This window comes from Phaseolus vulgaris, chromosome 6 (assembly GCF_051622355.1).
Source record: "Phaseolus vulgaris cultivar YP4 chromosome 6, ASM5162235v1, whole genome shotgun sequence".
In the NCBI taxonomy this organism is placed as follows: domain Eukaryota; kingdom Viridiplantae; phylum Streptophyta; class Magnoliopsida; order Fabales; family Fabaceae; genus Phaseolus; species Phaseolus vulgaris.
The window spans coordinates 7131290-7274701 of record NC_143503.1 but is presented as its reverse complement, the minus strand read 5'-3'; the positions used below and the strand labels follow the sequence as shown (position 1 = coordinate 7274701).

Below are 143412 nucleotides of genomic sequence, written 5' to 3'. Positions count from 1 at the left end.
CAAATCAGTTAATTAGTTTCTCTTATTTCAATAATTTATTAAAACTTATTTAATAAATAAGAACTTACTCATGGATGTACGGAGCAAAATAAATGTGTTTTCCACCATTCTTTAAGGCAGTGGTGATGTATGTTTGTGTTTCCGACTTCTTGTTTCCAATTGATTGAGTGATTTGAGGGTCTAAAAACCCATATATATTATGTTTCCCCTCATCAAAGCATAATCCATAAAGATACCTAAATTTCAATAAGTTAGTACTAATATATTTAATAAATCAAAAGTATAAAGAATTTAAAATTTGAACTTACATCATCCATAATTGCAGAACTGTTATGTTAATCTCTTGATCTCCGGATGCAAGGTCCAACAAATCAGACATGTGAACGTACAACGGTAGATTACTATGCCTTCCAAAAACATTGGCATCCCATGGAACCTCTAAGACGGTTGTATCTAAAGCTGTAGCAACTTCCACCAATGCCGCCAGAGGATCATCAATGGAGACTATTTTCTTCTTTCCCAGAGGCAAATTTGTCTTAGGTTCCTGCTACTCATCAAAACAAAAAATACTTAAATTAGTTAGAATGTAATATATCATAATTGTATTAGTATTAGTGCAAATATATACCATAGAGTCTATAGGTCTGACGAGATGTCTAGGCCAGGCAACGAAAGTATGTAATGCCTCTGCCACAATTGTCACCTCTGATGTCGGCACAGGAACTGCAAGATCACCATAAAGGACCTTCTCCACCGTGACCTTCATCAAATTAGAAGGAAGAGGCACATTGTGTAACATTGTGACCCCTTCATAACACTTACCCAAGGCAACGAATCGGGTTGAGGAATTACACTCAACATATAATTCGCATTGGCTAGTTGAGCCAAAGTCATCCCCTGATAGATCAACTGCCGAACAACTCCCTTTAGTGCTGACTTTCTTAATAGGAGGCGGAGGTGGTTCATCTTCTACCATAGTAGGTGGTTGCTGTGAGTGTCCTAAACCCTCCAACCGCTTTTTGAACTCCATTTCCATTCGCGCACTAAACTCCTCCATGAAGCTTTCTTTAAGCTCTTGAGTTACCTCAGCCTTTAACTGCTCACGTAGTTGTAGTAAATACTCTTGGCTAGGTTCATTGGACAATTGTTCCTTGCTGTGTGATGGAGGTCCAAAGTATGACCGAATCCCAACCCCATATCCAGCTACACGAACACGTCCAGGGTGTTCAGGTCGTCCGAGAGCAACATTAAGAATATCATTGCGACCACATGGTTTAAAAGTCCCCTGTGTTGATTGCTCATTAAGAGAATCCTAAAACAAATGAAAAGAAATTGACAAACTTCAACACATTGAATTTAAAATAACACATAGAATTTAAAATAACACATTGAAAAGAAATTGTCAAACTTACAATGCGTTCAACTGTTTCTTCTGTAGACTTAGAACTCCATGTCCCTAATGTGTTTATACGGGCACCCTTCCACATCTCATGTCGGAGTGGTGGGGATGGAGGTCTTAAAGAATCTACACTATTCATTTCCTCAATGGAAGTAGAACGTGCTTTAATCTTTTCTTCAAGCATCCTCTGCTCTAGCAACTTATAACCACCACGAGACAATAGGTGTGGGGTATCATTATGTGCCTGATTGGCTTTTGCTTTGTTTCGAACCTCCTATCATAACACTCAAAATTTAGTAATACGTTAATATAAACTATATTCAAATATAAAAGTGATACTAACCTGCCATTTTTCAGTTTGTCGAATATTGACAAACTGCTGCCAAGTTTCTTCATCAATGGATGCATATTTTGCACAAGGATTTTCTTCTTTCCTTTTCCCATATATATAATCTGTTGTCAATTTTGATTTAAACTGACGAAACTTGACACCCACATCTGAAAGAACCTTCGCTTTCAAGGTTTCCACATTCGGGATGTTGTAATGTGTCTACATTGTTTGAAAGAATTAGTTCATAAACAAAAACAAAGTATAAAAGAACTTTAGATTTAGCAAAGTAAAAACAGTTACATACCAGAATATCTTGCCAAATCATGTTTTTCTCGTGGTCAGTCACGTGATCCCAGGACTGAGTTAAGATAGAGATCCTTTCACGAGAAAGTACTCCGAGATAACTCCTATATTTCTTTGCATGTTGCCCAGTGGGCACACCAGTGTGGATATCAATAGACAAAGGTATTTTGTCATCTTTAGTTATCTTCTTAAACATATTCTTCAATCTTGTAGGTCCTCTACCAGTTTTTGAATGGGAAACTTTATCATCTGCCATGTTCCTGTTATCAAAAAAATATAATAAGCATCAAGAATATGAAATATAATAAAAATGAAATATATTGTAAAACTAAACATGAATCACATGTACATACAAATATATATTCCTTCATCATGATCATTTCGAGTTGCATGTACAACATCAGCAACATCCTCGTACTCTTTATTGATGGTCGTTCTTGTAAGTGATTCAATCTCACAAATGTCATTGTTTGTATCTTCTGGGTCATTATGTTGTTTTTTTCCATGTAGCACAACAGACCAGTGGTCAGACGTAGGATCTTGGATATAGAAAACTTGGGAAGCTTGAAGTGCCATTATAAATGGTTCGTCATGATAACCTATCTTTCGAAAGTCAACCAAAGTCATTCCTGATTCATCAACTTTGACACCAGTCTTATTGTCAACCCACTTGCATTTGAAAACAGGTACAGTAAACTTGGTATAATTAACTTCCCAAATCTCTACTATGACACCATAATAAGGCATTGATCCCACAATAGGATTTTGATCCTTTGCAGTTGAAAACTGCATAGACTCTGCCTCCAAGGTGACTCCGCTATTTTGCACTGTACTCCTATCATCTCGAGACTTTGTGTAAAACAAACAACCATTTACTTCATAACCAGAACAACATAAAACATCAAATTTGAGACCGTTTGCAAGCCATGTTAATGTTTCAGATGCTGATGGATCATTCATTATTTGTTGCTTAAACCATGACATGAAAGTTTTGTTATGCTCAATTAACACCCATTTTTTTGATTGTCTTGGATTTTTATATTTGACAATGTCTTTGTGTGTATCCAAGTATGGTAACACCTCATCAGTGTTATTTAAGATATACAAGTGTGCTTGCAGAACCTCTTCTCTAGATTTGCTTATGACATGTACACCTCTTGAAGATTTACTTATGAATCTACGAGAGTGCCAACCTTTTTCAGGAACTCCTATACATTTGGCTTTTGACATGTACTCGGAACAAAACTCAATAGATTCTTCTGAAATGTATCTTTCAATAATGGAAGCTTCTGGACGACATTGATTCTTCACATATCCCTTCAAAATCTTCATGTATCGTTCAACTGGATACATCCATCGCATATAAACTGGCCCACACAATCTGATTTCTCTTACAAGATGAACAACCAAGTGTACCATAATATCAAAAAAAGATGGAGGAAAAAACATCTCGAGTTGACACAAGATAACAATTATTTCTTCTTCAAGTTCATCCAACTTCTGAGAGTCAATCTCTTTACTACATATGGAATTGAAAAATGAACATAGTCGAGTGATTGTATGCCTAACATTTTTGGGCAAGATTCCACGAATAGCCACCGGTAGTAATTGTTGCATTAGAACGTGACAATCATGTGACTTTAAGCCAATTAGTTTCAAATCATTCATAGATACAAGACTCTTCACATTTGAAGAGTAGCCTTGTGGTACCTTAACACCTTTAAGACATTCACAAAAACTTGTTTTCTCTTTCTTTGACAAAGTGTAACACGCTGCAGGCAAGTATGTACGTTTACCAACTTCTCTCGGTGCCAATTCCTCTCGTATATTCATTTCAATCAAATCCAGACGTGCATTCACACCATCCTTTGTTTTGCCTTTAATGTTCAGAAGTGTTCCTATTAGACTGTCACACACATTCTTCTCTACGTGCATTACATCTAGACAGTGTCTAACATCTAACTTACACCAATACGGAAGATCAAAAAAGATTGATCTCTTCTTCCATATTTCACTCACAGTTTGCTTCTTCTTCATTTTTCCAAAAGTCACATTAACATTTTTGATTTTTTCATAAATTTCAACACCACTTAAGGGAGTGGGACAAATGTCATGTTCTTGGTATCCGTTAAAAGCTTTTTTCAATCGACGATACGGATGATATTTCTTTAGAAATCTACGATGCCCAAGATACACGGTTTTTCTTCCATGTTTCAACTGCTCATAAGATGTCTTGTCTTGACATATTGGACATGCTCTATGGCCTTTCACACTATAACCTGACAAGTTCCCATATGCAGGGAAGTCATTGATAGTACAAAACAACATCGCATGCAATCGGAAAGATTCATTTTTAAACGCGTCAAACACATCAACCCCTTCATTCCACAATAATTTCAAATCTTCAATCAATGGATTAAGATAAACATCTATGTCATTTCCAGGTTGTTTTGGACCAAAGATCATCATAGATAACATCATGTATTTGCGCTTCATACACAAAGCAGGAGGTAAGTTGTAAATGACTAACAAAACGGGCCATGAACTATGATTACTACTTAAATTTCCAAATGGATTCATTCCATCAGTTGCCAATCCAAGTCTTAAGTTTCTTGATTCTTTTCCAAATTCAGGAAATTCTTTATCAATATTCTTCCATTGCAAAGAATCAGCAGGATGACGAAGTAATCCATCACATTTTCTATTATCTGCATGCCACCTAAGGTTTTTAGCGTCATCTGCATTTGCAAACAAACGCTTAAGCCTTGGAATTATTGGAAGATACCAAACAACCTTAGCAGGAGGACCTTCCTTTGTCAATTCATCAATTTCATCATTCTGACCAACCTTAACCTTATAACGTGACAAACCACACCTGGGACATCTTCTTAAATCTTCATACTCATTTCTGTATAAAATACAATCGTTAGGACATGAATGTATTTTTCTATACTCCATACCCATTGGACAAAGTATTTTTTTCGCCTCATAATTTCGATTGGGCAAGGTATTTCCTTCTGGAAGCATGTCCTTAAGCAATTGAAGCAATTCTGTAAAACTTTTGTCGGTCCATCCATTCATTGCCTTCAAATTCATCAACCTTAACACTGCTGATAATCGTGTGAAGTTAGTTGAACCAGGATACAAAGGAGTCTCTGCATCATTAGACATATTTTCAAAAACTGCATTAGCAAATGATTCTGCTCCCACATCACGAATCATGTCTCTAATCTATCATCCATTGAGAAATGAACTTCCTCCGAACCTCCGTGCACACTTGGCAAGTTTAACAATTCACCATGCCACGTCCATGTTGTATAACTTTTCAAAAATCCATCACACAAAAGATGTTCTCTAATTTCAGAAACAGTCAATATCCTTCCATTTAAACAATTGATACAAGGGCACCTTATCCTTACTCCATTCTTATAACTAATGGCATTATGTTCTGCGAATTGTATGAACTCTTCCACCCCTTTTTCGTAAGTATCACTTATTCGTGGTGTATTAATCCAACTCCGATCCATTGAACTGCTAAACTAAGAACCAATACTTTCAATATGTAATCATGAAAAAATAAAACAAAATTGCCGAAGGTCGGACACCTCCGGACTCAGAACCAGTGCGTTCAATATGTCAAAACAATATATAATGACTGAAAATTGCCGAAGGTCGAACACCTCCGGACTCAGAACCAATGCGTTCAATATAAACAATCAATATCAAACTCAAAACAAATACTTTCAAAACATAGGTGATAAGAAATAAGAATACACTAACCTCAAATGGATGGGCGGTCACGACAAGCGGTTGCAGCAAGGAGTCGGTGTTCACGGATGTGCGTCGCGGCACAGGGTCGGTGGTCGCTGAAACGGTCGAGGATCGCGCGCACGGTTGTCGCTGGAACGGTCGTCGCGGTCGTGCGGGCGGCTGGGGAAGGGTCGCAGTGCGGCGCGGTGCTGTCGCGCGAAGGGGTCGCGGTGCGGTCGCGCGGGCGTTCCAGCGACAACCGTGCGCGCGATCCTCGACCGTTTCAGCGACCACCGCGCGGTGTGGTCGTGCGTCAGAGGCGGCGCGGCGCGGCTCGGACGCGACTGCGGCTGTCACGATCGAGGGTAGGGGCGGTCGCGCGAAGGGTCGCGGTGCGGCGGTCAAGGTGCGGTGCGGTAGGGCAGTCGGTCACGGTGCGGCGCGGTGCGGCTGGGTCGCGACGGTCACGGGCTTGGTCACGGTCGAGTAGGAGCGGCGGTGGGTCGTAGGGCAGCGGGAAATTTTGTTTCTAAATGAAAATAGGAGAGTGGGAAAAGATGAGTTTAAAACAGGTTTTAACGACGGTTCTGAGATGAACCATCGTTGTAAGTCCACCCCGCGCACATTTAACGACGGTTGTGGGGAGAACCGTCGTTAAAAGTCCAAAAAAAATTCGAAAAAATTACAAAATTGCCACCGCGTAGTTTTTAACGATGGTTGTCTCCAAACCGTCTTTGAAGGATGTCGTTATTGAAGAATTTTGTACTAGTGATACGACGTGTTCTGAGTGTAGCCAGGCCTGCCAGGTCCATCCTTTCATCTTCTGCCACGTGGCTCGATCGCGCGGTGCATCCATTCGCGTTGTTTAACGCTCTAACTGCAATACTTCCACTTGCGTCGTTTGGCGCTCTAACCGCTTTATTTAACTCTTCCAACTCTGAAACTATTTTCATCATTTCTGCACTCTTCGTAACCTACTTACACTCTCTCTTCTTGCACCCTCTCTTCTTGTGTCTGTTTTTACCTTTGCCAAAACTTTTTAAAACCTCCCTGAGCCTGTTCAAGAATGTCGTCTTGTGCTAACCCCCCAGGGTCGACCCCAAGAACCTGTATCTGTGGGCTTCGAGGGAGCTTCTTGACGAATGCTCCTGCTTACTCTCCACCAGGGCCATAAGGGAACACAAAGGGGAGTCATGCTCCTATGATCACGGTCGCGAGGAGGCACGACGCTGATATTGCTGTGCTCCCTTGCACTCTAGGGGAGCCAGTATGTGGAGATGAACGGGCCAACGATGGGGTCCCCTTCTTTTACTTCTACCAGGTGGTTTTCAAGACCATCGGCGTGCGCCTGCCCTTCTCCCGGTTCGAGAAGGAACTGCTGACGGAGATCAATGCCGCTCCGGCCCAGTTATACCCCTACAGCTAGGCCTTTGTCAAAGCCTTTGATATCCTCTTCGGGTTTCTGGGTGGTGTACCCTCGGTTGACCTCTTTCTTCACTTCTTTGAGGTGAAGAGGCAAAGGCACAACCTCTGGGTAACTCTCAGTAACGTTCCTGGGAGGGTTCTCCTAACCCCCTTTCAAGACTCATTCACCGGGTGGAAAAGCCGGTTCTTCAAGATCTGCTGCACTGACCTCGTTCCCGACGCCCTGGAGGGTTTTCCACTGTACTGGACGAGAGAGGCGAGGGCCCTCAAAACCAAACCCTTCAAGAAGCTGGCTCCAAGTGATCAAATACCTTGCCGGATTCTTGCTGAGGCGGGAGGTTTCGATTCCGCCACCGTGAACAGCTTGGAGTTCAACACTGGAACTCTCAAAAAGTATATAAGTATGAGTCATTGCCCTAGAAACTTCCTAATGTGATTCCACTAGCCATATAGAGAATGATTTTTGACATTATAGAGGCACTTTTCTTAGAGTTGGATCATTGTTCTAAGACAAGAACTCACCAAAAACTAGTACCAAATCCCAAACTCATTTGGATGTTCCACATATTGTCAAATTGAACCAACAAAAGGAGGTAAAACTAAGAAGTACCGAACAGAATTGCATAAGAACACATTTCAACCGAACAAAATGAAATTAAAAGGCAAAGAACAGAACATAGGTGCTGGAAAACTAGAATAGCCGAACCAAACATCAAGAAAAACAAGCTAGAACAAAGAATTAACAAAGAAGAAAGGAAGGAGAGAAGAAATGCTCATGAAGATTGAAGGATGATGGATGATCTCGCCACTAGAAGTGTGGAATGCTCCTAGATGAGAGTGCTGCCGCCACTTGAGGACTCCATGGATCCATCAAGATAAGACTAGAGAAGAAGGCTCAAAAGCTCTCCAATGATCACTCAAAATTTGAGTAGAGTTTTCTTAGATTAATTCCAATCTGAATTTTACAAAGGGAGCACCTCTATTTATAGCCTAAGGTGCTGAAAAATAGGTGGGAAATTTCAAATAAAACTCATTTGAAATTCTCACAAAAAACAAGTCACATGGGAGGTGTGACCTTTTTCTACTATGACACCTCCTAAAAACTACACCTACACCACTCTCCTAAGTCACATGGACAATGTGACTTTATTTTACATTTTCACACACCTTTATTTAATAACCACACCTCCTAAAACTATACAAGAGTATTTCAAAGCTTGGCCTTGCCCCTCATGGGATGGACTTGGGCTCTTTGGGCTTTGGCCTTCTTGGGCTTGGGCTTGGGCTTTGGGCTTGGGCCTCATCTTTATTTTATGTCTTCTTTTAATTTTGAGAAGACTAGAAGGAAGAACTTCAAATGTGAGGGTGGATGTCCTCTTCCTCCATTAATAAAAGCCTCCTTTATTTGATTCTCATCACTTCCGCTTTTATCGCTTTCTAACTGTGCGTGTCTTGCTTCATAGTGTCTCCGACACATTTGTCTCCCTTGATGCAGGCTCGAAAATAAACCAAGAGAGGAGGACACGACTTACTCGAGCTCTGCGGGCTGGGATCAGGGCTTCTTCTTCCTCCAGTGCTGACTCCGATGGCCACTGAAAAGTGGCTCTTTTGTGATTTGCATGAGTTGTAATATTTGCCCTAACCGCATTACGCCCAATTGTATTGAACATTGCTTGTAACATCAACTTTTCTATGCCATACTTGATTTTTTGCAACGCCGCCTTACTTTGCATACGTTTCGCATATTGTGCGCTTTTCATTCGTCATGTTCCTCAACGGCGCCTGCATTCAGGCGACACCTTCTTTCCGGGCGACGCCTTCTCCCTTGGCGACGCCTTCACCTAGGCGACGCCTTCTTTCCTGGCGACGCCTTTACCTAGGCGACGCCTTCTTTCTTGGAAACGCCTTCTACCTCCCTGAGCTTCAGAACAAGAGACCGGGTGGCTAGGCGTTCTCTTCGAACCTACCTTAGCCACCCTTTACACCATACCTGAACTCGTTCGAGACGAGAAGGATTTTATCTTGCCTGAACTCGCTCATCGGCGAGAAGGTCTTTAACTCGCCTGAACTCGCTCATCGGCGAGAAGGTCTTTAACTCGCCTGAACTCGCTCATCTGCGAGAAGGTCTTTAACTCGTGCCTCTACATTGCCCTAGGGGTTACATCTTCTCTCCCCCAGAAACACTGAGGACTTTTCGCTGGTGCCTCTATATTGCCCCGGGGGTTACATCTTCTCTCCCCCAGGAACACTTAGGACTTTTTACTCTTCCTCGCCTGCACTCACTCGACGGCGAGGAGGTCTTTATCTCGCCTCAGTACGCGCGAGGGCGTTGAGGTCTTTTAACTGGTGCCTCCGATCGCCGAAAGACGATGAGGACTTTAACTTTAACTGATGCCGCCAATCGCCGAAAGACGATGGGGACTTAAAAACTTTTTAGAAAGCATGCAATATATCTTTAACTTGCCTTAAATCACATATAAGTGACAAGGTCTTTCTTCAAAACTTTTGGAAAACAACAAGCATGCAAGTCACTTCCATGGGCACAAAGTCACTCTTAAGTCTCTCTCTCCAAAGGAAGTACATGAGGACCAAGTTAAAATGAGAGAAAAGAGAGAGAAAGAAAATGATATAAAAAGTTCCAAGAGAAGCCTTCTCATGTCCACACAACAAGTTAAAAGGGTAATAGTTACTCCAAAGCCTATTTTTTTAGCTATTCCTAGGACTATTGAATGTGAGTCGGCTAAGGATAGTCCCACATGTTTGGACAATTTGGTAAAGGAATATGAAGATGTGTTTCAAGATCCTCCTAAAGGCTTACCACCTCTAAAAGGGATTGAACACCAAATAGACTTCATGTCCGGGGTTTCTTTACCAAATCATCCAGCATATAGGACCCATCCCAAAGAAACTAAAAAAGAAAATGCAAAAGAAATTGAAGTACATGATAAACCGAGTCTTAATACCTTCTCAACTAAATCACTTTTGTTGACTCGTGCTACGCCTACAAGGTATTCTTCTTCTTTGTCATTTTCATTACCTAAGGTTCCTACTTCCACACCATATTGGATAAAGAATGTTAAGGATGATTTTTTCATATCTACTATTTTACCAAATAATATCATTCCTAAACAATCTTTTCCAACATGGTATGTGTATAGACCTTCTTTTTCTGAACTCCCAACATTTCAAAGTGATAAGTCATGTTTGCCCATTTCTTCTTGTATTCTCTTATATAATAGCAAACTGACTTTGTTTTATGCAGGAGTACTGAATTCGTGGACGAATTCTCTCCAACTCGGGGAGTATGATGGATATCCACTAGGAGAGGATTTTATTAATGAAGGAAGAGGATTTTCACCTACACATTTGAAGTTCTTCCTTCTAGTCTTCTCACAAATTAAAAGAAGTCAAAGAGAAGATCAAGCCTAAAGATAAAGAAGTTTACAAACTCTCAAATAATAGGCTTCATATTAAATATCTCTCTTTATAGTTTCTTTTAAATTGTAAATAATATAGAATAATGTTTAGAAAGGTGCTTAGAGGGAAACATTAGACACCTCTTTTGTAAAAGCATCTTTAGGCTTTAGTTTAGCAAATTCTAGAAGCTTGGGGAGTGAGCTTAGTAAGGGGGGTGTGATCTTAGGAGCTTTTTGGGTAGCGTAGGGAATAAGCTATGTAAATGACCAGCCCTTACTCCTATAAAAGGAGGGCTTAGGTCCTTCACAATTCAGATTGGAATTTTATAGTAGAGAGACTATACTCAATTTTGGAGAGAATTTGTGAGTTTTGAGTCTTCCTCTTCTTTGCCTTATCTTGTGAGCTATGGTGAGCTTCAAGTGGTGGCACTCCATCACTTATCTTGGTTCAAGGTTCCAAGTGGCGTGAATGGCTTCTTCCAATTCTCAAAATCCAGCAAGCATCTTCTTCTATAAGTGTTCTTCTTCCCTTTTCTTCAATTTTCCATTCGGTAGTTTTGATTCCTAGAGTTTACTTCTTTTTCTACCGTTTATTTTTGTGTTTCCAGCATTGTGTTCTTATTCTGTTTGGTGCAGTAGCTTAATCTTTCATTTCTGTCCAGCTTTCATTTCTTGTTCTTCATTCTTGTTGTTTGATTCCATTTGACAATATATGGACTTCCATATGAGCTTTGGTTTGGTGCAAAGTCTTGGTGAGTTCTTGAATTAGAACATTGATCCAATTCTAAGTAAAGTGCCATTTCATGACCAACTCAAGTTGCTCCTAAGAATGTCAAAGAATCATGTATTCTTGTTGTTGCATTCACATCATGTGGTATCAGAGCTTCAAGTGGTGGCACTTCACACTTATCTTGGAGCAATCAAACTTCAAGTGGCGTGTTCATCAACCAAGTTCTTCATCCACATAAGTTTCCTCTCTTCTCCATTTAGTTCTTCCATTTCCATGTCCATATGAACTCTAAAACAAGTGTAGTTTCTTTTATTCGGTTCATCTTCCTTTTCTTGCACTTTTGTTCGGTTCTTTTCAATTTCTTACTGTTTTAATTCAGTTCAGTAGCTCATTTTCATGTTTTGTTCGGTTCAATTGCTTTCTTTAGAGTTTCAATCGGTTCATTTACTTTCTTGGTCAATTTAATCGGTTTAATTGGCAAGAAATGGGTCTTCCATGTGAGTTTGGTGTTTGGTTCAAGTTTTGGTGAGTTCTTGAAACATAGAACATTGATCCATTTCTATTAAAAGTGCCTATTCATTCTCCAACTCAAGTTGATTCCATAAAATGTCAAAGAATCATCTATATCTTGCTATTGGAATCACATCATGTGGTATCTAGAGTCTAGGCTTGTTTCTTGCTTAAATTTTGAGTTGTATTGCACTTTACTTTCAAGAGCTCTTTAATTCAAGTTGTTTACCATTCTGTTTTAGGATTTATTTTGAGTTTTCTTGCTGTTTTTCTTTTGTTACACCATGTGTTTGTGAAAAGGATTCTAGCACTCATTGTTCATATGAGTATGGCTGCTCTTGTGGAATGGCATTCTCCTTCCTAGAGCTGACCTTAAGCTTCCTTTCACTTGTAGTTATCTCTTCTTATATGTCTTTTAATTTTGTAATCATGTCAAGTTTTGTCATAGTCATGTTATTCCATAATTGTCATTACTTCTAGTAGTACTTTTATTGCTTTAATTGTTTCTTGCTTTGGTTTACTTTCTGTTTTTTTGAGTTTATTGCTTGATCCTTTGTGCATTTTCATTTTTAGCTTTGAGTTCATGCTTGTATTTTCATTCTATACAAGTTCCTTTACACAATTTCCATTATGTCTTTGCTAGTTCATCATACTGTTTTTCATTCCTAAATAGGCTCCTCTGTTTTCTTACAAACGTGCTACTGTTTTCAATTTACTGCAATTAATTGGCTCATAGGAAATTTGTGAAAATTTGGTTTTACATACTTCAAAGTGTTACAAAAGCATAGAAAAAAGAATCACTCAAAAATTCCAAGTACACAAAAAATGATAAATAAAATACGAAAAGTGTACAATACTGCCGAAAAGAATACGGTAATTGGGCAGCAATTTTGAAAAATTTCTTTCTCTCAATTGGCTTACTGTTTTTACCTCATTCCAGTGCCATTTTTGAGTTAAGACATTGAAGTTTCTGTGGTTATTTTTTCACATTCCAGTTCGCTTTCAATCGGTACAGTTAAATCTGTAAACATAGCACAGTTTGCTTTTCAAAAAAAACATTTCAGTAGCTGTTTTCTGTTTTCTTTCATCTACTCTAGCACCTTTCTTTAGGACTCTTTAGCAATTTTCCATTCGGTAGTTTTGATTCCTAGAGTTTACTTCTTTTTCTACCGTTTACTTTTGTGTTTCCAGCATTGTGTTCTTATTCTGTTTGGTGCAGTAGCTTAATCTTTCATTTCTGTCCAGCTTTCATTTCTTGTTCTTCATTCTTGTTGTTTGATTCCATTTGACAATATATGGACTTCCATATGAGCTTTGGTTTGTGTACCGCCCTGGTGGTCGGATGCGATGACGTGGCATCCTGTTACAGTGTAGGCGTGTTGACAAGGCGCCAGGTTGACAGTTGGGAAGGAAGTCGGGAGGCACGTGTAGTCGCCGATAGTTAAGTTGGCGTGTTCCGATTTCCAGCTTACCAGAATAGGCGATCGCCAGGTTGAAGGTGAAGTCGCCAGATGTAGACTCAGGTGACCAGGCAGTCGGAGATCGCCAGAGCAAGCACATCGCCGAAGATGAAGGAGAAGCAGATTATGAAGGCGGCCGGCGAGACCACAGGGAGGTGTATGAAGGCCCTAACTCGCCAGTTTCAGTAGAGATCGCACTCCTGAGTTAGCTATGCACTGGGCAGTACCATGCATAGGTAACTTAGCCAAAATGAGAGTAGAAGCAGCGCCAAGTCAGGGAGCCTCCGGATGATGGCACGTGTACGGTTGGATACGAGCCACGTGTCCAAGTCAGTAACTGCCAGGAGAGAGAAAATCACCAGGTATATAAGAGTTCCTAACAGATTTTCTAAGGTACGCACGTTCAGTTCATACACTTTACGCTTGCGAGTGACAGAGCTGTTTGTGAGAGAGATTTGCACGGTTCCAGTTCTTAGTATTTGGTGATACCGTCACTGACTTGAGCGTCGGAGTGCGATCGGCCGCAGCGGCGCCGTATCGTTTCTTTGCAGGTTCTTGAGACAGATCCAGAGGAGGAACGGAGGCGGGAAGCGGCGTGCACGTCGATCCTTTGACGAGGCATTCTCCAGCGCTCCGGTCAACAGGCAGGATCATCAGGCGCCCACCGTGGGGCCGTGTAAAACGCGCTCCCATCCACAGCGTGAGTTCGTGGAGTTTTTCGAGGTTTTCTGCGCGGTTGTGTGCTGGTGCAACCGTCGTTGGCAGTTTCTTTGAGTTTCGTTCGGTGAGTTTGTGTTTGTGCCTTTGTTTGTCTTTCAATCGGTGGAGTGAGGTCCTTTGTTGCTTGCGTGCAATCTGTCTGGTGGAGGTTCGAGTTCTTTGGTGGTTTTCTGCGAAGGTTTGCGGTGTTTTTGGGTTCTTGCGCAGTTTCTTGAGTTTTCCCCGATTGATCGCTGGTTCGTTCGTGGTTGAAGTGTTATTTGCTGTATTTCTGTGGTTCGCTGAAGTTGATGAGAAAGATGAGGAGCAATCGTTCCAGTCCCGTGGCTCCCGTCGCAGCTGAAGGCGACGCCACCATGACCATGGCGCAGATGGCAGAAATGATGCACTCATTGCAGGCCACTGTAGAAGCCTCGCGCGTCGAGCAGGCAAGGATACATGAAGACCTGGTCGCCTCTCGCGCCAGAAACGAGGAGCTCAGCAAGGTAGCTGAGGAGCTCAGCAAGGTAGCTGAGGAGCTACGTCGAGCTCTTCAGGAGCAGCAGGTTCGTTCTTCCGCTGAAGAGGTGGCACCGTCGACGCCGCCTCGTGTTTCCCAATGCCTTTCATTCAGGCGATTACCGACACGCCAATTCCCACGAGCGTGGTCCCGGTTAAAGCTGTTTTTACTGGCGTGGAAGATCCAGAGGCTCATCTGACCACGTTCCACACACAGATGATGCTGTCAGGGGGGTCGGATGCTGTCTATTGTAAGATGTTCGTGAGCACGCTCCAGGGAACGGCGATGGAGTGGTTTGTGAGCCTGCCTAATGGCCACATAACTAATTTTCAGCAATTCTCGAAAATCTTTGTCGAGCAGTATATTGTGAACAAGGCACCGCCCAGAGTGTCCTACGATCTGTTTGATATAAGGCAGTACCATGGGGAGTCCCTCAGAGACTACCTCAATCGCTTCGGAGCACAGATGGTCAGATCGCCGGCCAAGGATGAAGAAATGCTGGTTTATGCCTTCAAGAAGGGCGTGCAGCCAGGGCCATTCTGCGAAGCCTTGATCAGGGCTCATCCAGCGACGTTCGCTGAAGTCAGGCGACTTGCGGTGGCTCACATCGCCGACGAGAGTGAGGTCGCCGAGAAGAGAGGCAGTGTGGCTCCCGTCAGGCCACGCGCCCAGACCAGGATCCAGCCACAGAGGGTGCTGGAAACGGCAGCGGCGGCCAGAAAGGATCAAAGGACTCGCTATCCTTACGATAGGAGAAACAAGGGAAGAAGCCAAGCGCGCCAACCGCCAACACGCCAACAACCAGCACGCCGGGAATACAATCGCCCGCCTAAGCACAAATTCGTCATGGGACTAGCGGACCTGATCGCTATCCCTAACATATCTGCTAGGTTGAAGGCGCCCGAGAAGGTGGGCGACAAGGTGCTAGGGTCGAAGCCGGATGTCTGGTGCGAGTTCCACCAGTGCTTTGGCCACAACCTGGACTCGTGTTTGTCTTTAGGGTACCAGCTCGACGATCTGGTTAAGAGCGGGTTCCTAAACGACTATCTGCTGGACAGAAGGACCGGAGGAGCGTCGAGTTCCCAGCCGGCAGGGGGAGAAGCCCAGCAACACGAGATGCCTATCCATGGGGAGATCCACACCATTGCAGGGGGTTTCTCAGGTGGTGGATGCACCGCATCGCAGAGGAAAAAGTACGCGCGATCGGTGATGTCGGTGGACATGTTTGAAGATCACTCGCCCGAAGTGGACATTACGTTCACCAAGCAGGATCTTCGGGACGTTGTGCCTCACGACAATGATCCCATTGTTATTTCGTTGATCACGGCGGGGAGGAAGGTTCACCGAGTTCTGGTGGACCAAGGAAGTTCGGCAGACGTGATGTTCTGGCCGACTTTCACACAGCTAGAATTGCCCCTTGACCAGCTGAGGCCCTATGGAGGGTGCTTGTATGGGTTCGCTGGCGACCAGGTGGAAGTCAAGGGGTACATTGAGCTGAGAACCACGTTTACCGATGAGGCTGGGTCGAGGACGGAGAAAATCAAGTACCTCATCGTAAACGCCCCTTCAGCATATAACATCCTGCTGGGAAGGCCCACCCTTAACAGGATAGGCGCAATTCCATCGACTCGGCACATGAAGGTGAAGCTGCCGTCCATGGAAGGGGTGGTAATCACGATAAAGTCTGATCAGAAGGAAGCGAAAAAGTGCTATGAGAATAGCCTGAAAAATAAAAGATCGGTGAGCTATGTCACAACCACCCCACCGCCCGGTGTGAAGCCCAGACCGCCGATAATGGAGGAGGCCGCCGGAAGGGACGTAGAGATGGTAGATGCTGAGCTGGGGGAGGGGAATGCTGCCCTGGAGGAGGAAGAGGCGCGGAATCGCCCGGAGGAAGCAAGGGAACTCGGAATCGCCAAGGCAGTGATCGCCAGAGAATCAAGGCCCAAGCCCGTCGAGCAGTGGCTCGAGAAGGAGATCGGGGGGAAAGTTTTCAAGCTCGGAAGATCTCTGGAGGTCGATCTCCAGGACCAGATCGCCAAGGTGATCGAACGGCATCTGGACGCGTTTGCCTGGTCCGCTTCGGACATGCCCGGGATCGATCCCGACTTCTTGTGCCATCATCTGGCGATGGACAACATGGTGAGACCGGTGCGGCAAAGAAGGAGGAAATTTAATGAAGAGAGGAGGCAGGCGATCAAGGATGAGACCCAGAAACTCCTCGCTGCAGGCCACATCAGGGAAGTCCAGTACCCTGAGTGGTTGGCGAATGTCGTGCTGGTGAAGAAGAGCAACGGGAAATGGCGCATGTGCGTCGATTTCACCGACCTGAATAAGGCTTGCCCAAAGGATTCGTATCCTTTACCAAGCATTGATGCCCTGGTTGATAGTGCTGCAGGGTGCAAGCTGCTGAGTTTCCTGGACGCCTTCTCGGGCTATAATCAGATCAAGATGCATCCCATGGATGAAGAAAAAACAGCCTTCATGACGGAGAGGTCGTGCTACTGCTATAAGGTGATGCCGTTTGGGCTGAAGAATGCGGGGGCCACGTACCAGAGGCTGATGGACCGAGTACTTGCACCAATGCTGGGAAGGAACGTACAAGCTTACGTCAATGACATGGTCGTGACCTCGCAGGAGAAAAGCAAGCACGTTGCAGACTTGGAAGAATTGTTCACGACGATCGCCAAGTTCAAGTTGAAGCTCAACCCGGAGAAATGCATTTTCGGCGTGGAGGCTGGAAAATTTTTGGGTTTTCTCTTGACTGAAAGAGGAATAGAAGCCAATCCGGACAAATGTGCCGCCATCTTGGCGATGAGAAGCCCGGCTACAGTAAAAGAGGTCCAGCAGCTGACAGGTCGGATGGCAGCACTATCCCGCTTCGTGTCAGCAAGCGGAGAAAAGGGGCATCCCTATTTCCAGTGTCTGCGGCGCAATAACAAGTTCGCTTGGACGAAAGAGTGCAAGGAAGCTTTCGTCAAGCTGAAGGAATATTTGGCGAGCCCGCCGGTTTTGTGCAAACCACTGGCGGGAACCCCTCTCAGATTGTATTTCGCGGTGACTGAGAGGGCGGTGAGCGCCGTGCTCACCCAGGACCAAGACCAGGCTCAGAAGCCTATTTATTTCGTGAGTAAAGTGTTGCAGGGCCCAGAAACGAGGTATCAGGCCCTGGAGAAGGCTGCGCTGGCGGTGGTGTTTTCGGCGAGGAGGTTGCGCCACTACTTCCACAGTTTCACAATACTGGTGATGACTGACCTGCCCATCCAGAAGGTCTTGAAGAAGCCTGACGTTGCAGGAAGAATGGTGAAGTGGGCAGTGGAGTTGTCAGAGTTTGACATCAAGTATGAGCCTCGAGGCCCGATCAAAGGGCAAATCTTTGCAGATTTTGTAGTCGAGCTCTCTTCAGAGGCGACGCGGGTTGAAGGAGACGATTTCCGTTGGGTACTCTCAGTGGATGGATCGTCAAACCAGCAGGGTAGCGGTGCTGGAGTCATATTGGAAGGACCCAACGGCGTGCTGATCGAACAATTGTTGAGATTCGCTTTCAAAGCCAGCAACAATCAAGCAGAGTATGAGGCGCTGATCGCCGGGATTCTGCTGGCTAAGGAAATGGGAGCCAGAGTGCTGATGGCTAAGAGTGACTCGCTGCTAGTCACAGGGCAAGTAACAGGCGAGTTCCAGGCTAAAGATCCACAAATGGCGGCTTACTTGGCGTATGTGCGGGAATTGAAGAGTTCCTTTGCCTCTTTTGAAGTGGTGCATGTGCCCCGAGAACAGAATGCCCGAGCTGACTTGCTTGCTAAGCTCGCCAGCTCAGGCAAGGGGGGTAGGCAGAGGACAGTGATCCAAGAAACTTTGAAGACGCCGAGGGCATTTGTAGCAGATCACCTGGTCCTTCAGATAAGCAGGTCGACGGAGAGAGCAGCGAGAAGCCATAAGTCTTTGACGCAAGAAACTCTGAGATCGCCGAGAGTCAGAGCTTGTCGAGGAGAGAAAGTGGACGTGATGCATGTCTGTGCCACCCACGAGCCAGACACTTGGATAACACAGTACAAGCGGTGCCTGGCGGATGGCCTCCTCCCGCTAGATCCAACAGAAGCTAGGAAGGTAAAGAAAAATTCCAGCAAGTATACATTGATTGATGGCGATCTGTACAGGTTTGGATTCACTCACCCACTCCTGGAATGTATACACGGCGAGAAGTGCACGAGGATTATGGCAGAGCTCCACGAAGGAATATGTGGAAGTCACGTCGGGGGTCGAGCTCTGGCCGCGAGGACTCTCCGTGCAGGCTACTATTGGCCATCCATGAGAGAAGATTGCAAGAAGTATGCCCAGTGCTGCAAACAATGCCAGCAGCACGCCGATTGGCACAAGGCACCTCCCGAGGAGTTGAAGTCGATCTATAGCCCTTGGCCGTTTCATACTTGGGGAATCGACATCCTGGGACCCTTTCCACTGGCGATCAGGCAGATGAAGTACTTGGTGGTGGCGATTGAGTATTTCACCAAGTGGATTGAAGCAGAACCAGTGGCCCAGATCACCGCGCACAAGATCGAAGGCTTTGTATGGAAGAATATTGTGTGCCGGTTTGGAGTGCCTAAGCGCCTGGTATCAGATAATGGGACTCAGTTTGCGAGCCACCTGTTGAAGAAGCTTTGCGAAGGGGTTGGAATTCAGCAAGTGTTTGCATCCGTCGAGCACCCTCAGACTAATGGCCAGGTGGAATCAGCTAACCGGGTGTTGCTGAGAGGTTTGAAGAGAAGGCTCGAGAAAGCCAAGGGAAGTTGGGCTGAGGAGGTACCCCGAATAGTTTGGGCGTACCACACCACCGAGCAGTCAGGAACCCATGAGACCCCGTTTAGCTTGGTCTATGGTTGTGATGCCATGATTCCAGTCGAGATTCAGGAGAGCTCGCCGAGATTCCAGAACTTTGTAGAGGAAGACTCGAATGAAGAGAGAAGACTGAACCTGGATCTGCTGGACGAAGTCAGGGAGGAGGCAAGGCTGAAGGCTGAGGCGGTGAAGAGAAGGGTCGAGCGAAGGTACAACTCAAAGGTGATGCCAAGGCAGTTTAGAGAAGGCAATCTGGTGATGAGAAAGGCCCACCAGTACGAGATGGAGAATAAGCTATCACCCAAGTGGACTGGACCGTTCAGAATAACCGAGGCACTCGGGAACGGAGCCTATCGCCTGGAGACGTTGGAAGGGGGGGCGATCCCTCGTACCTGGAACGCCACACACCTGAAGTTGTACTATAGCTAAGAGCTTTGTAAGTAAAGACAAACACAAATATTACATTGCAATGTCTCTGTTAAAACAGTTTCAAGGGGGCACTCTTTTTTCCCTAACGAGGGTTTTTAATGAGGCCACCCAATAAAAGAAGAGTTTTCGAAAGTATAAGGTGTTTTCAGATTGCATATGTGTTATTTCCAAAGGTTTCGAAGAAAGACCTTGTCATTCGTACATGATTTAAGGCACGAAAAGATATGTCGCGTGTTTTCTAAAGTTTTAAAGTCCTCATCGTTTTTCGGCGATTAGAGGCACCAGTTAAGTTTTTGAAGTCCTCATCGTTTTTCGGCGATTAGAGGCACCAGTTAAGTTTTTAAAGTCCCCATCGTTTTTCGGCGATTAGAGGCACCAGTTAAGTTTTTAAAGTCCCCATCGTTTTTCGGCGATTAGAGGCACCAGTTAAGTTTTTAAAGTCCTCATCGTTTTTCGGCGATTAGAGGCACCAGTTAAGTTGTTAAGTCCTCATCGTTTATCGGCGATCGGAGGCACCAGATCAAAGACCTCCTCGCCGTCGAGCGAGTGCAGGCGAGAAAGAGAAAAAGTCCTCCGTGTTTCTGGGAGCGAGAAGATGTAACTCCCGGGGCAACGTAGAGGCAAGTTAAAGACCTCCTCGCCGTCGAGCGAGTGCAGGCGAGAAAGAGAAAAAGTCCTCCGTGTTTCTGGGAGCGAGAAGATGTAACTCCCGGGGCAACGTAGAGGCAAGTTAAAGACCTCCTCGCCGTTGTGCGGGCGCAGGCGAGAAAGGTCCTCAGTGCATCCAGGGGGGAGGAGATGTACGCCCTGGGCAAGTTGAGGCACCGGATAAAGTCCTTATCGCCGTTGTGCGAACTAAGGCCCATCAAAGACCTCCTCGCCGTCGAGCGAGTGTAGGCGTGAGAAAGAAAAGGTCCTCAGTGCATCCAGGGGGGAGGAGATGTACACCCTGGGCAAGTTGAGGCACCAGGCAAAGTCCTTCTCGCCGTCGAGCGAGTTAAGGCCGTTTAAAGTCCTTCTCGCCGATGAGCGAGTTCAGGCGAGTAAAAGTCCTTCTCGCCGATGAGCGAGTTCAGGCGAGTTAAAAGACCTTCTCGCTTGTGCGCGAGTATAGGCAAGATAAAATCCTTCTCGTCTTGAACGAGTTCAGGTATGGCGAAGAGGGTGGAAGATGCTTGAAAGGTGGCTAAGGTAGGTTCGAAGAGAACGCCTAGCCAGCCAGTCTTTAGCTCTGGGGTTCAGGGAGGTAAAGGAAGATCCCAAAGGGCATTTCTGCCTCAGATAAAGAAATGACTGCCAAAGCCTGAGGCTAAGGAAAGCTGGTGTTACCAAGAAGTCTAGGTGATCGCGAAAAGTTCAAACACGGCGAGAAGGTTGAAAGACTCGTTTGATAAAGCGGGTCAAGTGGGACGTTGTTTGAACCAATGATTGAATCACAGTTCGTTGCTTAGAACTTTTCTTACGATCAGGTTAGTGCCTCAGGGGTACAAGATGTTTAAAGTGATTAGTTCTCGAGCGGCATCAAACCCGGCAACCAGAATCTGAGCGGAGCTTAGCTTAAGTTCTTCAATTTGCTTTTGAAATCCTTCAACCTGCTGCTTAAGCTCCTTGTTCTGCTGCTCCAGCTCTTCGACCTGTTTTCGGAGTTGTTTGTTGGTCTCTTGAGCTTGAAGAAGGTCGTCAGCCACCTTCTTGGATTCTGTTTGAGCTTGGGCCAACTCGGCAGCCATCTTCACCTTCTCTTTGTTTGCCTCGGAGAGATCAGCCACGGCGTCGTCTCTTGCTTTCTCTACTTGCCCAAGTAGCTTCTCGCGGTCGATCGACCTTTGCTCCAGCTTCTGTACCTTATCGGCATTGGCTTGAATTTGAGCCTCCAGGTCGCTCGCCTTGGTACGTAGAGGCACGATTCTGCTTTCAAGTTCGACTTTTTCTTGGGCAAGTTCATGGACTTTGCGGCGAAGGTCAACAGCTTCCTTGCGCGCAAGCCTAAGCTCGGTGTTTAGGGCATCCTCCACTCGAGAATGTTCCATTTCCGCGAGCGTTAGGCTGAATGACACCTTCTCCACCTCGACCTTCATTGTGCTGTTCTCGGTCTTGAGGTTGTAGATATCATCCTGTAGCCGCCTGGTGGAGCTCTCCACAGCTTTCGTTATGATTGATGGGATATCCTCTGCAATGGTTTTGAGTTTAGCAGTCAGAGGTTCCCACATCCTCGTGACCTCGAGGGAAAGATTTGTGGCTTGGAGAGGCGCCAGGGGGGCTTGTTGGGGGTTCTCGTCGCCACCTTCCTTAGCAATGTTTTCGGTGGTTGCTTCTTGGCGTGGCGACGCAATCGGGGACTCGGTGATTAGGATTGGAGAGGTGTGAGCGACCTCATCCCCGATTGGAACGATTCCTGCGGCTGAAGTGTTGGAAGGAGGGCCCCCTCCTGCTGATATATGTGGTGTAGAGGCGCTCGGGGGGTCCTCTAAGAAGTTTGGCTCTTGGGCCCCAGTTGCAGGTGGCGCAGTGGCCAATGGAACTGCTTGGACTGGTGGTGAAGGGGCTTGTGGTGCTGGTGGTGAAGGAGGAGGAGCGGGTGTTGATGGTGGTGTTGAAGCTGGAAGAGGGGGCGGGGCAGGTGGAGAAGATGGTGCCACCCTCTTCCTTTTCGTGACAAGGCCATCCTCTGTGACCTCGTCGTCCTCTTCCTCATCCTCTTGGACAACTTGGGGGGCCTTCCGCTTTGGCCTCTTAAGGACCAGTTTCTTTCGTTGGGTGGGCGCCTTAGGCGGTGATCGCCCCTGGATGATGGCCTTCTCGACCGCTGAGTTGGGAACCGTCTGGGAGCCGGTCGCCAACCCGTGGTTGCGGGCGAGCGCCTTTAAATCGGCGAGCATGTTCTTACCCAACATGGTGTCTACATGAAATGAAAGTGCATAAGTTAGCTCAAAGGAGAAAGGGGTAAGTGTACAAGACAATAAGACAGCAAAAGCAGGCATATGCAGAAAAGATAAAACCAAAGTCTTGTGTGTATCGCACAAGACGCCCAGAAACAATATCAGAAGCAATGTCAAGACAAAGGTGTAGCGTCCTAACCTATTTGAAATTCCAACTGGTCCTCAAAGAACTCGAAGGAAATCAGGGTGGGGGTCAAGAATGTTATGTGGGCATCTGCCACCCTCTTCCAGAAGAGACAAAGGTCTCTGTCCAAAGCTCCCATGCTATCAGGACTTCTGGGCCTCCTGAAGCAGCTCTTGGACTCCTTTTTCCCCTTGTCCACCCAGTACAAGGGGAAACCATCGAGAAGGGAAGGGTCTTTGTCGTTTGCGCGAACCTGGATGAACTTCCCCTTCCAATCCTTGTACGACTGCTGGAAGATGGTGAAAATGGATCTCCCAGCAATGGCGTTCAGGCTGACCCACAGGCGATCTCCTGGGTGCTTGGCCTCAAACAGGAATAAAAACACGTCCACTGACGCGGGCAACCCCAGGTGGGCGCACGTTACCTCAAAAGCTCGGACAAACGCCCAGTTGTTGGGGTGAAGCTGGGCGGCAGCGATGTTGAGCTCGGTTAAGAGTTCCCTCTCAAATCGAGTGAGAGGGAACCTGAGTTTAACCTTCTTGAAGAGAGTGGTGTAGACGAAGCAGAAGGGCCCGTCGGCGCTCACTTTATCATCGACGCACACTGGCAGAGTGGCTGGGCAAGGCAGCACCATCATTCTCTCATCGTGCTCCTTGTGGAATGATTGGTGGGCCTCGTCCCCATTGGTCAATCGCAGAACCGCTCCCGCGGTGTTCACCGACGACGTTTCCTTTAAGAGGGTTGAGTTAGCCCATGAGTATAACGTCTTGAAGTCTGGCAGTGGGGTGGGGGCTCCTCCAGCGTTTGGTGGAGTCGCCTGGGCCAGAGTGGTTTGAGAAGACGCGGGCCTCACAGCCTGCGAAGAGGGAGCACCACGAACTTGCGTAGAGTCGTGTGCTTGTGAAGGGGGGTTTCGCGCTGACGGAGGGGGGTTCGGGGTGATCTTCGTGCGAGTCATGATAGCAACTGCAAACGAAGGAGGAAGGAAAAATAATCAGGAGGGTTACAAAGGCTGACTCGATCATGAAAGGAAGGTGAAAGACGAACGAATGTGAGTTCGTTGCGACATTCGGCAAAGCCCTAAGTCACGCAGAAGGAGAAATGGAAAAACAGCCCACAGCGTATGCACCAGACAGTTACAGGATGATGCAAATCGGTGAAAATGCAAGAAAACCCAGCAGATGAAGGAAAGTAGTTACCTTTCGATGATCGGGAGAATGTTAAAGGGAGGTGGTGATCTAGAGCGTCGAGGAACGTCGAGAGCTTTCGCAGAAAGTAATGAGAGCGTATGCAAGTGTGAAGAAAGTGATGGAACAGTATGAGCGTAAGGGGTTTAAGGGTCTTCGAACGGTTTTGGGAAGCGCTAACGGCAGATGAAGATGGCCGTTGATGAGAGCCACGTGTCGAACGATGCGCGAAGAGTTTGGTGGAGCGTCAGAGCAGCAGAAAGTACTATCGCTTGGAATTCTGCGCCCATGCCACGTAGACCGGTGTTAACGAAGGCTTTTTCAGTCTTTTCGCTAGACAAGTCTTCGCTTAAGACTGGGGGGCTTGTGTACCGCCCTGGTGGTCGGATGCGATGACGTGGCATCCTGTTACAGTGTAGGCGTGTTGACAAGGCGCCAGGTTGACAGTTGGGAAGGAAGTCGGGAGGCACGTGTAGTCGCCGATAGTTAAGTTGGCGTGTTCCGATTTCCAGCTTACCAGAATAGGCGATCGCCAGGTTGAAGGTGAAGTCGCCAGATGTAGACTCAGGTGACCAGGCAGTCGGAGATCGCCAGAGCAAGCACATCGCCGAAGATGAAGGAGAAGCAGATTATGAAGGCGGCCGGCGAGACCACAGGGAGGTGTATGAAGGCCCTAACTCGCCAGTTTCAGTAGAGATCGCACTCCTGAGTTAGCTATGCACTGGGCAGTACCATGCATAGGTAACTTAGCCAAAATGAGAGTAGAAGCAGCGCCAAGTCAGGGAGCCTCCGGATGATGGCACGTGTACGGTTGGATACGAGCCACGTGTCCAAGTCAGTAACTGCCAGGAGAGAGAAAATCACCAGGTATATAAGAGTTCCTAACAGATTTTCTAAGGTACGCACGTTCAGTTCATACACTTTACGCTTGCGAGTGACAGAGCTGTTTGTGAGAGAGATTTGCACGGTTCCAGTTCTTAGTATTTGGTGATACCGTCACTGACTTGAGCGTCGGAGTGCGATCGGCCGCAGCGGCGCCGTATCGTTTCTTTGCAGGTTCTTGAGACAGATCCAGAGGAGGAACGGAGGCGGGAAGCGGCGCGCACGTCGATCCTTTGACGAGGCATTCTCCAGCGCTCCGGTCAACAGGCAGGATCAGTTTGGTTCAAAGTCTTGGTGAGTTCTTGAATTAGAACATTGATCCAATTCTAAGTAAAGTGCCATTTCATGACCAACTCAAGTTGCTCCTAAGAATGTCAAAGAATCATGTATTTTTGTTGTTGCATTCACATCACGTTTTGTGATTAAAAGCGCTTTAAGGCGCTATAAATGCTTGGGTAGTTTAAATAGCGCCGAGAATGTTGGGAACGGGTTTCGGACTTTTGGCTAATTTCCCAGAAACACTCTAGTTGCTGGCTCAAGCCTTGAGGTTTTGGAGAAGGGACTAGGGAAGAGTTTTGGCCAGAACGAGAAAACAGACACTAGACACAGTTCCTTTTTACCACCTTCAGAGTACCACACGCGGTGCTCCGATACGGAGGTGCTTAGTTTCTTTTTTGGTGTTTCTTGCTGGCTGACTTGAGCGTCGGAGTGCAAACGGCCGCTAGGGCGCCCTTTTGTCCTTCTTTGCAGGAATCCACAGGTAACCAGTGGGAAGGAGTCCCTAGCTGACGGTTGAGGTTGCGCACGAAGACGTCCCAGGTCAACCGGACGGAACACAATCCTATTCCACTCTCTTTGAAAAACTCAAAGCTTGATGTGAATGTTCAAATCTTAGAATCAACTTTGTCACAACTGAAAAACTCAAATTTGTTTCTCTTGCTTGTTTGAAAACATAAACAAACCATTTATATTTAGCAAAGATTGGTCAAAGCAATTAATGAAGGAGCGTATTCAGTTGAAAATCATTTAAAACACATTCAACAACCAAAACATAATTCGTTTAGGATTTTCAAAGAAACAATCGGTTGAAACCACGAAACAACTGATTGTTTGGTTTGGCAGTTAAGTCGAACAAACTTAAAACAGTTTTCTATGAATGATCGCCAAGAGCGTTGTTAGCAGATGGTTAGTGCGAGGCACGACAGTTGATGATCAAAGACGAAGAATGCAAGTTAAAGCGAGATAAAACGTAGCATCCAACAAGTCAAGATTAGGTAAACAATTCAAGCAGTTAAAGGGTCAAGGCAGTCGAAGGCAACAACGCCTGTATAAATATAAAGATATTGTTCATCAGCGATACAAGTTAAGCAGGAGGGGCCCTAGGCACAACTTGCCCATCTACGACCCGGTTCGACGTCACAAAGGGCAACCCGAGCAAGGGCATCCTCGAACCCTTTTGCGTAGGCGTCAGCAGCGTCTTCGATGAGCTCTGCCTCAGTTTTCTTGAAGGCTTTAGCTTGTTGGGTGAGTTCACCCTCCACCCGGCCAAGTTGCACCTCTTGATTGGTGGCCCTCTATTCAAGTTTGGCCATCTTGGCCTTGGTCGCTTTTGCCTCCTCTTCCAGTTCCACCACCCTGGTGCGCAGAGGCAAGACTCTCGACTTATGATCGGTATACTCTTGACCCTACTTAGCTCCTACAACAAAGGAGTTTCACGAGTAGCGAAGACCTGAGCCTATTGGGCCAGCTCATCCTTCTTCTTCTCCTCTGCCAGGGCCAAGTCTTCGCCTTTGCCTCCACCAGAGCCAGTTGCTCCTTCGTCCTCGCCTCAGCCTTGCTCGCGAGGGCGTTTGATTGAACAAGGAATTCGCTTAGACTGAGGCCATACGCTCCCTCATCACCTCCTCGTCCAAGTCCTCTGCTGCCCTTTTTTCTTGGAAGATTTTGAGGGCGTGCTGAAGGACAGAGGGTAGCTCGGGAGCGGGAGGAGTTTGGTCAATCGCAGAGGCGCGCTCCCCTCCACCCTCGAGCGCGAGAAGTCTGCGGGGGGAGAAGGCATTGGGAGGTTGATCCCTGAAGGAGGAGGGACGGCTGCTGGTGGCGGAGTGAGAGGTCGTCACTGCGACCACCCTTCGCCTTTTGAAGATGACGCCCTCCCTAGAGTCCTCGTCCTCAGAATTAATCTCCACGACCCCTTTGTTCTTCTCAAGGGGGGCTGGAGCAGGCAAGTCCTGGACAATGGTGAAGGGAACCGCAACAATTGGAGCTGAAGGGACTGAAGCACCAGCGTCACTCATTGCTCCTTGACGGCGGGCAAGCGCATCAGCCAGCCTCGCCCTCTTCTCCTCATTCAGTACCATACCTGCACCAAAATTGGAGGACATGAGAAGATAGTAGTATGGTCATCAGAGTACAAGAGGTCAATAAATGCACAAGCATGTAGAAGAAAAATATACAAGCATGATAGGGTGACAACAGGCATGCACAGTGAAGCGAAGAAGGAAATGGAGACTAACCGATATAGCCCTTGAGGCTTGAGGGGCTGAACTCGTGCTTGATCAGTTGGGCAGTGTTGAACACTAACACTGCCCCTAGACTTGCAAGAACCTGTTACACTTCGCGATCGGGAGGGGCCAGTTCCTCGAGGGTTTTGGGCTTCTTAAGCTTCAGCTGCCCCATCCAGTAAAGGGGAAACCCATCCAGAAGGGTGGGGTCGTGGGCAGTGCAACACACCCTAAAGAACTTCCCCTTAAAGCCCTTGTAGGATTGCTGGAAGAGTGTGAGGAGGACTCTCCCCGCCACGCCGCTAAAGCTCGCCCAAAGGTTCTTCCTAGGGCTCTTAGCTTCGAAGAAATGAAGGAAGACATCGACGGAGGGAGGGTGCCCGAAGTGGTTGCATAATATGGTGAAGGCCCAGCTGGGCAGGGGCCACGTTAATCTCGGTCAACAATGCCCTCTCAAAGCCCGTGAGGGGGAGACGAAGCTTGATCTGTTTAAAAACGGTGGAGTAGAGGAAGAAGAAAGACTCTCTCTTGTTGGCGCAATCGTCCGCGCATACGGGTTCGCCCTTTGCGTAGGGACGAACTGAGACATACGCGTCGCTCTCTCTCCCAAATACCCATCCCTTGCAATCAGGCTCATCGTCCCGATGCTTCGTCACGTTCATACTGGAGGTGAGTGTAGAAGTCTCGGCGAGGAGCTCGGCAGAGGCCCAAGGATACAGGGCCTTGTAGTCTACGTTGGGAGGAGGGTTGCAAGTGGTCTTTGTTCGAGCCATCTTGAAGAAAGCTAAAAAAGCAAGAAAAGAAAGGGATAAAATGAAGGCTCAGAAGAAAGTGATGGCGTAACTCAGTAAAACCAGAAAGACAGAAGACTCGAAGAAACCCAGAAAACTAAGGAACAGAAAAAAACCCAAGGAAAACCTAAAATGCAGAAATTTAAACAGTCCCAGGCAGTTATTAAGTAGTGGAATCGAAAGACAAGGGCGATAATGCATAAAGTTCATACCTTTTGATGGAAGGGGAGTGAAAGTTCTGGTTTTTGCAGAGAGAAAGTGAGAGCGATCGAAGAAGAAGATGAAACGTGCAAAGGAGTTTCTGAAAGTGATGGAACAGTGATCGAAGCGTGCGTTTTTGAATGCTCAACGTAAACAAAGAAGCGCAAGAGGCGTTAAGTCCTGGTCGTTGATCAAGACACGTGTGTCCAGATTAAAATAGGCACAGAGAAGTGTCACTTCGGTGCACTGTTCACGTCCCGTCACATAGAGCCACGTAGGTCGCCAGGGGCGAGGACTTAATCTCTTTGTTGAACGAGTTAACAGCTCGAGACTGGGGGGCTTATGTACCGACCAGTCCTCGGACGTCGTTGACCACTAGTAATGGTGGGCCACGTAAGCTGGGTCCCACGAGCGGCGTGGGCCAGTGTCTCGTGAGACACGCAAGCCAAGGTGTCGAAGAGTGGTCAGACGTCGATCACCAGGATGTGTTGATGTGTTCTCATCAACAGAGTGAGGGCGATGAGACATCGGACATCGGTGACTCAAACAGCAGAGTTGGGCCACGTGAGGTGGATCTTAGACCACGCACTAGTTATCAGTAGGGAGAAGCCTAGATCACGAGGGGTCCATGCGTGTGGTGTGAATCATGCATTCACAAGTAAAAAGCCACTGGAAGACCTAAGGCCCATGAGGGTTACGTTCCAAGGTAAGCTGCATGCATGGCACGTGAACAGCTAGGGCACTCCCAGGACAGATTGCCCCAGAGATTAGGTGCACGAGTTGGTACCCAGGAGGTCATCCTGTCAGAGGTTGCACTCTAGTAAGGGAGCCTTACGCGCTAGATTGCCCTAAGAGTGGGTGATAGCAATTTTAAGGCACACCTCAGTAACCCCAATTGCGGGTAGTGGAAACCCTAGAGTATATAAATGGTAGTATCAAACCTAATAAGGTACGCAACATTTACGCGAATACACACACAGATTTCACAGAGCTTTTACGGCTAAGTGTTTTGGTGTTTCCTAGCCCTAGTACTGACTTGAGCGTCGGAGTGAAAACGATCTTTAGGGCACCCTTTGCCTTTCCAATTTCAGGTGTTTGATAGCAGAAAAGCACGAACGAAGGCAGGGAGAATTGGGCCTGTGATCGTCGTAGACGTACGAAGGCAATCGAGTCAACCGGCAGGAACAAAAACTTAAGGTGGCTATGGGTACTTTTCTTTCTTCACTCTCATGGTGACATGTAAAAAGTTGTTCTACCTTCATTTCCCCTTCTAAATATGTTTCTACATTTTCGTTCACATGGAAATGAGGCAAATCTACCCTAGTCTCCTTTGGGTTTTCTCTTCTAACTTTCTGTTCCTGTTGGTTGACTCGATTGCCTTCGTACGTCTACGACGATCACCCGACCTAATCTCTCTGCCTTCGTTCATGCTTTCCTGCGACCAAACTCCTAAAATTGCAAAGACAAAGGGGCACCCTATAGGCCGTTTGCACTCCGACGCTCAAGTCAGTACTGGGGCTAGGAAACACCAAAACAATTAGCCGTAAAGCTCTGTGAAATCTGTGTGTGTATTCGCGTAAATGTTGCGTACCTTATTAGGTTTAATACTACCCTTTATATACTCTATGGTTTCCACTATTTCCGCTACCCGCATTTAGGGTTTCTGAGGGCATGCCTTAGCGCCGCTATCACCCACTCTGATGTGATTCCACTAGCACAATTAGAATGATTCTTGACATTCTTAGGAATCATCTTGAGTTGGTTATGAGATAGGCACTTTATCATAGAATTGGATCAAGGTTCTATGAACAAGAACTCACCAAAACTAGTGCCAAAACACAAACTCATATGGAAGTTCCAATTATTGTCAAATTGAACCGATTAAAATGAGAGGAAAAGCAATTGCACCGAATAGAATTGACATAGAACTGAAATGAACCGATCAAAATGAAATAAAAGGCAAGAATACTGAAAAGAAGTGCTGGAAATATAAAAGCACCGAACCAAAACAAAAAACAAAGAAGAACAACTTACTGAAAAGTGAAATAGCTGAACCAAAAGACAAGAACACAAGCTAAGACATGAATATCAAAAGAGAAGGAAGGAAGGAGAAGAGAAAGCTCATGAAGATGGAGGTATGGTTGGATGATCACGCCACTAGGAGGATGGAGACTCCAAGATAAGTGTGCAAGCCGCCCCTTGAGGTAACCATTGAACCATCAAGATAAGACTAGTGAAGAAGGCACAAAGCTCTCCAATGCTCTCTCAAAAATTGAGTATAGTTTCTTTAGTCTAAATTCAAATTTGAAATGTACAAGGGCAACCCCTTAATTTATAGCCTAGAGGTGCTGAAATGCAAGCTAAAAGAATTCAAAATTCCCTCCTAAATTCAAATGAAAGTGGCGCCTAATCCAAGTCATGAGGAAGGTGTGATCTCTTCTCTCACTTTGGCACCTCCTTATTTACTCCTACACCTATCTACTAACGCACCCCCCCCCCTAAGACTCCTAACTAAAGACTAAAAGATGCTTTAACAATAGAGGTTTCTAATGTTTCCCTCTAAGCACCTTTCTAAACAATATTCTTTATTATTTAATACTTGGCCTTGCCCTTCATGAGATGGACTTGGGCTTTTTGGGCTTTGGCCTTCTTGGGCTTGGGCTTGGGCTTCATCTTTTGCAAAGATTAATAAGAAGAATTTTAAGTGTGAGGGCGAATGATCTTGTCCTTCATTATTAAAGGCCCCCTTTAATTGATTCTGATCACACTCTTAGGGCAATCTAACACGTAAGGCTCCCTTACTGGAATGCAACCTTTGACGGGATGACCGCTTGGGTACAAACTTGTGCACCTAATCTCTGGGGCCATCCGTCCTAAGAGTGCCTTAGTTTTTCACGTGCCATGCATGTAGCTTACCCCTGGAACGTAACCCTCACGAGCCTTTACTCTTCCAGTGGCTCTTTACTTGTGCTATGCCTAAACGCGTCATTCAGACCACATGGACCCCTCATGATCTAGGCTTCTCCCTACTGATAACTAGTGTGTTGTCTGGGACCCACCTCTCGTCGCCCAACTCTACTGTTTGAATCACCGATGTTTGATGTCACATCGCCCTTACTCTATTGCCGAGGACACATCAACACATCCTGGTGATCGACGTCTGGCCAGCTTACGTGGCCCACCATTACTAGTAGTCAACGACGTCCGAGGACTGGTCTGTACACTTTCCTAGGTTGAGGTTGATAGTATTCATTTACTTTAGGACTCTTTTCCTCAAAATAATCACTCAACCTAGAGTTAGGTGCATGAGAACTTCTTTTTTATTTGTATTCAACCTTTTCTTTAACCATTTTGAACTCTTCTTGTAACAAAGCAAATTGAGTGTCCCTTTCTTTGAGTTGTGCCTCATGTTGCATTTGTCTATATGAAAGTGATTGAGAGGCTAGTTGTTTCAAAAGATATTTAATAGAATCTCTATTTCATTAGAATTACGAGAATGAGAAGACATGGTTAGAGTTATGTGTTATAAGTAATTTACCATTGTTCCTGCCGGTTGACCAAAAACACCTTTGTGCGTCTACAAGAGTCTCACGCCCAAGGATCCTTGCGTTCAATCGTGCTTTCCTTCCGATTGAACACCTGAAAACACAAGGACAAAGGGCGCCCTAAAGGTCGTTTGCACTCTGACGCTCAAGTCAGTGTAGGGCTAGGAAACACCAAAGTAAGTTGTACAAAGCTCTTGTGAAATCTGTGTGTGTGTTAAGCAGTGCAAATGAATAACGTACCTGATTCGGTCGGTCATCGGTAGTCGATGACGTCAGCAGTAGATAACCACGTGGACCACTCGCAGGGTGACACGTGGATCAGGTGGCAGAGTAATAATGGAGGAGATCACCCGATATGGTGATCGGTGGTCAGTAACCGAGTGGCCACCGACAGATCAGTTCCAAGATAAACACCCGAGGGAGAACGCGAGAAGCAATAGAGCATCGATCAGTCATCGGGGTCTCGTGTTACACGCAGTTAAACTGGAACTGAGATTCCCAGCGAGAGCGTTACGCATGGACCTCGCATGATCATACCTCAGAGAAAGAAGAGCTCCTCGTCGGTATAGTCGTGCACGAGAGTGGCCTGAGGGAGTTAGTAAACCGGTCAGTGATTGGTTACTCTCTCAACCCATTACGTGCATGGCGTCGTGAAGGGGAAATCGTGTATGCAGAGAGCAATGCTTGGTGAGTGTGCCTAGTCCAGCCACACCTGGCGTTCTCCTGGGAATGTGCGATTCACCCAGATGGAAGAAACGCGCTAAGTTACTCCGCAAGGGAATAACTTAGGCGCACAAAGAGATGCGCTAGAGCCCTTCAGGTGGTGGCTCGTGCACAGTTAGATGTGAGTTGCATGCCTCCACGTGTCGCTGTCTGAGAGGGGCGCGACCCAGATAAAGGTGCACTCCGTGTCGTGAAAGGTACAGACAGAAAACCCCGACACCCACGACCCTGATTGTGGTACGTTTTCGTACAAAAGCATAACAGAATTCTGACACACGCAGAGAACAGCGTAATAGAATTCTGTTAGGCACAGACACAGAGGGAGATAAAAAGAGAATCAGAGACACTTTTTTACACACACATTATTTTTATTGGTGATTCTGTGACCTAACTTGAGCGTCAGAGTGGAAACGGCCGCTAGAGGCGCCGTCTGTGTGTTTTGCAGGTTCCATTCGAGGTTCCCGGAGAAGGATCTGAGAGTACACACTTGCAGATAGCACAGTTGCCATAGACGGGGTAAGGAAGCAACAAAGCAGTTCCTCCACGTTAAAGTTGGCGGCAGGATCAGTACCTTACTACATTTGTTAGTTCCCTTTATATAGCCTAGGGTTTTCAATGTTTCCATTACCCAAAATAGGCTTCCTGAGGTGGTGGGCCCCAGCGCCTTTGTTACCCAGTCTTAGGATAACCTAGCGCGTGGGTTCCCTAACTGGAGTGCAACCTCTGATAGAATAACCACCTGGATGCCACATCGCGCACCTGATCTCTGGGGTCACCCGTCTTGGGAGCGCCCTAGCTGCTCACGTGCAACTTCACCCCTGGAATGTGACCCTTACTGATTGTATTTGTACCGTCCCGTATCCGGGCGTTGACAAAGTCAAGGTCAAAGTCAACGCCAGGAGTCAAGGTCAACACAAGGCGTCGCCTAGGTGAAGAGACGCCAAGTACCAGCGTCGCCAAGAGGGAGCGTCGCCTGGGTGAAGGCGTCGCCTGGGTGAAGGCGTCGCCTGGGTGAAGGCGTCGCCTGGGTGAAGGCGTCGCCTAGGTAAAGGCGTCGCCCAACCAGGGCGTCGCCAAGATGAAATATCGTTAAGGCAAGGCAATCACGGTGCGGTTCCCCGATACCCATGGGTAGGAAAGACCATGGAGGGAGTGACGCCGTGGGAAGGCCTCAGCTCCCGATGGTCCGGGGTAGTGATAAAGAGAAGAGGAAGGTGGCTTCAAGGCCATAGTGATGGCGCCGGTGTAGGGCAGCCTGACTCGTGAAGTACCCCTGCCGCCCCAGAGACGCCTTTGGGACAGATACGACTCAAGAGGAGGATCACGCCCAGGGTAGTCAGGGGCAGGGTGCGAGAGGAAGGCAGATACGCTCTCAAAGCGAGTGACTAGATGATGGGGGGCATGAGTTGGCACCCAAAAAGTCACCCCTTACGCAGTAGCACTCCCAAGCAGGAGGACTCACACGAAGAAACGTCCCCAGATGGGGTCATGGCGCTGTGAGGCCCTCCACGTGTACGACAGCCAGGTCAGAATAGAAACACCATTTAGTCAGGTACCAGGTAATTAAAGTCATTTAATACAGTTTCTGTTTCGAGTGCTTAAGGTACTATAAAGGCTCCCAAGCGTTTCAACGTCTTAAATGCGCTACGTTTTCTAATTAGACGCGTTAATTAAGTGCGTTACGTTTTATGATTAAAAGCGCTTTAAGGCGCTTTAAATGCTGGGGTAGTTTAAATAGCGCCGAGAATGTTGGGAACGGGGTTCGGACTTTTGGCAAATTTTACAAAAACTCTCTAGTTGCTTGCTCGAGCCTTGGGGTTACGCACAAGGGACTAGGGAAAGATCTTTGCCAGAACGAGAAAATATACACTAGACACAGTTCCTTTTTACCACCTTCAGAGTACCATACGCGGTGCTCCGATACGGAGGTGCATAGCTTTGGTGTTTCTTGCTGGCTGACTTGAGCGTCGGAGTGCAAACGGCCGCTAGGGCGCCCCTTTGTCCTTTTTAGCAGGAATCCACAGGTAACCAGTGGGAAGGAGTCCCTACCTGACGGTTGAGGTCGCGCACAAGGATGTCCCAGGTCAACCGGACGGAACATTTGGCGCCCACCGTGGGGCCGATATAAAACATCAGTGCCATCACAAGTTTGAGAGGATCTACCAAGTTATAGCAACGTTGGAGGAGGTTTTGAGGAGACCGTGAAAATGGCCACCACAAGATGAGGTACCGCACGCGCGGCCCCAGCAGAACTGTCCATGCAGCAGGTTCTGGAGATAATGCGGGGGCTGCAAGAGGACATGGCGGAGTCGAAACTGGAACAGGAACGCATGCAAGCAGATCTCGAAGCTTCGCACAAGAGGAATGAAGAGCTCCATCGTGTGAATGAGGAGTTGCGCCGGGGTTTGCGAAATAATCGGGGGCAACGTGAACAGGACGAGATGGAGAACCTCTCCCCGCCAAGGGAGTTTTCCACTCCCTTCTCGCAGGAGATTCTGGATGCAGTGATCCCAAACACATTCGCGGGGCCCAAGGTGATCTTCACTGGGATGGAGGACCCTGAGACGCACCTCTCTGCGTTTCACACACAGATGGTCCTAGTAGGCGGCTCTGACGCTGGCAAGTGCAAGCTCTTTATGAGCACCTTGACTGGGATGGCTATGGAGTGGTTTATCAGCCTACCAGACGGCCATATCACCTCTTTCCGACAACTCTCACGATTGTTCAGGGAACAATACCTAGCAAACAAGGCCCCGCCGCCGGTTTCCTACGATCTGTTTGATGTGAAACAGTATCAAGGGGAGACCCTAAAGGAATACATCAATCGCTTTGGGGCCCAGGTGGTAAAGGTTGGTACCACAGAGGAACCCATGATTGTGTACGCGTTTGTGAAAGGCGTATGCCCCGGTCCTTTTGGTGAATCCATCATTCGCAACCGCCCTAGGACTTTTGCTGAACTGCGGCGTCGGGCGGTGGAACATATCGCTTCTGAGGGAGAGGTGTGTGTGAAGCGCACCAGTGTCGTGCCCTCGCGCCCGAGAGGACCGACGCGAGCTCAACCCGCCAGGGTCAACGAGACCACGACGGGAAGGAAGAAACCAGAGGGGAGACGCCCCTACGAGGCCAGAAAGCCCCAGCCCCGGGGTCCAGCGGGAGGCGATCGCCCGACCAGGGAAAGAACGAGGCCGGCGAGATACAATTTTGTGGTGGAACTGAAGGACCTGATCGCCGTGCCTAATATAGCTAAGAGATTGAGGCGACAGGCGAAGTCCGATAAGGTGTTGGGGCCTCGGAAAGACTCTTGGTGTGAGTTCCACGAGGCTTTCGGTCACCGCATTGATAACTGCTTGTCGCTGGGCTACCAGCTAGACGAGCTGGTGAGAACCGGGTTTTTGAAGGATTATGTCGCGGAACCCGCCACGACCGCAACCCTGTCGTCGCCAGCGGAAGAACAAGCACACGAGACGCCTGTTCTCGGCGAGGTCCACACCATAGCCGGAGGTTTTTCCGGCGGAGGACCCACCGCCTCCCAGCGAAAGAAATACGCGAGGGGGGTCAACTCGATCGAAGAAAGGATCTCGGGTGAGCCGTGGGAGTCGGACCTCGTATTCACGAGAGGGGACCTCCGAGACGTGGTGCCGCACGACAACGACCCCGTGGTCATTTCAGTAGTCATAGCTGGAAGAAAAGTGCACAGAGTTCTTGTCGACCAGGGAAGTTCAGCAGACGTCATGTTCTGGTCGACATTTAATAAGTTACGGTTGTCCCCCGACCTTTTGAGGCCCTACACAGGGTGCCTGTATGGGTTTGCGGATAACCAGGTGGAAGTCCGAGGCTACCTGGAGTTGAGGACTACGTTCACAGATGGAGAAGCCTCGCGTACCGAAAGCATCCGGTACTTGGTCGTGAACGCCAACTCCGCTTACAATATTTTGTTGGGCAGACCGGCGCTGAACCGGCTGAACGCAGTCGCCTCCACGCGCCATATGAAGATGAAACTGTCAGACCTTAGTGGCAAGGTGATAGTCATCAAGTCAGACCAGGAGGAGGCAAGGAAATGCTATGAAAACAGCCTGAAAACAAAGAGAGGCGTGTTCATGGTGTATGAGCGTCCGCCGAGTGCAGACACGAAGATGATTGAGGCGACGCCCACTGGGTCGACGCCTAACGAGGCCGTACCCGCGAGGGCGACGCCCGAAGCAGATGCATTCATGGAAGAGGCGGCGCCCGTCGAGGATGATAGCAGGGAACAACCGGCAGCTAACGCCGTGGAGAGGAAGATTGGCGGCAAAACGTTTAAGTTAGGAAGTTTGCTGAGCCCAGAAGAACAGGAAGGGGTGGCAGAGGTGATTTCACGCCACTTGGATGCTTTCGCATGGTCCGCCTCGGATATGCCCGGCATCGACCCTGATTTCTTGTGTCACCATCTCAGCATGGACGCCATGGTCCGCCCCGTGCGCCAAAGAAGGAGAAAGTTTAATGAAGAAAGGCAGCTGGTGGTAAAGGATGAAACGCAGAAACTGTTGAGTGCTGGCCACATCAGGGAGATTCAATACCCTGAGTGGCTAGCCAACGTCGTCTTGGTGAAGAAGGCGAATGGGAAGTGGAGGATGTGCGTGGACTTCACGGACCTGAATAAGGCGTGCCCAAAGGACTCGTACCCAATACCTAGCATCGACGCGTTGGTGGATAGTGCATCCGGCAGCAAGGTGCTGAGCTTCCTGGACGCATTCTCGGGGTACAACCAGATTAAGATGCACCCGAGAGATGAGAGCAAAACTGCATTTGTACTGTCCCGTACCCGGGCGTTGACAAAGTCAAGGTCAAAGTCAACGTCGAGGTCAAAGTCAACGTAAGGCGTCGCCCAGGTGGGGTGACGCCAAGTGCAGGCATCGCCAAGAGGAGGCGTCGCCAAGAGAAAGCGTCGCCAAGGTAAGGCGTCGCCTAGCAGGGTGTCGCCAAGGGGGAATGACACAAGAGCAAGGTGACCACAGCGCTGCTCCCCGATACCCATGGGTGGGAAAGACCATGGAGGGGGCGATGCCGTGGGAAGGCCCCAAACCCCGGATAACCAGGGAACAGAGATAAAGAGAAAAGAAAGGTGGCTTCAAGGCCATAGAAATAGCGCCAGTATAGAGCAACCTACCTCGTGAAGTGCCCCTGCCGTCCAGAAATGCCCTTGGGATAGATACAACCCAGGAGAGGAGTCATGCCCGGGGGCAGCCAGGCACAGGGCACGAGAGGAAGGTAGATACGCTCTCACAGTGAGTGACTAGAGGCTTGGGGGCATGAGTTGGCACCCAAAAAGTCACCCCTTGCGCAGTTGCACTCCTCGGGTAGGAGGGCTCACGCGAGGAAACACCCTCAGATAGGGTAACGGTGCTGTGAGGCCCTCCACGTGTACAACAGCCAAGTCTAGATGGAAACGCCACGTTGTCAGGTGCAAGGTAATTAAGGTTATTTAATACATTTTCCGTTTCGAGCGTTTAAGGTACTATAAATGCTCCCGAACGTTTCGAACGTCTTAAGTGCACTGAGCGTTTTGTAATTAAATGCGCTTTAAGGCGCTTTGAATACGGGAAGAACTTAAATAGCGCTTTGAATGTTGGGAACGGGGTTCGAACTTTTGGCAAATTTTCCCTGAATACACTCGAGTTGCTTGCTCGAGTTTTGAGGCTACGCGCAAGGGACTAGAGAGCGGTTGTTTGCCAGAAGGAGAAAATATACACTAGACACAGTTCATTTAACCACCTTCAGAGTGCCATACACAGTGCTCCGATACGGAGGTGCATAGTTTTGGTGTTTCTTGCTGGCTGACTTGAGCGTCGGAGTGCAAACGGCCGCTAGGGCGCCCTTTTGTCCTCTTTTGCAGGAATCCACAGGTAACCAGTGGGAAGGAGTCCCTAGCTGACGGTTAAGGTCGCGCGCGAAGACGTCCCAGGTCAACCGGACGGAACATTTGGCGCCCACCGTGGTGCCGATATAAAACATTGGTCCCATCGCAAGCAGGAAAAGATCGATCAAGTCACGATCACGTTTGAGAAAACAGTGGAGAATGGCCACCACTAGACGAGGTACCGCACGCGCTGCGGGTGAAGAAATGTCCATGCAGCAGGTCCTGGAGATAATGCGGGGGCTGCAGGATGATATGGCGGATTCGAAGATAGAGCAAGAGCGCATGCAGGCGGATCTCGACGCCTCGCATGTGAGGAACGACGAGCTCCATCGCGTTAATGAGGAGTTGCGTCGAAGTCTGAGGAAGAACCAGGGGCAGCGCGAGGACGAAGAGGGGGAGCATCTCACCCTACCAAGGGAGTTTTCCACTCCCTTCTCGCAGGAAATCTTAGACGCAGCGATCCCAACACGTTCGCGGGGCCTAAGGCGATTTTCACCGGAATGGAGGATCCTGAGGCGCACCTCACTGCGTTCCACACGCAGATGGTGTTAGTAGGTGGTTCCGACGCTGCAAGGTGCAAGCTCTTCATGAGCACTTTAACTGGGATGGCGATGGATTGGTTTATTAGCCTTCCTAACGGCCATATCACCTCCTTCCAGCAGTTGTCACAGCTGTTCAGAGAGCAATACCTGGCGAACAGGGCCCCGCCGCCAGTTTCCTATGACATATTTGACGTAAAGCAATACCAAGGGGAGAGTTTGAAAGAATACATCAACCGCTTCGGAGCCCAAGTGGTGAAAACCGGTACGTCGGAAGAGCCCATGATTGTGTACGCCTTCAGGAAGGGCGTGAGTCCCGGCCCCTTTTGCGAGTCTATTATACGCAATCGCCCAAGGACTTTCGCCGAAATACGGTGCCGCGCGGTGGAGCATATCGCTTCCGAGGGAGAGGTGTGTGAAAAACGCACCAGCGTCGTGCCCTCGCGCCCAAGAGTACAGACACGGAGTCAGCCCGTCAGGGTTAACGAGACCACGACGGGAAGAAAGAAACCAGAGGGGAGACGCCCTTACGAGACCAGAAAACCCCAGCCCCGGCTCCGGGGCCCAGCAGGAGGCGATCGTCCTGTCAGGGAGAGGGCCAGACCGGCGAGGTACAACTTCGCGGTGGAGTTGAAGGACCTGATAGCCGTGCCTAATATAGCTGAGAGGTTGAGGCGACCGGCGAAGACTGACAAGGTATGGGGGCCACGAAAGGACTCTTGGTGTGAGTTCCACGAAGCTTTTGGTCATCACATTGACAACTACCTGTCGTTGGGTTATCAGCTAGACGAGCTTGTGAGGAGCGGTTTCCTGAAGGATTATGTTGCAGAACCCGCCGCGACACCCACCCTGCCGGCGCCCACAGAAGAACAGGCGCACGAGATGCCCGTGCTCGGCGAGGTCCATACCATCGTCGGAGGTTTTTCTGGTGGCGGACCCACCGCCTCCCAGCGGAAGAAATACGCGAGGGGGGTCAACTCAATTGAAGAGAGAATCTCAGGTGAGCCATGGGAGTCGGACCTCGTGTTCACGAGAGGGGATCTCCGAGACGTTCTACCCCACGACAACGACCCCGTAGTCATCTCAGTCGTCACAGCGGGCCGTAAGGTGCACAGGGTCCTTGTCGACCAAGGGAGCTCCGCAGACGTCATGTTTTTGTCGACATTCAACAAGCTGCGATTGTCCCCTGACCTTCTGAGGCCCTACACCGGCTGCCTATATGGGTTCGCAGGCAACCAAGTGGAAGTCCTAGGCTACTTGGAGCTGAGGACGACATTCACAGATGGAGAAGCCTCGCGCACCGAAAGCATACGATACTTGGTCGTGAACGCCAATTCCGCCTACAACATCTTGTTGGGGAGACCGGCCCTGAATAGGCTCAACGCAGTATCCTCCACGCGTCATATAAAGATGAAGTTGCCAGACCTCAGCGGCAAGGTAATAGTTATCAAGTCGGATCAGGAGGAAGTGCGGAAGTGTTATGAAAACAACCTAAAATCGAAGAAAAGCGTGTTCATGGTGTTTGAGCGTCCGCCAAGTGCCGACGCGACAATGATAGAGGCGACGCCCTCCGGGTCAACGCCTGTTGAGGCCACGCCCGTGGGGGCGACGCCCGAAGCAAACACGCTCATGGAGGAGGGTCCCAACGGCACGGCGCCAGCGGAAGAGGCGACGCCCATTCAGGATAACAGTAGGGACCAACAAGCGACTAACGTGGTGGATAGGAACATTGGCGGCAAGATGTTTAAACTAGGGCGTCTGCTGGGCCAAGAAGAGCGGGAGGCGGTGGCAGAGGTGATCTCACGCCCTTTGGACGCCTTCGTGTGGTTTGCCTCGGACATGCCCGGCATCGACCCTGATTTCTTATGTCATCACCTCAGCATGGACACCATGGTTCGCCCCGTGCGCCAAAGGAGGAGAAAATTCAATGAAGAGAGGCAGCTGGTGGTACGCGAAGAAACGCAGAAGCTGCTGAGGGCTGGCCACATCAGGGAAATCCAATACCCCGAGTGGCTAGCCAACGTCGTCCTGGTGAAGAAGGCGAATGGGAAGTGGAGGATGTGCGTGGACTTCACAGACCTAAACAAGGCATGCCCGAAGGACTCGTACCCACTGCCCAGCATTGACGCGTTGGTAGATAGCGCCTCCGGCTGCAAGGTGCTAAGTTTCTTGGATGCTTTCTCGGGGTACAACCAGATTAAAATGCACCCGAGAGATGAAAGTAAAACCGCATTCATGACGGAAACAAGCAGTTATTGTTACAAGGTGATGCCTTTCGGCTTGAAGAATGCGGGTGCCACCTACCAAAGGCTGATGGACAAGGTCCTAGCACCCATGTTAGGAAGAAACGTATACGCCTACGTGGATGATATGGTAGTGGCGTCGAAGGATAAGGCACAGCATGTGGCAGACCTGGAGGAATTATTCGTCACTATATCCAAGTACCGCCTCAAACTAAACCCCGAGAAGTGTGTCTTTGGGGTAGAGGTCAGGAGGTTCCTAGGTTTCATGCTCACGGAGAGGGGAATAGAAGCGAATCCCGACAAATGCGCAGCGATCATCGCCATGCGTAGCCCGACGTCAGTAAAAGAAGTACAGCAGCTGACGGGGCGGATGGGGGCGCTCTCGAGGTTTGCTTCTGCCGGAGGAGAGAAGGGGCACCCATATTTCCAGTGCCTTAAGAGGAATAGTCGTTTCGCATGGACGGACGAATGCGAAACGGCTTTCATCAAGCTAAAAGAATACCTGGCGGCGCCACCGGTCCTCTGCAAACCGGTAGAAGGCGTGCCCCTCCGGCTGTACTTCACGGTGACGGAACGAGCTATCAGCTCTGTGTTAGTCCAAGAGCAAGACCAGGTTCAAAGGCCTATCTACTTCGTAAGCAAGGCCCTACAAGGTGCGGAGATGAGGTACCAGGCGTTGGAGAAGGCAGCACTGGCGGTGGTGTTTTCCGCCAGGAGGCTTCGTCATTACTTCCACAGCTTCACAGTGGTAGTGATGACGAACCTCCCTATACAGAAGGTACTGCAGAAGCCCGATGTGGTTGGAAGGATGGTGCGCTGGGCGGTGGAGCTTTCAGAATTCGACATCCAGTATGAGCCCAGAGGGCCCATCAAAGGGCAGGTATACGCAGATTTTGTGGCAGAACTCTCGCCCGGAGGCGAACAGGAGGTGGAGGCAGGCTCACAGTGGTCGCTCTCAGTGGACGGCTCTTCCAACCAGCAAGGAAGTGGTGCGGGAATAGTCTTGGAAGGACCAGACGGTGTACTGATCGAGCAGGCCCCGCGCTTCGCTTTCAAAGCCAGTAATAATCAGGCTGAGTATGAAGCCCTGATTGCAGGAATGCTTTTAGCCAAAGAAATGGGCGCGCGGAACCTCTGAGTGAAAAGGGAGCCTTCAGTGCTCTTGAGCTGGTGCATATCCCAAGGGAGCAGAATGCCAGAGCTGACCTGCTCGCCAAGCTGGCCAGCTCAGGCAAGGGGGGCAGGCAGAGGACTGTAATCCAAGAGACGCTTAAGGCTCCGAGGAAATTCATAGAGGATAACAGGGTGGATGTCCTCCATATAAGCACCGCGAGAGGAAGGCTAAGGAGTCATCGTTCCTTGACTCAGGATACGTTGAAGGCGCCTCACATTAGCACATACACGGACACGCCCGAAGGAGGGAGGCGAGCGCAGATACATGTTTTAGCCGAAGGAGACACTTGGATGACGCCATACAGGCGGTACCTAGCGGATGGGGTTCTCCCAGTGCAGCCTGAAGAAGGTAAGAAGGTTAAGAGAAACGCTGCAAGGTACACCCTGGAAGACGGAGCGTTGTTCAGGCACGGTTTCACTCACCCTATCTTAACATGCGTAAGCGGCGACGAGTGTACCAGAATAATGACGGAGCTCCACGAAGGCATTTGTGGGAGCCATGTAGGCGGAAGGTCCTTAGCTTCTAAGGTGGTGCGCGCAGGTTTTTATTGGCCAACAGTAAAGGAAGATTGCGTGCGACACGCCCAGCGTTGTAAGCAATGCCAAAAACGCGCAGACTGGCACAAGGCGCCGCCAGAAGAGCTGCGATCCATATACAGCCCGTGGCCTTTTCATACCTGGGGAATCGACATCCTAGGTCCGTTTCCGCTGGCGATAAGGCAGATGAAGTACTTGATCGTCGCCATCGAGTACTTCACCAAGTGGATAGAGGCGGAGCCCGTGGCCCAGATCACTGCGCACAAAGTCCAACACTTTGTGTGGAAGAATATTGTGTGCCGTTTCGGCATACCTAGGCGACTGATATCCGATAACGGAACCCAGTTTGCCAGCCAGCAGTTGAGAAACCTGTGTGCTGAGGTAGGCATCAAGCAGGTGTTCGCATCAGTTGAACACCCCCAGACTAATGGGCAGGTAGAGTCAGCAAACAGAGTTTTGCTGAGGGGGCTAAAGAGAAGGCTAGAAAAAGCCAAAGGAGCGTGGGCGGAGGAAGTGCCAAGGATCGTGTGGGCATACCACACCACGCCCCAATCTTCCACCATGGAGACGCCTTTCAGCTTAGTGTATGGGTCGGACGCGATGATCCCAGTTGAGATTCACGAAAGCTCACCACGTTTCCAAAATTTCGTGGCGGAAGAATCCAACGAAGAAAGGCGGGTGAACCAGGACCTACTGGACGAAGCCAGGGAGGAAGCCAGAATAAAGGCCGAAGCAGTAAAGAGAAGAGTAGAGCGACAATACAGCTCTAAGGTAAAGCCGCGACAGTTTCAGATTGGCGACCTAGTTATGAGGAAGGCTCATCCATACGAGCTGGAGAATAAGTTGTCTCCCAAGTGGACCGGACCCTTCAGAATTACCGAGGCTAAGGGCAACGGTTCGTACAACCTAGAGACCTTGGAGGGGGGTCCCATCCCACGCAGCTGGAATGCAGCCAACTTAAAATTATATTTTAGTTGACTTATGTAAGCAGCCATGTAACAATTTAGTTGAAGGGGACACTCTTTTTCCCTTTCGGGGGTTTTTTAACGAGGTCACCCAAATAAAAAAGGAAAAGAAGTTCGAGGAAAAACCTTTGTCTTGGTTCCAGTCTTTATCTTTTTCCCTTTCGAAGTGGCGACAGGCATCGCCAAGCACACGCGTCGCCAAGAAAGGAGGCGTCGCCAAGAGAAAGCGTCACCAAGAAGCGCAGAGCGCCGCCAAGAAAGGTGACAGAGGAAAAACGCGTAGTATACGTAGCGTGTGCAAATGTAAAACAGCGTTAAAGAAATCAAGCATGGCACAGTGGGGTTAAATTTACATGTATGCTCGAAAGGAACGGGAGCAAGGTGAATGGGGCAGATATTACAGGCCCAGTGCTCATACAGAAAAAAAAAAAATACAAACGAACCACTCTTTAGTGGCCTTCAGGCCTTGGCAGGGGGGAGGACGACGCTTCAGTCTCAGCCCTCAACGCCTGGGTGAGCTGTGACCTCCGCTGGGGGGTTATCTTTGAACCTGCACCAAGGGAAACAAGAGCAGTGAAGGCACCATGAGTTAGACCACGTAGAGATCTAATGAAGGTAAAAAGCAGAAGTTTCTGAGATAGCCACTCGTACATATGTACTTCTCTAGGGTTCCGGCGTTGAACTCCAAACTGACCAGGGTGGCGGAGTCAAAACCTCCCGCCTCAGCCAGAATCCGACACGCAACCTGGTCGTTCGGGCTTAGTTTCTTGAAGGGTTTGGACTTGAGAGCTCGTGTCTCCCTCACCCAGTACAGCGGGAACCCATCCAGGGCGGAAGGCACGATATCAGAACAACAGATCTTGAAAAACCTACCCTTCCACCCCGTGAAGGAGCTTTGGAAGGGAGTCAGGAGAACCCTACCAGGAACGTTGCTGAGGGTCACCCAGAGGTTGCTCCTTTGACGTTTCACCTCGAAGAAGTGAAGAAAGATATCAACCGAGGGCGCACACCCCAGGAACCCGAACAGTACGTCAAAGGCCTTAACAAAAGCCCAGCTGTTGGGGTACAGCTGGGCTGGTGCAGCATTGATCTCCGTCAGAAGTTCCCTCTCGAACCTGGAGAAGGGCAGACGTACGCCAATGCTTTGGAACACCACCTGATAGAAGTAAAAGAAAGGAATCCCGTCGTTGGCGCGTTCGTCCCCACACATCGGCTCCCCCAGGGTGTAAGGGAGCACGGTGATGTCATCGTCATGCCTCCTCGCGAAGGCACAGTGATTATAAGAGCACGACTCTCCTTTGTGTTTCCTGATGGCCAGGGTGGAAAGAAGGCACGAGCACTCGTCCAGAAGCTCGCTTGAAGCCCAGGGATACAAATCTTTATGGTTAACCCTGGGGGAAGGAATACGAGAAGACATGACGGAACAGTGTCGGAAAGAAAGTTGGAGGGTCGAAAGAGGATAGTTCGCTGGAAAGGCGGGGTAATACGTTGGTTAGAGAAGACACCAGAGTGACTCTTTGAGAGGAGGAAGATGGTGTAAGTAGGTTACGAAAGCACAAAGACGATGAAGGCAATTTCAAGATTTTGAAGAATTAAATGTTACGGTTAGAGCGCCAAACGACGCGAATGGGAAAACCATGCAACTAAGCCACGTGGCAGAGAATGAGAGGATGGTCCTGGCACCACTGGTTAACACTCAGAAAACGTCGTATCGACAGAATGCCCAGGGGTACGACACGCCGTCGAGAATGGGTCAGAGGCTCAGGAGGTGTCAGGACCCAGTCAAGTGAGGGAACGTCCCATCAGCCATACGAAAGGCGCCGCGTGGATGGCACGGCGAGACCTCGAGTCCCTCGCCACCTCGGGCGACGACCTGAGCCAAAGTCAAAGTCGACGTCGAGGTAAAGTCAACGGTTTGGCCACCCCGAGCGTCGCCGGCACGGGGCGCCCTAGGCGTCGCCAGTGGAAGGCGTAGATGGCGTTGCCACCATGAGACATCGAGGGCGTCGCCAATACAAGAGGGCGTCGCCGAGAGAAAGCGTAGCCAAAGTAGAAGGTATTACCATTGTGAAACGTGTAAAGGCGTCGTCAATACAAGTATCAGCAGCTTCACCTCCCCGATACCCACAGGTAGGAAAGACTGTGGAGGGAGATGAAAGAGAAGGAGTTAAAGCTAATCACTAGCGGCGTCGCCTCCCCGATACCCGCAGGTAGGAAAGACTACGGAGGGAGGCGAGATTGCCAAATGCTGAGTGAATTGCTGGCAAGGTCGTTCCCCGATACCCATGGGGAGGAAGGATCGTGGAGGGAGCGATCCCTGGAGGGCTTTGAGCTTTCCCAGCGCCTGGCGTTTCTAGACACCCTAAGGACGATACGGCGCTGCTGTAGCAGGCCTCTCCTCAGGCGTGGGCGCCGGGCACCGAGAATCAGGGGACAGGCCGCTTAGGTGTTTGAGACACCCCACGGACGATACGGTGCCGTTAGGTAAGCCTCTCCGTGGGCGTAGGCATTGATGCGTGGCCTTATCCCGAGCGTTTGAGGCCTGGAGTAGGTCTCAACTTTTGCGTTGCAGCAATGGCAAAGCCACTGACGCCTTCACGAGGCAAAGGCCTCATAGATACGAAGGCGGAACAAGTTACGAACAAACACGATAGGGGCAAAGTAATCGAAGCATGTGAAAATGAAAGACGAATGTAAATTTGTCATGCAAAATCCAAAGTTCTGATAGAAAGTGCAAGGGAGTTACATGTTTATCACAGAGTGGCAAAAACAACTATAAAGCTCGAAAGGTAAAGGTGGCGGGTGAGAGACAGCGATTCAGTCATCCAAGTCGAGGGGCACGACCTTCCCGTCGACGACATGGTGTGTGGGGTCGCAGTTTGAAATGTTGACACCAGGGTTCTCGCAGGACGCCTGAGTCAGAGCCTCTTGGAAGCCCTCTTCAAACGCGTCCGCCATCTCCCCAGTCAGTTCTTGGACCTCCCCTTCTAGTTCCGCAACCCTAGAGTCCTTGGATATCAACTGTTTCTCCAGGAATTCTTTCCTCTCGTTCCTCGTGGGCTGGTGGAGGTGGAGGTGATGTGGCACTTGGAGGATCGTCCCTGAGAGAACTCCCACCACCGGGAGACGCGACCGTCAAGACAGGGACGCCCGTAGCCCTCCTCTTATTGGAAACCAAGGCGACGCTCGAATCTTCACTGTCAGAATCTACCACCAGCACCCTTTTCCCTTTGTTGGGGCGTGTTGGGGCGTGTTGGGGCAGGAGTCGACGCCATGGCCAATGGTACCGCGGCAATGGGAGAAGGAGAGGTGGACGGAGGAGGAGTCGGCAGGGAAGCGACGATTGGCACGGCAGGGGCGACCGCGTCTTCACCCTCTCTGGCTGACCTTGCCTTCTTCAGGAATCTGGCAAGGGCGAGTCGCCTGGACGAAGTCATCACTGAACCTGCAGCAGCGAGAATAACAGAGCAAAGACCAATTCAGATATAGCAGAATGGGAGTATTTATAGCCAAACGCATGCAGATAACCATAGGGTTTCAAACGGAGCAAGCAAGTTCGTATAACCACGACAACTCATGTAGTATAAACAAGCAGGGGCAGATACCGAAGTAAGTGGAGAGTCCGTGGGCGTTAAACTCATTGGCGATGAGCTTGGCAGTATCAAAGACTACCCCAAGCCCCACCAAGGCTTTGCACACGTCCCGATCAGCGGGAGCAAGCTGGTCCAAAGCCAGGGCCTTCATTGTTATGGGCTTGTCCGTCCAGTATAGAGGAAAGCCTTCTAGGGCGGTAGGATCATACTTGGTCGCACGTACTTTGAAAAACTTACCTTTCCACCCTTTGAACGAATTTTGGAAGAGCGTGAGGATGATGCGCCCGGCGACACCAGAGAAGCTCATCCATAGGCTCTTCCCTTGTTTCTTTACCTCGAAAAAATAAAGAAAAATGTCCACGGAAGAGGGGACACCCAGGTATCCGCAAAGAATTTGAAACCCCCTGACGAAAGCCCAGCTGTTGGGGTGGAGCTGGGCGGGGGCGGTGTTTATCTCTGTGAGCAGCTCCCTCTCGAAAGAAGTGAGAGGTAGACGCAGGCCCACTCTTTTGAGTACCATTTGGTAAAGGAAGAAGAAGGGGCTTCCCCCAGTGTCCCTTGAGTCCACACAAACGGGTACCCCAGGTTTCACCCGCCATACCAAGACGTGGGAGTCGTGAGTTTTATGGAAGGCGTTGAAGTTGTAAAGCGCGGGGTCCCCCCTGTGGGCCTCCACGTCATCAACGGAGTTTAGGGTGGAGCATTCGTCGAGGAGATCGTCGGGGGCCCAGTCATACTCACCTTTATAGTAAGACCTAGGGAGCGGAGGAGGCGCGGTGGTCTTAGTTTTCGCCATTGATGCAAGAGCTGAAGAGCAAAAGAGAAAAGAAAGGGTTCAGAGAAAAAGGGTTTGGAGGAGAAAAGGGGAAAAAATGGAGGAATCCTATGTGAACCCTACCCACACGAGAGAAAAGAGGAACGAGAGGAACGCAAAAGCACAAGAACGACATCCAAAGAAATACAGTAACATAAACAGTCCCAGGCAGTTCATGCAGTAAAGGGAATCGTCAAGGAGAGGAAAAACCGTACCTTTGGGGGTCGAAGGGTGTGGAGAGCGGAAGCACGGAAGGGCAGGGGTCGCGAGAGAAGAAATTCGGAGAAGATGAACAGTGAGGAAAGGCAGAGAAGGTGGATGTAACAGTGGTTTCAAGCGCGGGGTTTGGGTAACTTAAACGTTACACTTGTAACTCAAGGGGCGTTAATTGGGGACCGTGCGATGGTGCCGCGTGTCAAAGGATTGGGCGCTCAAGGGGAGCGCAAGAGGCTCTTAAGGATGACCGCGTGATGAACCACGTGGCACGCGATTAAGCGTGGCCCCAAAAAGCGTTGCTTTCTCCGTTTCAGAGGATGTCCAATCAGCCATTAAGAGCACCCCAAGGGTTCGGAGAGTGTCACGTCAATGTTTTCAAGGTTGCCACGTCAGCAAGAATGACACATCACCGGGTGCCACGTGGATGGCGTGGGCGAAGCTTTACTCTTTTCGCTGAAGACAAGTCATCAACTTAAGACTGGGGGGCTTGTGTACCGTCCCGTACCCGGGCGTTGACAAAGTCAAGGTCAAAGTCAACGTCGAGGTCAAAGTCAACGTAAGGCGTCGCCAAGAGAAAGCGTCGCCAAGGTAAGGCGTCGCCTAGCAGGGTGTCGCCAAGGGGGAATGACACAAGAGCAAGGTGACCACAGCGCTGCTCCCCGATACCCATGGGTAGGAAAGACCATGGAGGGGGCGACGCCGTGGGAAGGCCCCAAACCCCGGATAACCAGGGAACAGTGATAAAGAGAAGAGAAAGGTGGCTTTAATGCCATAGAAATAGCGCCAGTATAGAGCAACCTGCCTCGTGAAGTGCCCCTGCCGTCCAGAAACGCCCTTGGGATAGATACAACCCAGGAGAGGGGTCATGCCCGGGGGCATCCAGGCACAGGGCACGAGAGGAAGGTAGATACGCTCTCACAGTGAGTGACTAGAGGCTTGGGGGCATGAGTTGGCACCCAAAAAGTCACCCCTTGCGCAGTTGCACTCCCCGGGTAGGAGGACTTACGCGAGGAAACACCCTCAGATAGGGTAACGGTGCTGTGAGGCCCTCCACGTGTACAGCAGCCAAGTCAACATGGAAACGCCACGTTGTCAGGTGCAAGGTAATTAAGGTTATTTAATACATTTTCCGTTTCGAGCGTTTAAGGTACTATAAATGCTCCCGAACGTTTCGAACGTCTTAAGTGCGCTGAGCGTTTTGTAATTAAATGCGCTTTAAGGCGCTTTGAATACGGGAAGAACTTAAATAGCGCTTTGAATGTTGGGAACGGGGTTCGAACTTTTGGCAAATTTTCCCTGAATACACTCTAGTTGCTTGCTCGAGTTTTGAGGCTACGCGCAAGGGACTAGAGAGCGGTTGTTTGCCAGAAGGAGAAAATATACACTAGACACAGTTCATTTAACCACCTTCAGAGTGCCATACACGGTGCTCCAATACGGAGGTGCATAGTTTTGGTGTTTCTTGCTGGCTGACTTGAGCGTCGGAGTGCAAACGGCCGCTAGGGCGCCCTTTTGTCCTCTTTTGCAGGAATCCATAGGTAACCAGTGGGAAGGAGTCCCTAGCTGACGGTTAAGGTCGCGCGCGAAGACGTCCCAGGTCAGCCGGACGGAACAGCATTCATGACCGAGACATGCAGTTACTGTTATAAGGTGATGCCTTTTGGGCTGAAAAACGCGGGCGCCACATACCAAAGGCTAATGGACAAGGTCCTGGCGCCCATGCTAGGGAGGAATGTATACGCTTACGTGGACGACATGGTAGTGGTGTCGCAGGATAGGGCACAGCACATGGCAGACCTGGAGGAGTTGTTCGTCACTATATCCAAGTATCGCCTCAAGCTAAACCCTGAGAAGTGTGTCTTTGGGGTAGAGGCCGGTAAGTTCTTGGGTTTTATGCTCACAGAGAGGGGGATAGAAGCGAACCCCGACAAATGCACAGCGATCATTGCCATGCGAAGCCCGACGTCGGTAAAGGAAGTGCAGCAGCTGACAGGACGGATGGCAGCACTCTCAAGGTTTGTTTCCGCCGGGGGAGAGAAGGGGCACCCATATTTCCAGTGCCTCAAGAGAAATAGTCGCTTTGCATGGACTGACGAATGTGAAGCGGCTTTCATTAAGTTAAAAGAGTACCTGGCGACGCCACCGGTCCTCTGCAAACCGGTAACAGGCGTGCCCCTCCGGCTATACTTCACGGTAACAGAGCGGGCTATCAGCTCTGTGCTGGTCCAGGAGCAGGACCAGAGTCAAAAGCCCATCTATTTCGTGAGCAAGGCATTACAAGGCGCTGAGACAATATACTAGGCGCTGGAGAAGGCAGCGTTGGCAGTGGTGTTTTCAGCCAGGAGGCTCCGTCATTACTTCCACAGCTTTACGGTGGTAGTGATGACAAACCTCCCTATACAGAAGGTGCTGCAGAAGCCTGACGTGGCGGGAAGAATGGTGCGCTGGGCGGTGGAGCTGTCAGAATTCGATATCCAGTATGAGCCTAGAGGATCCATCAAAGGGCAAGTGTATGCAGATTTCGTAGCGGAACTCTCGCTTGGAGGTGAACAAGAGGTGGAGGTGAGCTCGCAGTGGTTGCTCTCGGTTGATGGCTCTTCCAACCAACAAGGGAGTGGTGCGGGAATAGTCTTGGAGAGACCCAACGGCGTGCTGATTGAGCAAGCTCTGCGCTTCGCCTTTAAGGCAAGTAATAACCAGGCGGAATACGAAGCTCTGATCGCAGGAATGCTCCTGGCCAAGGAGATGGGCGCACAGAACCTCCTGGTGAAAAGCGATTCCCAGCTGATTACGGGGCAGGTGTCGGGTGAGTTCCAGGCGAAGGACCCACAGATGGCGGCGTATCTGAAATACGTCCAGGTATTGAAGGGAGCATTCCACGCTCTTGAGCTGATACATGTCCCAAGGGAGCAGAATGCCAGAGCTGACCTGCTTGCAAAGCTGGCCAGCTCAGGCAAGGGGGGTAGATAGAGGACAGTGATCCAAGAGACGCTCAAAGCTCCGCGTAAATTCGTGGAAGATAACAGGGTGGATGTCCTCCAGATTTATACAACAAGAGGAAGGCCAAGGAGTCATCGCTCTTTGACCCAAGATACGCTGAAGGTGCCCCGCATCAGCACGTACGCGGGTATGCCCGAAGAAGGAGAGCAAATGCAGGTATGTGTCTTAACCGAGGGAGACACCTGGATGACGCCATACAAACGGTACCTGGCAGATGGGGCTCTCCCAGTGGAGCCTGAAGAGGGTAAGAAGGTCAAGAGAAATGCCGCAAGATATACTCTGGTGAACGGGGTGTTGTTCAGGCACGGTTTCACTCACCATATCCTAACGTGTGTAAGTGGCGACGAGTGTACCCAGATAATGGCGGAGCTCCACGAAGGCATTTGCGGGAGCCACGTAGGGGGAAGGTCCTTAGCCTCCAAGGTGATACGCGCAGGGTTTTTCTGGCCAACAGTAAAAGAGGATTGCGCGCGACACGCCCAGCGCTGCAGGCAATGCCAAAAGCACGCTGACTGGCACAAGGCGCCGCTAGAAGAACTGCGATCCATATATAGCCCGTGGCCTTTCCATACCTGGGGAATAGACATCCTGGGTCCGTTCCCACTGGCGATAAGGCAGATGAAGTATTTGATTGTTGCCATCGAGTACTTCACCAAGTGAATAGAGGCAGAGCCCGTGGCACAGATCACTGCGCACAAGGTAGAACACTTTGTGTAGAAGAACATTGTGTGTCGCTTTGGCGTACCTAGGCGCTTGATATCCGATAATGGGACCCAGTTTGCTAGCCAGCAGTTAAGAAATCTGTGCGCTGAGGTAGGTATCAAGCAAGTGTTTGCATCAGTCGAACACCCCCAGACCAACGGGCAAGTGGAGTCAGCAAACAGAGTTCTGCTGAGGGGGTTAAAGAGAAGGTTAGAAAAGGCCAAAGGGGCGTGGGCGGAGGAAGTGCCAAGGATCGTATGGGCATACCACACCACGCCCCAATCCTCTACTATGGAGACGCCTTTCAGTTTAGTGTATGGGTCGGATGCGATGATCCCCGTAGAAATACATGAAAGCTCGCCACGCTTTCAAAACTTTGTGGTTGAAGAATCCAACGAAGAAAGGCGGGTAAACCTGGATCTACTAGACGAAGCCAGGGAGGAGGCCAGAATAAAAGCCCAAGCGGTAAAGAGAAGAGTAGAGTGGCAATATAACTCTAAGGTAAAGCCGCGACAGTTTCAGATTGGCGACCTAGTGATGAGGAAGGCCCACCCATACGAGCTGGAGAATAAGCTGTCTCCCAAGTGGACCGGACCCTTCAGAGTTACCGAGGCTAAGGGCAACGGCTCGTACAAGCTAGAGACCTTAGAAGGGGGTCCCATCCCGCGCAGTTAGAATGCAGCCAATCTGAAGTTTTATTTTAGTTGACTCATGTAAAGCAGCTATGTAACAGTCTTGATAAAGGGGACGCTCTTTTTCCCCTTCCGGGGTTTTTTAATGAGGTCACCCAAATAAAAGAAAAACAAGTTTGAGAAAAACCTTGCCTTGGTTTTTAGTCTTTATCTTTTCTCCGTTCGAAGTAGCGAGAGGCGTCGCTAATAAAGAGGGCGTCGCCAAGAAGAAGGGCGTCGCCAAGAAAGAAGGCGTCGCCAAGGAGAAAGGCGTCGCCAAGAAGAAGGGCGTCGCCAAGAAAGAAGGCGTCGCCAAGGAGAAAGGCGTCGCCAAGGAGAAAGGCGTCGCCAAGAAGAAAGGTGTCGCCTGAGCGCAGGCGCTGCTAAGAAACATGACGGAGGAAAAACGCAAAATATATGAGACGTATGCAAAGTAAAAGTGGCATTACAGAAACCAAGTGTGGTGTAGTGAAGTTGATTTTACAAGCAGTGTTCGATACAGATGGGAGTAACGCGAGTAGGGCAAACATTACAACTCATACAAAAACACAAACGAACCACTTCTCAGTGGCCATCGGAGTCAGCACGGGAAGAAGACGAAGCCCCGCTCCCAGTCCGCAGAGCTCGGGTAAGTCGTGTCCTCCGCTCCTGGTTTATTTTCGAACCTGCACCAAGGGAGATGAATGTGTCAGACCCACCATGAAGCAAAACACGCACAGATAGAAAGTAATAAAGGCAGAAGTTTCCAGGGCAGTGACTCATACATATATACTTTTCGAGAGTTCCAGCGTTGAACTCCAAACTGATCAAGGTGGCGGAGTCAAAACCTCCCGCCTCAGCGAGAATCCGGCAAGCCACCTGGTCACTCGGAGCCAGCTTCTTGAAGGGTTTGGATTTGAGGGCCCTCGCCTCCCTCACCCAGTACAGTGGAAAACCATCCAGGGCGGAGGGAACGAGGTCAGTGCAGCAGATCTTGAAGAACCGGCCTTTCCACCCAGTGAATGAGGTTTGGAAGGGGGTTAGGAGAACTCTCCCAGGAACGTTACTGAGAGTTACCCAGAGGTTGTTCCTTTGCCTCTTCACCTCAAAGAAGTGAAGAAAGATGTCTACCGAGGGTGCACAACCCAGAAACTCGAAAAGGATGTCAAAGGCCTTGACAAAAGCCCAGCTGTTGGGATATAACTGGGCCGGAGCGGCATTGATTTCCATCAGCAGTTCCTTCTCAAACCGGGAGAAGGGCAGGCGCACGCCGACGGTCTTGAAAACCACCTGATAGAAGTAAAAGAAGGGGACCCCGTCGTTGGCCCGTTCGTCTCCACATACTGTCTCCCCTAGAGTGCAAGGGAGCACAGCAATGTCTTCGTCGTGCCTCCTCGCGAAGGCACAGTGATTATAGGAGCATGAATCCCCTTTGTGTTCCCTTATGGCCCTGGTGGAGAGTAAGCATGAGCATTCGTCAAGAAGCTCACTCGAAGCCCAAGGATACAGATCCTTGGGGTTGGCCCTGGGGGAGTGGCATGAGAGGACATTCTTGAACAGAATCAGGGAGGTTCGAAGGCGGGTGGCCCACTGGTAACGCAAGGGTAAAACGCTGGTGGGAACGAACAGTGGAAGAACTCTTCGCGAGAAGAGAAAGGGTGCAAGTAGGTTACGAAAAGTGCAGAAATGATGAGGACAGTTTCAAAGTCTTGAAGAGTTAAATATTGCAGTTATAGCACTAAACGACGCGAATGGATGCACCGCACGATCGAGCCACGTGGCAGAGGATGAAAGGATGGCCCTGGCACCACTGGTTAAACTCGGAAAATGTCGTATCAACAGAATGCCCAAGGGTACGATGCGCCGTCGAGAGTGGGTCAGGGGCACAGTAGGAGTCAGGTCCAGGTCAAGTGACTGGACGTCCCATCAGCCATGCAAGAAGCGCCACGTGGAGGGTACAGGTGAAACCTTGAGCTCTTCGCTATCCGCAGGCGTCGACCAGGGCCAAGGTCAAAGTCAATGCCCAGGTAAAGATAACGCCCAAGGCAACGCCAGCAGGAGACGCCCGAGGCGTCGCCGGGAAAAGCGTAAAGGGCGACGCCAGCATGAGACGTTGCGGGCGCCGCCAACCCAAGTATCAGCAGTGCCGCCTCCCCGATACGCACAGGTAGGAAAGACTGTGGAGGGAGACGAAGTCGAAGAAGTCGAAACTAGTTACTAGCGGCGTCGCCTCCCCGATACCCGCAGGTAGGAAAGACTGTGGAGGGAGACGAGATCGCCAAACGCCAGCGGATCGTTGGCAGGGCCGTTTCCCGATACCGGTGGGAAGGAAAGACCGTGGAAGGAACGACCCCCCCCCCCCCCCCAGAGTACTCGGCGTTTTTAGACACCCTGGGACGATACGGCGCTGCTGTAGCAAGCCTCTCCTTAGGAGTGGGCGCCGGGCACCAAGAACCAAGGGACGAATCGCTTTGGTGCTTGAGACACCCCGTGGACGATACGGCCCCGATAGGCGAGCCTCTCCACGGGCGTGGGCATCGACGCGCGATCTTTCCCGGGCATACAGGGTCGCCCAACGCAGTGAAAGAAACGGGCAAGGTACAGGCAAAACAATCGAAGCACGCGAAGGCAAAAAACGAGAGTAAAATCACACAGGCGGAATTCTATATCTCGATGGCACGAAAGTAGTCATGCAGGAACCCAATGTTGTAACGAAAGTGCAAACAGTTCAAAGAATTACAAGTTTATCAAAGAGGGTCAGAAACAAATGTAAAGTGTAAAGAAATAAAGAGATGGTCGAGGGCGGCGGTTCAATCATCCAGTTCCAAGGGCACGACTTTTCCATCAACGATGTGGTGAGTGGAATCGCAGTTGGAAATGTCGATACCCGGGTTCTCGCAGACGGCCTAGGCTAGAGCCTCTTGGAACCCCTCCTCGAAGGTACCCGCCATATCATCGATGAGGGACTTCTTGTCCTTCTCTAGCTCCTCAATTGTGGCGTCCCCCGAGGCCACTTGTTTCTCCAAGCTTTCCTTCTCCACGCGGAGTCGGCTGACTTCGGCCTGCAGTTTGTCATAGTCAGCCTGGAGAAGGCCCATAGTCTTGGCCTGTATAGCCATCTCCCCCTCCGCGCGCGCCAGTCTGTCAGCCTGCTCGCTACACCGGCTCTTCAAGACCTTTTGGACTTCGTCGTAAGTTTCGACCATGCCTTGGAGACCTGTGACTTGGACTTGAAGAGTGACTTCCCGAGTGTAGGAGTCCACCTGCAGCTCCGCCGCTTCTGCCAGTTGTTTTTCAGCCTCTGCTTTGGCCTCTTGCGCCTGCTTCAGGGTGGTCTGGTAAGTCTCGGTTTGGCGTCCCAGAATCTTCTTTTCCTCCTCCAGGGCAGCAACACTTGTTTCCAAGGCCTGGAGAGTGTGGGTTTGCAAAGCAGCATTTCTGGCCTGGGCGCGCCATTCAAGGGCCACCGCCAAGAAGGCCCCCAAGTAGAACGGCATGCCCTCCTTCCTGTCGGATCCTTCTGGCATTGCCCCACCGCTGAAGCCCCTCATCAGATGCATAATTGGAGGGGGGATGGCGATAAGATCGGGGGCGGCAGCGACGGAGGCAGGAGAAGCAGAGACCTCTGCCGCTGGCGGAGGTGGAGCAGATTCGGCACCTTCGCCTGCTTCCTCTTGGACTGTTGTGGGGGGAAGGGAAGTGGCGCTTGGAGGGTTGTCCCTGAAAGAATCATCTCTCTGGGGCGACACCGCTCGTAGGAGGGGAACCTTTGCAGATTTCCTCCTTTTGAAGGGAGCCACGCCATCCGAGTCCTCATCATCCGATATGATCTCCAAGACCCGTTTCCCTTTGTCAAGGGGGGTTGGAGCCGGTGACGAGGCCACGGCTGGAGGAACGGCGGTGATTGGAAGAGGACAGCCGGAGGTCTGAAATGCCTCGGGGCTATGTGGAGATGGTGGAGATGAGCCTAGTGGGGCTTCGGTAGTGGTCGGCGGTGGCGGAGGCAGAGTTGATGGGGGGTTCGGGTCAGCAGCAAGGGCGGAGGAGGCGCCTGCTTTGGCAGCGCGAGCGTCCTTCATCGCTTTCGCCAGCATCATCCTTTTGGAGGCGTCCATCACCGATCCTACATCCAGAAAAACCAAGCAGCAGGAATCAAAGCCAAAGCAACCATACAAAACCACAAAGCGTGTGGATGCGTGAGACACAAGTCAGATGGTACAATGAAAACAGGTGGAAGAGGCTGGAGGAACAAACATTCGGTAGTAAGGTGTTGACAACAAAGAGGATGAGGGAAGAGTCTCCTTACCAAAGTATGTGGTCAGGGCGTGAGCGTTGTATTCGCTCGCAACAAGCTTCAATGTATCAAAAACGATCCCCAGCCCAGCCAAGGCCTTGCTTACCTCCCTGTCAGCAGGAGATAGCTCTTCCAGGGCTTTGGCCCTGAGCAGCTTAGGGCGCTCCGTCCAATACAGAGGGAAGCCATCCAAGGCTGTGGGGTCGTGCTTGGCGCTGCACACCCTAAAGAATTTACCTTTCCAGTTTTTGTAAGAATTTTGGAAGAGGGAGAGGAGGATCCTGCCTGTGATCCCGGAAAAGCTTACCCAGAAGCTTTTCCCCTGCTTCTTCACTTCGAAGAAATGCAGGAAAACATCCACGGAGGGAAGGATGCCTAGGTGCCCGCAGAGAATTTGAAAACCCCTTACAAATGCCCAGCTGTTGGGGTGGAGCTGGACGGGGGCTGTATTAATCTCGGTGAGGAGTTCCCTCTCAAAGGGGGTAAATGGGAGACGCACCCCTACGCGTTTAAACACCGTCTGGTACATAAAGAAGAAAGGGTTACCCTTTCTAGGTCTGTCATCCACGCAGACAGGTTCCCCAGGCCTGCCGGGGCGGACAGATATGTGCGCGTCGTGAGTGCGGCAGAAAGCGTTAAAGTTGTACAAGTGGGGATCCCCACGATGAGCTTCCAGGTCCTGGAAGGTAGTCAGGCTGGTGCACTCGTTCAAGAGCTCGTCAGGGGCCCAGGGGTAGAAGGCTTTGTAGTTGGACTTGGGGGTCTTGGGGGAGGAATCAGACTTCACGTTCGTGCGCGTCATGGTGTGAATAAATAGCTGGAGAAAGAAGAAAGGAAAAAGGTTTTTAACAAGTGATGCCAAGACAGGAAAGGGAGTGAACCCCAGGAAATACCACCCACGCGAGAAAACCCAAAAAGAATGAGAAGGGAACAGAGAAGAAAGGAGAAGCGGAAGAACGCAGTAATGCATAAATGTAAACAGTCCTAGGCAGTTCAATAAACCATGCGATGCGACGAAAGAGAAGAGTCGTGGATATGCAAAAATCATACCTTTGCTGTCAAAGTGAGGGAGGAAGGAGAGCACGGGGGAGAGAGCAAAAGTTGCAGAGGAAAGGTTTGAAGGCGATGAACAGTGCAGAGACGCTGAGGGAATGGATGTAACAGTGGGGTGAGCGCGGGGTTTGGGGTAACTTGAACGTTACATTTGCAACCCAACAGGCGCTAACTAGGAGCCGTGAGATCGTGCCGCGTGTCAAAGGATCAAGCGCCCAAGGGGAACGCAAGGGACTCTAGAGGCTGGCCGTACGATGAGCCACGTGGCGCAAGATTAAGGGTAGCCACAAAAGGTGTTATTTTCCCCGCTTCAGAGGATGTCCAATCAGCCATTAAGAGCGCTCCTATGGTTTAGAGAGCGTCACGTCAATAATTCGAGAATTGTTGAGTCAGCAGGGAATGACACGTCATGAGGGTGGCACGTGGACGGCGTGGGCGAGGCCTTAGTCTTTGCGCTGAAGACAAGTCTTCGGCTTAAGACTAGGGGGCTTGTGTACCGTCCCGTATCCGGGCGTTGACAAAGTCAAGGTCAAAGTCAACGCCAGGAGTCAAGGTCAACACAAGGTGTCGCCTAGGTGAAGAGACGCCAAGTACCAGCGTCGCCAAGAGGGAGCGTCGCCTGGGTGAAGGCGTCGCCTAGGTAAAGGCGTCGCCCAACCAGGGCGTCGCCAAGATGAAATATCGTTAAGGCAAGGCAATCACGGTGCGGTTCCCCGATACCCATGGGTAGGAAAGACCATGGAGGGAGCGACGCCGTGGGAAGGCCTCAGGTCCCGATGGTCCGGGGTAGTGATAAAGAGAAGAGAAAGGTGGCTTCAAGGCCATAGTGATGGCGCCGGTGTAGGGCAGCCTGACTCGTGAAGTACCCCTGCTGCCCCAGAGACGCCTTTGGGACAGATACGACTCAAGAGGAGGGTCACGCCCAGGGTAGTCAGGGGCAGGGTGCGAGAGGAAGGCAGATACGCTCTCAAAGCGAGTGACTAGATGATTGGGGGCATGAGTTGGCACCCAAAAAGTCACCCCTTACGCAGTAGCACTCCCAAGCAGGAGGACTCACACGAAGAAACGTCCCCAGATGGGGTCATGGCGCTGTGAGGCCCTCCACGTGTACGACAGCCAGGTCAGAATAGAAACACCATTTAGTCAGGTACCAGGTAATTAAAGTCATTTAATACAGATTCTGTTTCGAGCGCTTAAGGTACTATAAAGGCTCCCAAGCGTTTCAACGTCTTAAATGCGCTACGTTTTCTAATTAGATGCGTTAATTAAGTGCGTTACGTTTTATGATTAAAAGCGCTTTAAGGCGCTTTAAATGCTGGGGTAGTTTAAATAGCGCCGAGAATGTTGGGAACGGGGTTCGGACTTTTGGCAAATTTTCCAGAAACTCTCTAGTTGCTTGCTCGAGCCTTGGGGTTACGCACAAGGGACTAGGGAAAGATCTTTGCCAGAACGAGAAAATATACACTAGACACAGTTCCTTTTTACCACCTTCAGAGTACCATACGCGGTGCTCCGATACGGAGGTGCATAGTTTTGGTGTTTCTTGCTGGCTGACTTGAGCGTCGGAGTGCAAACGGCCGCTAGGGCACCCCTTTGTCCTTTTTTGCAGGAATCCACAGGTAACCAGTGGGAAGGAGTCCCTAGCTGACGGTTGAGGTCGCGCACAAGGACGTCCCAAGTCAACCGGACGGAACAGTATCTCTTCCAGTGCCTATTTTCCTGTGTTACACCTGAACGCGTCATCCATACCACGCACATAGACTCTTGTGACCTAGGCTCCTCCCTTACTGATAACTGATGTGTGGTCTGGGATCCACCTCTCGTGGCCCAGCTCTGCTGTTTAAGTCCCCATTGTCTGACCTTTCCACACTGTCTAGTGGCACGTCAGTACATCCTGGTGACCGATGGCTTACCACTCTTTGGTTCCTTGGCGCACGTGCCTCGCAAGACACTAACCCATGCCTCTCATGGGTCCCTACTTATGTGGCCCCAACATTACTAGTGGTCAACTACGCCCGAGGACTAGTCGGTACAACCACAAAATAGATCAGTGGAGTAATGTAGGTAGATTCCCAGGAAAGGGAGGTGGATCACTTAAGTACCAAGCCTTTCCTAGCAAGATTCTATCCTTCAAGACTTTCACAAATCTTTTTCTAAGTGATTCACTTAGAGCACAATAAAGAATGAAAACACAATTTTATGCAAGAAAACAATGCAAAGCAATAAAAGACTTAATAGAAAAATAATGCTATCTAGAAAAGCTTGTAAACTAGGCGTTTCCTAAGGTGAGGCTTCTTGGCACTTTGAACCGTGAAGACACACTCACCATCTAATGCGCAATTAATCCACTAACTATTCAAGGTTTTGCAAATTACAACTCAAATAAAATATAAAGAAAATTGAATTGACAAAATTTAGAAATCCTATAATAGGCACTCCTTCTTGTTTTTTTTTACACTCCTTCTTTGTGTAAGTGTTTAAGCTCACTTGTTGCTTCCCTCTTGCTCAACCACCCAAGGATATTCAATTTGGTATTCAAATTTGCACCTACTAAGTAATTGTTCCCGCCGATTGACCAGGGTCATCTTTATGCGTGGCTTGTCCTCGCGAGCTAGGGCACCTTCGTTCTGCTCCGTCTGTGAGTACCTGAAAAGAAGTGAACAAAGGGGCGCCCTCGCGGCCGTTTGCACTCCGACGACCAAGTTAGCTAGCGAGAAACATCAAAGGTGACACACCTCCGTATCGGAACACCGTGACTGGATGCTCTGAAGGTGGTCGAAAATACTTAGTAACTAATACTGTGTTGTCCTAATTGTCTGTGCGTACAGTGGGTGCACCGTGAAACAACTAGGGTTTTTGGCTCTGTGTAAACTGTGAGTATTAGGTTAAAACTCGACCCTTTTTCAAACGTCCCAAGGCCCCTTTTTATACACCTCCCGCATTTAAAGCACGTTAAAGCGCATTAAAAGTGTATAAAAATGTGCCTTGAAACATTTGATACGTAAACTAAATTAACGCGTACCTTAGCGAACTTTCAGGAAAATATTGATATTCCAGTGCTTATTGCCACGTGTTCTTCTGACTTGATCGTTATTCTACGCAGAGAGCCTCACAGCGTCGTAACCCAACTTAGGGTTATTCCATTGTGCGAGTCCTCTTTCCTCGAAGTGCATCTGGCGCGTGGGGTGACTTTCTGGGTGCCAACTCATGCGCCCCAGCCTCTAGTCAGTCCCCCTGGGAGCGCACCTACTTTACTCTCGCACCACGCCCCTGGTTCACCCCTGGGTTTGGCCCTCTCCTGGGTCGTATCTACCCCAGGGGTCTCCCTGAGGTGGCGTGGTACTTCACGAGTCAGGATATTCCCTACTGATACTAGAACTATGGCTTTGGAGCCACCTTTCTCTTCTCTTTGTTACTGTTCTGGGCTACGTATTAACCTGGTGATGCTTCAACCTGGCGACACCCTCTCCAGGCGACGCCTTACTTTGGCGACGCCTTCTCTTGGCGACGCCTCATCCTGGCGACGCCTCATCTTGGCGACGCCTTATCTTGGCGACGCCTCATCTTGGCGACGCCTCATCTTGACGACGCCTCATCTTGGCGATGCCTCATCTTGGCGACGCCTTATCTTGGTGACGCCTCATCTTGGCGATGGCCTATCTTGGCGAAGCCTCAAGCGGTCAGTCTGTTGACTTCCTTCCTTGGACTCCTCGAGTGGTCCCACTATATGTTGACTTTGACTTTATCGTTGACTATGACTTTGACTTTAGTCAACGCCCGGGGACGGGACGGTACACAAGCCCCCCAGTCTTGAGCTAATACTTGTTCTCAGCGAAAAGACTATGGCCTCGCCCTATTGTCCACGTGGCGTTCTGATGATGTGTCATTCTCTGAGTGGCTGACGTGACATTCTCCGTACCGCTGACGTGACATTTTCTGCGCTGAAGATGTGACGCTTTAAGTCATGCGTTAATCTTTCGACACGTGGCTCGATCCTACGGCCAGGGACGAGCGTCGTTAGCGCTTCTCAAGTTAACGTTATAACCCTTTGAAAACACGCGCTCAAGGTACTGTTCCATCACCTTACGTATTCTCTCCACTGTTCATCTTCTCTGAAGCTCTTGCGATTCTCGCGTTATTCTCCTTCATGAAAGCTCGTACCTTTGCACTCCCTCCTTCAGAAGGTATGGTTTTTCTGTTCCTATGCCTCTTTCTTTTTAGTGTATTATCCTCATACCTGTCTGGGACTGTTTATCTTTCTCGCATTTGTGTTCTACTTCCTGGCTTCTTTGTTTTCCTCTTTCTGAACTTCTCGCGTGGGTAGATGTTTCCTTAGGGTTTTTCTCTTCCCCTTTTTGCCTTAACCCTATTTGCTAAACCCTTTTTCCTTTCTTCATTCTTCAGCTTTTTCATCACATCATGGTGCGTACAAAATCGGCGCCCAATCCTCCTCCCCCAAAGGTCCACTATAAGGCCCTTTATTCATGGTCTTCCGACGAACTCTTAGATGAATGCACCACCTTAACTACTGTTGAAGACATAGAGGACTGTTCCGTCCGGTTGACTGGGACGTCTTCGTGCGCGACCTCAACCGTCAGCTAGGGACTCCTTCCCACTGGTTACCTGGGGATTCCTGCAAAAAAAAGGACAAAAGGGCGCCCTAGCGGCCGTTTGCACTCCGACGCTCAAGTCAGCCGGCAAGAAACACCAAAACTGTGTACCTCCGTATCTGAGCACCGCGTATGGCACTCTGAAGGTGGTAAAAAAGAATTGTGTATTGTGTGTATATTCTCGCTCTGGCAAACAACCTCTTTTCCAGTCCCCTGTGCGTAGCCCTACGACTTTGAGCAAGCAACTGGAGTGTATTCTGGGAAAATTTGCCAAAAGTTCGAACCCCGTTCCCAACATTCTCAGCGCTATTTAAACTACCCAAGCATTTAAAGCGCCTTAAAGCGCTTTTAATCACAAACGTAACGTGCTCAATTAAGGCGTCTAATTAGAAAACGCAGCGCATTTAAGACGTTGAAACGCTTGGGAGCCATTATAGTACCTAAACGCTCAAAACGGAAACTGTATTGAATGACTTTAATTACCTGGCACCTGACTAAAGGGTGTTTCTATTCTGACCTGGCTGTCGTACACGTGGAGGGCCTCACGACGCCATGACCCCATCTGGGGACGTTTCTACGTGTGAGTCCTCCTGCCTGGGAGTGCTACTGCGCAAGGGGTGACTTTTTGGGTGCCAACTCATGCCCCCAATCATCTAGTCACTCACTTTGAGAGCGTATCCTGCACCCGGCTACCCTGGGCGTGACCTTCCTCTTGAGTCGTATCTGTCCCAAAGGCGTCTCTGGGGCGGCAGGGGTACTTCACGAGCCAGGCTGAACTACACTGGTGTTATCACTATGGCCTTGAAGCCACCTTTTCCTTCTCTTTATCGCTCCCCCGGGTTATCGGGACTTGAGGCCATCCCACGGCGTCGCTCCCTCCATGGTCTTTCCTACCCATGGGTATTGGGGAACCACACTGTGGTTGCCTTGCCTTAGTAATATTTAGTCTGGCGACGCCCTGGTTGGGCGACGCCTTCACCCAGGCGACGCCTTGCCTTGGGCGACGTCTTCACCTAGGCGACGCCTTGCCTTGGGCGACGCCTTCACCTAGGCGACGCCTTGCCTTGGGCGACGTCCCTTCTTGACGACGCTGACACTTAGCGTCTTTTCACCTAGGCAACGCCTTGTGTTGACTTTGACCTTGACTTAGTCAACGCCCGGGTACGGGACGGTACAGAAGGTCAAGTTCAGAGCAAGACAACAGGTATGTTGAGTATAAGTTAAAAATCCAAGTGCCTAGTCCTTGAGCAGGGGTTAAGGGATTCCTTCGGGACGCCCCCTGCTCAGGTATGAATAGCTAGCCCCGGTATCAGATGTTAGACATAAGTTAAAAATCCAGGTGCCTAGTCCTTGAGCAGGGGTCAAGGGATTCCTTCGGGACGCCCCCTCCTCAGGTATGAGTAGCTAGCCCCGGTATCAGACGTTAGACGTAGGTTAAAATCTGGGTGCCTAGTCCCTGGGCAGGGGTTAAGGGATTCCTTCGGGACGCCCCCTCCTCAGGTAGGAACAGCTAGCCCCAGCGTCTGATGATTAGGACACTTCGCCTTGGTGTTTTTAGACACCCTGAGGACGAAACGACGCTGCTGTAGTAGGCCTTTCCTCAAGCGTGGGCACCAAACGCAAAGAGATAAGGGCTAAGTTGCCCTGGTGTTTTAGACACTCCATGGACGATTCGGTGCTGTTATATAGGCCTCTCCATGGGCATGGGCACCAGAGTGCGATTTTTGTCCCAAGCGTCAAGATACGCTGAGGATACCCAGAACAGGTTCCTCCTCGAGCATGGACGCCCAGTACAGGTGAGATAAGTCCTCCTCGCCCTCGAGCGACGTCGAGGCCACAAAAGAACCGATAAGCCCTCCTCGCCCTTGAGCGATGTCGAGTCCCGAAAGAAGATGAGACCCTTTTCATCTTAAGCGATGATAAGGCCAGCGATGCCTTTGGTAGTAAGCGCCTTGGGGCTCAAGACAAGTAAGTGAAGAGCAAGGAGAGGATGAAGCATGAAGGCACGAGCTACCAAAGATAAGAAAAATACGCGAAGTTAAATCCTCCTTTGCCTTTGAGCAATGACGAGGCAGGCGACGCCTTCGTGAGAGAGATTCCTCACGGATACAAAGGCCTAGCAAGTTTCTAAGCGAAAAGACCAAGAGAAGGGTGTGCCTCGTGACTTAGGAAGAAAGAGCAAGAGAGAAAGTCGCGTGCTACCTAAAGAGTTAAAAGCGGAAGCGGATAAAGTACAAAAGGAGTTGAAAGCGAATAACATTTAGACAAAAGCCATTGTCAGAATTACAAATAAATTAAATTATATGTACAAAATTACAGGGAGAAGGTTCAAGACGTGCATCAGTAAGCGGAGTTCACTCCCCAAGTTCAAGGGGCACGACCTTCCCATCAACGATATGATTGAAAGGGTTGCAGTTGGAGGTGTCAATCCCCGGGTTTTCACAGGCGGCTTGAGCTAGGGCCTCCTTGAATCCCTCTGCAAAGGTGTCGACCATATCGTCAATGAGCTTCTTTTTGGCCTCCTCCAGCTTCTCAATTATGGAGTCTCGAATTTCCTTCTCCACAATGAGCTCCTTCTTGGCCTTCTCCAGCTCTTCAATAGTGGAATCTCCGGAGGCTAGCTGCTTCTCGAGAACTTCCTTCTCCACCTGAAGCCTGTTCAGTTCAGCCTGGAACTTACCATGCTTAGTTTGGAGAAGGTAGAGCGCTTCCATCTTTGCAGTTAGCTCCCCTTCAGTTTTTCCCAACGATTGCTCCCGGTCAGCGCACTGGTCTGCAAGTTGTTTCTGTTGTGCCTCAGAAGCTTTCACCGTCGTTTCAAGATCAGCGGTTTTAGATTGAAGAGACGCCACCTGACTGAGGAGCTTAGTGTTAGCTTGCCCTGCATCATGTAGTCGTTTGCAGGCTTCCTCATTGGCTTCTTGGGCCCTTTTCAAAGAGGCCTTGTAAACCTCCTCTTGGCACGCCCAACCACGGGACAGGCTCTCATTCTCCTCTTTCAGGGTAGCCACTTCCTGTTGGAGAGTTTGGAGGGCACATGCCCCGTTAGCATTGGACTTTGCTTGGGCGCGCCATTCAAGGGTGACGGTCAAGAAGGCCCCCAGGTAGTAGGGCATGCCCTCTGTCCGTTTCACTCCAGAGGGCTCACCTAGCGATAGCCTCTCGTTGAAACCCCTCATCAGCTGGCTAATGGGAGGGGGAATCTCCATGAGCTCTGGAGTGGGAGTTGGGGCGGCAGGTGTTGGTGTTGGTGTTGGTGGAGGCGCAGACTCTACCACCCCCTCCTCCTGGACTGTTTGTGGTGTGGGAGATGATGAAAACCAAAATGGACAAGGGCCAAAGCATTTAAAGTGCTTCTTATTAGTCTATGCAAAAGATGAGGCCCAAGCCCAAGCCCAAGCCCAAGCCCAAGAACAAACCATGAGGGGCAAGGCCAAGCATTAAATAAAAGAGCATCATTTGAATGACTCTTGTATAGTTGTAGGAGGTGTGGATATTAAATAAATAGGTGTGCATGTATTAGAAAGAGTCACATTGTCCATGTGACTTAGTAGAGGGGTGTAGGTGTAGTTTTTAGGAGGTGTCATAGTAGAAAAAGGTCACACCTCCCATGTGACTTGTTTTTGGTGGGAATTTTAAATGAGTTTCATTTGAATTTTCCCACCCATTTTTCAGCACCTCTTAGGCTATAAATAATGTGCTTGCCTTTGTAAAATTCAGAATTGGAAATTAGAAGTAGAGAAACTATACTCAAGTTTAGAGAGAAATTGTGAGTTTTGTTGTCTCCTTCTTCCTTTGCCTTATCTTGTGTGCCAATGGAGAGCTTCAAGTGGCGGCAACCTTTCACTTATCTTGGAACAAGACTCCAAGTGGCGTGATGCAGTTCCTAATTCTCAAATCCAGCAAGCTTCATCCAATAAGTGTTCTGATGTGATTCCAATAGCCACATAGAGAAAGGTTCTTGACCTTCTTAGGAATCAACTTGAGTTGGACAATAGTTAGGCACTTTTTCTTAGAATTGGATCATTGTTCTAAGTCAAGAACTCTCCAAAAACTAGCACCAATTCCAAACTCATATGGAAGTTCCAATTATAGTCAAATTGAACCGAACAAAATGGAACAAAAGATGTTCCGTCCGGTTGACCGGGGCGTCTTCGTGCGCGACCTCAACCGTCAGCTAGGGACTCCTTCCCATTGGTTACCTGTGGATTCCTGCAAAAGAGAGGACAAAGAGGCGCCCTAGCGGCCGTTTGCACTCCGACGCTCAAGTCAGCCAGCAAGAAACACCAAAACTGTTCACCTACGTCTCTGAGCACCGCGTATGGTACTCTGAAGGTGGTAAAAAGAACTGTGTATTGTGTGTGTGTTCTCTCCTTTAGGCAAAGATATTCCCCAGTCCCTTGTACGTAACCTTGAAGCACGAGCAAGCAACTAGAGAGTTCTGATAAATTTGCCAAAAGTTCCAACCCTGTTCCCAACATTCTCCGTGCTATTTTAACTACCCAAGCATTTAAAGCGCCTTAACGCGCCTTTAATTGCAAATGTAACGCACTCAATCAGCGTATCTGATTTAGGAAACGTAGCGCATTTAAGACGTTGAAACACGTGGGAGCCATTATAGTACCTGAATGTTCGAAACAGAAACTGTATTTAATGACTTTAATTACCTAGCACCTGACTCGAGGGTGTTTCTATTCTGACATGGCTGTCGTACACGTGGAGGGCCTCACGACGCCATGACCCCATCTGGGGGCGTTTCTACATGTGAGTCCTCCTGCTTGGGAGTGCTACTGTGCTAGGGGTGACTTTTTGGGTGCCAACTCATGCCCCCAATTATCTAGTCACTTACTTTGAGAGCGTATCTGCCTTCCTCTCGCACCCTGCACCCGGCTACCCTGGGCGTGACCTTCCTCTTGAGTCGTATCTGTCCCAACAGGTGGAAATACATGAAAGCTCACCACGTTTTCAAAACTTTGTGGTGGAAGAATCCAATGAAGAAAGGCGGGTAAACCTGGATCTACTAGACGAGGCCAGGGAAGAAGCCAGAATAAAAGCTGAAGCGACGAAGAGAAGAGTAGAGCGGCAATATAGCTCTAAGGTAAAGCCGCGACAGTTTCGGATCGGCGACCTAGTGATGAGGAAAGCTCACCCATACGAGCTGGAGAATAAGCTGTCTCCCAAGTGGACCGGACCCTTCAGAGTTACTGAGGCTAAGGGCAACGGTTCGTACAACCTAGAGACCTTGGATGGAGGTCCTATCCCGTGCAGTTGGAATGCAGCCAACTTAAAATTTTATTTCATTTGACTTATGTAACAGTTTAGTTGAAGGGGATGCTCTTTTTCCCTCTCGGGGGTTTTTTAATGAGGTCACCCAAATTAAAGGAAAACCAGTATGAGAAAAAGAAGCGCCTTGGTTTTCAACCTTTATCTTTCTCCGTTTGAAGTAATGTGAGACGTCGCCAAGAAAGAAGGCGTCGTCAAGGGAGAAGGCGTCGCCTAGGTGAAGGCGTCGCCCGGAAAGAAGGTGTCGTTGAGGAACATGACGAAGGAAAGCGCACAATATGCGAAACGTATGCAAAGTAAAGCGGCGTTGCAAAAAATCAAGTATGGCATAGAAAAGTTGATGTTACAAGCAATGTTCAATACAAGTGGGCGTAATGCGGCTAGGGCAAATATTACAACTCATGCAAATCACAAAGAGAGCCACTTTCAGTGGCCATCAGAGTCAGCACTGGAAGAAGACGAAGCCCTGATCCCAGCCCGCAAAGCTCGAGTAAGTCGTGTCCTCCTCTCTTGGTTTATTTTCGAACCTGTATCAAGGGAGACAAATGTGTCAGAAACGCCATGAAGCAAGACACGCACAGTTAGAAAGCAATAAAAGTGGAAGTTCCTAGGGCAACGACTCATACTTATATACTTTTCGAGAGTTCCAGTGTTGAACTCCAAACTGATCACGGTGGCGGAATCGAAACCTCCCGCCTCAGCGAGAATCCGGCAAGCTATTTGATCACTTGGAGCCAGCTTCTTGAAGGGTTTGGTTTTGAGGGCCCTCGCCTCTCTCGTCCAGTACAGTGGAAAACCCTCCAGGGCGTCAGGAACGAGGTCAGTGCAGCAGATCTTGAAGAACCGGCTTTTCTACCCGGTGAATGAGTCTTGAAAGGGGGTTAGGAGAACCCTCCCAGGAACGCTGCTGAGAGTTACCCAGAGGTTGTGCCTCTGCCTCTTCACCTCAAAGAAGTGAAGAAAGAGGTCAACCGAGGGTACACCACCCAGAAACCCGAAGAGGATATCAAAGGCTTTGACAAAGGCCCAGCTGTTGGGGTATAACTGGGCCGGAATGGCATTGATCTCCGTCAGCAGTTCCTTCTCGAACCGGGAGAAGGGTAGGCGCACGCCGATGGTCTTGAAAACCACCTGGTAGAAGTAAAATAAGGGGACCCCATCGTTGGCCCGTTCATCTCCGCATACTGGCTCCCCTAGAGTGCAAGGGAGCACAGCAATGTCATCGTCGTGCCTCCTCGCGAAGGCACCGTGATCATAGGAGCATGACTCCCCTTTGTGTTCCCTTATGGCCCTGGTGGAGAGTAAGCAGGAGCATTCGTCGAGAAGCTCCCTCGAAGCCCACAGATACAGGTTCTTGGGGTCGGCCCTGGGGGTTAGCACAAGACGACATTCTTGAACAGGCAGGGAGTTTGGAAGAAGTTTTGGCAAAGGTAAAAGCAGACACAAGAAGAGAGGGTGCAAGAAGAAAGGGTGCAAGAAGAGAGAGTGTAAGTAGGTTACGAAGAGTGCAGAAATGATGAAAACAGTTGTGGAGTTTGAAGAGTTAAATAAAGCGGTTAGAGTGCCAAACGACGCAAGTGGAAGTATTGCAGTTAGAGCGTTAAACAACGCGAATTGATGCACCGCACGATCGGGCCACGTGGCAGAAGATGAAAGGATGGCCCTGGCAGCCCTGGTTAAACTCAGAACACGTCGTATCGACAGAATGCCCAGTGGTACGATGCGCCGTCGAAAGTGGATCAGGGGCACAGTAGGAGTCAGGATCAAATTGAATGACTGAACGTCCCATCAGCCATATAAGGAGCGCCACGTGGATCAAGTCGAATGACTGAACGTCCCATCAGCCATACGAGAAGCGCCACGTGGATGGCACGGGAGAATCTTGGGCCCTTCGCTGTCCCCAGGCGTCGACCAAGGCCAAGGTCAAAGTCAATGTCAAGGCACGGATGACGCCCCAGGGCGACGCCAGCACGAAACGTCGCGGGAGTCGCCAACCAAAGCATGAGCAGGGTCGCCTCCCCGATACCCACAGGTAGGAAAGACTGTGGAGGGAGACGAAGTCGAAGAGGGCAGAGTTAGCTACTGGTGTCGCCTCCCCGATACCCACAGGTAGGAAAGACTGTGGAGGGAGACAAGACCACCAAAATGCCAGCGAATCACTAGCAGGGCGTTCCCCGATACCTATGGGAAGGAAAGACCATGGAGGGAACGACCCCCCCCAAAGCACTCGGCGTTTCAGACAACCGAGGACGATACGGTGCTGCTGTGGCAGGCCTCTCCTTGGTGTGGGCGTCGGGCGTTAAGGATTAAAGGAAGGACCGTTTGGGTGTTAGAGACGTCCCGTGGACGATACGGCTCCATTAGGTGAGCCTCTCCATGGGCGTGGGCATTGGCGCGTGACCTTTCCCGGGCATACAAGGCCGCCCAAAGAAGTGAAAGAAGCGAGTATAATGCAAGCAAAACAACCAAGGCACGAGAAGGCAAAAGATGAGAGTAAATCACACAGGCAGAATTCTACGTCGCGAAAACACGAAAGTAATCATAACAAAGTCCCAGAGTTGTAGCAAGAGTGCAGATGATTCAAAGAGTTACAAATTTGTCAGAGAAGGTTAAAACAAGTATAAAGGAATGGGCTGATGATCGAGGGTGGCGGCTCAATCGTCTATCTCCAGGGGCACGACCTTTCCATCAACAATATGGTGAGTGGAATCACAGCCGGAAATGTCGATCCCCGGGTTCACACAGACTGCCTGGGCCAGAGCTTCCTGAAATCCCTCCTCGAAAGTGTCCGCCATCTCCTGGATGAGGGTCTTCTTGTCCTTCTCTAGTTCTCCAATGATGGCGTTCCCGGAAGCCACCTGCTTCTCCACGCGGAGTCGGTTGAGCTCGACTTGCAGTTTTTCGTAGTCTTCCCGGAGAAGGCCCAGAGCTTGGGTTTGGGACGCCATTTCTCTTTCCATCCGCTCCATCGCGTCAGCTTGCTCACGGCAGCGGGCCTTCAAGTCCTTTTGAACTTTTTCGTAACCTTCAATTGTGCCTTGAAGGCTCGTCACCTGAACTTTGAGGGCGACTTCCCGAGCGTAGAGGTCGGTCTGGAGCTCCAACGCCTCTGCCAGTCGTCCCTCAGCCTCTGTTTTAGACTTTTGCGCCTGCTTCATGGAGGTTTGGTAAGTTTCGTTCTGGCATCCCAGGGTTTTCTTTTCCTCCTCCAGGGCAGTTACCCTTGTTTCCAAGGCCTGGAGTGTTTGGGCTTGCAGGATAGCATTTCTGGCCTGGGCGCGCCATTCAAGGGCCACCGCCAAGAAGGCCCCCAAGTAAAAAGGCATGCCCTCTTTCCTGTCGGTGCCCTCTGGCATAGTTCCGCCACTGAAACCCCGCATCAGAAGCATGATTGGAGGAGGGATGGCGATGAAATCGGGGGCGGCAGCGACGGGAACAGGGGAAGCAGAGGCTTCTGCCGGTGGCCGGGGCGGAGCAGACTCGACGCCTTCGCCCCCTTCCTCTTGAACTGTTGTGGGGGGAAGTGAGGTCGCACTTGAAGGGTCGTCCATGAAGGAATTCCCTCCCTGGGGCGACACCTCTTGCAGAAGTGGAACCCGCGCAGATTTCCTCCTCTTGAAGGGTGCCACGCCGTCCGATTCCTCATCATCCGATATAATCTCCAAGACCCGTTTCCCTTTGTCAAGGGGGGTTGGAGTCGGCGACGAGGGCATGGCTAGAGGAACGGCGGCGATGGGCAGAGGAGAGCCGCCAGTCTGAAGCGCCTCGGGGCTATGTGGAGATGACGGAGATGAGCCTAGGGGGGCTTCGGTGGTGATCGGTGGTGGCGGTGACAGAGTTGGTGGGGGAATTGGATCAGCAGCAGGGATGGAGGAGGCGCCTGCCTTGGCAGCACGAGCCTCCTTCATCGCTTTCGCCAGCATCATCCTTTTGGAGGCGTCCATCACCGATCCTACATTGAAATAGACCAAGCAGTAGAAATCAAGGCCAAAGCAATCATACAAAATCACAAGCGTATAGATGTGTGAGATGCAAGTAGTATGGGACAATGGAAAACAGGGGGAGAAAGCAGTGGGAACAAGCATCCGGTAGCGAGGTGTTCACAGTAAAGAGGACAAGGGAAAAATCTCCTTACCAAAGTATGTTGTCAGGGCGTGAGCATTGTACTCGTTAGCAACGAGCTTCAAAGTATCAAAAACGATCCCCAGCCCTGCCAAGGCCTTGCTTACCTCCCTGTCAGCAGGAGATAGCTCTTCCAGGGCTTTGGCCCTAAGCAGCTTAGGGCGCTCCGTCCAATAGAGAGGAAAGCCATCCAAGGCTGTGGGGTCGTGCTTGGCGCAGCACACTCTGAAGAATTTCCCTTTCCAGTTCTTGTAAGAGTCTTGGAAGAGGGAGAGGAGGATCCTACCCGCGATCCCGGAAAAGCTTACCCAGAAGCTTGTCCCCTGCTTCTTCACTTCGAAGAAATGCAGGAAAACGTCTACGGAGGGAATGATGCCCAGGTACCCACAGAGAATTTGGAAACCCCTTACAAATGCCCAGCTGTTGGGGTGGAGCTGGGCGGGGGCGATATTGATTTCGGTGAGGAGTTCCCGTTCAAAGGGGGTGAAGGGAAGACGCACCCCTACGCGTTTCAACACCGTCTGGTACATGAAGAAGAAAGGGTTCCCCTTTCTAGGTCTGTCGTCCACGCAGACAGGTTCCCCAGGCCTGCCGGGACGAACGGATATGTGGGCGTCGTGAGTGCGGCAGAAAGCGTTAAAATTATACAAATGGGGATCCCCACGGTGAGCTTCCAGGTCCTGGAAGGTAGTCAGGCTGGTACACTCGGTCAAGAGCTCGTCGGGGGCCCATGGGTAGTAGGCTTTGTAGTTGGACTTTGGGGTCTTGGGGGAGGAATCAGGCTCCGCGTTCGTGCGCGTCATGGTGTGAATAAATAGCTGAAGAAAGAAGAGGAAAAAAGGTTTTAACAAGTGTAGCCATGACAGGAAGGGGAGTGAACCCCAGGAAACACCACCCACGCGAGAAAACCCAGAAGGAAGAAGGGAACAGAGGAGGAATGAGAAGCGGAAGAACGTAGTAATGCATGAACGTCAACAGTCCCAGGCAGTTCAATAAATCATGCAATGCGACGGAAGGGAAGAGTCATGGATATGTGAAAATCATACCTTTGCTGTCGAAATGAAGGAGGAAGAAGAGCATAGGAGGGAGAGAGCAGAAATTGCAGAGAAAGGGGTTGAAGGCGATGAACAGTGCAAAGACGCAGACAGAATGAATGTAACAGTGGGGTGAGCGCCGGGTTTGGGGTAACTTAAACGTTACATTTTGCAACCCAAGAGGCGCTAATTAAGAGCCGCGAGATCGTGCCACGTGTCAAAGATCGATCGCCCAAGGGAAACGCAAGGGTCTCTAAAGGCTGGCCGTGCGATGGGCTACGTGGCGCGCGATCAAGGGTAGCCCCAAAGGGTGTTATCCCCCCCGTTTCAGAGGATGTCCAATCAGTCATTAAGAGCGCTCATATGGTTCAGAGAGTGTCACGTCAATAAATCGAGAATTGATGAGTCAGCAGGGAGCGTCACGTCATCAGAGTGGCACGTGGACGGCGTGGGCGAGGCCTTAGTCTTTACGCTGAAGACAAGTCTTCGGCTTAAGACTGGGGGGCTTGTGTACCGTCCCGTACCCGGGCTTTGACTAAGTCAAGGTCAAAGTCAACACAAGGCATTGCCTAGGTGAAGAGACGCTAAGTGCCAGCGTCGTCAAGAAGGGACGTCGCCCAAGGCAAGGCGTCGCCTAGGTGAAGGCGTCGCCCAAGGCAAGGCGTCGCCTAGGTGAAGGCGTCGCCCAAGGCAAGGCGTCGCCTGGGTGAAGGCGTCGCCCAACTAGGGCGTCGCCAGACTAAATATTACTAAGGCAAGGCAACCACAGTGTGGTTCCCCGATACCCATGGGTAGGAAAGACCATGGAAGGAGCGACGCCGTGGGATGGCCTCAAGTCCCGATAACCCGGGGGAGCGATAAAGAGAAGGAAAAGGTGGCTTCAAGGCCATAGTGATAGCACCAGTGTAGGGCAGCCTGACTCGTGAAGTACCCCTGCCGCCCCCGAGACGCCTTTGGGACAGATACGACTCAAGAGGAAGGTCACGCCCAGGGTAGCCGGGTGCAGGGTGCGAGAGGAAGGCAAATACGCTCTCAAAGTAAGTGACTAGATGATTGGGGGCATGAGTTGGCACCCAAAAAGTCACCCCTAGCGCAGTAGCACTCCCAAGCGGGAGGACTCACACGTAGAAACGCCCCCAGATGGGCAGAAACGCCCCCAGATGGGGTCACGGCGTCGTGAGGCCCTCCACGTGTACGACAGCCATGTCAGAATAGAAACACCCTTTAGTCAGGTGCCAGGTAATTAAAGTCATTCAATACAGTTTCCGTTTCGAGCGTTCAGGTACTATAATGGCTCCCAAGCGTTTCAATATCTTAAATGTAGTACGTTTTCTAATTAGATATGCTGATTGAGTGCGTTACATTTGTAATTAAAGGCGCTTTAAGGCGCTTTAAATGCCTGGGTAGTTTAAATAGCGCTGAGAATGTTGGAAACGGGGTTTCGAACTTTTGGCAAATTTACCAGGAACTCTCTAGTTCCTTGCTCGAGCCTTGAGGTTACGTACAAGGAACTGGGGAAAGATCTTTGCCTGAGGGAGAAAACACACACACAATACACAGTTCTTTTATCACCTTCAGAGTGCTATACGCGGTGCTCAGAGACGGAGGTGCACAGTTTTGGTGTTTCTTGCTGGCTGACTTGAGCGTCGGAGTGCAAACGGCCGCTAGGGCGCCCTTTTGTCCTCTTTTTTGCAGGAATCCACAGGTAACCAGTGGGAAGGAGTCCCTAGCTGACGGTTGAGGTCGCGCACGAAGACGTCCCAGGTCAACCGGACGGAACACCTTCGCTCCTTAATTTGGCGATGTCTCGTCTTGGCGACGCCTCATCTTGGCGACGCCTTATCTTGGCGATGCCTCGTCTTGGCGACGCCTTATTTTGGCGATGCCTGGCGTTGCCTTGAGTCTTTGTCTTTTGTTTCTTCAATCTTTGATCTTATATGAGAGGGAAAAACTAAGGAAAAAATATCTTAAACTTCTCTTTTCTTTATTTGGGTGACCTCATTAAAAAACCCCCGGGAGGGAAAAAGAGTGTCCCCTTTACAAAATTTCAACTGAAATAAAACTTCAAATTCGCCGCATTCCAACTACGTGGGATGGGGCCTCCTTCTAGAGTCTCTAACTTATATGAACCATTTGTTGAACCAAGTGGTGTTCATGTTTTGAAGAATCCAAATCCTTTGAAGGATGTTGAAGCCTCTGCTATGCTTGATGTTGCTGTGCTGGTTTAAGCTTTGTTCTGAGGTAGTTTATATGTTGTAATCCACTATGTGATTAAATCTAAAGCATTAGCATTCTCAATCTTTGTGAAAGTAAAATGTTTTCAAACTAAGTTAAAACAACCGATTGTTTTGTCCAAACAACCGATTGTTTATACTTTGGTGTTTTGAGAAACAGATTGACAACTGTTTTGAAGGGTTGAACTGTTAAAGTACCTAAACAACCGATTGATTCGAGGAAACAACCGATTGTTTGTCTTGGGACCATAACAGAAAAACTGTTTTCTTGTTGACTGAGCTTTAAATGTTTTAACTGCTTACGCTCCAGTCATTATATGCTTTGACCAATCTTTTAATGCAAATTAAGAGTTTGTTAAGATTTGATAACAAACTACATCTTTGAATAAATTCAGAAAAACAGATTTGACAATTAAGAATTTTTGACAAAGTTTTTCTAAAGAGTTTTTCAAAGTGCTGAGATTGCTAAGAGTTTGTGATTGATCAAAATGTTGGAATAGGATTCTGCTTGTATTGATTTCAGATTATCTTCTGTACCAAGTGTAATCCTTGTACTCTGTTGAACAATTTCGTTTCTGTGTTTGCTGAGATTGGTTGTGTGTTCTTGAGGTGTTCAAGATCAGCAATCTTAGTGTTGGCCAAGGAGAGTGTGTTTCTTGAGGTGTTCAAGGTCATTCTCTTTGTTGTGGTGTAAGCGATCAAGTAGTGATTTCTTAGTGGATTTCCTCAGGGTTCTGAGAAGATTGGATGTAGCTCTGGATTTGGAGTGAACCAGTATAAACAACTGTGTACAATTTCTCTATCCCTATCTCTTTAAATTCAGTTTTGTCAATTAATAACTGGTATAAACAACCGATTGTTTCGGTAAAACAACCGATTGTTTTTCCAGTATTGTGCTTTTGCTTTATGTTTTGAAAAACTGAATTCTTAATCAAGGTTTTCTTGAAGTATTTTTCATTTTAAGCTTAAAAGTTTACTAAAATCTTTCTTAAACAATTCACCCCCCCTCTCGTTTAAGGCCATATATTCTAACACCATTCCCCTTGGCTTTGATTACTCTGAACGACCCAGTCCATTTGGGAGACAACTTGTTTTCCAACTCGTAAGGATGAGCCATCCTCAGGACCAGATCACCAACCTGGAATTGTCGCAGCTTCACCTTAAAGCTGTATTGACGCTCCACTCTTCTCTTCACAACCTCAGCCTTTATTCTCGCCTCTTCTCTAGCCTCGTCTATCAGATCCAGGTTCACTTTTCTTTCTTCGTTGGATTCTTTTGCCACGAAACCTAGGAAACGAGCCGAGCTCTTGTGGATCTCAACTGGGATCATGGCGTCCGACCCATATACTAGACTGAAAGGCGTCTCCATGGTGGAAGATTGAGGCGTGGTGTGGTAAGCCCATACGATCCTTGGTACTTCTTCTGCCCATGCCCCTTTAGCCTTCTCTAATCTGCGTTTCAAACCCCTCAACAAAACTCTATTCGCTGACTCGACCTGCCCATTCGTCTGGGGGTGTTCGACTGATGCAAACACCTGCTTGATTCCTACTTCTGTACACAGCTTCCCCAACTGTTGGCTCGCGAACAGGGTGCCATTGTCTAAAATGAGACGCCTCGACACCCTAAAACGACACACAATGTTCTTCCAAACAAAGTGTTGTACCTTGTGCGCAGTGATTTGTGCCACTGGTTCTGCCTCTATCCACTTGGTGAAGTACTCGATGGCAACGATCAAGTACTTCATCTGCCTTATCGCCAGTGGGAACCGGCCTAGGATATCAATCCCCCAAGTATGGAAACGCCATGGACTGTATATGGATCTCAGTTCCTCTAGCGGCGCCTTGTGCCAATCAGCGTGCATCTGACACTGCTTGCAACGCTAGGCGTATCGAACGCAGTCTTCTCTTACCGTTGGCCAAAAAAAACTACACGTATTACCTTGGATGCCAAGGACCTTCCTCCCACGTGGCTCCCACAAATACCTTCGTTGAGTTCAACCATTATCCTGGTACACTCGTCGCCACTTACGCACGTCAAAAGAGGGTGCGTAAACCCATGTCTGAATAATATCCCGTCTACTAAGGTGTACCTTGCGGCGTTCCTCTTGACCTTCTTGCCTTCTTCTGGTTTCGCCAGGAGAATTCCATCCGCGAGGTATCGCTTGTAAGGGGTCATCCATGCGTCGCCTTCCTCCAAGGCGTATATCTGTAGGGCCTTCTCTTCCTCCGGCGAGGTCGCATAGGTACTGATGCAGGGTGCCCTCGCCGTACCTTGACTCAAAGAGCGGTGGCTTCTTGGCTTTCCTCTTGCGGTACTAATGTGAAAAAAATCCACTCTGCCTTCCCCCCTTGCCTGAGCTGGCCAGCTTGGCAAGCAGGTCAGCTCTGGCATTTTGCTCTCTAGGGACATGCACCAACTCGAACGCAGCGAAGGCTCCCTTCAACACCTCGACGTACCTCAAGTATCCGGCCATCTGTGGATCCTTTGCCTGATACTCCCCTGTTACTTGCCCTGTGACCAATTGTGAGTCACTCTTTGCCAAGAGGCTTTGAGCACCCATTTCTTTAGTCAAAAGCATCCCAGCAATCAACGCCTCGTACTCCGCTTGGTTATTGCTTGCTTTGAAGGCGAAGCGTAAAGCTTGCTCGATCAACACTCCGTTAGGCCCCTCCAAGATTATTCCAGCGCCGCTCCCCTGTTGGTTGGAGGACCCATCCACTGAGAGCATCCACTGTGACCCTAACTCCACCTTTTGAGGGTCTCCTCCTAGTGAGAGCTCTGCCACGAAATCAGCATAGACTTGCCCCTTGATGGATCCCCTGGGTTCATACTGGATATCAAACTCTGACAGCTCCACCGCCCAGCGAACCATCCTCCCCGGTACATCTGGCTTCTAAAGTACTTTCTGGATGGGGAGGTTCGTCATCACCACCACTGTGAAACTGTGGAAATAATGGCGGAGCCTTCTGGCTAAGAACACCACTGCTAATGCCGCCTTCTCTAGTGACTGGTACCTCAATTCTGGGCCTTGCAAGGCCTTGCTTACGAAGTAGATGGGCCTCTGCACTTGGTCTTGCTCCTGGACCAGCACAAAGCTGATGGCCCATTCTGTTATTACGAAGTACAATCGGAGGGGGACGCCTGCCCGTGGCTTGCAAAGCACAGGTGGCGTCGCCAAGTATTCCTTAAACTTGAGGAATGCGGCTTCACACTCATCTGTCCATGCGAAACAGCTATTCCTCTTCAGACACTGGAAGTAGGGGTGGCCCTTCTCCCCTCCAGCAGACACAAACCTTGACAAAGCTGCCATCCTCCCAGTCTATTGCTGAACTTCTTTAACTGAGGTTGGGCTCCTCATGGCTATAATAGCTGCACACTTATCAGGGTTCGCCTATATTCCCCTTTCAATGAGCATAAATCCCAAGAACTTCCCTGCCTCCACGCCAAAAACGCACTTTTCTAGGTTTAACTTGAGGCGGTACCTTGATATGGTAGCAAACAACTCTTCCGATCTGCTGTGTGCTGCCCTCTTTCCTGTGAAGTCACCACCATGTCATCTACGTAGGCCTGGATGTTTCTTCCCAGCATAGGTGCGAGGACCTTGTCCATTAGCCTTTGGTAGGTGGCGCCTGCATTCTTCAACCCAAATGGCATCACCTTATAACAGTAGCTGCATGTCTCCGTCATGAACGTTGTTTTACTCTCATCCCTTGGATGCATCTTGATCTGATTGTAACCTGAAAATGCATCCAAGAAACTCAGCATCTTACAGCCCGAGGCGCTATCCACCAATGCGTCGATGTTGGGCAGCGGATACGAATCTTTTGGGCACGCCTTGTTCAAATCTGTGAAGTCGATGCACATCCTCCACTTCCCATTCTCCTTCTTCACCAGAACTACGTTGGCCAGCCACTCAGGATATTGTATTTCCCTGATGTGCCCGGCACTTAGCAGCTTCTGCGTCTCTTCCTTCACGACGAGGCATCGTTCTTCGTTGAACTTCCTCCTTCTCTGCCGCACAGGGCGAACCTTAGCGTCCATGGTAAGATGGTGGCACAAAAAATCTGGGTCGATGCCTGGCATGTCCGCCGCAGTCCACGCGAATGCATCTAGGTTGCGCGAGATCACTGCGGCTACTTTTTCTTGTTCTTCATGGCTCAACAGGCGTCCTAATTTGAACATCTTACCTCCTATCTGCCTTTCCACTACGTTGTCTACTAGTAGGGGTTGCTCACCTTGCACGCTCTCTGCACGAGACTCATTCCTGCCTCCTCCGACGCTTCTTCCATGGGCGAGGCATCACCACCACTTTCTTCTACGCGCACATCCTTTATAGGTGTCGCCCCTATGGGCGTGGCCTCAACAGGCGTGGACTCCACGGGGGTCGCCTCTTCCAATGATTCTAACTCCATTCGCGAATCTGAAATGGGTGGTCGTTCAATCACCATGACCACGCCTCTCTTTGTCTTCAGGCTATTTTCATAGCATTTTCGGGCATCTTACTGATCTGAATTTATTACAATCACTTTGCCATTAAGATCGGGTAGTTTCATCTTCATGTCGCGCGTGGAGGACACTGCCCTTAGCCTATTCAGCGCTGGTCTGCCCAACAAGATGTTGTAGGCTGAATTGGCGTTTACCACCAAGTACCGAATGCTCTCGGTACGGGACACCGCTCCGTCAGTGAACGTTGTCATCAGCTCCAGGTAGCCACGTACCTCCACTGGGTTATCTGCAAACCCATACAAGCATCCAGTATAGGGTCTTAGCAGGTCAGGGGATAACTGTAGCTTGTTGAAGGTCGACCAAAACATGACGTCTGCAGACCTGCCCTGGTCGACGAGAACCCTGTGTACTTTTCTTCCCGCTGTGACTATTGAAATGACCACGGGGTCATTATCGTGTGGGACGACATCCCATAGGTCAGCCCTTGTGAAAACGTGGTCTGACTCCCACGGGTCATCCAGAAACTCCTCAACAACTGAACTCACTGACCTCACATATTTCTTACGCTGAGAGGCAGTGGGTCCTCCTTCGGAAAAGCCGCCAGAAATGGTGTGTACTTCTCCGTGAGTAGGTATTTCGTGTGTTGACCCTCCTCTGGTATCGCCATGGCTGTGGCCGTAGTAGACCCAGCGAGATAATCTTTTAGGAAACCATTCTTCACAAGCTCATCCAACTTATAGCCCAATGCTAAGCAGTTGTTAATATGGTGCCCGAACGCCTCGTGAAACTCGCACCACGACTCTTTGTGGTGTCCCTGCACCTTGTCAGACTTCACCGGTGGCCTCAACCTGTCAGCTATGTTGGGCACAACGATGAGGTCTTTAAGCTCCACCACGAAATTGTGCCTCAGGGGTCTGTTTCTCTCTCTCCTTCCCTCTGCTCGACCCCTAGGCTGGGCCCTTCTTGCCTCGTAGGGGCGCTTCCTGTCTTGGTTTTTCCTCTCTGTGGCGACTTCGTGGACCCTGGCGGGTTGTGCGCTCATATGTGCTCTTGGGCGTGCGGGCACGACAGTTGTGCGTTTCTCGTACACCTCCCCCTTAGAGGCAATGTGCTTTACGGCACGATGCCTTATTTCAGCAAAAGTCTTCGAGCGGTTGCGAATGATTGACTCGCAGAAAGGCCCGGGACACACCCCCTTTCTGAACGCGAACACAATCATGGGCTCCTCCTTGGTGACAACCTTCACCACATGTGCCCCAAAGCGGCTTATGTACTCCTTCAAAGTCTCACCTTGATACTGCTTCACGTCGAACAGGTCATATGAAACTGGGGGTGGAGCCCTATTGGCTAGGTACTGCTCTCTGAATAACTGTGACAGTTGTGTGAAGGACGTGATATGACCCTCTGGGAGGCTGGTGAACCAGTCCATGGCCATCCCAGTCAAGGTGCTCATGAAGAGCTTGCACCTTACGGCATTAGAGCCGCCTACCAGCATCATCTGCGTGTGGAACGCAGTGAGGTGCGCCTCAGGGTCCTCTATCCCTGTGAAGGTTACTTTGGGCCCCGTGAATGTGTTGGGGATCGCTGTCTCTAGGATCGCCTGTGAGAACGACGTTGAGAATTCTCTTGGTGGGGTGACAGTCTCAGGTTCGTCTACGTCGCGGCACCCGCGGCGCAGCTCCTCGTTGGTACGGTGGAGCTCATCGTTTCTCGCTTGAGATGCCGCGAGATCTGCTTGCATGCGCTCTTGCTCCGCTTTCAACGTTGCCATTGCTTCTTGCAATCCCTGCATCATACCCATGAGTTGTTGCATGGTCATCTCTTCACTCCTAGCGCGTGCAGGTCTCATTTTCGCGGTTTCTGGAAACCTTCCTCACTATCATGCGATTTGAGAAGTAGAACTGGGTTGGAAACTGCAACTAGAACTGAAAAACTATGTGATGGGGCTGATGTTTTATATCGGCCCCACGGTGGGCGCCAAATGTTCCCGCCAGTTGACCAAGGTCGTCTTTATGCGTGACTTGTTCTCGCGAGCTAGGGCACCTTCGTTGATGAGAATCAAATAAAGGAGGCTTTTATTAATCAAATTTCTTCCTTCTAGTCTTCTCAAAATTAAAAGAAGACATAAAATAAAGATGAGGCCCAAGCCCAAAGCCCAAGCCCAAGAAGGCCAAAGCCCAAAAAGCCCAAGTCCATCCCATGAGGGGCAAGGCCAAACATTAAATAAAAGAGCATCATTTGATTTACTCTTGTAGGAGGTGTGGATATTAAATAAAGGAGTGTGAATATGTAAAATAAAGTCACATTGTCCATGTGACTTAGGAGAGTAGGTGTAGGTGTAGTTTTTAGGAGGTGTCATAGTAGAAAAAGGTCACACCTCCCATGTGACTTGTTTTTGGTGGGAATTTCAAATGAGTTTCATTTGAATTTTCCCACCTATTTTTCAACACACTCACACTATAAATAGAAGTGTGGGCTCTTGTAAAATGCAGAGTTGAAATTGGTAATAGAGAAACTCTACTCAAATTGAGAGAGAATTGTGAGAACTTTGTCTTCTCTTACACCTTGTCTTATCTTGAGTGCATTTGGTTCTCTCAAGTGGCGGCACTAGCTCACTTATCTTGGAGCCTTCACCATCCAAGTGGCGTGATCACCAAACCAAGTCCTTCATCTTCATAAGTTCTTCTCTTCTTCATCTTTTCATTTCATCTACATGTCAAACGAAATTTCTAAACATGTTTAGCTTCTTTATGTTCGGTAATTCAGCTTATTTCTAGCTTTGTTCGGTTCTTCTTCCTTTGCTTTGCTTTTGGTTCGGTGCTTTTTGTACCGATCAGGTCATCGGGTGTGATGACGTGGCAGCAAGCGACAATATAGGCGTGTTGAACGGGACACCTGGCCGACAGAAGGGAAGTAAATCGGGAAGTCAGTATACTCGTCGATCGCTAAAGTGGCGTTCTCCGATCTCTAATGTGCCAGCGGTCACCAGAGTTGTGTCACAGTCGTCGTATGTGAGTACTAGGAGTTCAGGTGGTTAGAGATCGCCGGGGAATGCTAGGAGATCAGGTGGTTTACACACCGCCGAAAGGGGCACATCGCCGAACGATCAGGAAAGCTTATTTAAGGTTTCCAAGAGGTACAAGTATGGAAGACGAGTGATATGTTTGTCACGTAGCAGCGGAGGATGAGGTTATCAGATGATCACACCCTAGCCAGAGGTCGGGTCGAGGGAACAGTTTCCCAAAACATGCATGGTGTGCAAGTGAAGTAGATCGTGATGGCGGCATGCGAGGCCACAGAGATGGTGCACGTGGTGGCACCCGGTACTCGCCACTTAAGGGGTCGCGCTCCAAGGAAAGCCGTGCACCGAGTTACTCCCTGTATTGATAACTTAGTCGAATGGCGAGAAGAGTAGAAGTGACGCTCAAGTTGTGGAAGCTCCAGATGGTGACACGTGTACAGCTGGATGTGAGCCACGCGTCTAGAGGTGTAACCGTCAGGAGAGAGAAAAGGCTCAGGTATATAAGGAACACTTAACAGATTTTTGAGGTACGCTTTCAGAACGCTTTTCAGTACACTAAGATTCACTACGCACGGTTCCTTGAGTTGAGATATTCTCTCTGAGTTTTTGGTGATTCCTCCACTGACTTGGGCGTCGGAGCGCGATCGGCCGCAGTGGCGCCACTTTATTTTCTTCAGGTTTTTGCGAGGAATTAAGGCGCGAAGAGCAAAAGCTAACGTGGTGCGAAGCTGATCCAGAGGAGAGATCTTTGACGTGGCAAGACTCTTGCACTCAAGTCAAGCGGCAAGATCATCAGGCGCCTACCATGGGGCCGTGTAAAACGTGTTTCCCGTCCACAGCGTGAGTTTCTTGAAGTTTCTGCAGTTCTTGTGTGGTTGTTTGCTGGTGCAACCATTTTCTGAAGTCGTTCACCGTTCGTTTGCGCATTCAATCGGTGAATCGAGGTTTTCACCGTTCATTTGAGTTTTCAATCGGTGAATCGAGGTTTTCACCGTTCGTTTGAGTTTTCAATCGGTGAATCGGGGGTTTTAGTGGAGAAGTAGGAATTTCGTGTTGAGATCGCGAGTTTCTGTGGAAGTTTGAATATCCGAATCGATCGTTTGCTGTCGCGGTTGTTTTCTTGGAAGTTTTTCGAGGTTAGAGAAGTTCTGACCGATTGATTGCTGGATCAGTCGTTCCGGTGGTGAAGGTCCTGGTCGTTGGAGTTTGATCTGTTGATATTTCATGAGAAATATGAGAAATACGCGTTCAAGTCCTGTTGTGCCACCTGTTGAAGAGAGCGCCGTAACCATGGCGCAAATGATGGAGATGATGCGCACGTTGCAAGAGAATGTGGAGGCGTCGCGCGCTGAGCAAGCGAAGATGCACGAAGACCTGGTCGCATCTCAGGCCCGAAACGTAGAGCTCAGCAAGGTTAATGAGGAGCTGCGTCAAGCTCTTCACGAGCAGAGAGGACGCACAACCGATGAAGAAGTTGCACTGTCGTCACCACCGCGCGTTTTTCCGATGCCGTTTGCTCAGGCGATCATGGACACGGTGGTCCCTCCGAGCATAGTGGTTGTGAAAGCCTCTTTCACCGGCGTGGAGGATCCTGAAGCACATCTCACCGCGTTTCATACGCAGATGATGCTGTCAGGGGGCTCAGACGCAGTTTATTGTAAGATGTTCATGAGAACACTCCATGGAACAGCGCTGGAATGGTTCGTCAACCTGCCTACAGGTCACATAACCAGTTTCCAACAGTTCTCTAAGCTTTTCGTCGACCAGTACATCGTGAACAAGGCGCCACCTATGGTGTCTTATGACTTGTTCGACGTAAGGCAGCATCAGGGAGAGTCCCTCAGGGACTATCTGAATAGGTTTGGAGCACAGATAGTCCGCTTGCCTAGCAAGGACGAGGAGATGTTTGTGCACGCCTTCAAAAAGGGCGTGCTGCCTGGACCTTTCAGCGAGTCGCTGATTAGGAGCCACCCCGCCACGTTTGCTGAAATCCAGCGACGTGCTGTGGCTCACATCGCCGCTGAGAGCGAGGTTGCAGAAAAGAGAGGGAACGTGGCTCCTACTAAGCCACGGGCCCAAATTAGAATTCAGCCGCAGAAGGTGTTGGTGGCCAAGAGTGACTCGTTGTTGGTCACGGGGCAAGTAACAGGCGAGTTCCAGGCCAAGGACCCACAGATGGCGGCTTACTTGGAGTATGTGCAGGAGTTGAAGGGTTCCTTTGCCTTGTTTGAGGTGGTGCATGTACCCAGGGAGCAAAATGCCCGAGCTGACTTGCTAGCCAAGCTCGCCAGTTCGGGCAAGGGGGGCAGGCAGAGGACCGTTATTCAAGAAACTCTGAAGACACCTAGAGCGTTTGTGGCAGATCACCAGGTTCTTCAGATAAGTAAGTCGACGGAGAGAGTGACGAGGAGTCACAGGTCCTTGACCCAGGAGACCTTGAGAACGCCAAGGATAAGAGCATGTCTAGGGGAAAGGGTGAACATGGCGCAGGTCTGCGCTACGCATAGGCTAGACACGTGGATAACGCAATACCAGCGCTGCCTGGCAGATGGCGTTCTCCCGCTGGATCCAACGGAGGCTAGGAAGATAAAGAAGAACTCTAGCAAGTTCACCCTGATCGATGGCAAGCTGTTCAGGTTTGGGTTTACACACCCACTCCTAGTATGTGTGCACGGAGAGAAATGCACAAGAATTATGGCTGAGCTCCATGAGGGTATATGTGGGAGTCACATCGGGGGTTGAGCTCTGGCTGCAAGAGCTCTCCGTGCAGGTTATTACTGGCCAACGATGAGGGAAGATTGCAAGAAGTATGCTCAATGTTGCAAGCAAAGCCAGCAGCACGCCGATTGGCACAAGGCACCCCCAGAAGAGCTGAAGTCAATTTACAGCCCCTGGCCGTTTCATACTTGGGGAATTGACATTCTGGGGCCCTTCCCATTGGCGGTCAGGCAGATGAAGTACTTGGTAGCGGCAATTGAATACTTCACCAAGTGGATCGAAGCGGAGCCAGTGGCCCAGATCACCTCACACAAGATCGAGAGCTTTGTATGGAAGAACATCGTGTGCCGGTTTGGTGTGCCTAAACGCCTGGTGTCAGACAATAGGACTCAGTTTGCAAGTCACCTGTTGAAAAAGCTGTGTGAAGAGGTGGGAACACAACAGGTGTTTGCATCCGTCGAGCACCTACAGACGAATGGCCAAGTGGAGTCTGCCAATCGGGTGTTGCTGAGAGGTTTAAAGAGAAGACTAGAGAAAGCTAAGGGATCGTGGGCTGAAGAGGTACCCCACATAGTTTGGGCGTACCATACCACTGAGCAGTCAGGAACCCACGAAACCCCGTTTAGCCTGGTTTATGGATGTGATGTGATGATTCCAGTCGAAATCCAGGAAAGCTCGCCGAGATTCCAGAACTTTGTGGCGGAAGACTCGAACGAAGAAAGAAGAATGAATCTGGATTTTCTAGATGAGGTCAGGGAGGAGGCGAGAGTGAAGGCCGAAGCAGTAAAGAGAAGGATTGAGCGAAGGTATAACTCTAAGGTAATGCCAAGGCAATTTAGAAGTGGCGACCTGGTGATGAGGAAGGCCCATCAATACGAGATGGAGAACAAGTTATCGCCTAAGTGGACGGGACCGTTCAGAATAACCGAGGTTCTCGGGAACGGCGCCTACCGCTTAGAGACGTTAGAAGGAGGGGCGATTCCTCGCACTTGGAACGCCACACATCTCAAATTGTATTACAGTTAAAGCCTTGTAAGTAGAGACGAACATGAAGAGATTTAAATAGTTTCTGTTAAAACAGTTTCAAGGGGGGGCACTTTTTTTTCCCTAAGGGGGGTTTTTAATGAGGCCACCCAATAAAGAAGAGTTTTCAAGTTTAAAGTTTCTAAGATTGCATGCTTATTGTTTTGAAAGTTTTTAGAAAAAAGACCTTATCACTTGTACGTGATCTAAGGCAACAGTAAAGTTATATTGCATGCTTTCTAGTAAAGTTTTAAGTCCCCATCGTTTTTCGGCGATCGGCGGCAATAGTTAAAAGTTTTAAAGACCTCATCGTCTTTCGGCGATCGGAGGCACCAGTAATGTTTAAAGCCCTCAACGCTCTCGTGCGTCTTGAGGCAAGAGAAGAAGTCCTCCTCGCCTTTCAGCGAGTGCAGGCGAGAAAGAGAAGAAGTCCTCCTCGCCTTTGAGCAAAGTGTAGGCGAGAAAAGAAGAAGACCTCCTCGCCTTTGAGCGAGTGCAGGCCAGAAAGAGAAGAAGTCCTCCTCGCCTTTGAGCGAGTGCAGGCGAGAAAGAGGAGAAGTCCTCCTCGCCTTTGAGCGAGTGCAGGCAAGAACAGATTGAAAGACCTCTTTGCATAAGCAGATTGAGGCAAGATTAAAAGTCCTCAGTGCATCCAGGAGGGAGGAGATGTACACCCTGGGAAAGTTGAGGCACCAGAGAAAGTCCTTCTCACCTTAGAGTGAGTTCAGGCAAGATGAAACTGAAAAGTCAGGGGTGTTCATGACCTTAAACGGCGGGAAGGGAAGGTTGATGGAAAACGCCTTTTCCCCTTTAAGTGAAACATCAATGTTGACCCAGTAAGACCAGATAAAGCTGCCAAGCTTGCGGGCGGTGTGAAGAGAGATAAAATCCTTCTTGTCTTGAACGAGTTCAGGTACGGCGTGAAGGGTGGAAGAAGTTAAAGGATAGTTGAGATAGGTTCGCAGAGAACACCTCACTATCCAGATCATTGTTCTAAAACTCAGGGAGGTAGAGAAGGATCCGAAAGGCGCCTCTGCCCCCAGATGAGGGAACAATGATCAAGTTATACAAAAGAGGGTAACATCGCCAGAACCCTATGGCGTGAAGGTTGAGATAGTGAGGGGGTTGTATGGCGAGTATCAGATCGGAGGAATTTTCGGCGATGACAGGAGAAGTGTGAACTTCACTTGGCAGATCAGGTTAACAGTTTGCTCGAGTTAAAGCAGTGTGTGAAGGGTTAAGTTCAGGTAACGATGAGTTACTCCAGTTGAATGAGTGTTACCAGTTATGTTGGTCGATCACGCAGCAGATAGAGAGAGAGAAGACCAAGTCAAGTGAAAACATAGAAGATAGCGCTCTAATAAAAAAAAAGTCATATATACATCGCCAACAAAGTTGTGCATAGTTCAAATATTACAAACAAAAGACAAATTCAAGGATTTCAAAGAGGAGGTGATGGGGGAAAGCAGTTATTCTTCAGAAGGCACAATCTTCCCATCCACCACTTCGTTGCAGATCGATAACATGGAGAGGTCGAGCTCTGGATATTGGCATGCTATTTGCTCCAGAGCGGCGTCAAACCCGGCGGTGAGGACTTGAGCAGCGCTTTGGTTGAGCTTGTACGCTTGTTTCTTCAACTCTTCTCTCTCCTCATGAGCCCGAGCCAGTTCTTCAGCAGCTTTCTTGCTCTCGTCCCGAGCTTGGGCCAGCTCTGCGCGAGCTTCGGTGAGCTCAGTGAGAGCCTTGTCCCTCTCAGCTTCGACCTTCCCCAAGAGGACCTCCCTCTTTGCTGATCTTTTTTCAATCTTCTCCACCCTGGAAGCTTCAGCATTTTGTGCAGCCTCCAAATCTGCCACTTTGACCCTAAATGGGACCAATTTGCTCTCCAAGTCAATCTTTTCTTGGAGTTGAGTGTGCAGCTTTTGGCGCAAATCGGAGGCTTCCTTGCGTGTGTTCCTTAGTTCCGCTTCCAGCGCATCCTCCAGCCTTGAATGTTCCATCTCCTTCATCAGCAGATTGCATGTGAGCTTTCCAGCCTCAATCTTTATGATGAGATTCGACTCTTTGAGCTCGAGATTTTCCTGTTGGAGCCTCTTGAGCGAATCCGTCGCAGCTCTTGTTACGAGCGAAGGGAAACCTTCCGCCATGGCCTTTAGCTGAGCTGCGAAGGGTCCCAAGGTCTCCTTGAAGGAATCTGGGAGACTTGAGGCTGATGCCGGAGGTGCTGGTGGAGTTTGATGTTGACTTTCACCACCACCCTCTTGAGCTTGTACAGCAAGGGGGGCTTCAAGGTGTGGTGGTGAGGCTGGGGCTTCTGTTATAGGCATTGGGGAAGCCTGGGCACCCTCATCTTCTTCTAGTGCGGCCCCAGCGATGGATGTGGTGGAAGGAGGACCCTCTCCAACAGATACAAATGGTGTTGAGGCGCTTGGAGAGTTCTCCGCATAGTAAGGGCCGCTGCTTTCGACCACTGGGGGCGCGGCGGCCAGTGGTGCTGCTTGGACTGGTTCTAGCGGAGCTGGAGGTGATGGCGGCGTTGGTGTTGGGAGTGCAGGTGGTGTAGAGGTGGTTACCCTTTTCCTCTTGGTGATGAGACCATCCTCGGTGTCTTCATCGTCGTCTTCTTCCTCCGACACCACCTGAGGGGTCTTCCTCTTTGGTCTCTTCAACACCAGTTTTTTCCTTTCTGGGGCGGGTAGAGCCCCAGAAGGAGTTGGACCTCGGGGAGGAGTTTTTCCTTGGGCAGTGGCAATCTCCACAACCGAGTTGGGCACAGTTTGGGAGCCCGCCGCAAGTTTGTGGGATCGGGCGATCGCCCTCAATTCTGCCAGCTTCCCAACATTGCGCCTGCAAAAGGTAAAAAATAGATGACTATGCCCCAAAGAAGAAATAGAACATACAAGTATATACATACAGAAATAACATAAGCAAATAGCACATGGATGAATGATCAAGACCAGTACAGAACAAACAGAATGCCAAAGACAGAATGGTAGAAATGCTAAGACAATTTCAACACAAAATGAGAGTCTTGGTGTTGGGGTAAGGGCTAACCTATGTACATTTCAAGTTGGCCCTCGAGGAATTCGAAGGAGATTATTGGAGCAGTGGGGAAGGTGATGTTGGCAGAAACCACACTTTTCCAAAAGAGACAAAGGTCTTTGTCCAAATCCCCCATGTTGTCAGGACTTCTTGCTCTCCTGAAGTTGTCCCTGGAATCCTTTTTCCCCTTGTTTACCCAATACAAGGGGAAGCCATCAAGCAACGAAGGGTCTTGGTCGTTCTGGCACACCTTGACGAATTTCCCCTTCCAGTCTTTGTAGGATTGCTGGAAGATGGAGAGGATTGATCTCCCAGCAATTCCATTCAAGCTGACCCAGAGGCGATCTCCAGGATTCTTTGCCTCAAATAGAAAAAGGAAGACATCAACCGAAACCGGCAGCCCCAAGTGCGCGCAAAGGATTTGAAACGCCCTCACGAATGCCCAGCTGTTGGGATGGAGCTGGGCAGGGGCGATGTCGAGCTCGGTCAATAGCTCCCTCTCGAAACGAGTGAAAGGAAACCTAAGTTTCACTTTCTTGAACAGCGTGGCGTAGACGAAGCAGAACAACTCGCCGTTGTTCCCCTTATCGTCCGCACAAATTGGTTCTCCAGGGAGGCAAGGCAGCATCGTCACATTGTCATCGTGCTCCTTGTGAAATGAAAGGTTGGGTTGATCCCCTTTCTTCAGACGAAGCACCCCCACCTCAGTATTTATCGACGAGGTTTCTTTCTGTAAAGTTGGGGTGGCCCAAGGGTAGAGCTCTTGATAGTCCCGTGGAGGAAGGGAGACTCCCCCGGCTTGTGGTGGAGTTGCTTGGGTAAGGTTGGCACGAGAAGAGGCAGGCCTCTCAGCCTGTGTGGAAGGAGCACCAGAGGCTCGTGGGGGGTTGCGTGTTGGGGGAGGGTTTTTCCCAGGGATAACCCTACGAGTTTTGGGAGGAGGGTTTCGCGATGAGGAAGGAGGATTAGCGGTGGACTTTGTGTGAGCCGTCGCAGGAACTGCAAAGGAAAGAAAAGGGAAGAAATGAGGATAGCAAGAGAATGACTCGATTGAGGACGAAGAAGATAGAACGAACGAGTGAGAGTTCACTGGGGTAGACGTTATCAGGAATGAAACCCCAAGTTACGAGAAAAAGAGAAACAACCCACAACGTATGCTCCAGACAGTTAATGGATGATGCAAACCGATTAAAATGCAACAAATATCAGTACAAGGAGTAAAAGAGTTACCTTTTGATGATCGGGTAAATGTTGAAGGAAGTTGAAGATTGTGGGAGACAAAAGGTTTCGTAGTTCGCAGAGAGAACGTTTAGAATGCTTGAAGATGAAGAAAGATAATGAAACAGTGAATAGCACGAAGGGTTTAAGGGTTTCGAACATTGTAGGAAGCGCAAACGACAATTAAAAACAACCGTTGATGAAGCCATGTGTCGTTTGATTAAAAAGGGGTTGGTGAAGCGTCAGAAAGGCAAAAGAGTACGAACGTACGGAAGTCCGTACAAGGGCCACGTAGATCGACGATGATTTGACTTCTTAGTCTTTTCGCTGGTCAAGTCTCAGCTTAAGACTGGGGGCTTGTGTACCGATCAGGTCATCGGGTGTGATGACGTGGCAGCAAGCGACAATATAGGCGTGTTGAACGGGACACCTGGCCGACAGAAGGGAAGTAAATCGGGAAGTCAGTATAGTCGCCGATCGCTGAACTGGCGTTCTCCGATCTCTAAATGTGCGTAACCGGCGGTCACCAGAGTTGCGTCACAGTCGCCGTATGTGAGTACTAGGAGTTCAGGTGGTTAGAGATCGCCGGGGAATGCTAGGAGATCAGGTGGTTTACACACCGCCGAAAGGGGCACATCGCCGAACGATCAGGAAAGCTTACTTAAGGTTTCCAAGAGGTACAAGTATGGAAGACGAGTGATATGTTTGTCACGTAGCAGCGGAGGATGAGTTATCAGATGATCACACCCTAGCCAGAGGTCGGGTCGAGGGAACAGTTTCCCAGAACATGCATGGTGTGCAAGTGAAGCAGATCGTGATGGCGGCATGCGAGGCCACAGAGATGGTGCACGTGGTGGCAGCCGGTACTCGCCACTTAAGGGTTCGCGCTCCAAGGAAAGTCGTGCACCGAGTTACTCCCTGTATGGATAACTTAGTCGAGTGGCGAGAAGAGTAGAAGTGACGCTCAAGTTGTAGAAGCTCCAGATGGTGACATGTGTACAACTGGATGTGAGCCACGCGTCTAGAGGTGTAACCGTCAGGAGAGAGAAAAGGCTCAGGTATATAAGGAACACTTAACAGATTTTTGAGGTACGCTTTCAGAACGCTTTTCAGTACACTGAGATTCTCTACGCACGGTTCCTTGAGTTGAGATATTCTCTCTGAGTTTTTGGTGATTCCTCCACTGACTTGGGCGTCGGAGCGCGATCGGCCGCAGTGGCGCCACTTTGTTTTCTTCATGTTCTTGCGAGGAATTAAGGCGTGAAGAGCAAAAGCTAACATGGTGCGAAGCTGATCCAGAGGAGACATATTTGACGTGGCAAGACTCTTGCACTCAAGTCAAGCGGCAGGATCACTTTTCAATTTTAAGCAATTCTATTCGGTTCATTTGCTTTTATACATATTTTAATCGGTTCAATTGGCAATAGATGGATCTTCCATGTGAGTTTGGTGTTTGGTGCAAGTTTTGGTGAGTTTTTGAAACATAGAACATTGATCCAATTCTATTAAAAGTGCCTATTCTTTCTCCAACTCAAGTTGATTCCATAGAATGTCAAAGAATCATCTCTACTTTGCTAGTGGAATCGTATCATGTGGTATCTAGAGTTTAGGTTTGTTCTTGTTTAATTTTGAGTTGTGTTGCACTTTTAATTCAAGAACTCTATCTTCTTGTTGTTTCTTTTCTGTTTTTAGGCTTACTATTGAGTTTTCTTGCTGTTTTCTTAATTGTGCTTATCATGTGTTTGTGTCTTTTCCTTTTTGAATCCTTATAAGTTTTGTCATAGTCATGTTTTTCCAAAATTGTTATCAATTCCTTGTAGTCCTTTTATTGTGATTTTTGTTTCTTGATTTGGTGTTATACAGTTTCTGTGTTTGATTCTTGATCCATTGTGCCTTTTCAGTTTTAGTTTTGAGTTCATACTTGTATTTTAGATCTATACAAGTTCTTATACATCATTTCCATTATGTCTTTGCTAGTTCTTAATTCTGTTTTTTTCATTCCAGTATAAGTTCCTCTATTTTTCATAAAAACGTGCTGACTGTTTGGTTTATCAAAATTTCTGTGTTTACTGAAAAATTCTGAAATTCTGGAATTACGTAGTTTGAGGTGTTAAAAAATAGCGAAAAAAAAGAAGTACATCAAAATTCAATATACAAAAAAAATGATAAATGAAATATGAACAGTGTGTAATTCTGCCGAAAAAAATACGGTAATCTGGCAGTGATTTTGCAAGATTTATCTCAATTAATTGGCTTACTGTTTTTGAGTAATTCCAGTGCCATTGTTGAGCTAAGATCTTGAACTTTCTGTGGTTAAAATTTCATAATCCAGTTCGCTTTATATCGTTCCAGTTAAATCAGTGAACATCAAGCACAGTTTGCATAAACAAATATTTTCCAGTAGTTCTGTTTTTTGTTTTCTTCTTCTACTCTAGTGCTTTTCTTTAGGTATCTTTTGTGTGCCTTCTTTTTCATTGAGTACCTTCTTTTCTTGCTTGTCTTTTATTCATTACTCTTTGAGTTTGTCATACATCTAGTATTCCTTTTGTTATAGCCTTTTCTTGCTTATACCTTTTCTTGCTTGTCTTTCATTATTCATTGGTTTTGTGGTGATTGGCTTTGAAGATTGTGTGCTCTTGCTTTGACATATTTCATTTGAGGTTACTCAAGGCCTCAAGATCAGCTTGGTAAAGGGAGCATTCTTTCTTTGGAGTGATTTAAGTGACACTTCACTTCGGCAGTTTGGTTCCATTTTATTTTGCTAACTTTGTTTTCTTAACTTTGTTTGCTGTTTTGGTTGTTTGTTGTTTTTCTTTTACAAATGGCTTCATATTCCGGCAGTGATTCTTCCAAACAGCATTCTTCTAGCAAAGCTTCTGCTCTTAATGAATTAAAAAAGGCAAAACGAACCATTAATCTCCAAGATGAAGCTATAAGAAAATTGGAGGAAAGATTACAAAGAGTTGAAATGAAGCAAACTAGGTCCTCTAAATCAATCAATGGAGAACGTCATTCTCATACACCTTCATCTAGAGGTCCTTCCAATGATCATGGCCGTGAAGAGGAACATAGAAGAAGGAGGCATCACCATCATTCTCATGAAGAGAGCTATAACCGTGACCAAAGATATCACCAGGCGTTCAAAGTTTCTTGTGAACAAGTCCCTAGTTTTAATGGTGATAGTGATCCTAATGTGTATTTAGATTGGGAAGCTAAGGTTGACCATTATTTTCATGTGTATAACGTCCAAGATGACCAAAAACTTAGTTTAGTTTCTTTATCCTTTTTGGACTATGCCAAAGAATGGTGGCATAAAATTGTAATGGACATTATATATCGCAAGAAACCTCCCGTGGTTTCTTGGAATGCTTTGAAAGAGTGTATGCGCGCGAGGTTTGTTCCTCCTTCTAGGAAGGAACACTTGTTGAAGTTCCAAAGGCTTCCTCAAGGACATAGGATGGTAGATGAATACTTTAAAGATTTTGAAACAACTTTGACTAAAATGAATATGCATGCTAATGAAGAGTCAAAGATTAAATGGTTTGTACGTGGTTTGAGAAGAGACATTAGAGACTTTGTAGAATTAAAAGAATATTCTTCTTTAAAGAGAGTGTTTCGCAAAGCCATCAAGGTGGAATCATATCTTTTGAAAAAAACTTTCAAAAATACTCATGATGATGATTTATACAACTCTTCTAGGAAGGATGCAAACAAAATTTCTACTCACATTTCTCCTTCCAATTTTTCCAAACAAACCATGTTTCCAAAAAATGTTTCTACTACAAATCTTTCTACTCCTAAGTCACCTACCAAAACTTCAAATATCAAATGTTTTAAATGTTTAGGTTTTGGGCACATAGCTCTTCATTGTCCACAAAAGCAAATCTTAAAGATAAACAAGGTAAAACAAGACTTAATTCACCCACCTACCACAAGTAAAAATGAAAAAGACAAAGAAGGCCAAATTGACATGGGTCTTATCCTTCCACATCCAAGGAGTTTTCCTTCCTTATTGTACCGTCCCGTATCAGGGCGTTGACTAAGTCAAGGTCAAAGTCAACGACTGGAAGGTCAAAGTCAGCTCAAGGTGTCGCCCAGGTGTAGGGACGCCAAGAGGAAGCGTCGCCAAGGCAGGACAAGGCGTCGCTAAGGCACGGCGTCGCCTAGGTGGAGGCGTCGCCCAGGTGAAGGCGTCGCCTAGGTGAAGGCGTCGCCCAGGTGAGGGCGTCGCCAGATCGAACAGTGTAAAAGCGAGGCAATCACGGTGTGGTTCCCCGATACCCATGGGTAGGAAAGACCATGGAGGGAGCGACGCCGTGTGAAAGCCTCAGGTCCCGATATCTCGGGAAAGTGATAAAGAGAAGGAAAAGGTGGCTTCAAGGCCATAGTGATAGTACCAGTGAAGGGCAGCCTGACTCGCGAAGTACCCCTGCCGCCCCAGAGACGCCTTCGGGACAGATACGACCCAAAAGGAAGGTCACGCCCAGGATAACCGGGTGCAGGGTGTGAGAGGAAGGCAGATACGCTCTCAGAGTAAGTGGCTAGATACTTGGGGGCATGAGTTGGCACCCAAAAAGCCACCCCTAGCGCAGTAGCACTCCCAAGCAGGAGGACCCACACGTAGAAACGTCCCCAGATGGGCAGAAACACCCCCAGATGGGGTCAAGGCGTCGTGAGGCCCTCCACGTGTATGACAGCAATGCCGGAATAGAAACACCCTCTAGTCAGGTGCCAGGTAATTAAAGATATTCAATACAGTTTCCCTTTTTGGCATTCAGGTACTATTATGGCTCCCAAGCGTTTCAACGTCTTAAATGCGCTACGTTTCATAATTAAGCGCTTTAATGAGCGCGTTACGTTTGAGTTTAAAAGCGCTTTAAGGCGCTTTAAATGCTGGGAGCAGTTTAAATAGCGCTGAGAATGTCGGAAAAAGGATTGGAACCTTTGGCAAATTTACGAGAAACTCTCTGGTTGCTTGCCCGTGCTTTAGGATTACGTACAAGTGACTGGAGAATATTTTTGCCTGAAGGGGACAACACACACACATATACACAGTTCTTTTACCACCCTTCAGAGTGCCACACGCGGTGCTCAGATACGTGGGTGGACAGTTTTTGGTGTTTCTTGCTGGCTGACTTGAGCGTCGGAGTGCAAACGGCCGCTAGGGCGCCTCTTTGTCCTCTGTTTTGCAGGAAATTTGCAGGCATTCAGTGGGAAGGAATCCTTAGCTGACGATTGAGGCCACGCACGAAGACGTCCCGGTCAACCGGACGGAACATTTGGCGCCCACCGTGGGGCCGATATAAAACATCAGTCCCATCACAAGTTCGAGAAAATCTACCAGGTCACAGTAGTGCTGAAGGAGGTTGGAGTGACAATGGCCCCCACCAGACGAAGATCAGCGCGCGCAGCCCCAGCAGACCTATCCATGCAGCAGGTCCTGGAAATAATGAGGGGGCTGCAGCAGGACATGGCGGATTCGAAGATGGAGCAGGAGCGCATGCAGGCAGATCTTGACGCCTCGCATGAGCGCAACGAAGAGCTCCACCGTGTGAATGAGGAGTTGCGCCAGGGCCTGAGAAACGATAGGAGGCGGCCTGGGCAGGACGAGATGGAGAACCATTCCCCACCAAGGGAGTTTTCCACTCCGTTCTCGCAGGAGATCCTAGACGCAGCAATCCCGAACACGTTCGCAGGACCCAAGGTAATCTTCACTGGGATGGAGGACCCAGAGACGCACCTTGCGGCATTCCACACGCAGATGGTCCTGATAGGCGGTTCTGATGCCGCCAAGTGCAAGCTCTTCATGAGCACCCTGACCGGGATGGCTATGGACTGGTTCATTAGCCTCCCCGAGGGCCATATCACATCTTTCCGCCAGTTGTCGCGGTTATTCAGAGAACAGTATTTGGCCAACAAGGCCCCGCCGCCGGTCTCCTACGACCTGTTTGACGTGAAGCAGTATCAGGGGGAGACCCTGAAGGAGTATATCAATCGCTTCGGGGCCCAGGTCGTGAAGGTTGGTACAACAGAGGAGCCTATGATCGTGTACGCATTTGTGAAAGGCGTATGCCCAGGCCCCTTTGGAGAATCTATTATCCGCAATCGCCCTAGGACTTTCGCAGAATTACGGCGTAGGGCGGTGGAGCATATCGCTTCGGAAGGGGAGGTATGTGTGAAGCGCACCAGTACCATACCCTCACGCCCGAGGGGACCGGCGCGAGCTCAACCCGTCAGAGTCAATGAGACCACGACGGGGAGAAAGAAGCCAGAGGCGAGACACCCTACGAGGCCAGAAAGCCCCAGCCTCGGGGCCCCGCAGGAGGCGAACGCCCCACCAGAGAAAGAGCAAGACCGGCGAGGTACAACTTCGTAGTTGAGTTGAAGGATTTGATCGCCGTGCCCAACATAGCCGAGAGGCTGAGGCGGCCAGCGAAGACCGACAAGGTGTTAGGGCCCCGTAAAGACTCTTGGTGCGAATTTCACGAGGCTTTCGGGCACCAAATTGATAATTGCCTGTCGTTGGGCTACCAGCTAGATGAGCTGGTGAGGACTGGGTTTTTGAAAGATTATGTCGCAGAGTCCACCACGACCGCCACCCTGCCGTCGCCGGCGGATGAGCCAGCACACGAGATGCCTGTGCTTGGCGAGGTCCACACCATTGCTGGAGGTTTTTCCGGCGGAGGACCCACCGCCTCCCAGCGGAAGAAATACGCGAGGGGGGTAAATTCAATCGAAGAGAGGCTCTCGGGGGAGCCCTGGGAGTCAGATATTGTGTTCACAAGAAGGGATCTCCGAGATGTGGTGCCCCATGACAACGATCCCGTTGTCATCTCGGTCGTCACGGCTGGAAGGAAGGTCCACCGAGTGCTCGTTGATCAAGGAAGCTCGGCAGACGTCATGTTTTTGTCGACTTTTAATAAGTTACGGCTGTCCCCCGATCTGCTGAGTCCCTATACGGGATGTTTGTATGGGTTCGGGGATAACCAGATAGAGGTCCGGGGGTACCTGGAGTTGAGGACTACGTTCACAGACGGAGAGGCCTCCCGAACAGAGAGCATTCGGTACCTCGTCGTGAACGCCAATTCCGCCTATAATATTTTGCTGGGCAGACCGGCGTTAAACCGTCTGAATGCAATATCCTCCACCCGACACATGAAGATGAAGCTACCAGACCTCAGTGGCCGGGTGATAGTCATCAGATCAGACCAAGAGGAGGCAAGAAAATGCTACGAAAACAGCCTGAAGACGAAGAGAGGCGTTTTCATGGTGTACGAACGTCCGCCGAGCGCGGACGCAACGATGATCGAGGCGACGCCCGCTGGGCAGACCCTCGAAGAGGCCATAGCAGAAAGGGCGATGCCCGAAGCAGATGTGCCAATGGAGGAAGCACACGTGGAAGAGGCGGCGCCCGTAGAAGAAGCGGCGCCCGCCGATGATGATAATAGGGAGCAACCCGCGACCAACATCCTAGAAAGGGAGATTGGCGGCAAAGCTTTCAAGTTAGGAAGCTCGCTGAGTCCAGAAGAACGGGAAGGGGTGGCGGAAGTGACTTCGCGCCACCTGGATGCCTTCGCGTGGTCCGCCTCGGACATGCCGGGCATCGACCCCGATTTCCTGTGCCACCACCTCAGCATGGACGCCACGGTTCGCCCCGTGCGTCAGAGAAGGAGGAAATTCAATGAGGAGCGACAACAGGTGGTGAAAGACGAAACGCAGAAGCTGCTGAGCGCTGGCCACATTAGGGAGATTCAGTACCCTGAGTGGCTCGCCAACGTCGTTTTGGTGAAGAAGGCAAACGGAAAATGGAGGATGTGCGTTGACTTCACGGACCTGAATAAGGCGTGCCCGAAGGATTCCTATCCGCTGCCCAGCATCGACGCCCTAGTGGACAGCGCGTCTGGCAGCAAAGTGTTAAGCTTCCTGGACGCCTTCTCAGGTTATAACCAAATCAAGATGCACCCCAGGGACGAGAGCAAAACTGCGTTCATGACTGAAACATGCAGTTATTGCTATAAGGTGATGCCCTTCGGGCTCAAAAATGCGGGCGCCACGTACCAGAGGTTAATGGACAAGGTCCTGGCGCCAATGCTCGGGAGGAATGTATACGCCTACGTAGACGACATGGTGGTGGCGTCGCAGAACAGGATTCAGCACATGGCAGACTTGGAGGAATTGTTCAACACAATATCCAAATACCGCCTCAAGTTGAACCCCGAGAAGTGTGTTTTTGGGGTAGAGGCCGGTAAATTCTTGGGTTTTCTGCTCACCGAGAGGGGGATAGAGGCGAACCCCGACAAATGTGCGGCTATTATTGCCATGCGGAGTTCGACATCGGTAAAGGAGGTTCAACAGTTGATAGGGCGGATGGCGGCGCTCTCGAGGTTTGTTTCCGCCGGAGGAGAAAAGGGGCACCCGTACTTCCAGTGCCTCAAGAGAAACAGTCGCTTTGCATGGACTGAGGAATGCGAAGCGGCTTTCGTTAAACTGAAGGAGTACCTGGCGACGCCTCCGGTTCTCTGCAAACCGGTAACGGGCGTGCCCCTCCGTTTGTATTTTACTGTAACAGATAGGGCCATCAGTTCTGTGTTGGTACAAGAGCAGGACCAGAGTCAGAAGCCCATCTACTTTGTAAGCAAAGCCTTACAGGGAGCCGAGACAAGGTACCAGGCGCTGGAGAAGGCGGCTCTGGCGGTAGTGTTCTCGGCTAGGAGGCTCCGTCATTACTTTCACAGTTTCACGGTGGTGGTAATGACCAACCTCCCCATACAGAAGGTGCTGCAGAAGCCCGATGTGGCAGGAAGAATGGTACGCTGGGCTGTGGAACTGTCGGAATTCGACATACAGTACGAGCCTAGGGGATCCATTAAGGGGCAGGTGTACGCGGATTTTGTAGCAGAACTTTCGCCCGGAGGTGAGCAAGAAGTGGAAGCGGGTTCACAGTGGCTGCTCTCGGTTGATGGTTCCTCAAACCAGCAAGGGAGTGGTGCGGGAATAGTGCTGGAAGGACCCGACGGCATACTAATCGAGCAGGCCTTGCGTTTTGCCTTCAAGGCAAGTAACAACCAAGCAGAATACGAAGCCTTGATTGCAGGAATGCTCTTGGCCAAGGAGATGGGCGCACAGAACCTCCTGGTGAAGAGCGACTCCCAGTTGGTCACGGGGCAGGTGTCGGGTGGGTTCCAGGCGAAGGACCCACAGATGGCGGCGTATCTCAAATACGTCCAGTTGTTGAGAGGGGCGTTCAACGCTCTCGAGTTAATACACGTCCCGAGGGAGCAGAATGCCAGAGCTGACCTGCTCGCAAAGCTGGCCAGCTCAGGCAAGGGGGGTAGACAGAGGACAGTGATCCAGGAGACCCTCAAAGCTCCGCGTCGATTCGTGGAAGACAACAGGGTGGATGTCCTCCAGATTTATGCATCAAGGGGAAGGCCGAGAAGCCATTCCTCATTAACCCAAGATACGCAGAGGGCGCCCCGCATCAGTATATACGCGGGTGTGTCTGAGGAAGAGCAGATGCAGGTTTGTGTCCTATCCACGGGAGACACCTGGATGACGCCCTATAAACGATACCTGGCGGATGGGGCCCTTCCAGTGGACCCTGAAGAGGGTAAGAAAATCAAAAGGAACGCCGTAAGATATACCTTGGTGGATGGGGTGTTGTTCAGGCACGGCTTCACTCACCCTATCCTAACATGCGTCAGTGGCGATGAGTGCACCAGGATAATGGCGGAGCTACATGAAGGCATCTGCGGAAGCCATGTAGGAGGAAGATCCTTAGCCTCCAAGGTAATACGCGTAGGTTTCTTCTGGCCAACAGTGAAAGAGGATTGCGCACGGCACGCCCAGCGGTGTAGGCAATGCCAAAAGCACGCCGACTGGCACAAGGCGCCGCCTGAAGAGTTGCGGTCCATATACAGCCCGTGGCCTTTCCACACGTGGGGAATTGACATCCTGGGCCCTTTCCCACTAGCAATCAGGCAGATGAAGTATCTGGTCGTCGCCATAGAATACTTCACTAAGTGGATAGAGGCAGAGCCCGTGGCACAAATCACCGCACATAAGGTACAACATTTTGTGTGGAGAAACATCGTGTGTCGCTTTGGCATACCTAGGCGCCTGATATCTGACAATGGGACCCAGTTCGCCAGTCAGCAGTTAAGAAATCTGTGCGCTGAAGTGGGAATCAAGCAAGTGTTCCCGTCGGTTGAACACCCCCAGACCAATGGACAAGTAGAGTCAGCAAACAGAGTTCTGCTGAGGGGGTTAAAAAGAAGGTTAGAGAAGGCAAAAGGGGCGTGGGCGGAAGAGGTGCCAAGGATTGTATGGGCATACCACACCACGCCCCAATCCTCTACTATGGAGACGCCTTTCAGTTTGGTGTACGGGTCGGACGCGATGATTCCAGTAGAAATACACGAAAGCTCACCGCGTTTTCAAAACTTTGTGGTGGAGGAATCTAATGAGGAGAGGCGGGTAAACCTGGATCTGCTAGAAGAGGCCAGGGAAGAAGCTAGGATAAAAGCTGAAGCGATGAAAAGAAGAGTGGAGCGGCAATATAGCTCTAAAGTAAAGCCACGACAGTTTCAGGTGGGCGACCTGGTGATGAGGAAAGCTCACCCTTACGAGCTGGAGAATAAGCTGTCTCCCAAGTGGACCGGGCCCTTCAGAGTTACTGAGGCCAAGGGCAACGGTTCGTACAACCTGGAGACTTTAGATGGAGGCCCTATCCCGCGCAGTTGGAATGCAGCCAACTTAAAATTTTATTTTAGTTGATCTATGTAAGCAACATGTAACAGTTTAGTTGAAGGGGACGCTCTTTTTCCCTTTCGGAGGTTTTTTAATGAGGTCACCCTAATAAATGGAAAACCAGTTGAGAAAAAGAAGTGCTTTGGTTTTCAGCCATTATTTTCCCTTGTTAGAAGTAATGTGATGCGCCGCCTAGGCCATGGCGTCGCCAAGGAAGAAGGCGTCGCCTAGGTCTTGGCGTCGCCCAGAAAGAAGGCGTCGCCCAAGTAAAAGCATGCATCGTTGGCAGAACGAGACGAAAGGAAGTCGCGCGGTATATGAGGCATATGAAAACTAAAGTGGCGTTGTAAAGAATTATGATATTAGAAAATTGTTGTTACAAGCAATGTTCAGTACAAAATTCAAAAACACAAACAGGCCGCTTCTCAGCGCTCATCAGAGTCATCACTGGAGGAAGGTGAAGCCCCTTTCCCAGCCCGCAGCGCTCGAGTAAGTCGTGTCCTCTTTTCTTGGCTTATTTTCGAACCTACACAAGGGGAAAAGATGTGTTAGAGACACCATGAAGAAAGACAGGCACAGTTAGAAAGTAACGAAGGTCGAAGTTGCTTAAGGCAGTGGTCCCTACTTATGTACTTCTCAAGAGTCCTAGCGTTGAACTCCAAGCTGATCACCGTAGCGGAGTCAAAACCTCCCGCCTTAGCAAGAATCCGGCAAGCTATTTGATCACTTGGAGCCAGATTCTTGAGGGGTTTGGCTTTGAGGGCCTTTTCCTCTCTCACCCAGTGCAGCGGAAACCCATCGAGGGCGTCGGGAACAAGATCAGTACAGCAGATCTTGAAGAACCGGCCTTTCCACCCCGTGAACGAGCTTTGGAAGGGTGTGAAGAGAACTCTTCCGGGAACATTGCTGAGAGTTACCCAGAGGTTGTGTCTCTGTCTCCTCACCTCAAAAAAGTGAAGAAAGAGGTCAACCGAGGGTGCACAACCCAGAAACCCAAAGAGGATATCGAAGGCTTTGTCAAAGGCCCAGCTGTTGGGATATAACTGGGCTGGAGCCACGTTGATCTCCGTCAGCAGTTCCTTCTCGAACCGGGAGAAGGGTAAGCGCACCCCGATGGTCTTGAACACCACCTGGTAAAAGTAAAAGAAAGGGACCCCGTCGTTCGCTCGTCCGTCTCCACACACTGGCTCCCCCAGAGTGCAAGGGAGCACAGCGATGTCGTCATCGTGCCTCCTCGCGAAGGCCCGATGGTCGTAAGAACACAACTCCCCTTTGTGTTCCCGTACGGCCCTAGTGGAGAGCAAACATGAACACTCATCAAGAAGTTCGCTCGAGGCCCAAGGGTACAAGTCTTTGGGACGGACCCTGGAGGAAGCATCGTGAGAAGACATTCTTTAACAAGATCAAGATGGCTGGAAATGCAAGAGTTGAGCGAGGGGAGCAGTTAGAACAGCCCTTCGACAGAGAAGAAAGGGTGCAAGAAGAAAGGGTACAAGAAGAAAGAACGCAAGTAGGTTATGAAGAGTGAGAAAATGGTGAAGATAGTTCCAGAGTTTGAAGAGTTAAATAAAGCGCCTAGAGCGCCAAACGACACGAACGGATGCACCGTGCGATTGATACACGTGGCAGAAGGTGAAAGGATGACGCTGGCACCACTGGTTTAAATCAGAAAACGTCGTATCAGCAGAATATCCAGTGGTACGATGCGCCGTCGAAAATGAGCCAGGGGTACAGCAGGAGTCAGAAAATGAAATGACTAGATACCCCACCGACCATTTAAGCAGCGCCACGTGGATCAAGTCGAATGACAGAAGGTCCCATCAGCTGTACAAGAAGCGCCACGTGGATGGCACAGGCAAAGCCTTGGGCTCTTCGCTGTTATCAGGCGTTGACCAAGGCAAGAATTAAAGTCAATGTCGAAGTAAAGGTAACGCCCGAGGCGCTGCCAGGAAAGACGTAAAGGGCGATGACAGACGAGAAGTCGCGGGCGTCGCCAACCTAAATACCGACTGGCGTTACCTCCCCGATACCCACAGGTAGGAAAGACTGAGGAGGGAGAAGAAATCAGAGAAAGGCAAAGTTAGTTGCAGGCGTCGCCTCCCCGATACCCACAGGTAGGAAAGACTGTGGAGGGAGACGAGACCGTCAAATGCCAGCGAGTCACTGGCAGGGTGTTCCCCGATACCTATGGGCAGGAAAGACCATGGAGGGAACAAAAACCCCACAGCACTCAGCGTTTTAGACACCCGGGGACGATACGGTGCTGCTTTGGCAGGCCTCTCCTTAGGCGTGGGCGTCGAGTGTTAAAAGATCAAAGAAAGAGCCTTTCGGTATTAGAGTCGTCCCGTGGACGATACGGCGCCACTTAGTGAGCCTCTCCACGGGCGTAAGGGTTGGCGAGCGACCTTACCCCATCATGCCAAACCGCCCAACGAAGTGTGAGAAACGGGCAGAATACAGATAAAATAAGTAAAGCGTATGAAGGGGAAAGGTCGTGAGTATCCGAGATCATACCTTTGCTATTGGAATGGAGGCAGCAGAAGGGCACAGGAAGGAGAGAATCGCAGTTGCAGAGAAAAAAGGTTTTCGAAGGCGATGAACAGTGCGGAGTTGCAGAGCGAATGAATGTAACAGTAGGGTGAGCGCGGGGTTTGGAGTAACTTAAACGTTACATTTCGTAACCCAAGAGGCGCAAATTGAGGGCCGCAGGATCGAGCCACGCGTCAGAAGGTCGATTGCCCAGGGGAAGTGCAAAGGTCTCTAAAGGAGGGCCACGCGATGGGCCACGTGGCGCGTGATAAAGGGTAGCCCAAAAGGTGTAATCATCCCCATTGCAGGGAATGTCCAATCCGTCATTAAGAATACCCCTGTGGTTCAGATAATGTCGCGTCAGTAATTCGAAAAGTTGCTGAGTCAGCAGAGAATGACACGTCATCAAGAAAGCACGTGGATGGCGGGGGCAAGGCTTTAGTCTTTGCGCTGAAGACAAGTCTTCGGCTTAAGACTGGGGGGCTTGTGTACCGTCCCGTATCAGGGCGTTGACTAAGTCAAGGTCAAAGTCAACGACTGGAAGGTCAAAGTCAGCTCAAGGTGTCGCCCAGGTGTAGGGACGCCAAGAGGAAGCGTCGCCAAGGCAGGACAAGGCGTCGCTAAGGCACGGCGTCGCCTAGGTGAAGGCGTCGCCTAGGTGGAGGCGTCGCCTAGATGAAGGCGTCGCCTCGGTGAAGGCGTCGTCCAGGTGAAGGCGTCGCCTAGGTGAAGGCGTCGCCCAGGTGAGGGCGTCGCCAGATCGAACAGTGTAAAAGCGAGGCAATCACGGTGTGGTTCCCCGATACCCATGGGTAGGAAAGACCATGGAGGGAGCGACGCCGTGTGAAAGCCTCAGGTCCCGATATCTCGGGAAAGTGATAAAGAGAAGGAAAAGGTGGCTTCAAGGCCATAGTGATAGTACCAGTGAAGGGCAGCCTGACTCGCGAAGTACCCCTGCCGCCCCAGAGACGCCTTCGGGACAGATACGACCCAAGAGGAAGGTCACGCCCAGGATAACCGGGTGCAGGGTGTGAGAGGAAGGCAGATACGCTCTCAGAGTAAGTGGCTAGATACTTGGGGGCATGAGTTGGCATCCAAAAAGCCACCCCTAGCGCAGTAGCACTCCCAAGCAGGAGGACCCACACGTAGAAACGTCCCCAGATGGGCAGAAACACCCCCAGATGGGGTCAAGGCGTCGTGAGGCCCTCCACGTGTATGACAGCAATGCCGGAATAGAAACACCCTCTAGTCAGGTGCCAGGTAATTAAAGATATTCAATACAGTTTCCCTTTTTGGCATTCAGGTACTATTATGGCTCCCAAGCGTTTCAACGTCTTAAATGCGCTACGTTTCATAATTAAGCGCTTTAATGAGCGCGTTACGTTTGAGTTTAAAAGCGCTTTAAGGCGCTTTAAATGCTGGGAGCAGTTTAAATAGCGCTGAGAATGTCGGAAAAAGGGTTGGAACCTTTGGCAAATTTACGAGAAACTCTCTGGTTGCTTGCCCGTGTTTTAGGATTACGTACAAGTGACTGGAGAATATTTTTGCCTGAAGGGGACAACACACACACATATACACAGTTCTTTTACCACCCTTCAGAGTGCCACACGCGGTGCTCAGATACGTGGGTGGACAGTTTTTGGTGTTTCTTGCAGGCTGACTTGAGCGTCGGAGTGCAAACGGCCGCTAGGGCGCCTCTTTGTCCTCTGTTTTGCAGGAAATTTGCAGGCATTCAGTGGGAAGGAATCCTTAGCTGACGATTGAGGCCACGCACGAAGACGTCCCGGTCAACCGGACGGAACACTTATCTTTTTCATTACCAAAGGTTCTTACTTCACCACCATCTTGGTTAAAAAATGTTAGGGATGATTTGTTCATACCTCCTAATGGTTGTTGATCCTGCCGGCAACTCGAACGTGGAGGAATCGCTTCGTAGCACTCTCTGCCCTGTCTACGCGACTGCGTCTTCTGCAGAATCACCCTCAGAACCTTCTCTTGCTTCTCCAAACGTGACCTGCAAAACACACAGACGGCGCCTCTAGCGGCCGTTTGCACTCCGACGATCAAGTTAGTCCACAGAACCACCAAAGACTAGAAAACTAGTAGCGTGTGTGTGAGAACTCTTGCACTCTGTTTTCCTTCTCCCTCACTCTCACCCTGATTCTCTCTTTTATCTCTCTTTCCCTGCTTCTGGGCATAACAGAATTCTGTTATGCTTTTCTGGCATGTGTCAGAACCCTGTTATGCTTTTCAGAGAAAGCGTACCTTCAGAATCAGCAGTGGGGAGCGTGAGAGTCTGTGCATGTCTGCGCGTCTCTGCGCTTGGCTGTGCCTGTCTGTACCTTTAGTGGTACGGAGTGCTCTTTTGTCTGGACCACACCCCTCTCAGATGATGACACGTGGAGGCCTGCAACTCACATCTAACCACACACGTGTCACTTACTGGAAGGGCTCTAGCGCTTCTCTTCGTGTGCCTAAGTTACGCCCTCGCGGAGTAACTTAGGATGTTTCTCTTATCTGGGCAGATCGCGTACTCTTGGGAGAACGTCGGGTGTGGCTGGTCTAGGCACACTCACCAAACGTTGCTCTCTGCGTAGGCGACTTACCCTTCACGACGCCACGCACGTAATGGGTTGAGGGAATCACCAATCACTGACTGGTTTACTAGTTCCCTCAGGCCACTCTCGTGCATGATTCCCTGAGGTGTGCTCATGCGAGATCCATGCGTAACGCTCTCACCGGGAACCTCAGTCCCAGTTTAACTGCGTGTAACACGAGACCCCGATGACAATACCCCGATGACTGATCAGTGTTTATCTGTTTCTCGCGTTCTGCCTTCAGGCGTTAGTCTGAGGACTGGTCTGTTGGGTGCCACTTGGCTACTGACCACCGATCACCATTCTGGATACTCTGTCCCCCGACCTCTCTGCCGCCTGATCTGTCGGTGGTCACTTGGTTACTGACCACCGATCACCTCTCTTGGCGATCGTCCCCCTGACCTCTCTGCCACCTGGTCCACGTGTCACCCTGCGAGTGGTCCACGTGGTTCTCTGATGCTGACGTCATCGACTACCGATGACCGATCTTTCTTCGACTCCCAGACTCTCTGCGAACTTCTCCTCTGCGCACCCATCTTTCTTCGAGTTTTCTGCTTCAAATCTCTTGCGATCATCCAAAGGTATGGTTTTTATTCCTCCTGGCCCTTTTTTGGTCATCTTTACCGATTGCATTTACCTTTCTCGTCATCATGCATTCATCTTCTCCTTTTCCTCTCCCTCGACCCGCGCTAGGGTTTTTTCACACTCTCACTCTGGCTTCTGCTTCTTCTTCTTCCTCTTTTCACCTGGGCATCTCCTTCTCTTTTCCCCCCTCTGTTTCCACCGAAGCATTCATCATTCCCTCTTCTTCCATTCATTCTGACTTTTTCGTTTTTCCTCCATTTGCAGCTATCTCGCGATGGCTCGCTTGAAACAAACTGCGCGCATCCTTGCCTCTTCTTCTGGTGCACAGCCTTCCGCGAGTGCGCCAGCTCCACCACCGCCTGTGGCCACCTCCTTCCACGACAATGCCAGGGTCTACGAATGGGCTCCCCTGGCATTGCTCGCTGAAACCTCCACTCTACTGCCCGAGGGCCATCTCAAGTCCCTGCTAAGTCGCAATCCTGATGAGCCTTCCTGCTCCATCGACAGGGAGAACGACTTCAACATTCAAATCCGCATCCCTCCTCGAGGGATGCCTATCTGCGCGGATGACAGGGCCACCAATGGGGTGCCCTTCGTCTTTGTCTACTCCGCCATCTTCAAGAGGTTGAAGCTGCGCCTCCCTTTCACCTTCTTCGAAAAGGAGCTGATGATGGAGTTAAACGTCGCGCCCTGCCAACTCCATCCAAATGCCTGGGCCTTCATCCGGGCATTTCAAATCCTCTGCAGCTATTTCGGGCACAACGCCTCTGTGGACGTGTTCCTCTACTTCTTCGAAGCGAAGAACCCTGGGGACAGGTCCTGGGTCAGCCTGAACGGGGTTGCTGGGCGGGTGCTCCTGGGCCTGTACCAGCAATCCTTCAAAGATTGGAAGGGCAGATTCTACATGATATCTGCTACCCCTCAAAGTCCAAGTCTGCTCGAGGGGTACCCCCTCTACTGGGTTCCTGGAGTTGAGTTCAAGAAATCCATGGACCTTGAAGCTATGGCCCCCTATGAGCGCGAGCTGTGCGGGCTGCTCCTGGGGGCCAAATACAGTTCTGCTCGTCTCATCAAAGACGAGTTCGATGTGGTGGCCTTAAAGAAGTATATAGGTAGCTCTTCATTTCCCTCTTAGGATACCTGCACCTTTCCATGCATGCTTTTATGTGTTTTTTAACTTACTTGCATACCTTGGTCATCTAACTTTTCCTTTTTCCATCTATGCAGACTCAATGTCGGGGAAGGACAGGAAGCTAGCTTTACTGGAGCTTGCCAAACGTAGGGGAGCCAAGGGCACTGGCTCCTCTTCCTCTACAACTGAGCCCATCGCAGCCCCCCCACTCTCGGTCGCGCCAGCTGGAGGCCCCGAGCAAGGGAAGAAAAGGAAAAGGCTGGTGAAGGCTTCCATCTCAACTGCTGCTGCTGCTGCTTCAACTGAAGAGGAGAGCTCAGGCTCTCCTCTTGTACACCGCCAAAGGAAAAGAGGGGCACTTGAGGGGGCCTCATCTCTCCAGCCTGGAGAGATTGAGGTGGTGGAAGTAGAGGAAGGGTCTTCCCCTCCTCCCTGCGCTCAAACTGCCTCAGAGCCTACCAACCTTCCTTCCCCAGGCCAGCAGTTGCCTCCAAATGCCAAACTGCCATCTTCCCCCCCAGCAGGCCAATCACCTGGTCCATCCGCACATCCTGCTGGGGGTGCTTCTGCCCAAACTGGGGGTGCACCACCACCACTGCTGCCAATCCCTACCGCCACTGCTGAATGTGGTGGGTCTAGCTCGCGCCCAAGCGCTTCTGGGGCCACCCACCAGAATTTCAGCAGGGTCATCACCCTAGTTCGACAGCTCATAAGTAACCGGGAGCTCGTCGAGTGGAATGGTGATGAGGTTGACATGCACCTGGCAAGGCAGGTGGTGCTCTCTCTAGAATTCTCTACCCAGCATCGCAAACAAATAGCACTGGAGAAGAGGGTGAAGGAGCTTGAGCACGACAAAGAGTCACTGCGAAGTGACTTCGAGGCTGCTCAAGGGTCCGTTGAACTGATGCGGGGCATGGTGGAGAAGGCTAGGAGGGAATACCTAGCGCAGGTCCAAGAGACCATCAAGACGGAGATCTTGATGGGGCAGATGGTGAGCTCTTTGGACTGCGAGGTGGTGGAGCTTAAGGCCGAGAGTTCCTCCCTGCGCCAACAGAACACTCAGCTATTGGGGGAGCTCGAGTCCGCCAAAGAAGCAGCTGCTGCTGGGGAGAAAAGACTTGAGGAGGTGGTGGGCAAACTGTCTGAAGCTGCCTCCTCCCTTGCTGCCGTCACCACTGAGAGAGATGCTGCGGAGGCTTCGAAGCAAGAACTGGAGGTGGAGAAGGCTGATTTGATGAACGTGGGTGTTGATGCCCTTACAGATGGATTCGAGCTAGCACTCGAGCAAATCAGATGCGTTCTCCCAGACCTGGACCTCTCGCAGTTCAGCATCTACCATGAAGTGGTGGATGGAAAGCTCATCCCCCCTGCCCCTTAAACCCTTCTCTTCTTTGTAAATTTAGCTTCTGCACAGTTTTTCTTTGCACTTTGGAATTGTATAAGACTTGGCTATGAATGTAATATCTCAATGCTTCTTTCTTGCGTAAGTTTCTTCTTTTGCATTTTTCTTGAGCTTCGCTTTTCTTTATACACGCGGCTATCTGTTAACTAACTTAGGTTCAGCGCGATCTTGGGCTTTACCTTTCCTTTCGCACACAACTAAGTGTTAACCAGCTTAGGCTTAGCGCGATCTTGAGCTTTGTCTTTCACTTTGCGCGCGACTAGCCAATTACTGACGACTCATCAGTGATCGTTCTTTAGTCTTTACTTAGCTTTCTCTGTCGCTCTAGCGCTAAGTGCATAGAGGACTTTGACATCGATCGCTCAAGGTGATGCCTCGTCTTGGGGAAAGAAAAGTGTTTCTCGCTAACCCCTCTTATTTTCCCCAAGGTCATCACCCTTTGGCGGGTTGAGTCGCTCATTCCCTGCCTCACTCCTGGGGTGAGAAGGGTTTCGGACTAAGAGTCTTACTGGGCCAATATTGGTGTATGCCAAGTGGGTAAGGACGTTTTGTCAAAACCTTTCCTTTCCCTCCCTTGGTCTTACTAGCACCCCTGGCTTTTCAAACCTTTAACTGCTTGCGCTCACACCTGGGGTGAGGAAGACTTAGATCGGTGCCTGTACTCGCGCCTAGGGCAAGTAGGGCCCAACCAATCACCTGCACTTGCACCTGGGGCAAGGAGGATTTCAACTTTAATACTTGAGCACACTTGATATGCTGGAAATTTTTCTTTAATTGGGTGGCCTCGTTAAAAACCCTCCTTAGGGAAAAGAGTGCCCCCTTGTCTGTTCAACTGTTTCCACCACATACAAAGCATGTATCTTTTAGCGCGAGAACGCCATTACTGTACAACTTTAACTGAAATAAAATTTTAAATGGGTGGCGTTCCACGTTCTGGGGATTGCTCCTCCTTCCAAAGTCTCTAGGCGATAGGCTCTGTTTTCCAATGTCTCCACCACTCTGTACGGGCCTGTCCACTTTGGGGATAACTTGTTCTGCATGTCATTCTGATGCGCCTTTCTCATCACCAGATCACCTTCCTAGAAGCGCCTGGGCCTCACTTTAGAGTTGTGCCTCCGCTCTACTCTTCTCTTCACAGCTTCAGCACTGACTCTGGCCTCTTCTCGCACTTCGTCTAGCAAATCCAGATTTACCTTACGTTCTTCGTTGGACTCTTCAACAACGAAGTTCAGGAATCTGGGGGAGCTCTCCTGTATCTCCACAGGAATCATGGCGTCTGTCCCATAGACAAGGCTGAAGGGTGTCTCATGGGTGCTGGACTGTGGGGTGGTGTGATAAGACCATACAATTCTGGGGACCTCCTCTGCCCAGCCTCCTTTGGCCTTGTCTAGTCTTCGCTTCAGCCCCCTAAGCAGCACTCGGTTTGCTGACTCCACCTGCCCATTGGTTTGTGGGTGCTCCACTGATGCGAAGACCTGTTGTATCTTTAACTCTTCACACATCTTCCTCAGCTGGTGACTTGTGAACTGGGTGCCATTGTCGGAAACCAGCCTCTTGGGTATTCCGAAGCGGCAGACAATGTTCTTCCAGACGAAGTGCTCAACTTTCTGTGCGGTGATGTGTGCGACTGGCTCTGCCTCCACCCACTTGGTGAAATACTCGATGGCCATGATGAGGAACTTCATCTGCCTTGTCGCCAGGGGAAAGGGTCCTAAGATGTCAATCCCCCATGTATGGAATGGCCACGGGCTATGGATGGACCTCAACTCCTCAGGGGGTGCCTTGTGCCAGTCTGCATGCAGTTGACACTGTTTGCATCGCTGAGCAAACCTTATGCAATCTTCCTTCAGCTTTGGCCAGTAGTACCCCGCGCGGAGTACTCTACTTGCCAAAGCGCGACCACCTACGTGGCTTCCGCACACCCCCTCGTGCAGCTCAGATATGAGTCTGGTGCATTGCTCGCCGTGTACACAGATCTGCACAGGGTGAGAAAATCCAAATCTAAATAGGCTTCCATCTATAAGAGTAAACTTACTTGAACCCCTTTTTATTCTTTTTGCTTCTGCCAGATCGAGCGGGAGTACACCATCTTCTAAGTATAGCTGGTATGGCGTCATCCAGGTGTCGGGTTCCTTCTCCGCATGGACCTCCATCAACACATCGGTCTTTGAGGGTCGCGATCTCACCCTCGGTGCTCTTAGCGTTTCTTGGGTCAACGACCGATGACCGATCGTTAGACGCTCCATTGACTTGTATACATGAAGCACCTGGTTGTCTGATACGAACGTGCGCGGCACCTTCAGGGTCTCCTGAATGACAGTCCTCTGCTTCCCCCCCTTGCCTGAGCTAGCCAGCTTGGCAAGTAGGTCTGCTCGGGCATTTTGCTCTCTTGGCACGTGCACTAACTCAAACTCGGTGAAGGACGTCTTCAGTAGCTGCACATACTCCAGGTAGGCTGCCATCTGGGGATCCTTTGCTTGGAACTCCCCCGTAACCTGCCCGGTGACCAGTAACGAATCGCTCTTGGCCAGCAGATTCCTTGCTCCCATTTCTCTTGCTAGCAACATTCCTGCGATCAGGGCCTCATACTCCGCCTGATTGTTGCTAGCTTTGAAGGCAAAGCGGAGGGACTGCTCGATCAGTACCCCATTTGGTCCTTCCAGGATGACTCCAGCGCCGCTTCCCTGCTGATTAGAGGAGCCATCCACCGATAACACCCATCGGAAATCTAGCCCTTCTGCAGGTGTCGCGATTGATGATAGCTCGACTACAAAGTCCGCGAACACCTGCCCCTTGATCGGTCCTCGGGGCTCGTACTGAATATCAAATTCTGACAATTCTACTGCCCATTTGACCATCCTGCCCGCTACATCAGGTTTCTTCAATACGTTCTGGATAGGCAGATCAGTCATTACCACCACTGTGAAGCTGTGGAAGTAATGCCTGAGTCTTCTGGCTGAAAACACCACCGCCAGAGCAGCCTTCTCGAGGGCTTGGTACCTCGTTTCAGGGCCTTGCAGCACTTTACTCACGAAGTAAATAGGCCTCTGGGCCTGGCTCTGCTCTTGCACCAGGACTGAGCTGACTGCTCTCTCCGTCACAGCAAAATATAGACGAAGAGGGATGCCTACCTGGGGTTTCCGCAAGACTGGTGGGCTGGCCAGGTACCCCTTTAACTTGACGAAGGCCTCCTCGCACTCCTGTGTCCAGAGAAATCTGCTGTTGCGTTTGAGACACTGGAAGTATGGGTGGCCTTTCTCCCCTCCAGCGGACATAAACCGGGACAGAGCTGCCAAGCGACCGGTGAGCTGCTGCACCTCCTTCACCGTCGTTGGGCTCCTCATTGCCACGATCGCCGCACACTTCTCCGGGTTAGCTTCGATTCCCCGCTCTGTCAAGAGGAAACCCAAGAACTTCCCAGCCTCCACACCGAAAATGCATTTCTCAGGGTTGAGCTTCAGCCTGTACTTGGCAATGGTGGTGAATAGCTCTTCCAGATCAGCTGCATGATGCTTCTTCTCTTGGGACGTAACCACCATGTCGTCTACATAGGCGTGCACGTTCCTTCCCAGCATGGGCGAGAGCACCCTATCCATGAGCCGCTGGTAGGTAGCCCCCGCATTCTTTAACCCGAATGGCATGACCTTGTAGCAATAGCAAGACCATTCCATCATAAACGCAGTCTTGCATTCATCCATTGGGTGCATCCTGATCTGGTTATACCCCGAGAAAGCGTCCAAGAAGCTGAGTAGCTTTCCCCCCGATGCGCTATCGACTAGAGCGTCTATACTGGGTAAGGGGTAAGAATCCTTGGGACACGCCTTGTTGAGGTCAGTGAAGTTCACACACATTCTCCACTTGCCGCTTGCCTTCTGAACCAGTACCACATTCGCTAGCCACTCGGGGTACTGGATCCCTGACTCGCGAGGGGTGATCGCGCCTTCCTCTTCTTCTTCAACTTGGGCTACCTGGGAGCCCCCCACCGCAGCATCCTCCATCCTCTGAGCGCCCTGTGTCTCCCTGACCACCAATCGCTCTTCGCGCACGCCTGGTGGTGGTTTTGTGGTGACGTGGCACACACTTCTCTTTTGCTTCAAGCTGTTCTCATAACAGCGTCTTGCCTCAGCCTGATCTGACCTGATGGTTATCACGGTTCCCTCCATCGACGACAGCTTCAACTTCATGTGCCTCGTTGATGGTATTGCGCCCAACCTATTGAGTGTTGGCCTACCCAACAAAACGTTGTACGCAGAAGGGGCATTCACCACCAGGTACTTTATCTTTTCAGTGCGGGCTGTCGTTCCGTCAGTGAACGTTGTCCTCAGCTCGATGTATCCCCGCACCTCTACCTGATCCCCTGCAAAACCGTAGAGACAACCAGTATACGGTCTTAGCTGGTCAGGGGATAACTGTAACTTGTTGAATGTTGGCCAGAACATGACGTCTGCCGAACTTCCTTGATCTACGAGTACTCGGTGCACTCGCCTTCCCGCAGTGATGAGAGAAATGACCACAGGGTCGTTGTCGTGTGGGACAACGTCCCGTAGATCAGCTTTCCTGAAGATAATGTCCACTTCAGGATAGTGACTCTCATTCACTGCATCTACCGCCATCACCGATCGAGCGTATCTCCTTCTTTGTGAAGCTGTGCATCCCCCACCAGAGAAGCCTCCCGCGATCGTCTGCACTTCCCCATGCACAGGGACTTCATGCTGCTGTTCTCCAGTCTGGGATCCTGACGCGCGATCACCCTGCGGTTCACGCAGGTAATCTGCTAGAAAACCAGACTTCACCAACTCTGCCAGTTGGTGTCCCAGCGCCAAACAGGAATGAAGTGTATGGCCAAAGGCCTGATGAAACTCACACCATTCATTCTTCTTCCTTCCAAGTACCTTATCTGTCTTCTCTGGTACTCGTAGTCTTGCTGCTAGAGCAGGAAGGGTGATGAGATCCGCTAATCCTACCATGAAGTTGTACCTCGGGGGTGCATCATTCTCCCTTGCGCGCCCCCTGTTCTGGTCTTTGCCTGGTGCATAGGGACGAGGTTTTTCCCGCACCTTCTTCCCCTCCTTGGCCTCATGCACCCTTGCTTGCTGTGGCTTTCCTTGCCCTCCACGCGGTCTTGGTGGTGCAGCACTTCCTCTCTTCTCAGAAACCTCTGTTTCTGCCACTATGTGCGCCACCGCACGTCGTCGGATCTCTGCAAAGGTGCTGGGATGACTCCTGATGAGAGACTCGCTGAAGGGGCCAGGCAGCACTCCCTTCTTGAACGCGTGCACCAGCATATCTTCATCTTTGCTAGGCAATCTAACTACTTGTGCCCCAAAGCGTTTGAGGTAGTCCTTCAGCGACTCCCCCTGGTATTGGCGCACGTCGAACAGATCGTAGGACACCACTGCAGGTGCCTTGTTGACGATGTATTGCTCAGTGAAGAGCTTCGAGAACTGGGAGAAAGACGTGATGTGTCCTTCTGGTAGGCTTACGAACCACTCCATGGCGATTCCGCTGAGCGTACTCATAAACATTTTGCAGTAGACAGCGTCTGAACCCCCAGACAACATCATCTGGGTGTGGAACGCCGTCAGATGCGCCTCCGGGTCTTCTACCCCCTTGAACGATGCCTTCACCCCCACCAGGTTGGGAGGCACCATGGTTCCCATGATCTCAGGGGAGAATGGCATGGGGAACGCTCTTGGAGGTGAGGGCTGCCTAGACACCCTTTCGTCAACCATGTGTTCCCTCTGCGCCTGCAGCGTCCTTCTCAACTCCTCGTTGACGCGATTCAGCTCGTCGTTCCTGCTTTGCGACGCAGCTAACTCCGTCTGCATCCTCTCTTGTTCAACCTTTGACGCTGCGGCGTTATCCTGCAGCGTGCGCACCATTTCCAGGACCTGCGCCATTGTCACAGCTCCTTCGTCAGCGGATGGCGCAGGTGATGGTTGTCTGTTTCTAGGCATCTTTCTCTATCAATCGAAACTGATAAGACTCTGGTAAGTCTTTAAAACTGTGGTATATATGGGACAACGATTCACTCGGGCCCCACGGTGGGCGCCAAATGATCCTGCCGGCAACTCGAACGTGGAGGAATCGCTTCGTAGCACTCTCTGCCCTGTCTACACGACTGCGTCTTCTGCAGAATCACCCTCAGAACCTTCTCTTGCTTCTCCAAACGTGACCTGCAAAACACACAGACGGCGCCTCTAGCGGCCGTTTGCACTCCGACGATCAAGTTAGTCCACAGAACCACCAAAGACTAGAAAACTAGTAGCGTGTGTGTGAGAACTCTTGCACTCTGTTTTCCTTCTCCCTCACTCTCACCCTGATTCTCTCTTTTATCTCTCTTTCCCTGCTTCTGGGCATAACAGAATTCTGTTATGCTTTTCTGGCATGTGTCAGAACCCTGTTATGCTTTTCAGAGAAAGCGTACCTTCAGAATCAGCAGTGGGGAGCGTGAGAGTCTGTGCATGTCTGCGTGTCTCTGCGCTTGGCTGTGCCTGTCTGTATCTTTAGTGGTACGGAGTGCTCTTTTGTCTGGACCGCACCCCTCTCAGATGATGACACGTGGAGGCCTGCAACTCACATCTAACCACACACGTGTCACTTACTGGAAGGGCTCTAGCGCTTCTCTTCGTGTGCCTAAGTTACGCCCTCGCGGAGTAACTTAGGATGTTTCTCTTATCTGGGCAGATCGCGTACTCTTGGGAGAACGTCGGGTGTGGCTGGTCTAGGCACACTCACCAAACGTTGCTCTCTGCGTAGGCGACTTACCCTTCACGACGCCACGCACGTAATGGGTTGAGGGAATCACCAATCACTGACTGGTTTACTAGTTCCCTCAGGCCACTCTCGTGCATGATTCCCTGAGGTGTGCTCATGCGAGATCCATGCGTAACGCTCTCACTGGGAACCTCAGTCCCAGTTTAACTGCGTGTAACACGAGACCCCGATGACAATACCCCGATGACTGATCAGTGTTTATCTGTTTCTCGCGTTCTGCCTTCAGGCGTTAGTCTGAGGACTGGTCTGTTGGTGGCCACTTGGCTACTGACCACCGATCACCATTCTGGATACTCTGTCCCCCGACCTCTCTGCCGCCTGATCTGTCGGTGGTCACTTGGTTACTGACCACCGATCACCTCTCTTGGCGATCGTCCCCCTGACCTCTCTGCCACCTGGTCCACGTGTCACCCTGCGAGTGGTCCACGTGGTTCTCTGATGCTGACGTCATCGACTACCGATGACCGATCGGATCAGTTGTCACCATTTAAAAGGCCTTTTTCCAAAAGATATCATCATTCCCAAAAATTTTTTTCCAACTTGGTCGATTTATAGAACCTCCTTTTCTGCAATCCCATTGTTTACAAATGCTAAGTCATGTTTGCCTTTTTCTTCCACTTTTAATGGTAAAAATAAACTGACTTTGTTATATGCAAGGATTCAGAATTCGTGGACGAATTCTCTCCAACTCGAGGAGTATGATGAGAATCAAATAAAGGAGGCTTTTATTAATGAAGGAAGAGGACATTCGCCTTCACATTTGAAGTTCTTCCTGTTAGAAAAGATGGCTTTAAACTAGAGGGAGGTGAATAGTTTAAAAGGGTTTTCGCAAACTTTTCAAAAACTAGAATGAATTTATCTTAGAAACCAATTGATTCAGCAATTCAGTTAGCCAAAACAGCAAGCAAAAGTTGTAGTACCAGAAAAACAATCGGTTGTTTCGTAGAAACAATCGGTTGTTTATACCAACAAACAACAAATAAACTGAATATAAAGAGTTAGAGATACAGAGATCGTACGCAGTTGTTTATACTGGTTCACTCCAAACCAGAGCTACATCCAGTCTTCTCAGAAACCCTGAGGATATCCACTAAGCAACCACACGTTGATCACAAACACAACAACAAGGAGAATGACCTTGAACACCTCAAGAAACACACTGTCCTTGGCCAACACTAAGATTGCTGATCTTGAACACCTCAAGAACACACAACCAATCTCAGCAAGCACAGAAACAAATTGTTCAACAGAGTACAAAGATTACACTTGTTACAGATGAATATCTTAAATCAATACAAGTAAAATCCTATTCCAGCACCTTGATCAATCACAAACTCTTAGCAATCTCAGCTCTTTGAAAAACTCTTTAGAAAAACTTTGTCAAAAGATACTTAATTCTCAAATCTGTTTTTCTTAATATATTCAAAGATGTAGTTTGTTATCAAATCTTAACAAACTCTTAAATTGCATTAAAAGATTGGTCAAAGCATTTAATGACTGGAGTGTATACAGTTAAAGCATTTAAAGCTCAGTCAAACACAAAACAGTTTTTCTGTTATGATTCCAAAACAAACAATCGATTGTTTCCTCGAATCAATCGGTTGTTTTGGTACTTAACAGTTTCAACCATTCAAAAACAGTTTTCAATCTTTCTCAAAACACCTAAGTATAAACAATCGGTTGTTTCGACAAAACAATCGGTTGTTTCAACTTAGTTTGAAAAAACATTTTACTTTCATAAAGATTGAGATGCTAATTGCTTGAGATTTAATCAAAGGGTGGATTACAACATATAAACTACCCCAGAACAAAGCTTAAACCAGCACAGCAACATCAAGCAAAGCAGAGGCTTCAACATCCTTCAAAGGATTTGGATTCTTCAAAACATTGAACACCACTTTGTTCAACAATCTCCCCCTATTTGATGAAGACAAATCCCTGATTCTTGTGTTGTACCTGATTAAATCTGAAGCAGATCCTGCAATAAAACTTTGAGCAATACATTGAACTTCTGATATTCTATTAGCATTCAGATAAATAGTTTAAAGCTTAAAACATCTAATATCATAGATATATTACATATTCCAAACTGTTTTATCAACTGAAAAATAGAAACTTAAAACAAACTAGAAACACAACATATATCTCCCTCTATATGTCTTCACAAACAGACAAAGATAAGAGATAAAACAAGATATTGTTTTGATTACATCAGAATAAAACAGCAATAGCAGAAGGAAAGAAATTTTAAAACCAAAAAAGAACAGCCAAAAACAATCGATTGTTTTTCCTTCATTCTTCTTCATCAGCAAACTGAAGATCAAATATTTGATTCTGGACAGCTTCAATTTGTTCATCCAGAGTCATAAACCTTGCATCCATGTTTTCAAACCTGGTGTCAATCCTTTGGAAATTACTAACACAGAGATCATGAAGGCTCCTTTGATTTTCAGCAAAGCTATCAAGCCTATTCACCATGAGTCTTTCAAAAGACGACATGGTTGGCATTCTTTCTCCTTGATGTCCATCAGCAACACTAGGTCCTGCATCTTGAAAATCTTCAATTGGATCTTCATGTTGAACATCCATATCAGCAGGTTCATCTTGTTCAAGATTAGCAGCACCACTAGATGAGGCACCATGATCACCATCCTTGCTTATCCATTTTCCACCTACTTTTGTAAAGCCCATCTTGCTGAGTGATCCATTGTTCAACTCTTGAGTTGACTTGACCAGCTCATAAGTTTCATCTTCAAGATTAACTTCAAAATAGAGTAGAAAATTAGATATTAAAATAGCATAGGGATAATGATAATCACCTAACCTCATGGCTTTTTGCATGTGTTCTTTGATTATATGAATCCAATTGATCTTGACTTTCTTGGTGATGCAGAAGATATAAACCAGATCTTCTTCAGTTAGCACAGAGTGATTACTCCCCCTTGGAGTTAGAATCCAAGTTACAATGAGAGCAAGCAACCTCTCATCAAGCTTCAAACCTCCAACTGAGCATGTACTAACTTGAACATGTTGATTCTTCAAGCAACTTTTGTAGAACTGGATTTTATTAAAATCCTCCACCACACCAAGGTTTCCCTTGTTGATTCTCAGACCAAAAAACTTAAGTCCAGCAACAGCAGTCCAAACTTCATGAGTTATCTCCATTTCCACACCTTTCACATGAGAAACTAGATTGTTTCCCTCAAACTTCAAGGAACTAGATTGTGTAGAACACCCTTACCAAATCTGGATAAATGTTTCCCTTCATCTCTAGGAACTTTCTGAGAGATTGATCCTTGAGAAGCCTTCTTACATTATCAAGCTTTTGACTTTTCAGCCAATCAAAGCATACAACCTTGGGGTTGTTTATATTCTTGATACTTGTCTCATATCTATACTTCTCAATGAGATCATTGTCTCCAGAAAACCAGCCTTCCAGCCTTCCTCCAGACCTTACAGCCCTGGGTTTGACTCTCTTGGAGGTGGGAGGGGTTGATTCCATGACAGCAGAGACGAAAAAAGAGGAGAGCACACTTCACGGATTTTTGCAAGAGATGGTGCAAGAGATATTGCAAGAGATGTTGCAATTGGTTGTTCTTGTGGAAGAGATTTGCACCTGATTTTATAGCAGTAAGAGAATCAATTTGAATTTAATTTCATTCAATGGATACCTGATTTTCAGAGAGAGAGGACTTGACTCTGTTCTGCACAGAAAATGTCAGAAAAAGCTGAAAATCACATGGTCTTCACATGTGATCTTTGACTAGTCATTAAGGCTCTTTGAATTTCCAAGATTTTGGTATATATTCCTTTTTGACTGTTGTAACTTCTTTCTGAACATAATTAGCTTTCAACACAGATCCTTTGACCAAGATTCTCTCTTTTAAATTGATCTGCAACGGATAGAAATTCAAAATAGCAATTAAATCAATTTCTTCATAGTGCTGTCAGTCTCAAAACAATCGGTTGTTTTTCAGCAGCAGTTAAAAACTTGATTTTGAAATTTTAACCATAAACAGAAGCAGTTTAAAGCAGATGACATTGATTAAGAGAAAATTTATCACAAGAAATTGAGAACAAATAAAGGAAAGTCTTATCCTTATGTTGATTCTTCAATGAGCCAATTGCTTCTTGATCAAGAAAACTCCTTTTCACTGTTTAGATCTTTTGCATAGCTTTGATTCAGCTTCAATGACTGTCTTTTTCTTCAACAGCTTGATCAGATTGCTCAGTTCTTCTTTTTCTCTTTATTTTTCCTGCATAAACAATTTCAAGTAGCAAGATTTGGTCCCCTTACAAATTTGGGTCCGTTTGACTTTTCTTTGCTGTTAGAAACATCACATCCCTTAGGAATCCATTTCATAAAACCTTTAGGAACATAATATTTTCTAATTTTACAGAATCTAACAGAGTGGCCTTTCTTCATGCAGTAAAAGCATGTAACAACCGGTTGTTTCTTCTTAACAATCGGTTGTTTTTCAGATTTTCTTAAAAAACTTTTTGAAAACCTATCTTGCTTGTTCTGTGGGTTGAAGCCTAAACCAGCCTTTCCAAAAACACAACTTTGAGATGCCAAGACATTCTCAAAGTTTGATTTCTCCTTTGAAAGCTTGTCCACAGTTTCAACAAGATAGTGAACCTTTTTCTCAAGATTTTCACAATTTGTGCAAATGAGAGTATCACACTTGCAAGAGGCATTTTTGAAATGATTTTCCAATTTTTCAAAATCACTTTTTGCTTTTCTCAGATCCTCTTCAAGTGATTTAACTTTCTTTTCAAGCCCACTGTTAAGATCTTTCAATCGGTTGTTTGAAAGAACCAATTTATTAGCTTCATCATGTGTTTCTTGAAAAGCTTCAAGCAATTCACTATAATTTTGTTCATTTAAGGAAGCACATGAACTTACCTCACTTGAGCTGCAAGATTCATCATCATTTTCAGCTACCAAACATATGTTTGCTTTTTCATCTTCACTTGATGAAGAACTTGATGATGACACCTCATTTTCATCCCAAGCTATGTAGGCTCTTTTTGTCTTGCCTTTCTTCTCCTTGTAACTAGTCTTTTTCTCTTTGCTCTTGTTAGGACAACCTGCCTTTATATGACCTTGCTCACCACAACCAAAACAAGTATAGTTATTTGAATTAAATTCATTGGGTTTCTTGTTTCCATACCTATCCTTGTTGTCTTTGTTGCGGTTTCTCTTTAGGAATTTGCTGAACTTTCTTGACAGCAAGCCAAGATTTTCCTCATCACTATCATCACTTGAATCTTGCTTTCCCTTGTGCTTGGATGCTTTCAAGGCTATGCTCCTTGTGTGCTTATCTTCACTCTCTTGAACATTGAGTCTATTCATCTCTAGCTCATGTTCCCCAAGCTTTCTAACTGTACCGCCCTGGTGGTCGGGTATGATGACGTGGCACCTTGCTACAGTGTAGGCGTGTTGACAAGGCGCCAGGTTGGCAGTTAAAAAGGAAGTCGGGAGGCACGTGTAGTCGCCGATTGTTAAGTTGGCGTGTTCCGACTTCCAGTTTACCAGAATAGGCGATCGCCAGGTTGAAGATGAAGTCGCCAGATGCAGACTCAGGCGACCAAGCAGTCGGAGATCGCCAGAACAAGCACATCGCCGAAGATGAAGGAGAAGCAGATTATGAAGGCGGCCGGCGAGACCACAGGGAAGGTGTATGAAGGCCCTAACTCGCCAGTTTCAGTAGAGATCGCACTCCTAAGTTAGCTATGCACTGGGCAGTACCATGCATAGGTAACTTAGCCAAAATGAGAGTAGAAGCAGCGCCAAGTCAGGGAGTCTCCAAATGATGGCACGTGTACAGTTGGATACGAGCCACGTGTCCAAGTCTGTAACTACCAGGAGAGAGAAAATCACCAGGTATATAAGAGCTCTTAACGGACTTTCTGAGGTACGCACGTTCAGTTCATACACTTTACGCTTGCGAGTGACAGAGCTGTTGTGAGAGAGAGTTTTTGCACGGTTCTAGTTCTTAGTATTTGGTGATACCGTCACTGACTTGAGCGTCGGAGTGCGATCGGCCGCAGCGGCGCCGTGTCGTTTCTTTGCAGGTTCTTGAAGTAGATCCAGAGGAGGAACGAAGGTGATAAGCGGTGCGCACGTCGATCCTTTGACGAGGCATTCTCCAGCGCTCCGGTCAACAGGCAGGATCATCAGGCGCCCACCGTGGGGCCGTGTAAAACGTGCTCCCATCCACAGCGTGAGTTCGTGGAAGTTTTCGAGGTTTTCTGCGCGGTTGTGTGCTGGTGCAACCGTCGTTTGCAGTTTCTTTGAGTCTCGTTCGGTGAGTTCGTGTTTTGTACCGTTTGTTTGGCTTTCAATCGGTGGAGTGAGGTCTTTTGTTGTTTGCGCGCAATCTGTCTGGTGGAAGTTCGAGTTCTCTTGTGGTTTTCTTCGAAGGTTTGCGGTGTTCTTGAGTTCTTGCGCAGTTTCTTGAGTTTTCTCCGATTGATCGCTGTTTCGATCGTGGTTGAGGTGTTGTTTGCTGTATTCCTGTGGTTCGCTGAAGTTAATGAGAAAGATGAGAAGCAATCGTTCCAGTCCTGTGGCTCCCGTCGCTGCTGAAGGCGATGCCGCCATGACCATGGCGCAAATGGCAGAGATGATGCGCTCGTTGCAGGCAACCGTGGAAGCCTCGCGCGTAGAGCAGGCAAGGATACATGAGGACCTGGTCGCCTCTCGCGCCAGGAACGAGGAGCTCAGCAAGGTAGCTGAGGAGCTGCGTCGAGCTCTTCAGGAGCAGCAGGGACGTTCCTCTGCTGAAGAGGTGGCACCGTCGACGCCACCTCGTGTGTTCCCAATGCCTTTTGTTCAGGCGATTACCGACACGCCAATTCCCACGAGCGTGGTTCCGGTTAAAGCTGTTTTTACCGGCGTGGAGGATCCAGAGGCTCATCTGACTACGTTCCACACGCAGATGATGCTGTCGGGAGGGTCAGACGCCGTCTACTGCAAGATGTTCGTGAGTACGCTCCAAGGAACGACGATGGAGTGGTTTGTGAGCCTGCCTAATGGCCACATAACCAATTTTCAACAATTCTCGAAAATCTTTGTCGAGCAGTACATTGTGAATAAGGCACCACCCAGGGTGTCCTATGATCTGTTTGATATAAGGCAGTACCATGGGGAGTCCCTCAGAGACTACCTCAATCGCTTCGGAGCGCAGATGGTCAGATCGCCGGCCAAGGATGAAGAAATGCTGGTCTATGCCTTCAAGAAGGGCGTGCAGCCAGGGCCATTCTGCGAGGCCTTGATCAGGGCTCATCCAGCGACGTTTGCTGAAGTCAGGCGACTTGCGGTGGCTCACATCGCCGACGAGAGTGAAGTCGCCGAGAAGAGAGGCAGCGTGGCTCCCGCCAGGCCACGCGCCCAGACCAGAATCCAGCCACAGAGGGTGCTGGAAACGGCGGCGGCGGCCAGAAAAGACCAAAGGACTCGCTATCCTTACGATAGGAGAAATAAGGGACGAAGCCAAGCACGCCAACAACCAGCACGCCGGGAATACATTCGCCCGCCTAAGCACAAATTCGTCATGGGACTGGCGGACCTGATCGCTATCCCTAACATATCTGCTAGGTTGAAGGCGCCCGAGAAGGTGGGCGACAAGGTGCTGGGGTCAAAACCGGACGCCTGGTGCGAGTTCCACCAGTGTTTTGGCCACAACCTGGACTCGTGTTTGTCTTTAGGATACCAGCTCGACGATCTGGTTAAGAGCGGATTCCTAAATGACTATCTGCTGGATAGAAGGACGGGGGGAGCGTCGAGTTCCCAGCCAGCAGGTGGAGAAGCCCAACAACACGAGATGCCTATCCATGGGGAGATCCACACCATCGCCGGAGGTTTCTCAGGTGGTGGATGCACCGCATCGCAGAGGAAAAAGTACGCGCGATCGGTGATGTCAGTGGACATGTTTGAAGATCACTCGCCGGAAGTGGACATTACGTTCACCAAGCAGGATCTTCGGGACGTCGTGCCTCATGACAACGATCCCATTGTTATTTCGTTGATCACGGCGGGAAGGAAGGTCCACAGAGTTCTGGTGGACCAAGGAAGCTCGGCAGACGTGATGTTCTGGCCGACTTTCACGCAGCTGGAATTGCCCCTTGACCAGCTAAGGCCCTATGGAGGGTGCTTGTATGGGTTCGCTGGCGACCAGGTGGAGGTCAGGGGGTACATTGAGCTGAGAACCACGTTTACAGATGAGGCTGGGTCGAGGACGGAGAAAATCAAGTACCTCATCGTAAACGCCCCCTCAGCGTATAACATCCTGTTGGGTAGGCCCACTCTTAACAGGATAGGCGCCATTCCATCGACTCGGCACATGAAGGTGAAGCTGCCGTCAATGGAAGGGGTGGTGATCACGATAAAGTCTGATCAAAAAGAAGCGAAAAGGTGCTACGAGAATAGCCTGAAAAATAAAAGATCAGTGAGCTATGTTACAACCACCCCACCTCCCGGCGTGAAGCCCAGACCGCCGGTAACAGAGGAGGCCGCCGGAAGGGATGTAGAGATGATAGACGCAGAGCTGGGGGAGAGGAATGCTGGCCTGGAGGAGGAAGAGGCGCGGAATCGCCCCGAGGAAGCGAGAGAACTGGGAATCGCCAAGGCGGTGATCGCCAGAGAATCCAGGCCCAAACCTGTCGAGCAGTGGCTCGAAAAGGAGATCGGAGGGAAAATCTTCAAGCTGGGAAGATCTCTGAAAGTCGATCTCCAAGACCAGATCGCCAAGGTGATTGAGCGGCATCTGGACGCGTTTGCATGGTCCGCCTCGGACATGCCCGGGATTGATCCCGACTTTCTGTGCCATCATCTGGCGATGGACAACATGGTGAGACCAGTGCGACAAAGGAGAAGGAAATTCAACGAGGAAAGGAGGCAGGCGATCAGGGACGAAACCCAGAAACTCCTCGCTGCAGGCCACATCAGGGAAGTCCAGTACCCTGAATGGTTGGCGAACGTCGTACTGGTGAAGAAGAGTAACGGGAAATGGCGCATGTGCGTCGATTTCACCGATCTGAATAAAGCTTGCCCGAAGGATTCGTATCCTTTACCAAGCATTGATGCCCTGGTTGACAGTGCTGCAGGGTGCAAGCTGCTGAGCTTCCTGGATGCCTTCTCGGGCTATAATCAGATCAAGATGCATCCCATGGATGAAGAGAAAACAGCCTTCATGACGGAGAGGTCGTGCTACTGCTATAAGGTGATGCCGTTTGGGCTGAAGAACGCGGGGGCCACGTACCAGAGGCTGATGGATCGAGTACTTGCACCAATGCTGGGAAGGAACGTGCAAGCTTACGTCGATGACATGGTCGTGACCTTGCAGGAGAAAAGCAAGCACGTTGCAGACTTGGAAGAATTGTTCACGACGATCGCCAAGTTCAAGTTGAAGCTTAACCCGGAGAAATGCATTTTCGGCGTGGAGGCTGGAAAATTTTTGGGTTTCCTCTTGACTGAAAGAGGAATAGAAGCTAACCCGGACAAGTGTGCCGCCATCTTGGCGATGAGAAGCCCGGCTACGGTGAAAGAAGTCCAGCAGCTAACAGGTTGGATGGCAGCCCTATCTCGCTTCGTGTCAGCTAGCGGAGAAAAGGGGCATCCCTATTTTCAATGTCTGCGGCGCAATAACAAGTTTGCTTGGACGAAAGAGTGCGAGGAAGCTTTCGTCAAGCTGAAGGAGTATCTGGCGAGCCCGCCGGTTTTGTGCAAACCGCTGGCGGGAATCCCTCTCAGGTTGTACTTTGCTGTAACCGAGAGGGCAGTGAGTGCGGTCCTCGCCCAAGATCAGGATCAGGCTCAGAAGCCTATTTATTTTGTGAGCAAGGTGTTGCAGGGCCCAGAAACGAGATATCAGGCCCTGGAGAAGGCTGCGCTGGCTGTGGTGTTTTCGGCGAGGAGGTTGCGCCACTACTTCCACAGTTTCACAATACTGGTGATGACTGACCTGCCCATCCAAAAGGTCTTGAAGAAACCTGATGTTGCGGGAAGAATGGTGAAGTGGGCAGTGGAGTTGTCAGAATTTGACATTAAATATGAGCCTCGAGGCCCGATCAAGGGGCAAATCTTTGCAGATTTTGTAGTCGAGCTCTCATCAGAGGCGACGCGGGTTGAAGGAGATGACTTCCGTTGGGTACTCTCGGTGGATGGATCGTCGAACCAGCAGGGTAGTGGTGCTGGAGTCATATTGGAAGGACCCAACGGCGTGCTGATCGAACAATCGTTGAGATTTGCCTTCAAAGCCAGCAACAATCAAGTAGAGTATGAGGCGCTGATCGCCGGGATTCTGCTGGCCAAGGAGATGGGAGCTAGGGTGCTGATGGCTAAGAGTGACTCGCTGCTAGTCACAGGGCAAGTAACAGGCGAGTTCCAGGCTAAAGATCCACAAATGGCGGCTTACTTGGCGTATGTGCAGGAATTGAAGAGTTCCTTTGCCTCTTTTGAAGTAGTACATGTGCCCCGAGAGCAGAATGCCCGAGCTGACTTGCTTGCTAAGCTCGCCAGTTCAGGCAAGGGGGGTAGGCAGAGGACGGTGATTCAAGAAACTCTGAAGACGCCGAGGGCATTTGTAGCAGATCACCTGGTCCTTCAGATAAGCAAGTCGACGGAGAGAGCAGCGAGAAGCCATAAGTCTTTGATGCAAGAAACTCTGAGATCGCCAAGAATTAGAGCATGTCAAGGAGAGAAGGTGGACGTGATGCAGGTCTGCGCCACCCATGAGCCAGACACTTGGATAACGCAATACAAGCAGTGCTTGGCAGATGGTCTCCTCCCGCTGGATCCAACAGAAGCTAGGAAGGTAAAGAAAAATTCCAGCAAGTATACATTGATTGATGGCGATCTGTACAGGTTTGGGTTCACTCACCCACTCCTGGAATGTATACACGGCGAGAAGTGCACGAGAATTATGGCAGAGCTCCACGAAGGAATATGTGGAAGTCACGTCGGGGGTCGAGCTCTGGCCGCGAGGACTCTCCGTGCAGGCTACTATTGGCCATCCATGAGAGAAGATTGCAAGAAGTATGCCCAATGCTGTAAACAGTGCCAGCAGCACGTCGATTGGCATAAGGCACCTCCCGAGGAGTTGAAGTCGATCTATAGCCCTTGGCCGTTTCATACTTGGGGAATCGACATCCTGGGGCCTTTCCCACTGGCGATCAGGCAGATGAAGTACTTGGTGGTGGCGATTGAGTATTTCACCAAGTGGATCGAAGCAGAACCAGTGGCCCAGATCACCGCACACAAGATCGAAGGTTTTGTGTGGAAGAACATCGTGTGCCGGTTTGGAGTGCCTAAGCGCCTGGTGTCAGATAATGGGACGCAGTTTGCAAGCCACCTGTTGAAGAAGCTTTGTGAAGGGGTTGGAATTCAACAAGTGTTTGCATCCGTCGAGCACCCTCAGACGAATGGCCAGGTGGAATCAGCTAATCGGGTGTTGTTGAGAGGTTTGAAGAGAAGGCTTGAGAAAGCCAAGGGAAGTTGGGCTGAGGAGGTGCCCCGTATAGTCTGGGCGTACCACACCACCGAGCAGTCAGGAACCCATGAGACCCCGTTTAGCTTGGTCTACGGGTGTGACGCCATGATTCCGGTGGAGATCCAGGAGAGCTCGCCGAGATTCCAAAACTTTGTAGAGGAAGACTCGAACGAAGGGAGAAGGCTGAACCTGGATCTGCTGGATGAAGTCAGGGAAGAGGCGAGGCTGAAGGCTGAGGCGGTGAAGAGGAGGATCGAGCGAAGATACAACTCAAAGGTGATGCCAAGGCAGTTTAGAGAAGGCGATCTGGTGATGAGGAAGGCCCACCAGTACGAGATGGAGAATAAGCTATCACCCAAGTGGACTGGACCGTTCAGAATAACCGAGGCGCTCGGGAACGGGGCCTACCGCTTAAAGACGCTGGAGGGAGGGGCGATTCCTCGCACCTGGAACGCCACACACCTGAAGTTGTACTATAGTTAAGAGCTTTGTAAGTAAAGACAAACACAATGTTATATTACAATGTCTCTGTTAAAACAGTTTGAAGGGGGCACTCTTTTTTCCCTAAGGAGGGTTTTTAATGAGGCTACCCAATAAAAGAAGAGTTTTCGAAGTATAAGGTGTTTTCAGATTGCATGTGCGCTATTTTTAAAAAAGGTTTGAGGAAAGACCTTGTCATTTGTACATGATTTAGGGCAAGAAAAGATATATCGCGTGCTTTCTAAAAGATTTCAAGTCCTCATCGTTTTTCGGCGATTAGAGGCACCAGTTAAGTTTTCAAGTCCTCATCGTTTTTCGGCGATTGGAGGCACCAGTTAAGTTTTAAAGTCCTCGTCGTCTTTCGGCGATCGGAGGCACCAGATGAAAGACCTCAACGCCCTCGCGCGTTTCGAGGCGAGTTAAAAGACCTCCTCGCCGTTGAGCGAGTGCAGGCGAGAAAGAGAAAAAGTCCTCCGTGTTTCTGGGAGCGAGAAGATGTAACTCCTGGGGCAATGTAGAGGCAAGTTAAAAGACCTCCTCGCCGTTGAGCGAGTGCAGGCGAGAAAGAGAAAAAGTCCTCCGTGTTTCTGGGAGCGAGAAGATGTAACTCCTGGGGCAATGTAGAGGCAAGTTAAAGACCTCCTTGCCGTCGAGCGGGTGCAGGCGAGAAAGGTCCTCAGTGCATCCAGGGGGGGGGAGATGTACACCCTGGGCAAGTTGAGGCACCAGACAAAGTCCTTCTCGCCGTTGAGCGAGTTAAGGCCATTTAAAGTCCTTCTCGCCGATGAGCGAGTTCAGGCGAGTCAAAGACCTTCTCGCTTACATGCGAGCGTAGGCAAGATAAAATCCTTCTCGTCTTGAACGAGTTCGGGTGTGGCGAAGAGGGTGGAAGAAGTTGAAAGGTGGCTAAGGTAGGTTCGAAGAGAACGCCTAGTCAGCCGGTCTTTCGCTCTGAAGTTCAAGGGGGCAAAGGAAGATCCCAAAGGGCGTTTCTACCCCAGATAAAGAAACGATTGCCAAAGCACGGGGCCAGGAAAAGCTGGTGTTGCCAAGAGGTCTTGGCGATCGGGAAAAGTTCAAACACGGCGAGAAGATTGAAAGACTTGTTTGATAAAGCAGGTCGAGTGGGACGTTGTTTGAACCAATGATTGAGTTACAGTTTGTTGCTTGGAAGCTGTTCTTATGATCAGGTTAGCGCCTCAAGAGCACGAGTTGTTTAAAGCGATTATTGCTTAAGTTTGAATTGACTCAAGGCAGTTACGTCAAAGGCCGCATTTGCAAAATCGCTAAGTTAGAGTCGACAAAGTTAAACATGCAAAGAAGGCTAAAGCGCGTAAAGGGAGTCAGGGGAGAAAATATCCAAGTTTTGTGATTAAAATAAGCGTTTGTTCAAAACACATATGCAAGAGTTTTTACAAGGTAAATACAAGCGAATTTATAAAGTAGCAGATGGGGTGGAGTTGGCTGAGCCTTCGGCGGGAACGACCTTTCCATCTACTACTTCGTTGTTTAACGACACCATGCTGAGGTCGAGATCAGGGAATAGGCATGCGAATTGCTCCCGAGCGGCTTCGAATCCAGCAACCAGAATCTGAGCAGAGCTTAGCTTAAGTTCTTCAATTTGCCCTTGAAGTTCTTCAACCTGTTTCTTGAGCTCCTTGTTCTGTTGCTCCAGCTCTTCGACCTGTTTTCAGAGTTGTTCGTTGGTCTTTTGAGCATGGAGAAGGTCGTCAGCAACCTTCCTGGATTCCGTTTGAGCTTGGGTCAACTCGGCAGCCATCTTCCCTTTTTCCTTGTTTGCCTCGGCGAGATCAGCCATGGCATCGTCCCTTGCTTTCTCTACTTGCCCAAGTAGCTTCTCGCGATCGATTGACCTTTGCTCCAGTTTTTGTACCTTATCGGCACTAGCTTGAATGTGAGCCTCCAGGTCGCTCGCCTTGGTGCGCAGAGGCACGATTTTGCTTTCTAGCTCAACTTTCTCTTGGGCAAGTTCATGGACTTTGCGGCGAAGGTCAGCAGCTTCCTTGCGCGCCAGCCTAAGCTCGGTACTCAGGGCATCCTCTACTCGGGAGTGTTCCATTTCCGCGAGCGTCAGGCTGAATGACACCTTCTCCACCTCAACCTTCATAGTGCTATTTTCGGTCTTGAGGTTGTAGAGATCGTCTTGCAGCCGCCTGGTGGAGCTCTCCACAGCCCTCGTTATGATCGATGGGATATCCTCTGCTATGGTTTTGAGTTTGGCAGTCAGAGGTTCCCACATCCTTGTGACTTCAAGGGAAAGGTTGGATGCCTGGAGAGGCGCCAGGGGGGCTTGTGGAGGGTTCTCGCCGCCACCTTCCTTAGCAGGATTTTCAATGTTTGCTTCCTGGCGTGGCGACGCAACCGGGGACTCGGTAATTAGAATTGGAGAGGGATCCTCCAGAAAATTTGGCTCTTGAGCCTCAGCCGCTGGTGGCGCAGTGGCCAGTGGAATTGCTTGGACTGGTGATAAAGGGGCTTGTGGTGTTGGCGATGAGGGAGGAGGAGCGGGTGTTGATGGTGGTGATGAGGTTGGAAGAGGGGGTGGAGCAGGTGGAGAAGATGGTGCCACCCTCTTCCTTTTTGTGACAAGGCCATCCTCTGTGACCTCGTCGTCCTCTTCTTCTTCCTCTTGGACGATTTGGGGGGCTTTCCGTTTTGGCCTCTTAAGGACCAGTTTCTTTCGCTGGGTGGGTTCTTTGGGCGGTGATCGCCCATGAACGATGGCCTTCTCGACCGCCGAGTTGGGAACCGTCTGGGAACCGGTCGCCAACCCGTGGTTTCGGGCGAGCGCCTTCAAGTCGGCGAGCATGTTTTTACCCAGCATATTATCTGCATGAAACGAAAATGCATGAATTAGCTCAGAGAAGAAAGAGATGGGTGTATGAGGCAATGAAACAGCAAAACAGGTATATGCAGAAAAGGCAAAACCAAAGTCTTGTGCGTATCGCACAAGACGCCCAGAAACAGTATCAGAAGCAATATCAAAACAAGAGTGTAGCGCCCTAACCTATTTGGAATTCTAGCTGGTCCTCAAAGAACTCGAAGGAGATCAGGGTGGGGGTCAGGAATGTTATGTTGGCATCCGACACCCTCTTCCAGAATAGGCAGAGGTCTCGGTCCAAAGCTCCCATGCTATCAGAACTTCTGGGCCTCCTGAAGCAGCTCTTGGACTCCTTTTTCCCCTTGTCCACCCAGTACAAGGGGAAACCGTCGAGAAGGGAAGTGTCTTTATCGTTTGCGCGAACCTGGATGAACTTCCCCTTCCAGTCCTTGTATGATTGCTGGAAGATGGTAAAAATGGATCTCCCAGCAATGGCATTCAGGCTGACCCACAGGCGGTCTCCTGGGTGCTTGGCCTCAAAAAGAAACAAAAACACGTCCACCGACGCAGGCAGCCCCAGGTGGTCGCACGTTATTTGAAAGGCTCGAACAAACGCCCAGCTGTTGGGGTGAAGCTGGGCGGCAGCAATGTTGAGCTCGGTCAAGAGTTCCCTCTCGAATCGGGTGAGGGGAAATCTGAGTTTGACTTTCTTGAAGAAAGTTGTGTAAACAATGCAAAAGGGCCCGTCGGCGCTCACTTTGTCATCAGCGCACACTGGCAGAGCGGCGGGGCAAGGCAGCACCATCATCCTCTCGTCGTGCTCCTTGTGAAACGATTGATAGGCCTCGTCCCCCTTTGTCAACCGCAGAACTGCTCCCGCAGTGTTCACCGACGAGGTCTCCTTTAGAAGGGTTGGGGTGGCCCAAGGATATAGTGTTTTGAAGTCTGGCAGAGGCACGGGGGCTCCTCCAGCGTTTGGTGGAGTCGCCTGGGCCAGAGCAGTTTGGGAAGATGCAGGCCTCTCAGCCTGCGAAGAGGAAGCGCCGCGGACTCGGGTTGGGTCGTGCGCTTGTGAAGAAGGGTTTCGTGCTGATGGAGGGGGGTTCGGGGTGATCTTTGTGCGAGTCATGATGGCAACTGCAAAGGAAGAAGAAAGGAAAAACAATCAGGGGGTTACAGAGGCTGACTCGGTCATGGAAGGAAGGTGAAACGACGAACGAATGTGAGTTCGTTGCGACGATCGGCAAAGCCCTAAGTTACGCAGAAGAGAAATGGAGAAACGACCCACAGCGTATGCACCAGGCAGTTACAGGATGATGCAAATCGGTGAAAATGCAAGGGAACCCAGCAGATGAAGGAAAGTAATTACCTTTCAATGATCAGGAAGACGAGGGAGGAAGATGGAAATCTGGAACGTTGAAGAGCGTCGAGAGTTTCGCAGAGGGAAGTTAGAGCGTTTTGCAAGCACGAAGAAAGTGATGGAACAGTGGAACGTAATGGGTTTAAGGGTTTTCGAAATAGTTTTGGGAAGCGCTAACGGCAGATGAAGATAGCCGTTGATGAAAGCCACGTGTCGAACGATGAGCGAAGGGTTTGGTGGAGCATCAGAGCAGCAGAAAGTACTATCGCTTGGAATTCTGCGTCAGTGCCACGTAGACCGGTGTTAACGAAGGCTCTTTCAGTCTTTTCGCTAGACAAGTCTTCGCTTAAGACTGGGGGGCTTGTGTACCGCCCTGGTGGTCGGGTATGATGACGTGGCACCTTGCTACAGTGTAGGCGTGTTGACAAGGCGCCAGGTTGGCAGTTAAGAAGGAAGTCGGGAGGCACGTGTAGTCGCCGATTGTTAAGTTGGCGTGTTCCGACTTCCAGTTTACCAGAATAGGCGATCGCCAGGTTGAAGATGAAGTCGCCAGATGCAGACTCAGGCGACCAAGCAGTCGGAGATCGCCAGAACAAGCACATCGCCGAAGATGAAGGAGAAGCAGATTATGAAGGCGGCCGGCGAGACCACAGGGAAGGTGTATGAAGGCCCTAACTCGCCAGTTTCAGTAGAGATCGCACTCCTAAGTTAGCTATGCACTGGGCAGTACCATGCATAGGTAACTTAGCCAAAATGAGAGTAGAAGCAGCGCCAAGTCAGGGAGTCTCCAGATGATGGCACGTGTACAGTTGGATACGAGCCACGTGTCCAAGTCTGTAACTACCAGGAGAGAGAAAATCACCAGGTATATAAGAGCTCTTAACGGACTTTCTGAGGTACGCACGTTCAGTTCATACACTTTACGCTTGCGAGTGACAGAGCTGTTGTGAGAGAGAGTTTTTGCACGGTTCTAGTTCTTAGTATTTGGTGATACCGTCACTGACTTGAGCGTCGGAGTGCGATCGGCCGCAGCGGCGCCGTGTCGTTTCTTTGCAGGTTCTTGAAGTAGATCCAGAGGAGGAACGAAGGTGATAAGCGGTGCGCACGTCGATCCTTTGACGAGGCATTCTCCAGCGCTCCGGTCAACAGGCAGGATCACCAAACAAAGAAGCAACACTTAATGATGTTAGATCTTTAGATTCGGAAATAGCAGTTACCTTTGGTTGCCATGCTCTATCAAGACATTTCAAGATCTTGATGTTCAGCTCTTCTTTGTCAAACGTCTTGTCTAGGCTCATAAGGTGATTGATGATGTGTGTAAACCTTTTCTGCACCTCAGCTATTGTTTCTCCTTTAAGCATTCTAAATATCTCATACTCTTGGATGAGAGCATGCTTTCTAGCTCTTTTCACCTCGTTTGTTCCTTCATGAGTGACTTCCAAAGTGTCCCACATTTCTTTTGATGATTTGCATTGTGAGACCCTGAAAAACTCATCAGAATTTAAAGCAGAGGTTATAATATTTTTGGCAATGCAATCGAATTTGGCCTTTTTGCTTTCTGCATCAGTCCTTTGAGACCATGGCTTCTCAATGACAGATCCATCTTTTTCAAACTTTGGGATAAAAGGGCCATTTTCAATTGCATCCCAAATTCCTTTGTCAAGAGATTCCATAAATATTTTCATTCTTACTTTCCGAAACTGGTAGTTCAAACCACAGAACAAAGGTGGTCTGTTAATTGAAGCACCTTCCCCAAATGGTAGTCTATCAGCCATTTAAAAAGATTTTTAGGATCAACTTGAATAACTTTCAAGAACCAAGCTCTTGATGCCAATTGTTAGAAAAGATGGCTTTAAACTAGAGGGGGGTGAATAGTTTAAAAGGGTTTTCGCAAACTTTTCTAAAACTAGAATGAATTTATCTTAGAAACCAATTGATTCAGCAATTCAGTTAGCCAAAACAGCAAGCAAAAGCTGTAGTACCAGAAAAACAATCGGTTGTTTCGTAGAAACAATCGGTTGTTTATACCAGCAAACAACAAGTAAACTGAATTTAAAGAGTTAAAGATAGAGAGATTGTACACAGTTGTTTATACTGGTTCACTCCAAACCAGAGCTACATCCAGTCTTCTCAGAAACCCTGAGGATATCCACTAAGCAACCACACCTTGATCACTTACACAACAACCAAGAGAATGACCTTGAACACCTCAAGAAACACACTCTCCTTGGCCAACACTAAGATTGCTGATCTTGAACACCTCAAGAACACACAACCAATCTCAGCAAGCACAGAAACAAATTGTTCAACAGAGTACAAAGATTACACTTGTTACAGATGAATATCTTAAATCAATACAAAATCCTATTCCAGCACCTAAATCACAAACTCTTAGCAATCTCAGCTCTTTGACAAACTCTTTAGAAAAACTTTGTCAAAAGATACTTAATTCTCAAATCTGTTTTTCTTAATATATTCAAAGATGTAGTTTGTTATTGTACCGTCCCGTACCCGGGCGTTGACTGAGTCGACGTCAAAGTCAACACCAGGGGTCAAAGTCAACGCAAGGCGTTGCCTAGGCGAAGAGACGCCAAGTGCCGGCGTCGTCGAGAAGAGGCGTCGCCCAACCAGGGCGTCGCCAAATCAAACATTACTAAAGCAAGGCAATCACAGTGTAGTTCCCCGATACCCATGGGTAGGAAAGACCATGGAGGGAGCGACGCCGTGGGAAGGCCGCCTCAGGTCCCGATAACCCGGGGCAGCGATAAAGAGAAGGAAAAGGTGGCTTCAAGGCCATAGTGATAGCACCAGTGTAGGGCAGCCTGACTCGTGAAGTACCCCTGCCGCCTCAGAGACGCCTTTGGGACATATACGACTCAAGAGGAAGGTCACGCCCAAGGTAGCCGGGTGCAAGGTACGAGAGGAAGGCAGATACGCTCTCAAAGTGAGTGACTAGATGATTGGGGGCATGAGTTGGCACCCAAAAAGTCACCCCTAGCGCAGTAGCACTCCCAAGCAGGAGGACTCACACGTAGAAACGTCCCCAGATGGGCAGAAACGCCCCCAGATGGGGTCACGGCGTCGTGAGGCCCTCCACGTGTACGACAGCCATGTCAGAATAGAAACACCCTTTAGTCAGGTGCCAGGTAATTAAAGTCATTCAATACAGTTTCCGTTTCGAGCGTTCAGGTACTATAATGGCTCCCAAGCGTTTCAACGTCTTAAATGCGCTACGTTTTCTAATTAGATACGCGGATTGAGTGCGTTACATTTGTAATTAGAGGCGTTTTAAGGCGCTTTAAATGCTTGGGTAGTTTAAATAGCGCTGAGAATGTTGGAAAGGGGGTTCGAACTTTTGGCAAATTGACCAGAAACTCTCTAGTTGCTTGCTCGAGCCTTGAGGTTACGTACAAGGGACTGGGGAAAAGATCTTTGCCTGAGGGAGAAAACACACACAGTACACAGTTCTTTTTATCACCTTCAGAGTGCCATAAGCGGTGCTCAGAGACGGAGGTGCACAGTTTTGGTGTTTCTTGCTGGCTGACTTGAGCGTCAGAGTGCAAACGGCCGCTAGGGCGCCCTTTTGTCCTCTTTTTTGTAGGAACCCACAGGTAACCAGTGGAAAGGAGTCCCTAGCTGACGGCTGAGGTCGCGCACGAAGACGTCCCAGTCAACCGGACGGAACAGTTATCAAATCTTAACAAACTCTTAAATTGCATTAAAAGATTGGTCAAAGCATTTAATGACTGGAGTGTATACAGTTAAAGCATTTAAAGCTCAGTCAAACACAAAACAGTTTTTCTGTTATGATTCCAAAACAAACAATCGGTTGTTTCCTCGAATCAATCGATTGTTTTGGTACTTAACAGTTTCAACCATTCAAAAACAGTTTTCAATCTTTCTCAAAACACCTAAGTATAAACAATCGGTTGTTTCGACAAAACAATCGGTTGTTTCAACTTAGTTTGAAAAAACATTTTACTTTCATAAAGATTGAGATGCTAATTGCTTGAGATTTAATCAAAGGGTGGATTACAACATATAAACTACCCCAGAACAAAGCTTAAACCAGCACAGCAACATCAAGCAAAGCAGAGGCTTCAACATCCTTCAAAGGATTTGGATTCTTCAAAACATTGAACACCACTTGGTTCAACACTTGCTTCTAGTCTTCTCAAAATTAAAAGAAGATATAAAATAAAGATGAGGCCCAAGCCCAAAGCCCAAGCCCAAGCCCAAAGCCCAAGCCCAAGCCCAAGAAGGCCAAAGCCCAAAAAGCCCAAGCATTAAATAAAAGAGCATCATTTGATTTACTCTTGTAGGAGGTGTGGATATTAAATAAAGGAGTGTGAATATGTAAAATAAAGTCACATTGTCTATGTGACTTAGGAGAGTAGGTGTAGGTGTAGTTTTTAGGAGGTGTCATAGTAGAAAAAGGTCACACCTCCCATGTGACTTGTTTTTTGTGGGAATTTCAAATAAATTTCATTTGAATTTTCCCACCTATTTTTCAGCACCCTCACACTATAAATAGAAGTGTGGACTCTTGTAAAATGCAGAGTTGAAATTGGTAATAGAGAAACTCTACTCAAATTGAGAGAGAATTGTGAGAACTTTGTCTTCTCCTACACCTTGTCTTATCTTGAGTGCATTTGGTTCTCTCAAGTGGCGGCACTAGCTCACTTATCTTGGAGCCTTCACCATCCAAGTGGCGTGATCACCAAACCAAGTCCTTCATCTCCATAAGTTATACTCTTCTTCATCTTTTCATTTCATCTACATGTCAAACGAAATTTCTAAACATGTTTAGCTTCTTTATGTTCAGTAATTCAGCTTATTTCTAGCTTTGTTCGGTTCTTCTTCCTTTGCTTTGCTTTTGGTTCGGTGCTTTTCAATTTTAAGCAATTCTATTCGGTTCATTTGCTTTTATACACATTTTAATCGGTTCAATTGGCAATAGATGGATCTTCCATGTGAGTTTGGTGTTTGGTGCAAGTTTTCGTGAGTTCTTGAAACATAGAACATTGATCCAATTCTATTAAAAGTGCCTATTCTTTCTCCAACTCAAGTTGATTCCATAGAATGTCAAAGAATCATCTCTACTTTGCTAGTGGAATCATATCATTCGTTCTGCTCCGTCTGTGAGTACCTGAAAAGAAGTGAACAAAGGGGCGCCCTCGCGGCCGTTTGCACTCCGACGATCAAGTTAGCTAGCGAGAAACATCAAAGGTGACACACCTCCGTATCGGAACACCGTGACTGGATGCTCTGAAGGTGGTCAAAAATACTAAGTAACTAATACTGTGTTGCCCTAATTGTCTGTGCGTACAGTGGGTGCACCGTGAAACAACTAGGGTTTTTGGCTCTGTGTAAACTGTGAGTATTAGGTTAAAACTCGGCCCTTTTTCAAACGTCCCAAGGCCCCTTTTTATACACCTCCCGCATTTAAAGCGCATTGAAAGTGTATAAAAATGTGCCTTGAAACATTTGATACGTAAACTAAATTAACGCGTACCTTAGCGAACTTTCAGGAAAATATTGATATTCCAGTGCTTATTGCCACGTGTTCTTCTGACTTGATCGTTATTCTACGCAGAGAGCCTCACAGCGCCGTAACCCAACTTAGGGTTATTCCATTGTGCGAGTCCTCTTTACTCGAAGTGCATCTGGCGCGTGGGGTGACTTTCTGGGTGCCAACTCATGCGCCCCAGCCTCTGGTCAGTCCCCTTGGGAGCGCACCTACTTTACTCTCGCACCACACCCCTGGTACTTCACGAGTCAGGATACTCCCTACTGATACTAGAACTATGGCTTTGGAGCCACCTTTCTCTTCTCTTTGTTACTGTTCTGGGCTACGTCTTAACCTGACGATGCTTCAACCTGGTGACACCCTCTCCTGGCGACGCCTTACTTTGGCGACGCCTTCTCTTGGCGATGCCTCATCTTGGCGACGCCTTATCTTGGCGACACCTCATCTTGGCGACACCTCATCTTGGCGACACCTCATCTTGGCGACACCTCATCTTGGCGACGCCTTATCTTGGCGACGCCTCATCTTGGCGACGCCTTATCTTAACGACGCCTCATCTTGGCGACGCCCTGTCTTGGCGAAGCCTCAAGCGGTCAGTCTGTTGACTTCCTTCCTTGGACTCCTCGAGTGGTCCCACTATATGTTGAATTTGACTTTATCGTTGACTGAAGGTGACCAAATAACTAACTAACTGATTTCCTCCCTAATTGCCTGTGCGTACAGTGGGTTCGCGAGCAAGCAACTAGAGTGTGTGTAAAACTGAAACTGGCCCCTTATCTCAAACTTCTAAAGCCCCTTTTTAACGTCTAAAGCATTCAAAGCGTCTTAAAGTGCATTCAAAGCGTCTTAAAGCGCATTTAAGGCATTTAAAAACGTTTAGTGCATTTAAAACGTTCAAAGCATTTAAAGCGTTTAAAGTGCTTTAAAGCGTTTGAAACGTAAACTGAATAAAACGTACCTTAGCAAACCTTCAGGGAAACTGATATACCTTGATGTTTCAATGCATACTGCCACGTGTTCTTCTGACTTGATCGCTACTCTACGTGGAGGGCCTTACCGCGCCGTAACCCAACTTAGGGATAATCCATCGTGTAAGCCCTCCTTCCTCGAAGTGCATCTGGCGCAAGGGGTGACTTTCTGGGTGCCAACTCATGCGCCCCAACCTCTAGTCACTCGCCCTGGGAGTGTATCTACCTTTCTCTCATACCACGCACATGGTTCGCCCCAGGGCGTGACCCTCTCATGGGTCGTATCTGTCCCAGGGGTCTCCTAGAGGTGGCGTGGGTACTTCACAAGTCAGGTTACTCCTCACTGGTACTGGGAATATGGCCTTGAAGCCACCTTTCTCTTCTCTTTATTACTGTTCTGAGGTATTGAGGCCTCTCATGGTGTCGCCCCCTCCATGGTCTTTCCTACCCATGGGTATCGGGGGTGACACCGTCGATGCCTTATCCTGGCGATGCCTCGTCCTGGAGACGCTTACACCTGGCGACACCTACGTCTGGCGACGCCTTAAGCGGTCAACCTGTTGACCTTCTTCCCTGGGCTTCCTGGATGGGTCCCACCAAATGTTTGACTTTGACTTTGGCTTTGGTCAACGCTCGGGGACAGGACGGTACAACAAGAAATACTAAAATAAAGTAAAAACAGAAGAACACCACAATTAAGAACCTAAAAACAGTTTGAAATTGGAAAGTCAAGAACAATTTGAGCCAAATGCACCGATTAAAATTTTTCAAACATTAACATGAATCAAAAACAAAATTAATACAGCAAGACATACAAGTAATGTGATAAACAACGCGTAATTAAGAACAACACAAAATTAAAATCAAGATAAGGCACTTATCTCTTGAAGACCATAGCTCTGATACCAAATGATGGAAGAGTGCCTTCAATCTGATTGGTTTTCTTGGTTGATAGGTGCGAAAGCTTCATGGATTGTAGCGGACAAGGAGCTCACTTAGAGCTTGTGGATTCCTTGAAGGTGAAAGATAGGTATGGAGAGTGATAGGTGAGGCCTAATCACTTGGTCTAGTGGAAAATTGAAGATCAAACGTCTATCCTAGGGAGGGTAGGAAACAAGAGTGTAATTGGCACAAATTTGGCAGCAATTCACTCATTGATTAATCTTCCTTTTTACATGAGCCAAGCCCTCTTATTTATAGTGTTTAGAGGGTTGAAAATTCAAATGAAAGTGGAGGGAATTTCGAATGAACTTCCATTCAAAACTGGAGCCTTTTAAGCACATGGGAGGGGTGTGACTAGTGTTGCACACAAACCCCCTCTATGGGCTTTCAAAACCGGCCTTGGTTAATTTAGAGGTTTTAGAAAACCCTAAATTAACCTAGGTTGGTGTTTTAGGTGCCAAAATTAATTCTAAGGAAAATTACAAATAAAGTTCCTATGCTAAATTTTGACAAGGAATTAAATTCTACTTTACACTAGAGTTATGGCATCTTTGAACATGTATTGGGAAGTTTCTCTGCCTTCAGTAGCCATATCCCAGTCTTTTTGGATCTTCTTGACCATAGCTTTAATGGTAGGCCCGAATCATCTCTTTGTTGGGCTTGCATTTGAACTTCTCCTTGGGCCTCTTCCATCACTACTCAATCATTGTTTAGACGCAAGAGCCAGAGGAGATCGTGCAAACTGAGGTCGCCAGCGAGAGGCTACCTTAGGTTGTCGATTTCTGAATTTCATAGACGCATTCTCGGGGTACAATCAAATTCGCATGCACCCCCGAGATGAGAGCAAGACCGCCTTCATGACCGAGCTTTCTAGCTATTGCTACAAGGTCATGCCTTTTGGCCTCAAGAATGTTGGTGCCACCTATCAAAGGTTGATGGATAGGATCCTCGCCCCAATGATTGGGCGAAATATACAAGCATATGTGGACGACATGGTCGTCACTTCAGAAGAGAAGGATCAGCACATTGCTGATTTGGAAGAGTTGTTCAACACGATAGCCAAGTACAATTTAAAGCTAAACCCTAAAAAATGTGTGTTTGAGGTGGAAGCAGGGAAGTTCCTTGGCTTTCTGCTCACTGAAGGGGGTATAGAAGCGAACCCGAAAAAGTGCAAAACAATCATAGAAATGAGGAGCCCTGCCAGTGTGAAGGAGGTATAGTAGCTGACTGGGCGCATGGCCAGCTTGTCCAGATTCTTATCAGATGGTGTAAAAAAGGGGTAGCCTTTGATCCGATCGGTCATCGGTAGTCGATGACGTCAGCATCAGAGAACCACGTGGACCGCTCGCAGAGTGACACGTGGACCAAGTGGCAGAGAGGTAGGGGGACGATCGCCAAGAGAGGTGATCGGTGGTCAGTAACCAAGTGACCACCGACAGATCAGGCGGCAGAGAGGTCGGGGGATAGATCACCCAGAATGGTGATCGGTGGTCAGTAGTCAAGTGACCACCAGCAGACCAGTTCCCAGACTCGCGCCTGGAGGCAGAGCGCGAGTAGCGAATAAACACTGATCAGTCATCGGGTGTATTGTCATCGGGGTCTCGTGTTACACGCAGTTAAACTGGGACTAAGGTTCCCAGCGAGAGCGTTACGCATGGACCTCGCATGAGCACACCTCAAGGAATCATGCACGAGAGTGGCCTGAGGGAACTAGTAAGCCAGTCAGTGATTGGTGATTCCCTCAACCCATTACGTGCGTGTCATCCAGAAGGGTAAGTCGCCTACACAGAAGGTAACGTTCGGTGAGTGCGCCTAGACCAGCCACACCCGACGACCACTCCTAAGAGTGTGCAATTTACCCAGATAAGAAAAGCATCCTAAGTTACTCCGCAAGGGCGTAGCTTAGGCGGACAAAGAGAGGCGCTAGAGCCCTTCCAGTAAGTGACACGTGTGTGGTTAGATGTGAGTTGCAGGCCTCCACGTGTCACCATCTGAGAGGGGTGCGGTCCAGACAAAAGAGCACTCCGTACCGCTAAAGGTACAGACAGGCGCAGCCAAGCGCAGACAAGCGCAGACTCTCACGCTCCCCATTGCTGATTCTGAAGGTACGCTTTCTCTGAAAAGCACGACAGGGTTCTGACACATGCCAGAAAAGCATAACAGAATTCTGTTATGCTTTGAAGCAGAGAAAGAGAGATAAAAGGGAGAATCAGAGTGAGAGTGAGAGGGGATAGAAAAAACAGAGTGCAAGTTTTTCTCACACACACATTCTTACTGAGTTTCCAGTTTCTGGTGGTTCTGTTGAACTAACTTGATCGTCGGAGTGCAAACGGCCGCTAGAGGCGCCGTCTGTGTATTTTGCAGGTCACGTTTTGAAGACATCTGAGAGAGGGAGTTCAGAAGGTGATTCTTCAGGAGACGCAGTCGCGAAGACAGGGCAGAAAGTGTTACGAAGCGATTCACCCACGTTCAAGTTGCCGGCACGATCAGCCTTATTTTCAAAGCTTGAAGAAGAATAATCGTTTCGTATGGACTCACGAGTGTGAAGACGCCTTCAACAGGTTGAAAGAGTACCTGGCCAGCCCACTGTGCTTTGTAAGCCATTGTCAGGTACTCCCCTTCGCCTTTACTTCGCACTCAAAATTGGGCAATTAGCTCGGTCATTGTGCAAAAGCATGATAGGGTTCAAAAGCATGTTTACTTCGTGAGCAAGGTATTGCAAGGGCCAGAGACACGATATCAAGATATTGAAAAGGCCGCCTTGGCAGTAATATTTGCAGCTCTACGACTTCGCCATTACTTCCAGAGTTTCACTGTAATAGTGATGACTGATTTGCCCATCCGCAAGGTCCTTCAGAAGCCCGACATAGCAGGTCAGATGGTTCATTGGGCA

The 143412-nt window shown here is 49.3% G+C and overlaps 1 protein-coding gene across 1 annotated transcript; it reads right to left on the bottom strand.

Annotated features, from left to right (window-relative positions):
• Positions 1-302: 302 nt before the first annotated feature.
• Positions 303-5075, bottom strand: LOC137833035 (uncharacterized). Its single transcript, XM_090303806.1, has 5 exons — positions 2394-5075; positions 1896-1949; positions 1413-1673; positions 629-1294; positions 303-544 (listed from the first exon to the last, which is right to left on the bottom strand). The coding sequence occupies exons 1-5, from the start codon at positions 5058-5060 to the stop codon at positions 305-307; spliced, it is 3888 nt and encodes a 1295-aa protein (XP_090159932.1). The 5' UTR covers positions 5061-5075; the 3' UTR covers positions 303-304.
• Positions 5076-143412: the final 138337 nt, after the last annotated feature.

Bases quoted from the DNA above. Each gene is read 5' to 3' on its own strand.
- LOC137833035 (XM_090303806.1), bottom strand. From the start codon at position 5,060: ATGCTTCCAGAAGGAAATACCTTGCCCAATCGAAATTATGAGGCGAAA. The intron at 1,674-1,895 runs GTGGGTGTCAAG...GTGTTATGATAG, and splicing joins AAGCGAAGGTTCTTTCAGAT to GAGGTTCGAAACAAAGCAAA. The intron at 1,295-1,412 runs GTAAGTTTGACA...CTTAATGAGCAA, and splicing joins AAGAAACAGTTGAACGCATT to TCAACACAGGGGACTTTTAA.